Source organism: Bos grunniens, chromosome 20 (genome assembly GCF_055505025.1).
Source record: "Bos grunniens cultivar Pamir isolate PY7600 chromosome 20, Bosgru_T2T1.0, whole genome shotgun sequence".
Lineage (NCBI taxonomy): Eukaryota > Metazoa > Chordata > Mammalia > Artiodactyla > Bovidae > Bos > Bos grunniens.
Window position 1 is genome coordinate 72,787,142 of NC_141184.1, and position 143,685 is coordinate 72,930,826.

The 143,685-nt window shown below is 44.1% G+C and overlaps 1 protein-coding gene and 4 pseudogenes across 3 annotated transcripts; 3 read left to right on the forward strand and 2 right to left on the reverse strand.

The window, feature by feature from the left end:
• Window positions 1-6,870: 6,870 nt before the first annotated feature.
• Window positions 6,871-6,990, reverse strand: LOC147350749 (5S ribosomal RNA; annotated as a pseudogene).
• Window positions 6,991-10,777: 3,787 nt separating this feature from the next.
• Window positions 10,778-11,688, forward strand: LOC147350750 (olfactory receptor 4P4-like; annotated as a pseudogene). The gene has a single exon (XR_015149026.1). The product of XR_015149026.1 is annotated as an olfactory receptor 4P4-like (transcript).
• A 10,323-nt stretch (window positions 11,689-22,011) lies between these two features.
• Window positions 22,012-22,130, forward strand: LOC147350751 (5S ribosomal RNA; annotated as a pseudogene).
• A 3,580-nt stretch (window positions 22,131-25,710) lies between these two features.
• LOC147350752 (uncharacterized) lies at window positions 25,711-26,481 on the forward strand (annotated as a pseudogene). Its single transcript, XR_015149022.1, has one exon. The product of XR_015149022.1 is annotated as an uncharacterized LOC147350752 (transcript).
• A 10,611-nt stretch (window positions 26,482-37,092) lies between these two features.
• Window positions 37,093-93,220, reverse strand: LOC147350753 (liprin-alpha-1-like). The gene is made up of 12 exons (XM_086362326.1): window positions 92,695-93,220; window positions 64,124-64,219; window positions 63,489-63,653; window positions 62,072-62,388; window positions 61,843-62,041; window positions 59,946-60,005; window positions 58,442-58,446; window positions 56,978-57,179; window positions 54,531-54,610; window positions 43,396-43,531; window positions 40,493-40,716; window positions 37,093-38,697 (listed from the first exon to the last, which is right to left on the reverse strand). Exons 1-12 carry the CDS (start codon window positions 92,746-92,748, stop codon window positions 38,334-38,336), a joined length of 1,902 nt encoding a protein of 633 aa, XP_086218452.1. The 5' UTR covers window positions 92,749-93,220; the 3' UTR covers window positions 37,093-38,333.
• Window positions 93,221-143,685: the final 50,465 nt, after the last annotated feature.

Below are 143,685 nucleotides of genomic sequence, written 5' to 3' on the forward strand. Positions count from 1 at the left end.
AAATCTTGATTCAACACATATGACTTTTGTGCACTTTCTTTCAAATCTCCATGACGAAGCCCTAAGGTGTCCAGGAAGAAAGGAGTAGAGGGGCAGACAAAAAGAGCAACCTTTCCCCTTGGTGCCATCTCAACCAGCTGCTTAGTTCCTTCATCTCAAGGACTATCATCTGGGCTTCTCTGGTTTGTCTGATTCTTGTTTCGGGGACCGTTTCTAGTCACAAGGCTGTCAACAGTGGGGGTGGTGTGTGTGTGGGGGGGGAAGCCCTTCTTTCCATTCCACATGAGACCCAGTGGACAATCCAGGCCCTGCCCACTGCATTGAGTGTGCAGCAACAATATCAACGGTAATGCGGGTGAACAACACGTATTCCTGGAACCCACTCCGTTGGCTACTGACTGTGTGTGGTGGTGGTCTGGAACCTAGACCTGGAAGCTTTCTGGATGATTGCAAATGACACCAAAGTCTGAGGACGATGGAAGATCTTCACATTTCTGCAAGAGCCACACACCTCCAGAAGGAACCACAAGACTTGCCTGAAATGGTCAAGGTATAAGTCTTGGACTCAACGTTGGAAGGTCTCCACCTTTGCTATGGAAGTCAAACGATCTTTCTTTGAAATGAAAATGGAGCATACTGAACGTTCACATGCTTCTAGAGCATTTGAAAAGCCCTAACTTGTAGAAATCTGCTGTACGAGTTCCTTGAAAGCAAGAACCTCTATGTATGGATATGTCTTCATGCCTTAGATTGTGCCTCGAATATAGTGTACACATCAACCCAGGAAAGGAAAGAATTGACTCGCCAAATATACAAAGAGATCAAAAGTGCCGAGCCAAGTGACCCCTTGAGGCTTCCAAGAGCTTTTCTGTCTTTCACACACTAAGTAAATACTGAGCACCTACGATGAGCTAGGAGGCATGTAATAAGTTTCAGGGAATAGAAGGCGGAGAGAAGAAGACACAGAGTTCCTGCTTTCACTGAGACGACTCTAATGATACATCACATGCAGATCCTTTGAGAACCTATAGAGGGGCCTCTTCCCTCACCACAAAACCTGGGTGTCAGGGAAGGCTTTCCAGAGGCACCATTTCGTTGAGGTCCATAGGTTGAACCTAGGTAAACCAGGGTTGAGTTGCAGGAAGAATTTCAGGCCGGGAAAATAGCATCTTGGAAGGCTATGTGACCAGGGAAACTTAGGACATTCAAGAAACGAAAAATGCCCTATGGGATGGAAGCCAAAGAGTGCAGAGGGCATTCCAGGCAAAAGACATCAGAGAAGAACGTGAGGAGCAAGCCTGAAGGGAAGTGGTCGTATCTTCAATATGCTGGGAAAATACGAGAGCCGTTGGAGCAGGGAGGTGACAGCATTGCATCTGCATTTCCAAAAGGTCATCTTGCTCCACATCACTAATGATTGGAGAGGCTCAACTCCAAACTCCAAGGAGGGACCACTTCACATGAGTCCGATTGGGCCTCACTGCAATGTCTGTCAATAACCAGTGCTGGAGAAGATGTGGAGCAAAGGGAACTCTCCTCCACGGGGAGTAGGAATGGGCGTGGGTAGAGCCGGTATGGAAAAGAATATGGAGGTTCCCGAAGGAACTAAAAGTGGAAGTAGCGTATGGTTCAGCAGTCCGACTCCCAGGCATGGACACACCCACGGTATAAGTGAACAAGATAGATGCCCCGTTTGGGCACATCTATCTGTGCGTGCGTGCGCACATGCGCATGCGCGATGGCCTGCGAGGCAGGGGGTGGGGCGGGGGCTGGGGCTCTGGCGGGAGTCCGTGCAAGCCCCGGGATTGCCTGAGGCAAGCCAAAGGAGCCCCAGATGGAGACGGGACTGCCGGTCGTCGGGTGTCCTGGAAGCCGAATGCGAATGCGGAGGGGCTCGCGGGCCGCGCGGAGGCAACCCAGGTCTGCAGCGGGAGTCGGGGCCCCGGCCAGCCGCTCCCCGCGGCCCGGGAGGGGCTGGGGCTGCGGGGGGGGATCCAAGAATCGGGACGCGCGGCGGGGGCTAAAGGACCTCTTCTGGTAGGCAAAAAGCCTCGAGCACCCGGGATTCCCAGGTGGTCTCCATCCAAGATCCTAACCAGGCCCGACCCTGCTTAGCTTCCGAGATCAGACGAGATCGGGCGCCTTCAGGCTGATAGGGCCGGAGCCGGAGGCCGTTGGCGCCGTGCGCTCTAAGAGCCTTGCGCTTCGCCTCCCTTTCGCTCTGCCCTGCAGGTCGGGCCAACGGGCCGCACCTCTCGTCGGGGGGCGTGCTGTACTTGAGCCGCAAGACCCGCGACCGGACTCCAGCCTGCTGACGCCAGCCCGCCCCCCGAACACCGCCAACACCAGAGCAGCAAGCGCCTGGCCGGGCCCGGGGGCCCGAGGGGCTTCCAGGACCCCCCATTGACCGGGAGGGCGTGGGTGCGTGCGTGCGCGCGGGGCCTGGGGGCTGGGCTGAGGGGTGCGGAGGTCTTGGCGCCCTCCCACCCCCGGCCACTCCAGACCCGGCCGCGCTGGCTGAGCGGGGCCTCCCCCGGATCCCATTCGCTGCTCAGGCCCGCGCGGCCCCGGAGGTGTCGGTCTTCGGCGCCCGCCGCCTCCCAACCCCCGCGGCCCAGGGGCCTCTGAACCTCCTGCGGGCCTAGGCGCAGCGAAACTTGAGCGCCCAACTGCCCGGCACCTGTCTGGTGCCCAAACCCAGCAGGAGCCAGGGAGGCGCGGTCGACCGGACCGCCTCAGCCCCTCCCCTTCGCACTACCGAGGCCCCCCCTTTGCCCCCACGCCAAGCCCTCGACCTTCCTGAGAGAGCAGACGAGCCACAGGCAGGCACACAGACAGACACACAGACACTCGCACGCACCCACGCCAAGGGAGACAGCTGGCCTGCGCAAGCTCCTCAGCCAGAGCCAGAGCGCCTGGGGGAGGTGGGGGGCAAGAAGAACGGGCCGGCGGCTGGCTGTCAGGAGATACAGAGGCAGAAATACATGAAGATTCCGAGACAGACTCCAAGACGGCAAGAGGAGATACAGACACACACACACACACACACACACACACACACACACTTGAGTGTGGTCTTTGGAAATACTTGTGTTCGTAGTTGCTGGGTTGAGCCCAACTTTAATACAACCCATGGACTGCGGCCCATCAGCCTCCTCTGTCCGTGGCATTTCCCAGGCGAGGATACTGGGAGTGGGTTGCCATTTCCTTCTCCGGCGGGATCTTCCCGACCCAGGGATCAAACCCCAGTCTCCTGCGCGCGGATGCCTTGCCATCTGAACCAGGACATTGCTAATTCCCTAGGCAAAATACAAAGAATAGAGCTCGTGTTCTACTAAATGGAAAGATGATTTCAAAAACAGAAGCTGTCCTTTGTTGGTATCTGTGAATCTTTATGTAGTTTTCGTTGATTTTTACTGTTAAGGCTAACTGAACAAGGCAAGAGAGAAACCCCAGAATTGAAAAGCAATTGACGGTTTTGAAAGAAACATGTGCAGGTGAAGCTCTCTTCCTTTTTGAGAGATGGTTAAATGCAAAATCTTGATTCAACACATATGGCTTTTGTGCACTTTCTTTCAAATCTCCATGACAAAACCCTAAGGTGTCCAGGAAGAAAGGAGTAGAGGGGCAGACAAAAAGAGCAACCTTTCCCCTTGGTGCCATCGCAACCAGCTGCTTAGTTCCTTCATCTCAAGGACTATCATCTGGGCTTCTCTGGTTTGTCTGATTCTTGTTTCGGGGACCGTTTCTCGTCACAAGGCTGTCAACAGTGGGGGTGGGGGTGTGTGTGTGTGGGGGGGGGGAGCCCTTCTTTCCATTCCACATGAGACCCAGTGGACAATCCAGGCCCTGCCCACTGCATTGAGTGTGCAGCAACAATATCAACGGTAATGCCGGTGAACAATGCGTATTCCTGGACTCCACTCCGTTGGCTACTGACTGTGTGTGGTGGTGGTCTGGAACCTAGACCTGGAAGCTTTCTGGATGATTGCAAATGACACCAAAGTCTGAGGACGATGGAAGATTGCCGGGGTCCTGCCCCGGCTGATCCAGGGTATTCGAAGCGGGGACGGCGTCTGCGACCTATTTATTTATTTAAATATTTTATCAAAGATATAAAGAGTAATAGGATGAGGATAGCTCAGTAGGAAAATTCAGTGGAGAAAAGAGGCTGAGTGGCTTGGTTTATGCGGGAGACCAATAAAACTTCAAGACAAGAAGTTTGCACCACTTACGTAGGCCGCAGGCATCCTTCCGTTCTCCGGAAGGAGAGGAGACACTGAGGCCTCCCCGGTCGGATCTTAGAAGCCCAGGCATAATTAGTAAGCATGGTGGGTTCCGCGCTCCAGATGGAGACTCAACCAGAGTGAGAGAGAGAGCGACATGGGGAGACCAGTATTTTGAGAAACTGATCCCAATTCTTTATTTTCCATGGTCTACTTTTATACACTGAGATGTTATGCAAAGTCACATGGAGACAGCAGTCCTGACTTTTATTAAAGTCAGGTGCTTCACACAAATGTATACAGAGGTCTTAGGGGTGTTACATCATCTTCTGGCCAGGGGGCCCTGCTGACAATTTACGACCCTCTCCTTGTGACAGCGGTCAGTCAGTCAGGACACTTATTTCTCCAGGGCTGATTATTCTCAAAACAGACGCCACCCAAATAAAGTTACATTCCTACAGGGTGAGGGTGTAGTGGGTTTTAGTTAAGGAAAGAATTTACTTAGCCTAAGGTCTAAAGTGATTAATATCAAAGGTTAATTCTGTATATTCATTAATGTGTGTAAGGGCAGGGGATATGGAGACTTAGCAACAAACATTGGCTCAACAAATGAAAAACCCTTCACCAACACAATTTCTAATTAGCCCATTATACTTATACTAATAGTTTTCTAACTTTTCTAAGGAACCTGTTTTTAGAAGGTTTAAAGCATCTTGTGCCTCTCACGGTTGGGAGGCTGTGAGCGATCACATGTGGCCGGACAAGCCTGTCAGGCAGGCCAGAGAACCTTCAGAGGAGTTTGTAGGTTAAAACACTCTTATCACGCCCAGGAATTATTATAAACTGGAGCTCTAAGTTAACTCCTTCTCCAAAAGAGGTGGTGGGGAACAGCCCCCTGTAAAGTCAGAGGTGTAGGTGAGCACAAAGTAGTAAAGTAGGCAGGCTCTGGTTATGGGGGTAGATGCTCAAGGATTTCCAGGGGGACTCCTGAGGCTCGATCCCGCCTTTGCGTATGTCGAGCCTCCTTCCTCATGACCTTTGCCATGGGCGGAGTACCTCACTCTGGCCCCCAACAGAAGATCTTCACATTTCTGCAAGAGCCACACACCTCCAGAAGGAACCACAAGACTTGCCTGAAATGGTCAAGGTATAAGTCTTGGACTCAACGTTGGAAGGTCTCCACCTTTGCTATGGAAGTCAAACGATCTTTCTTTGAAATGAAAATGGAGCATACTGAACGTTCACATACTGCTAGAGCATTTGAAAAGCCCTAACTTGTAGAAATCTGCTGTACGAGTTCCTTGAAAGCAAGAACCTCTATGTATGGATATGTCTTCATGCCTTAGACTGTGCCTCGAATATAGTGTACACATCAACCCAGGAAAGGAAAGAATTGAATCGCCAAATATACAAAGAGATCAAAAGTGCCGAGCCAAGTGACCCCTTGAGGCTTCCAAGAGCTTTTCTGTCTTTCACACACTAAGTAAATACTGAGCACCTACGATGAGCTAGGAGGCATGTAATAAGTTTCAGGGAATAGAAGGCGGAGAGAAGAAGACACAGAGTTCCTGCTTTCACTGAGACGACTCTAATGATACATCACAGGCAGATCCTTTGAGAACCTATAGAGGGGCCTCTTCCCTCACCACAAAACCTGGGTGTCAGGGAAGGCTTTCCAGAGGCACCATTTCGTTGAGGTCCATAGGTTGAACCTAGGTAAACCAGGGTTGAGATGCAGGAAGAATTTCAGGCCGGGAAAATAGCATCTTGGAAGGCTATGTGACCAGGGAAACTTAGGACATTCAAGAAACGAAAAATGCCCTATGGGATGGAAGCCAAAGAGTGCAGAGGGCATTCCAGGCAAAAGACATCAGAGAAGAACGTGAGGAGCAAGCCTGAAGGGAAGTGGTCGTATCTTCAATATGCTGGGAAAATACGAGAGCCGTTGGAGCAGGGAGGTGACAGCATTGCATCTGCATTTCCAAAAGGTCATCTTGCTCCACATCACTAATGATTGGAGAGGCTCAACTCCAAACTCCAAGGAGGGACCACTTCACATGAGTCCGATTGGGCCTCACTGCAATGTCTGTCAATAACCAGTGCTGGAGAAGATGTGGAGCAAAGGGAACTCTCCTCCACGGGGAGTAGGAATGGGCGTGGGTAGAGCCGGTATGGAAAAGAATATGGAGGTTCCCGAAGGAACTAAAAGTGGAAGTAGCGTATGGTTCAGCAGTCCGACTCCCAGGCATGGACACACCCACGGTATAAGTGAACAAGATAGATGCCCCGTTTGGGCACATCTATCTGTGCGTGCGTGCGCACATGCGCATGCGCGATGGCCTGCGAGGCAGGGGGTGGGGCGGGGGCTGGGGCTCTGGCGGGAGTCCGTGCAAGCCCCGGGATTGCCTGAGGCAAGCCAAAGGAGCCCCAGATGGAGACGGGACTGCCGGTCGTCGGGTGTCCTGGAAGCCGAATGCGAATGCGGAGGGGCTCGCGGGCCGCGCGGAGGCAACCCAGGTCTGCAGCGGGAGTCGGGGCCCCGGCCAGCCGCTCCCCGCGGCCCGGGAGGGGCTGGGGCTGCGGGGGGGGATCCAAGAATCGGGACGCGCGGCGGGGGCTAAAGGACCTCTTCTGGTAGGCAAAAAGCCTCGAGCACCCGGGATTCCCAGGTGGTCTCCCATCCAAGATCCTAACCAGGCCCGACCCTGCTTAGCTTCCGAGATCAGACGAGATCGGGCGCCTTCAGGCTGATAGGGCCGGAGCCGGAGGCTGTTGGCGCGGAGCGCCCTAAGAGCCTTGCGCTTCGCCTCCCTTTCGCTCTGCCCTGCAGGTCGGGCCCACGGGCCGCACCTCTCGTCGGGGGGCGTGCTGTACTTGAGCCGCAAGACCCGCGACCGGACTCCAGCCTGCTGACGCCAGCCCGCCCCCCGAACACCGCCAACACCAGAGCAGCAAGCGCCTGGCCGGGCCCGGGGGCCCGAGGGGCTTCCAGGACCCCCCATTGACCGGGAGGGCGTGCGTGCGTGCGTGCGTGCGCGCGGGGCCTGGGGGCTGGGCTGAGGGGTGCGGAGGTCTCGGCGCCCTCCCATTCCCGCCCACTCCAGACCCGCCGCGCTCGCTGAGTGGGGCCTCCCACCCACCCCGCTCCCATTCGCTGCTCAGGCCCACGCGGCCCCGGAGGTGTCGGTCTTCGGGGCCGCCGCCTCCCAACCCCCGCGGCCCAGCGGCCTCTGAACCTCCTGCCGGCCTAGGAGCAGTGAAATTTAGCACCCAACTTGCCTGGCACCTGTCTGGTGCCCAAACCTACCGGAAGCCAGGGAGGCGTGGTCGACCGGAGCGCCTCAGCCCCGCCCCCTTCGCACTACCGAGGCCCCCCTTTGCCCCCACGCCCAGGCCTCGACCTTCCTGAGAGAGCAGACCAGCCACAGGCAGGCACACAGACAGACACACAGACACTGGCACGAACCCACGCAAAGGGAGACAAGCTGGCCTCTGCAAGCTCCTCAGCTAGAGCCAGAGCACCTGGGAGAGGCTGGGGCCAGATGAACGGGCCGGCGTCCGGCTGTCAGGAGATACAGAGGCAGAAATACATGAAGATTCCGAGACAGACTCCAAGACGGCAAGAGGAGATACACACACACACACACACACGCACACACACACTTGAGTGTGGTCTTTGGAAATACTTCTGTTCGTAGTTGCTTGGTTGAGCCCAACTTTGATACGACCCATGGACTGCGGCCCATCAGGCTCCTCTGTCCGTGGCATTTCCCAGGCGAGGATACTGGAGTGGGTTGCCATTTCCTTCTCCCGCGGGATCTTCCCGACCCAGGGATCAAACCCCAGTCTCCTGCGGGCGGTTACCTTGCCATCTGAACCAGGACATTGCTAATTCCCTAGGCAAAATACAAAGAATAGAGCTCGTGTTCTACTAAATGGAAAGATGATTTCAGAAACAGAAGCTGTCCTTTGTTGGTATCTGTGAATCTTTATGTAGTTTTCGTTGATTTTTACTATTAAGGCTACTTGAACAAGGCAAGAGAGAAACCCCGGAATTGAAAAGCAGTTGACGTTTTTGAAAGAAACATGTGCAGGTGAAGCTCTCTTCCTTTTTGAGAGATGGTTAAATGCAAAATCTTGATTCAACACATATGACTTTTGTGCAGTTTATTTCACATCTCCATGACGAACCCCTAAGGCGTCCAGGAAAAAAGGAGTAGAGTGGCAGACAAAAAGAGCAACCTTTCCCCTTGGTACCATCTCAACCAGCTGCTTAGTTCCTTCATCTCAAGGCCTACCATCTGGGCTTCTCTGGTTTGTCTGATTCTTGTTTTGGGGACCGTTTCTATTCACAAGGCTGTGAACAGCGGGTGGTGTTGGGGGGCTGTATGGGGGTGGGGGAATCCCTTCTTTCCTTTCCATATGAGACCCAGTGGACAATCCAGGCCCTGCCCACTGCATTGAGTGTACAGCAACAGTATCAACGGTGATGCTGGTTAACAACTCATATTCCTGGAATCCACTCCGTTCGCTACTGACTGTGTGTGCTGGGAGACCTGGAAGATTTCTTGATGATTTAAAATGACAGCAAAGCTGAGCACATTGGAAAATCTTCACATTTCTGCAAGTGCCACACACCTCCAGAAGGAACCACAAGTCTTGCCTGAAATGGTCAAGGTATAAGTAATGGACTCAACGTTGGAAGGTCTCCACCTTTGCTATGGAAGTCAAACGATTTTTCTTTGTAGTGAAAATGAATCATACTGAACGTTCACATACTTCTAGAGCATTTGAAAAGCCCTAACTTGTAGAAATCTGCTGTACGAGTTCCTTGAAAGCAAGAACCTATATTTATGGATACGTATTAATGCCTTATATTTTGCCTTGATTATAGTGTACACATCAACCCAGGAAAGAAAGAATTCAATCGCCAAATATACAAAGAGATCAAAAGTGCCGAGCCAAGTGACACCTTCAGGCCTCCAAGAGCTTTTCTGTCTTTCACACACTAAGTAAATACTGAGCACCTACGATGAGCTAAGAGGCGTGTAATAAATTTCTGGAAATAGAATGCGGAGAGAAGAAGACACAGAGTTCCTGCTTTCACTGAGAGGAATTTAATGATACATCACAGCCAGATCCTTTGAAAACTTATTGTGGGACCTGTTCCCTCACCAAAACCTGGGTGTCAGCAAAGGCTTTTCAGAGTAACAATTCATTTGTGATCCATAGGTTGAACCTACGTAAACCAGGGTTAAGATGCAGGAAGAATTTCACGCAGGGAAAATAGCATCTTGGAAGGCTATGTGACCAGGGAAACTTAGGGCATTCTAGAAATGAAAAATGCCCTATGGGATGGAAGCCAAAGCGTGCAGAGGGCATTCCAGTGAAAATACATCAGAGACAAACCTCGGGAAGAAGCAATGAAGGGATGTGATCATATATTCAATATGATGGGAAAATCCAAAAGCAGTTGTGGCAGGGAGGTAATAGAATTACATCTGCATTTCCAAAAGTTCATCTTGCTCCATAACACTAATGATTGGAGCGACTCAACTGCAAATTACAAGGAGGGACCACTTCCTCGAATCCGAATGGTCCTCATTGCAAAGTCTATCAATAACAAATGCTAGAGAAGATGTGGACCAAAGGGAACTCTACTCCACATGCAGACTGTGTGGGTGAATTCTCTAAGAAATTACGGGAAGAAGTGCTCCATCTTGTTTATTGCATTGTGTTTAGGGGAACTAATTTGGAATTAGTGGAGCCCATTTCTCAGTATATTATTTCCAAACTAGGCAACTATAATTACAGTCTGATAAGATGGAACTCAAATAACTTCTGAATGTTAATTTATTTTGAAAGAGGAAATAATCTTGCAAGAGAAATATAGACAAACAGGAAAAGCATAGTTGTCAATATATTAACCTAGAGATGCTTCAAATATTGTTTAAGAAATATGAAAGTTTCATGGAGTATTTCACATGAAGGAATTATTTCCTCTTAAAAGTCAAAAGGGCTTCCCTGGTGGTCAGAGGCTAAAGCATCTGCCTGCAATGCAGAAGACCTGGGTTTGATCCCTGAGTCAGAAAGATCCCCTGGAGAAGGAAATGGCAACCCACTCCAGTATTCTTGCCCGGAGAATCCCATGGATGGAGGAGCCTGGTGGTCTACAGTCCACGGGGTCGCAAAGAATCAGATACTACTGAGCAACTTAACTAACTTAAAAGTCAAAAAGGATTATGAGTCCACTCATAAAAATGATTTGTTCTTCAGTTTTATCATGAATTACCTGACTAAAGGATGATTATTTATTGTATTATTCCTTCAAAATTATAGCACATTGTTCACTTTCCAGATTTTTATTTAATTGATATTTATTTAACATTGACTCTGTGCCAGCACTGCAAAACCCACCCACACACCCTACACCAATTTTGTGATTTCATTAGAAACCACTTAATCAAGCAAATTCTATAGTTACCTCTATTTTACATCCTAAATTGGCACATTATATGTCACCCTACTTAACACCATTAAGATTATCTCTTTTTTTAAAATTCTTGATAAATATAATTCCTTGCTTCCTCACAAAATAATTTAAATTATATAAAAACTGGAACTTTGTCTAATTTATCACTGTATTCTTAGCTCATAGAAGAATATTAGTACTAGATAGTCAAAGACTCGTATTAAATGAAAATGATTTCAGTGGGTCTCAAAATAACTTGTCTTTAAAAGGCATTGGTGCCATTTAAAGTAGATATTAGGTTTCCATTTTCTCATCAATGATTCGTTTCATTGGTTTTGTCATTTCAGATCACTTTCTTGAACATCAGATCATGGAAGATAGAAATAATGTTACTGAATTTATCCTCTTAGAACTTTCTATGGACAAGAAAGTCCAGATCCTCTGCTTTTTATTTTTCTTATTCTGTTACCTGGCTATTTGGTTGGGGAATTTGATCATTGTGATTTCTATTACATGCAGTCAGCTAATCACCCAGCCCATGTACTTCTTCCTTAACTGCCTTGCACTCTCAGACCTCTTCTACACCTCCACTGTGACACCCAAACTCCTGACTGACTTACTGATGGAGAAAAAGGCCATTTCCTATAAAAACTGCATGACACAGCTTTTCACCACCCACTTCTTTGAGGGGGGATTGAGGTCTTCACCCTCACAGGGATGGCCTGTGACTGCTATGTGGCCGTCAGCAAACCTCTCCATGACGCCATCACCATGAACAGGCAAAAACGTCACTCAATTCTCATAGCGTCGTGTGCAGGGGGACTTCTTCATTCTCTTGGTCTCTTTCTTCTTGCGATTGTTTGACCTTTCTGTGGCCCCAGTGAAATAGATCACTATTTCCGTGATGCATATCTTTTTTTGAAACTAGCCTGCACTGATACACACAAAATTGGCTTTTTTGTCATTGCCAGTTCTGGCTTGATGGGACTGGTGCTCTTTGTGGTTTTGATGGCCTCCTACACTTTGATTCTGTGTAATGTGTGCACATATTCTGCAGAAAGCCACCATAAAGCACTTTCCACCTGTAGTTCCCACATCACAGTCCCTGATCCTCTTTTTCACACCTGTCATCTTTGTTTACATTAGACCTGCCACAACATTACCAGAAGATAAAGTGTTTACACTCTTCTACACAATTATTGTCCCCATGCTCAACCCGCTTATCTACACACTTAGAAACATGGAGATGAAAAATTCCATAAGAAGAGTTTGGTGCAATAAAAGGATCTGGGAAGGGAGCTTAATGATCTGAAGGTCATTCGTCTGACTCCAGTGACTGTCTTCTCATCACTCCCTCTGTTGCTGATTCTCTCCTGCTAATGGGAAAATCAGTCAGAATGTGTAAAAGCCAAGCCTCCAACAACAGCTTGCCTTCAGTGGTTCCTTCTTTATTTTCCTCTCAATGTGTTTTCCTTGATTTCACTTTTCACTAATAATCCCCTTTGTTTAAAAAAAAAAAGAAAAGAAAAGAAAAGAAAACTTTTTACAGAGTAAAAACACAGTGAAAAGTCTGGAGGGAGAGTGATCCTGCCTGTATTGAAGGCTAAACCTGGGGGAGACTTCGCTCTCAAAATACTTGGCCTCAAGGTATAAAAGGTAATAATATGTTAAAAGGTAAAAGACAGTTGAAGAATCCACCTGCTAATGCAGGAGACACAGGTTCAATCCTTGGGCCAGGAAGATCCTCTGGAGAAGGAAATGGCTACCCACTCCAGTGTTTTTGCCTGGGAAATCCCATGGAGAGAGGAATCTGGTGGGCTACAGCCCATGGGGATGCAAAACAGCTGGACATGATTCAGCGACTAAACAAAAACAAAAAGGCAGTTATAGGAAAATAAGAACAATCACATACTGCAAACTCCTTTCTGAGCTATATACCTAGCCTCGTATCCTACAACTCTAGATTTCTTTTAATCAAGTACCTAGAGATCTTTTTGTGTGTATTTGTGAACTGCGATTATTTTACTTAAGTGAAATGAATATGTAGATCTAAATACAACATAGTGTAAAGTCCAGCCTTATAGTCTACATGGCAAGTCTTACAGTCTGAAAAGCAAGTCACTGTGTGATCTGTTTGTGAAGTAACATTGTAAGTATTGGGGAAAATATATACAAACTCTTGCTATTTTAACTGGGTTTGACATTAAGTATACATGATCAAGGAATAAATAAACTACAACTGACTTTGCTACAAAAAAGAAGAAAATATAAATCCTTTAGTTCCTCAAAATAGATGATTTATCTCAAAGTAAAAGACTTTCACTTCGTATCTAATTTCAAGTGTAGAATAATCCTAAAATAATATTTGACAAAATATAGATCAGACTCAGTGATGGGAATATATATATTCTGCTGCTGTGCTCAGGTGTTTCTGACTCTGTGGCCACATGGACTGTAGCCCACCAGGCTTCTCTGTCCATGGGGATTCTCCAGGCACAAATATCAGAGTGGGTTGCCATGTTCTCCTCCAGGGGATCTTCCCAAGCCAGGGACTGAACCCAGGTCTCCCATACTGCAGGCAGACTCTTTACCAACTGAGCCATCAGGGAAGCCCAAGTATACTGGAGTGGGTAGCCTATCTCTTCTCCAGGGGATTTTCCTGACCCAGGAATCAACCAGAGGTCTCCTGCATTGCAGATGGATTCTTTACCAGGTGAGCTACCAGGGAAGTCTAATGTGTATACATCCATACCTATAGGATTTTCATGATTTTCTAGTGCAAAGTATACATTTTGTTTGAAATACATTTTTAAGATTGCTGCATTTTCTTATGAAAATGTGCATAGTTTTGGATATAAAATGTAACTATTGATAGTATAGATTTGTATTCTATATAATGAGTTAAACTATATTTAATACTATAGATTTATTTTAGGTAATAGGATATTTTCTAATGTTTCTCTCTCAAATAATGTAATATTTTTTAGAATTAATAGGAAAGATTATGAATTTTAAAGAATCATATTATTAATATGTCATAAAAATGTTGTTAACTGTTCTCCACACAAAGATAGGCCATATTAATATTTGGCTATATTATGTGTGTGTCTCCTTCAGAATTTTCCACAGTTTATTGTGATCCACACAGTCAAAGGCTATGGCATAGTCAAGAAAGCAGAAATAGAAGTTTTTCTGGAACTCTCTTGCTTTTTCGATGATCCAGCAGATGTTGGCAATTTGATTTCTGGTTCCTCTGCCTTTTCTAAAACCAGCTTGAACATCTGGAAGTTCATGGTGCACGTATTGCTGAAGCCTGGCTTGGAGAATTTTGAGCATTACTTTACTAGCAACAAAGATCTGTCTAGTCAAAGCTATAGTTTTTCCAGCAGTCATGTATGGATGTGAGAGTTGGACTCTAAAGAAAGCTGAGGGCCGAAGAATTGATGCATTTGAACTGTGGTGTTGGAGAAGACTCTTGAATGTCCCTTGGACTACAAGGAGATCCAACCAGTCCATCCCAAAGGAGATCAGTCCTGGGTGTTCATTGGAAGGACTGATGTTGAAGCTAAAACTCCAACACTTTGGCCACCTGATGAGAAGAGCTGACGCATTTGAAAAGACCCTGATGCTTGGAAAGGTTGAGGGGAGGAGGAGAAGGGGACAACAGAGGATGAGATGGCTGGATGGCATCACTGACTCAATGGACATGGGTTTGGGTGGACTCCGGGAGTTGGTGATGGACAGGGAGGCCTGGTTTGCTGCAGTACATGGGGTCTCAAAGAGTCAGACACGACTGAGGGACTGAACTGAACTGAATATGTATGTGTCTTATTTTTGTACTTGCAAGATACTTTGCAAATATTATTTTCATATTTTGCTTCATATTTACATGTCAAAAAAGAATGGTGTTTCAGAATTGTAAATAATAATCTTAAGGAGGCAAAAGTTATCAAAGTAACTGAATGAATATGTAGTAAATAATGTAAATTAACCAAATCTTACTTATTTTCCCAATTGAATTATCTCCTCAAGTGGATCAGTTGTTTGGAGTTACATTTTCATAAAGATCATCCATTTATCTCCCCAGATAGTTGCGAATATCTGGTAATAACTGATATTTTTCAATATCCCCATCTCTGTGTTTGCTTATAGTGTTTAATAGCCTTCCATAGAGACCTCAGTTCTGCCTTCATGTGTAAATTAAGCATAAACCATAATCCATGACCTTCAGCCACAAACTACAGAGTTTAATACCAGATATTTTGGGTGAGGAATTTTTAAAAAAGATGCTTACAATATATGCCATTCTTATCTCTCTTGTTAATAAGTACAAGTACTAGGAAACAAAGAGGCCAGAATATATTGCTTCATTTCACAGAGACATCATTCATACAAATCTCTCTCTCTCGGAATGAGGCTTAAAATAAGACATTATTCTGCCTGCCTCATTCAGTCTGGATTCATGAACAGTTCAGGTTGTGGGGTGGTGGTTGCTTTTCGCTAGTAAATCATACTGTATGAGAAAACTCATATACTGATTTTAATTCCTATTGCGTGGGGATTTCTTATGTTATGTCGGTTCAGTTCAGTTCAGTCGCTCAGTCCTGTCCGACTCTTCGTGACCCCATGAATCGCAGCACGCCAGGCCTCCCTGTCCATCACCAACTCCTGGACTTCACTTAGACTCATGTCCATCGAGTCAGTCATGCCATCCAGCCATCTCATCCTCTGTCGTCCCCTTCTCCTCTTGCCCCCAGTCCCTCCCAGCATTGGAGTCTTTTCCAAAGAGTCAACTCTTTGCATGAGGTGGCCAAAGTACTGGAGTTTCAGCTTTAGCATCATTCCTTCCAAAGAAATCCCAGGGCTGATCTCCTTCAGAATGGACTGGTTGGATCTCCTTGCAGTCCAAGGGACTCTCAGGAGTCTTCTCCAACACCACAGTTCAAAAGCATCAATTCTTCAGTGCTCAGCCTTCTTCATGGTCCAACTCTCACATCCAAACATGACTACAGGAAAAGCCATAGCCTTGACTAGATGGACCTTTGTTGGCAAAGTAATGTCTCTGCTTTTGAATATGCTATCTAGGTTGTTCATAATTTTTCTTCCAAGGAGTAAGCGTCTTTTAATTTCATGGCTGCAGTCACCATCTGCAGTGATTTTGGAGCCCCCAAAAATAAAGTCTGATACTGTTTCCACTATTTCCCCATCTATTTCCCATGAAGTGATGGGAGCAGATGCCGTGATCTTCGTTTTCTGCGTGTCGAGCTTTAAGCCAACTTTTTCACTCTCCACTTTCACTTTCATCAAGAGGCTTTTGAGTTCCTCTTCACTTTCTGCCATAAGGGTGGTGTCATCTGCATATCTGAGGTTACTGATATTATCCCGCAATCTTGATTCCAGCTTGTGTTTCTTCCAGTCCAGCATTTCTCATGATGTACTCTGCATAGAAATTAAATAAGCAGGGTGACAATATACAGCCTTGATGTACTCCTTTTCCTATTTGGAACCAGTCTGTTTTTCCATGTCCAGTTCTTACTGTTGCTTCCTGACCTGCATACAGATTTCTCAAGAGGCAGGTCAGGGGTTCTGGTGTTCCCATCTCTTTCAGAATTTTATACAGTTTATTGTGATCCATGCAGTCAAAGGCTTTGGCATAGTCAATAAAGCAGAAATAGATGTTTTTCTGGAACTCTCTTGCTTTTTCCATGATCCAGCAGATGTTGGCAATTTGATCTCTGGTTCCTCTGCCTTTTCTAAAACCAGCTTGAACATCTGGAAGTTCACGGTTCGTGTATTGCTGAAGCCTGGCTTGGAGAATTTTGAGCATTACTTTACTAGCATGTGAGATGAGTGCAATTGTGCGGTAGTTTGAGCATTCTTTAGCATTGCTTTCTTTGGGATTGGAATGAAAACTGACCTTTTCCAGTCCTGTGGCCACTGATGAGTTTTCCAAATTTGCTGGCATATTCAGTGCAGCACTTTCACAGCATCATCTTTCAGGATTTGAAATAGGTCCTCTGGAATTCCATCACCTCCACTAGCTTTGTTCATTGTGATGCTTTCTAAGGCCCACTTGACTTCACATTCCAGGATGTCTGGCTCGAGGTCAGTGATCACACCGTCGTGATTATCTGGGTCGTGAAGATCTTTTCTGTACAGTTCTTCTATGTATTCTTGCCACCTCTTCTTAATATCTGCTGCTTCTGTTAGGTCCATACCATTTCTGTCCTTTATCGAGCCCATCTTTGCATGAAATGTCCCCTTGGTATCTCTAATTTTCTTGAAGAGATCTCTAGTCTTTCCCATTCTGTTGTTTTCCTCTATTTCTTTGCATTGATCGCTGAGGAAGGCTTGCTTATCTCTCCTTGCTGTTCTTTGGAACTCTGCATTCAGATGCTTATATCTTTCCTTATCTCCTTTGCTTTTCACTTCTCTTCTTTTTACAGCTAAGTCATACAGTGACTCACTTAGTGGCTCAGTCACACACTTGAGAATGTAAAGAACAACACTTCTTGAAACAGGCAATATCGAAAACAATAGCAGTAATAGTAGAATCATAAGAAGTTAAGTCAAGAACTTCTATTAGGTGTAGCCCAGTGACATCTCCATGTCATCTGACTTAGTTTGCTAAATGACTATAGCTTGCTGTTGATATCCTGCTTGTAGATCCTGAGCATCTGATCTTTATTCAAAGACTGGTTATTGAGATAAGCTTTAGAAACAAACTCAGAATGTCCTTTTTAACAACTTAATTCAACCTCTTAGCAATGTAACATAACCACAAGGAACTATCTAAGGAGTGAGTCTTAGTAAATACAGACCTTAATTAAAAAAACTGGAACTTAATATTCAGTGAAACATAATAGATGCCATAGGCCTGACATCAGTTAGGTGGATTTTTCTTTTAGAGCTCCCCGGTATACGTTGAGATTTCTGTATATGTCGGGAGACAGTCTTTTTATTTACCTGATAAGGCTGTTCAGAACCCAAGTGTCTCCAGTTTCTGGAGGGATGAGGCAGAGAGAAAAAAGGTATAATTTTACCCATAGGAGTAAATCACTAGATTGTTTTAAACGATCAGTAACTCGAGGAGAAGTGCTTCTTTATATCTGAAAACACAGAGTAAAAGTCAACAATATGTCAGACAAAAAGTCGTGAAAATTGTGGTCATATTTAGCAGTCTACTCCATCCCATGCAATTGATCCCTTTGTTCTGCTGTCCTTGCCCAATGACCAAGGACATCAGTGAAAGCAATAGTCTCGAAGAGACTCATGAAGTTTTTGTGAACGTCTGTATGACCTGTCCAGCAAAGTGGGTGCCCTGATCACTGGAGATTGTGGAAAGCACCTTTTAACCATTTTTTTCTATTCTGAGATATTAATCCTGAAGCCAGGAAAGGCATTATCAAATAAAAATGAGGTTTGTCAGGGAGCCAGGAAAAGCCAAGTGGACATCTTGGACCTCTCATAGCCCCAACTCTTTGGTTTATGGCCATTTTTAATCCATTTTAAATTCCCTGAAGACATGTTAACTTTTGTAGAAGCAGAATGAGCTTTGTTCATATGTGCTGTAGTCTGTTCTCAAAAGCCACATTCCAAGAAAACTTTGTTCTTTTAATCAGTGAGAGAAAACCAAATTCCAGTTTGGTAACAGCTTATATTCACTGTGAAACAATAGTTATTCACTTAGTCATAGTAACAATAAGACTTCAAAGGCAGTTTAATGTCTTAACAAACTTGTAGCATGCACAAAACTCTTCTTTCACTTGCAACACACCTGGTTACACTTTCTGTATTCATCACTTCATTTGCCCATTTAGAGGACAGCCACCTGCACGTTTAGACTTACTTTGCTTTCCCTTAATAGAATGGAATTCCATTCCTTATTACTTTTTATTGAAAACACACATCTTACTTTTCTTCAGAAACCATGACTTGTACTTTACATCATCATTCTGTAGATTGGTAAGGATAAATCACCCAAAGTTATATCATTTATAAAAGTATCTTCACAATGCCTCTGTTAATTAGATCAATAAACAAACATCAATATCATGTATCAGTTCAGTAATGATTATTTCCCAGATCACACAAGCCTCAAATTCATTTACTTTAATTTTCTTGAATTTAGAATTGTTTGATTTGTAAGCACTGACTTCTCTTTAGGCCAATTAATTAGAGCTCATTGAACCACTTAGCCTTTAGCAATTTTTTCCAAGGATGGAGACATACACCAAGACACACACAAATCTGGACAGACAGAAACCTCACAGTTTTCCACCTGAAATTTAAAATGTCTCTTTGTCCCTTTTAATTTCTTGGCTTGAGTTCCAGCTCATGGCTGGAGTCCCAGATAGAGTGGGCTGTGTATCTCAAGGACATGATAAGAGTTAACTCAGGTTTTTCCCCAGGCATGTTTCTGTTTCTCAGGCAGGATCAGAGCTCCCCAAAAGAGTATTTTCACAAGTCAAACTTTTAGTAATTACATGTGCAAAAAGAACCAGTTTTGCAATTTCAAAAAGATTCCATTTTACCTAGTTTTCTCTGGAGTCTATAGAATACACATGGCCATTCAGGGTTCAAAATGTCATTTCTCCTTCATGTAGTCATAGCTTCATACCTAAGCTTTAAACCAGAGAGTGCTCAGATGGGCTCTGATGACAGGGGTAGACTGATCGATAAGATGTCCCAGCAGGGATTCTCTCTCTGGGCAGGTGAGGTCTTCTCTTAAAGCAAAGAAACCCCATATATAAGGGATTTTTAGGCCTTGAGGATCAAAATTATCCCAGTTTTTCAAGATATTATTCAAGGGGGGTGATTCTGGACTGTTAGGCCCCATCTGTAAGAGAGAAAAAAGCAGTGCCCAGTGCCATGGCTTTTTTCTACCAGAGGTGTCTGCCCCTGCTCTAGACGGGGTTGGAGACTGATTTTCCACCTAAGCTTCCTTCCCTGGCCAGAGCTAACCTGTCTCTTACAGGTGAAGGTGTCCTACTCCCAACCCCCCTCGTTCTACCACCCAGGCATGGTGGAGATGCACCAGGGTTAGACCTGATGGCATCCCAGATTGATGTCCAGGTCCTCACCATTAAAACCTTGGTTTGATTTCCCTTTTATTCCGGCACCACCTGGGGTGGAACAGAGTAGTTTTCCAGATGCTTGCCGAGCCAAGACCACTAGGGGAAGCACCCAACTTCTGTGTACCTGCGCACATTCCTCATAACAGTATAAGTGGCAAGTCATAAAGGGATGAACAGAAAACCCAAGACATCCTCCTGAGAGTGGCCACACGAGTCTATTTAAAAACAAAGGAGGCGATAGAGGGCCCGCCTGCGAGGAAAAACTAATCCTTCATATTCATGGAGTGCCAACATCGTCCTTTTTATTCCTGTCCATCAGACTGTACAAAAAGAATACCTAAGGAGTTGAGACAAGAGCCACTGGAGGGCTTCGTCTGCTCTGCTAAGAGCTAGCGTTACTAAGGGAAGAAGCCCAATGCACTTTCAATCTGCCCAAATCTGGGGTGTGCCAATCTGTGTCCTCAGGAATCTCATGCTCACCAGCAATGCCTCAATCCATATAGTCCAGAGGCATAGCCATGACAAGAACTTGCCTGTGTGTCTGTGGGATCAGGATGGTGATTTCTAGTCTGAGAGATGTCCCTGGAGCTAGAGCTCCAGCTAGCTCCCTAAAGTGCTCCTGTCTGCAGTGTCCTGTAAAACTTGGAGTGGGGGCCTTGCTAGAAAAGCACAATAACAGCATGGATTGCAAGTCCCTTGAAAGTCTACAATCTGGCACACAAGGTTAATAACTTTAATTCCCCAAGCAGATATGAAATGGTCAGAGGGACCAGGAAAAGCTGACTGGGGAAAAGAAATTCAGTCCACATGCTTCTGATTTAGTAAAGTAGCTGCTGCTGCTGCTGCTGCTGCTGCTGCTAAGTTGCTTCAGTCGTGTCTGACTCTGTGAGACCCCAGAGTTGGCAGCCCACCAGGCTCCAACGCCCCTGGGGTTCTCCAAGCAAGAGTACTGTAGTGGATTGCCCTTTCCTTCTCCAATGCAGGAAAGTGAAAAGGGAAAGTGAAGTCACTCAGTCGTGTCCAACTCTTAGCGACCCCATGCACTGCAGCCTACCAGGCTCCTCCGCCCATGGGATTTTCCAGGCAAGAGTACTGGAGTGGGGTGCTATTGCCTTCTCCGTAGTAAAGTAGAGACCACAGTAAAAGAGCAAAAAAATCTCAACTCTGAGTGTTCTTACCTTGTCTTGAAGATCTTGGTCAAGCCCCCAAGATGATAACCTAGCAGTCAACGGTGACCGATGCCACTGGATTCATGGTGTCTAAGAAGAAGATATTACTCTGGGGCCAAAGACAGTCTCAGTCACTCAGAGCTTTGTGTATATTTTATTTAAAGTGAAGGTGACAGAAAAAGCTTCTGACACAGACATCAGAAGGGGCTCACTAATTTAAGTGGGGCCATATATACTTCTCAACTAGCCTCTGAGAATAGACAAAAAACATCTCAAGGATGTGAGCGTTTTGCCCACACCCTTTCCTATAACATACATCCAAAGCTCAAAAAGAGGAATGTCCTTGAACCTGAGATACTGCTCCCTACAATGCCTACTTGTCTTAGGCAAAAGAATGTGAAAAAGAAAGCAAGCTTGCCTCCTCCTTAAAGGGGCTTTAGGCTTGGACTCTTTATCAACCTGCTGGGACAGGTAAGTATACAGTTAAACTCAGAAAACTCTAATGTTGTAATGGTGGTGAGTAAAGCATTTGTATAACATACCACTGATAACTCATGTAAGTATATCACTTATAAATTCAGTATGAAGGTCAAAAGATAAAATATCAAAATAATGATAACTACAAAATGAAATAATGGAACCATGTTTGAAGAATTAGATGACAGTATGATACGAAGTCAACAAACAGAGAGACGCAATGAAGAGCTACAAATTATTTTTTTTTTTTTAAGGAAACTAACAAATTCTGGATTTGAAAACTAAAATAATTGAAATGAAAAATTGATAGGTTCAACAGCACATTTGAGATGCTAGCAGAAATAATCCATAAACTTGAAGATGAATTCATAGAAATCAATGTAAAAATAAAGAGAAAAAATGTTGAGGGAAAATGATGTAAGGCATCCATTCATTACACCATCAAGTATGGAAGGAGAGAGACTCTCAGAAAGCAGGGAGAGAAAGGGGAAGGAGTAAAATTACTTGTAGACGGAATGGCTGACCGGCAGTTCAGAGCGAAACGGAGGTGCAGCGCAGGGCTCTTAGGGCGCCGGGCGGCAGCAGCCTCGGTCTAAGGCCATAGCACCCTGAACGCGCCCTATCTCATCTGATCTCGGAAGCTAAGCAGGGTCGGGCCTGGTTAGTACTTGGGTGGGAGACCGCCTGGGCATACCGGGTGCTGTAGGCTCTTTGCCTTCCCTCTCCTTTAGCCCCCGCCCCACGTCCCAACTCTTGGGCTCCCGCAGCCCCAGCCCCTCCTGGGGCTGGGTGGCCAGGGCACTGACTCCCGCTGCAGACCTGGGTTGCCTCCACGCGGCCCGCGAGCCCCTCCGCATTTGGCTTCCAGGAAACCAGACGACCGTCCCGCGGGTCTCCGTCTGGGGCTCCCATGGCGTGCCTCAGGCAATCCCGGGGGGCTGCACCAGCCCCAGCCGCAGCCCCAGCCCCACCCCCACCCCACCCCACCGTCCCGCGGGTCTCTGTCTGGGGCTCCCTTGGCGTGCCTCAGGCAATCCCAGGGGGCTGCACCAGCTCCAGCCCCAGCCCCAGCCCCACCCCCACCCCACCCCACCCCCATCCTCGCAGGCGAACGCCCGAGCTTGCACACACCCGCGCGCACACACAGATATATGTGCACAGACGGTGCATGTATCTTGTTCAGTTATAATTTTGGTGGATATATGCCTGGGAGTGGGACTGCTGAATCATATGGTACTTCTAGTTTTAGTTCCTTTAGGAACCTCCATACTCTTTTCCATAGTGGCTCTACCAACTCACATTCCTACTAACGGTGGAGGCGAGCTCCCTTTTCTCCACATCCTCTCCAGCATTTGTTATCTACAGACTTTTCCATGAGGACCATTCTGACTAATGTGAAGTGGAACCTCGTTGTATTTGGAGTTGAGTCTGTCCAATCATGAGTGATGTGGAGCAAGATGACCCTTTTAAAATGCAGATGCAATTCTATCACCTCCCTGCTCCAACTGCTCTTGTATTTTCCCATCATAGTGAAGATATGACCAAATCCCTTCATTGCTTGGTCCCCCCTTTCTTCTCTGATTTCTTTTCACTGGAATGCCCTCTGCACTCTTTTGGTTCCATCCCATAGGGCATTTTTCATTTCTTGAATGTACTAAGGTTCCCTTGTCACGTAGCCTTCCAAGATGCTATTTTACCTGCCTGAAATTCTTCCTGCATCTCAACCCTGGTTGACATTGGTTCAACCTATGGATCTCAACTCAATTATTAGTCTGAAAAGCCTTCTCTGACACCCAGTTTTTGGTGAGGGAAGAGGCCCCTATAGAAGTTCTCAAAGTATCTGCCTGTTATTTATCATTAGTCAGTGAAAGAAGGAACTGTGTTTCTTCTTCTCTCAGCATTCTATTTCCAGAAACATATTGCATGCCTACTAGCTCATAGTAGGTGCTCAATATTTATTCAGTGTGTGAAAGACAGAAAAGTTCTTCGAAGCCTCAGCTTTTCACTTGGCTCAGCACTTTGGATCTCTTTGTATCTTTGTCAATTCAGTTCTTTTCTTTCTTCTGTTGATGTGCACACTATATTCAAGGGACGATCTAAGGCATGAAGACATATCAATAAATATAGGTTCTTGCTTTCCAGGAACTCATACATCAGATTTCTATAATTCAGGGTTTTTTTAAATTAATGCTCTAGAACAATGTGAACTTTTAGTATTATCCATTTTCATTTCAAAGAAAGATCATTTTACTTACATAGCAAAGGTGGAGACCTTCCAACTTTCAGTCCAATACTTATAACTTTACCATTTCAGGCAAGTCTTGTGGTTCCTTCTGGAGGTGTGCAGCTCTTCCAGAAATGTGAAGATCTTCCATAGTCCTCAGACTTTGGTGTGATTTGGAATCATCAAGAAAGTTTCCAGGTATAGGTTCCAGACCACCACCTCAAAGAGTCAGTAGCGAATGGAGTGGATTCCAGCAATATGCATTGTTAACCAGCATCACTGGTGATTCTGTTGCTACAGACTCAATGCAGTGGGCAGGGCCTGGACTGCCCACTGGGTCTGATGTGGAATGGAAAGAAGGGCTTACCCCCTTCACTGTTTCTAGCCCTGTGACTAGAAACGGTCCCCAAACAAAAATCAGACAAACAAGATTATCCCAGATCGTAGTCCATGAGATGAAGGAACTAAGCAGCTGGTTGAGATGGAGCCAAGGGGAAAGGTTGCTCTTTTTTTCTCCACCTCTACTCCTTTCTTCCTTGATGCCTTAGTGATTCATCGTGGAGATCTGAAATAAAGTTAACAAGAGTCATATTTATTGAATAAAGATTTTGCATTGAACCAACTCTAAAAAATGAAGAAAGTTTCACCTGCCACATGTTTCTTTTAAAAAGTCAATTGCTTTTCAACTCTGGGGTTTCTCCATTGCCTTGTTCAAGTAGCCTTAATCGTAAAAATAAAATAAAACTACATAAAGATTCAAATATACCAACAAAGGAAAGCTTCCGTTTCTTAAATCATCTTTCCACTTAGTAGAACACTAGCTCTTTTCTTTGTATTTTGACTAGGCAATTCGTTGTATTGTGGCTCAGATGGGAAGGCATCCACTTGCAGGAGACTCAGGTTTGATCCCTGGGTCGGGAAGATCCCCTGGAGAAAGAAATGGCAAACCACTCCAGTATTCTTGACTGGGAAATGCCACGGACAGAGGAGCCTGACTGGCCACAGTCCATGGGTAGCATAAAAGTTGGGCACAACTGAGCAACTAAGAACAGAAGTATTTCCAAGGACCACATCAAGAGATTTGGAACTCTTGCTTGACTTCCTCATGTTGACCATGTTGACTAGGCAGCAGATAGCAGCTGATTCATCTGTACAATTAACAAAGAATGTGTCATTCTGTTCTATACTTTTCTGTACTGTAGGAAGAGACTGTACAGAGCAGATGTCTGCACTTGTACAGGACTTTTGGTCCTTTAGAGGATTACAGTTGCACCATCAATGCTTGCCAGGGGTGGCAGGAAGGCGGCCCTGAAAGTTTGAGTCCAGACATGTCCAGTGTTTTAGGATATATCAGATGAGTAAGAATGCATTTACCCTTCACTATGTCTCCATAGAAAGTTGCTTTGGGTATGGAGGTACACACACACACACACACACACACACACACCCTGCCGCCGAGACAGGTCAAGAGCTAGAAACCACAGGTAAGGGAGACGGAGAAAGAGGGAGAGAGAGACAGCAAGAGGACACGCAAGCTTCCCAACCCCCAGCCTCCACACCCTCCCCCCTCCACTCTGGGTATTCACTCGGCCCCAAGTCGACCCGACCTCACCCTCACCCACCGACACACTCACACACACTCTCACACACTCACCCTCTGGCCTGGGGGTGGGGGCTGGGTCTCGCCTTAGGTAGCCAGGCCAAAGGGGACCTTTGAGACCTCGGCTTCAAGGAAGTCTTGGGGTCCCCACGGGTGACCGCCAGCCCCAGGGCACCGCGTCCAGCCGGGCCCAGCCCAAAGCCGACGCCCCCTCCCTTGGGGAAGCTGCTTCTTCCGCGTGACCTTCCTCTGAGGTGCGTCACGGGCTGTGCCAGTGTGTCTGTCTCAGATCCGATGCCATCCTCTCTCCCCTGTCTCCTGTTTGCTGTCTCTCTGTCACTTGCTCTGTGTCTCCCTCTGTCTCTGGCTCCGTGTGTGTGTGTGTGTGTGTGTGTGTGTGTGTGCGCGCGCGCACGCGCACGCGTCTGTCTGTCTGTCTATCTGTATCTCCCTCTCACAGTCCTGGAGTCTATCTCTGAACTTTCATCTCTTTCTGCCTCTGTCTCTCCTGACACCCGGTGGCCCGTCCGTTCCTCTGGCCCCGGCCTCTCACAGGTGCTATGGCTCTGGCTGATGAGGTTGCGACGGCGGGCTGTCAACTGTCTGTGTGTCTGTCCGTGTGCCTGCCTGTCGCTCGTCTGCTCTCGCAGGAAGGTTGTGTGCTTGTCCGGCGGCGTGGGGGAAAGGTGGGGGCCTCAGTAGGGCGAAGGGGCGGGGCTGAGGCACTCGGGTGGACCGCGCCTCCGTGGCTCCCGGTGGGTTTGGGCATCGGGCAGGTGTCGGGCAGGATGGGCGCTCAGGGCCCTGGCTGGGCGGCGCCTAGGCCCACAGGAGGCTCAGAGGCCCGAGGGCCGCGGGGGTCGGGCGGCGGCGGGGCCGAAAGCCAGACACCTCCGGGCCGCGTGGCCCTGGGCAGCGAACGGGATCGAGGGAGGCCCGGCTCGCCGAGCACGGCCGGGCCTGGAGAGGCCCGGGGTGGAGGGCGCCAAGACCTCCGCGCCCCTCAGCCCACCCCCCAGGCCCCGCGCGCACGCACGCCTGGCATGCCGCTGGGGGTCCCGGAAGCCCTCCGGGCTGCCGAACCTGGCCAGGCGTTTGCTGGCCGCGGGGTGGCAGTGTTCGGGGGCATGGCGGCATTGGCTGGCGGAGTCTGGTCGCGGGTCGTTCGGCTCAAGTACAGCGCACACCCCCATGGTGAGGTGCGGCCTGCTGGCCCGACCGGCAGGTCAGAGCGAAAGGGAGGCACAGCGCAGGGCTTTTAGGGCGCCCGGCGGCAGCCGCCTCCTTCTACGGCCATATCACCCTGAACGCGCCTGATCTCCTCTGATCTCGAGGGCTCACATTTGATGGTGGTCTTGTCATCTCCTACCTCTTTCTCGTAAAGCTGGCAGCTGAGGGAATGAGGTAAGTGTAAAATTGAATAACAATAGACTGTGTGGAATCTGTGAATGTGGAGCTCTGTGAATCCGTAGGTCTAAGGAGAGACTGGCAGCTGCCGACGTGGAGTATCTGTCCCCATGACCACGTTTACGTCATCAAATGTGCCATTGACCGCCCTCCCCCCACCCCGGGTGGCAGGGACCCCCACGTGGCAGCCCCCAGGCTCGCTCTCTCTGGCTCATCCACCCTCTAGAAGTTTCCCCAGACCCTCAGTAGGAGTGGGCACTGCTGCGGGTGTGCGTTGTGTGTCCTCGTGCCCCATGTGACGTTGCACAACTAACCGCACTCTGTGTTTGCACCCTTCCTCCCGTGCTCATGGGACCAGGCAGCGTGGCGGGAATGCAGGGGCTGGATTCTGCTACAGTCAGGACTTGCTCCTGATGTGCTTCCGGGTGAGTACAGGCCGGCCTGGTCCTGCGGGGGCATGGAGCCCACGCCCCAGGGAGTGGAGGGTCAGTGGGTCTCTGGAGGTTAGCCTGGGAGAACCCTCACACCAGAGAACGTGACCTTGGCGCCCCACTGCCGCTGGAGTGGTCAGAGCATGGCCAAGGCCCCTCGCATAGGGACGCATGGGTATCCCTCCCACAGCGCCAGTGCTGCCGGCCATGCCCTGCGTGCACGTTCTCGGAGGGAACAGGGCCCAGAGCGTCAGGGTTCACGAGGCTGCCCTGCCCTGGGCCTCTCCGTACGGAGGCCAGTGTTTCACATGGAGGTGCACCGGCATCTGGGGCTCGGCTGCTGCTAAGGGGCCACCCTCCCTTGCAGGCGCTGCTCTGGGTAGGCCTCTGGTGGGTCTGGCCCTGGGGCCCAGCCCTGCTCGAGCAACTCTGAGGGCAGGAGGCTGTCTGCTCTGTCCTGTTCACATGTCAGCTAGAAAGCTGGATTGGGCTTTTGAGGTTTTTTTACCAGCAGCTTTTAGCTATATGTCAGAATAAAGTCAGCCACAGAGTTCTCTCCTTGATCTGCTTGGCCCTCCATGTTTCTCTGAATTCTCAAAGCAGCTGAAGCCCCAAATGGGGTGGGGGTGGGGGTGTCAGGAGGGGCAGGGGCTGGGGCACCAGCTGCCAACCCAGGACTGACTTTTCTGTGTGTGTGTGTCCAGTTTACCTGCACGAATTCTCCAGATGTTTATACAGCATCCAGTATACAACAAAGACTACATTTTGAACTCGATGGAATCTTTACTCTGTTAATACTTGTTACATGGACCCGAAGATATTACAGGGTTTTTAATTAGTGAAAAATTCATGAATACCATAGAGAAAATATTTTAGAATTTAATGTTTCTGATATTTATGTAAACTTATGACTTCATTTATATAATTCCTTCCTTTTTCTTGTATATTCAGGCTATGAATATCCTTTCAGATCAATTTCATGTTCTGATACCTGATTTCAGTCTTTCAAATGAATGTACTGTAGTGCTTGTCTGTATAAATCCTATGAACAAACACAGGGCTTTTGTAAATGATGCATTTATTGTAATTATTCTTGTTTAATTTTTCAATGTTAAACCATGAGAGAAGGGGTTTTCCTGCGATTGTAAAATCATCATGACACGGTGTGCTTTATTATCCTTCCAGAATGTAACCAAGCTCTCCAACAATCACTCTGAAATAAGAAAACTTAATTTCAACCAATTGTTGTTGGATGTTAACGACTGGCCTAAACTGTACTTTTTCTAGCAAGAAATGCTTTTTGTCCACAGCGTGAAGTGATTTAAAAGTACTGGGTGTTAAATGTGAGCTTCTAATGAAATTTGGGCTGAAAGGATGCCTAGAAGAAGACTGAAAATCTCTCCTGTAACCCTGTCTCTGTGGACCTGGATCCCTCCTCTCCGGTGAGACTCTTTGGGGACCAATCTCGATGCCCTGCACCCACTGCAGAGCCATCGAGCTGGACAGTGAAGGTGCCACTTCCCAGACAGACAGGGTAGTGTAGCTCTGACAAAGGCCTTATTTTTATGGAAATCATCTTTTTACATGATTGTAAACATGTTTAAAGAATGGACCTAGGCGTACATTTTTAGATTGTGATGACATAGCCATTCTGGATTGTATAAGTAGCAAATGTAATTTTTACTTTTTCAGCGGCACATTAAAAAAGCCAGCAAGAGATGCGTTCAGGTCACAGTGTGATATTTATTATGCAGCTGGTATCTTGGTAGACAGAGACAGCATGTTTCTTTACATGTGGGTTCTGCCTTTAATTTACTTGTACAATTCATTGTTATCATTCTATTTTCCTATTAATCTTTTGTGAACTTCCTGAATATGTGACAAAGTATGTACAGTCTACTTTTGAACTATTTTTATCATAGTATTATTTATTGCTTTCTTTCAATAAAGTACTGAAGCAAAATTTCCCAGGGCCAATAAAGAGTGCCGAGGGTAAGCTGTACTCTCACTGAGAACAGACCAGAGCTGGTAATGGGAGCCCGTGTCATCACACGGACATTCTGTTAAGAGAAATGGACAGATGCAATGGAAAGGCCAGAAGGCGGAAGCATAGGTGTCCCTAGAGGACGACCGACAGTGTGTTCATGCCCTTGGCTCTGGAGACAAGAGGCTCCATCACTTCAGCATCTGCGGGGACAAGGCCCCTCTGCTGCTGAGGTGTGGGCAGCGGGCCGAGGGTGGGAACAAAGTGCAGGTGTCGAGGCTCGCCATCGGTCACAGCGTGGGGTGTCCGAGGGCAACCTTGACGGGGATCCAAATGATGCACCCTAGTCCAGCATCAGGTCCTCCCCCAGCATCAGACCCTAGTCCAGCGTCACGGCCCTAGGCCAGCATCAGGCCCTCCCCGACCCTCAAACCCTCCCCCCACCTCCAACCCTTCCCCAGTATCAGGCCCCCCACCTCCAGTATGAGGTGTGGCAGCCCTACTTGTCTGATACTCCTGAGCACACTCAGGCAGCCCCAGAGCAGCAGGACAATAGCTCTGGCAGGAGGTGCATCTTTAGGAATCACCTGCGGAGCAGCAGCAGCTGGGCTTTGTTTCAGGTCAAGGAGAGACAAAGAAAAGGCACTTGTGCAGGAGGCAGTGGAGGCTGTGGGCACGTTCCCCCAGCTCTGCTTCCTCCCCGTAGGGGCTTTGCTCTCCTGCTCTCTCACAGGCCCCAGGGTGGTGTCCTTCCAGATTCACGGTCTCCTTGATATCTCAAGCCCAAGTCCTGAGTTGTGTCCCAGTCCGGTGTGGCAGAGGGCTGGGAACACCCAAGCTCAAGGGCTGAAAGGATTCCAGGGGGACAGCCGGGCCACAGCAAGTGGCAGGTTAGGGGATGAGGGTGGCCACCTACAGAGGGCCCCGGAGCAGCACTGGAAGGAGAGCAGTGATGCCTTAGCTCACTCGGGGATGCTGCCCAGCCTGGCACTCAGAGATGTTACTGCCAGCAGCTCTGGGGATACAGGAAGCCTGGTGAGTGACACCACGCCACCCAGGCCATGTGGTGGGCACTGCTGACCATGTCCTCGGTTTTCATTCTGGTTCCAACTGTCCCTCCAAGGGCTGGAGGGCTCCTCTTCCGAATGGCACAGACACTTTCTTTCTGTGGGTGAACGCATCCCTTGTTTCTGTTGGCGTTGTTGTCGCTCATCGTGTGTTTTCCTCTTTACAACCTGTGCTTGCTGCTCTTCCAGTTTAACTTAGGAGCAGCCCTCATTTTCTGCATTTCTAGTTGTCAGCATTCACTGGGGCTTTCCAGGTGGCGCTAGGGGTAAAGATCCTGCCTGCCAATGCAAGAGATAATGAGAGATGTGGGTTCAATCCCTGGGTTGAGAAGATGCCCTGGAAGAGAGCATGGCAACCCACTCCAGTCTTCTTGCCTGGAGAATCCCATGGACAGAGGAGCTAGTGGGCTACAGTTCCTGGGGTCGCAGAGTCAGACACGACTGAAACAGGTTAGCACACACTCAGTTTTTAGTTCAGTCACTCAGTTGTGTCCGAGTCTTGTCACTCCTTGGATTGCAGCACTCCAGGCTTTCCTGTCCTTCACTATCTCCTGGAGTTTGCTCCAACTCATGTCCATTGAATCATCAGGCCATAGAGCCATCTCATTCCTGTTTCATCCACGAGAGAGGTGGCTGGGGCTCGGCAAAGTCTCTGGTCCCACTGGGTGGGTGTGAACCTGCCCTAACCGCTCCCTAACCAGGTGACTGTCACTGTGTCCTCCTCTGTAAATCGGGAGGGGGCAGCACCTGCTTGGTAAGGGGCACACACAGCATCTGGTACATAATCAATGCACCATCCATCTCAGCATTGTATTTACTACTAATAGGGATAGCATTTAATAATCTGCTCCTTTTTCTCTCTTGTCACACTTAACTGTGCTCCAGACCACATCTGCTTTACTTACCCCTGTAAATCCCACACCCAGCACAAACGAGACTCAACACATTTGTGGCTGAAGAGGCAGGAACATATGCTGTCCTCAAGGAGAGGAAGCTGAGTGATATGGGGGCCTGATGATAACCCTGTGTGATGAGGGGACCCCAGGAGGACCTGTGTGGCTGTGGGGTGGGGTGGGGGGCATGAGCAGCACCCCTGATGAGCCCCTGGGGATGGGGAAGGTGGCAGGAAGGAGGGCGGGCTGTTCCTTGTGGGGTGTCCACAGATTGTACTTCACCCCTCACTGAGGAGCACTTAGGCCGTTTCCAAACACATGTCACTGTTAGGATGAAACAATCATCGCCCAGCTCCTACTCAATTTCGTAGAATATGTTTCTAGCACTGGAGTACAATCATCTGCTTTATTCATTCCATGCTCCGTTCATCCACCCATCCAGCGAGCCATCTGTTCATCCATCCACCACTCACTAATCAATCCATCCACCCACTCTTAATTCATCCATCCATCCAACCATCCACTCATTAACTCAGCCGATCATCTCAGACCCATTGAGAAGACAGACGCCTCCTCCACTCCTGCTCCCAGGAGGACCCCCAGCGTGATTGACAGGAGCCTCATGGGGACAACAGGGGAGACACAGAAGGGAGATGCCTGCAGGCCCTCCTCCCTCTGAACGGAGAAGCACCCACCTGGTCCTAACGCCTCCTTGCTGGGGTGTTCAGGCCGGCCCCTTTCCTTCTTGCGAAACAAGCGGCTGATGGAGGACTTGATGCCCTTCTTCTTTGGGGCTTTGTGCAGCGAGCCCTGGCTGCTGGTGCTGCTGCTGGGGTTATTCCTGGGGCTGTCCTGAGAGCTTGTGGAGCTTCGGGGAGAGAAAACGACCTTTAACTGGCACCCTTGTGCAAACACACACCCCTCCACAAGAGCTACTGATAGAAACAGGCACCCAGCAACACCCGCGCCTCAACCTCGCAGCTGACAGTTGGAGTCTCCTTCACCAACCAGACTCCACACGAGCAATGCAGGCCCCCGGTGTCAGACAACCGCACCGGGAAGCTGAGATTCTCTGCCTCGAGCTCTCCCGAGAGGAGGGCTTGACTCCAGGCCAGCTGGTGCAGAGGGCGCTCTGACCCTCCCTTAGGGTCGCTGCTCGGCAGGTGACGACGCTCCAGGAGAAGACGAGCTCCCCTGCTCTGGGTAGTTCCCCCCACCTCCCACAGGGTAACTGTCCCCGGCCGTGGCAGGAGAGCGATGGTCACCGTGCAGGGCTGCTGGTCAGGTGACCACACATGCCCCCCATCGAGTGCTGCCTTGCTCACGACGGGAGCTCAGCAAGTGGTGGTCTGAATGAGGACAGTGTCAGTCACAGGAGGGGACAGGGTCTCCTGAGAGGAGACCCCTGCAGAAAAGGGAGGGACCCTCAAGAGTGAACCCGAGAGGCACGGGGCCGTCACCGTCAGGAACGTGCCCTCTACCCAGAGCAGGAAGAAAGCTCCCACAGGAGACAATCTGTAGAGATGGACGTTTTCTAAAATCACTGAGGTCACTGAGCTCTTCTTCCCCAGCACCTGAAGTTCACCACTAAACACAGGCACCGAACTCAGTGGTATTCCTTTAAAATCATCCTTACAACTCTTTCAAGACAAGAGGTGCAGGGCTCCTGAATCTGACGATGCACACACAGGTCACTTACTTGTGGGCGTCCCCGAGGTCCTCATGGGTGGCTGTGCGCAGCGCCCCTGTGAGCAGGCGGCCCAGCCGAAGCGACCGTGGCCAGGCGAGGGTCGAGGTTTCACATTTGATGGCAGTCTTGTCATCTCCTACCTCTTCCCGTATAGCTGGCAGCTGAGGGAGTGAGGTAAGTGTCAAATTGGCTAACAATAGACTGTTCTGAAAAAGGCAATCACACAGGCTTTAGATTATAACCAGAAACTTATTTGAAGATCTATTAGCTATGCTTTCCCCCAAGTACAAAAAAACCCTTGTTATAGCTTAATGCCATCTTAAAGGACTGTCTTGTTCAAAAAAAGCGGGGCTATGGGGCAGCGAGAGCATCTGACTGAGTGCAGAGACCCCGGACGGGAGCCTCCCTGCAGCCGGCCTCGGCCCTCCCTGGAATCCAGCGACCAGATGGCCCTGCAGGGCAGGACAGCAGAGCGATGCTGGCACCGTGAATCCTGCAAGGCATGAACTGCCCTGATGAAAGGACTGTGCTCATCGCCAGATGCTGCTCGGAAGCACCACAGCTAGAGTACAAAACCTCTCAGCAAAGCCGTCCAGACCTTTCTGTTTGAAGGAGAAAAAGACACAGCTTGTGCCACCATCCAAGATCATTTGTAGTGATGATGCAGGTTACTGGAACCCATGACAACAAGAGAAACACAGAAAAGGTACCTAACCCCTCCACGCGAACAGCATGTGCCTGGATCGTATGTCTCGGTAACATACAGACTGGGGACTACCCACTGAAGTACTTACATGCAGTTCGAGTGTCATTCGCTCACAGTGGTTTCCATAAGGCACCCCCAGGTCTTCACTAAGAGATGATCTTGTATCACCCTAGAGTGGTGGGAGGTTCAAAAGGGAGGAGATATATGGGTACCTATGGCTGATTCATGCTGAGGTTTGACAGAAAAGAAAATTCTGTAAAGCAATTATCTTTCAGTTAAAAAATAAACTAATTAAAAAAAAAAAAAAAAGAAGAAGAAGAAGAAGATGATGATCTCTCTTGCACTCCCAGCGTTTCCGCTGGTCCTGGGTGTGAGGAAAGGAAAGACAGTGTGGGAACAGATTAACCCTGCAGGGTCCAAACAGGTCTCACTGATACATTTCGGTGTGTGGTTAAACCAGGGGAGGTTTTAGGAAACATGCATGGCATGTATTGTTACAAACAATGAATGCGTTGTTTTGACCAACTAACCTGTGCCTTTTTGGTGGGATTCTGTAAAGAATACTGATCCCGTGCAGCCCCACAGGAGCTTGGTGACAACAAAGTAACTTAGTGCAAAATACAGCTGAACTCATTTAAGAGCAGCTGGATAAACTGGGCTCCCTCCCCTGAGCTCTAACAAGAACCCTCAGACAACAGAAGGCTACAAAGGCTAGAAATTATCCACATGGAACTGAACAGGGATCAATCTCAAATTCAAGTTAAAATAAGCATTTATAAAAATCAGAAAACAGCAACGAACAGAGCAGGGAAGTGACACACCTGGGTTGACTATGGACTCAGTGGAGACAAACACCTGCCTCAGAGTCAGGGCCCAGGCCAGCACCTTTCCCCAGGCCTCCTCCTGAGGAAGGCCTCTGGGTCTGCGCCTGGTGCCCTCCCCCAGGATGGGAGCTGCCCCACTGGTGCCACATGTGGCTAGGAAGGGCAGTGCCGTGTCCTCGCTGAACAGGAGGGCAAAGCAGGCCACAGAGCAGGCGAGCAGCACACCCAGGTCACCAACCCCAGGGGGACGGCGCTGCTCTGCTGTGCTCAGCAGAAGGGCTCCCGTGCACTGAGCTGCCTGAACTGGAGCACGGCCACCCCAGTCCTGCGGGAAGGCCCAGGAGTGCTCGGTCAGCGGGCTGGGAGCAGGAGAGGGACAAGGAAGGCCATCCCTTGGGGCACTGGACTCCAACAACAGGGGCTCATCCAAGTGACCCGAGGGGAGAGGCAGAGAGCTCCCTCCTGATGCTCCCTCCATCAGGGATGCCGTGATGCACACGAGAGCCTCTGGAGGAAAGGTGGCTGGACGGCACCACGTTTAAGTGTCCAGGCTCTGATCAGACCAGTCTGCACCATGCTGCTGGGTGTGAGAGCCTGGGCAGGGTGCCCGGCCTCGCTAAGCCTCAGTGTCTATGTCTGCTGAATGGGGATAGCAGCAATCTGGATCTCACCTGGGGCTGAGGTGACAGACTCGGAAAGCACGTGCCCGGCACACAGAGTCTCCTGCACACTGCTACCCACCATCATTAAATTGGCTTCCCGCAAATCTAACATCTATGGCTCTGATTCAGACATTTCTTATAAGAAAACACCAAGCGGAAATTCCATGGTGGTCCAGAGGTTAAGACTTGGCACTTTCACTGCCGGGACACTGGTCTGATCCCTGCTTGGGGAACTAAGATCCCATAAGCTGTGCAGCATGGCCAAAAACATAAGTACAGAAATTTTTAAAAGTAATAAATAATACTATGTCTATTATAAACAAGCATGAGATGATCAGAAGGCAAACAAGTGGGAGAAAGGCACACTGTTACAACTGTCCCAACGAATGACCTATTTCCAACAGAACCATCAGCACATTTTAAGTGGTGGGTGAGTTTCATCACTTCCATTAAAACATCAATTATTCACCAGGACATAACCACACAGTGATCATTCACGTTACACGATAAGGACTCTTCAATACTTCACAGAGAAACAAAGGCCTGCTAAATTAGTAAACAGTTTACCTTTCGACGCTGCTTCCTTAAATCACTAGGCTGATAGATGCATGCAAAGAAATGAAGAGAAACCAGATTCATTGCGACTTTGAAGCTAAAATTTCAAGAATCCGTAGAGGCAAATACAGTAAAGCAAAAATGATGGCAAACATGTAAGTGACATGAAGATTTACAGAACATGTGACTGGAAGCAGAACATTTTTTTTGACCACAGAAGTTAAATAAGCTATTCAAGATTTACTAGAGAGACACTATAAATTATTACTCAAGAAGATACCATTCTATTACAACATCATGATTTATTAAAGCACAGCATTCTGTACAACAAAGGGCCTTAACAGGTGTCTATTCTCAGCCAAATTTCTCTATAAGTTAGTTTCTCTTAATCAAAAACATGTTATATTTTAAATTAGTAATTTAACTGATGAGGAAGTTACCATAATATCTATTTTAACACTGAACAAATCTAACCACCTATTGGACATTAATGTAAAATCCTGACACAGAATTTGATTTAAAACTTCTCACAATAAATTCATTAAACCAAGTTCCCTGTGAAAATATGTAAGAATGAAAGCTAGCATAATAGCAGGTGCAGTCTTTACATTTTATTAACCATAGAAGATACTTTTTTAACGAGTCTAATAGAGACATTAACTGTGCAAAAGCTGATGAGATTTACAGTCTTAAATACAAGCACCAACACAGAAAGGATATTGTGTCAGTTCAGTTCAGTTGCTCAGTCGTGTCTGACTCTTTGTGACCCCATGAATCGCAGCATGCCAGGACCCCCTGTCCATCACCAACTCTTGGAGTTCACCCAAACTCATGTCCATTGAGTTGGTGATGCCATCCAGCCATCTCATCCTCTGTCCTCCCCTTCTCCTCCTTCCCCCAATTCCTCCCAGAATGAGAGTCTTTTCCAATGCGTCAACTCTTCACTTGAGGTGGCCAAAGTGCTGGAGTTTCAGCTTTAGCATCAGTCCTTCCAATGAACACCCAGGACCGATCTCCTTTAGAATGGACTGGTTGGACCTCCTTGCAGTCCAAGGGACTCACTCTCAAGAGTCTTCTCCAACACCACAGCTCAAAAGCATCAATTCTTTGATGCTCAGCTGTCTTCACAGTCCAACTTTCATATCCATACATGACAACTGGAAAAACCACAGCCTTGACTAGATGGACGTTTGTTGGCAAAGTAATGTCTCTGCTTTTGAATACGCTATCTATGTTGGTCATAACTTTGCTTCCAAGGAGTAAGCGCCTTTTAATTTCATGGCTGCAGTCACCATCTGCAGTGATTTTGGAGCCCCCAAAAAATAAAGTCTGACACTGTTTCCCCATCTATTTCCTATGAAGTGATGGGACCAGATACCATGATCTTAGTTTTCTGAATGGTGAGCTTTAAGCCAACTTTTTCACTCTCCTCTTTCACTTTCATCAAGAGGCTTTCTAGTTCCTCTCACTTTCTGCCTTAAGGGTGATGTCATCTGCATATCTAAAAGTCCATTAATTCTACACTTAAGAGGATCATTTCTTCATGTAAGCACAATCTCATTTATGAATTACACATGATATGTAGTTTAGGATCCATCTACATATATTATGCTTATAACTGCGTGCTGCTGCTGCTAAGTCCCTTCAGTCGTGTCTGACTCTGTGCGACCCCATGGACTGCAGCCTACCAGGTTCCTCTGTCCATGGGATTTTCCAGGCAAGAGTACTGGAGTGGGTTGCCACTGCCTTCTCCTGTAACTGCACAGTGATACACCAATTCAACTTACTGCTATGGGGGAAAAACACCATTTAATGACACATGAAGACAAAGCACAAACCCGACTAAGGGGACACACGCTGTGGACCACAGAACGGCTATGACCAGAGCAAGTGAGGGGACGGGGGACGGGAGATGGATGGGTAAACTACAGCCTCGGGGGCTGAGGGGGATCTGGATTCATGATGACTAAGCAGACAACAGGATGAGAGAGGGAATCAAAACCAATGATGAAAGCAGACACACTGTCAGAGAACTCCAACAGCAAGGAAAACATACAGAACTGTTTTTTTCCAAATATTTGGAAAGAAATCAAGCATGAAACCACAGAGAAATCATCAAAGAATTTTAAATATCAACTAATTAGCCAATGATGCCAATTATAAAAACAGTGTCAAAAGACCACAAAATGGACTGGTTACCACTTCACAGGCCGCTAAAATGATTCACGGTTAATTTAATTATAAGCTGACTAACAATGCAGCTAACATGAAATGGGTGGTAACAGAAAAAAGAGACAATACAAGTCCAGTTACAAAGCAGAATGTTGTACATGTGATTTCATGGGGTAAACAGCAATACACTCACAACACCTAAGCTAAACACACAAGAAAGCTGGAACATGTGCTTTAGAGCCGCACACTCTGTCACCAAAAGCCCTAGGTCGTCATCCCAGTTTTAGACTCAGAAAACTGAGGCAGCCCAACGTCTTCCCTGGGGCCCTGGGGCCCTGGGCTTTTAACCTGGTTTCACACGCAGAGCTGGACTGAGCGCGTGGCCAGGTCCATCAGCAAGCAGACCAGTGTAGATTCTTGGTTTTGTTCCCACCGCATGCCCTGCACCCTGCAGCCAGGCATCCCCAATGGAGAATGTGCTGTACAGCTTTCCCATGCCATGAGAGCTGCCTATGGCTACTTTCAGGAAGCTGTCTGCTCCCTGAGAACAGAAACTTCCCTGCAGCTGCTGTGCCCAGCACAGGCCAGGCCCAACGTTACAGAGGCAGGCTCTGGCTGAGTTCATGATGACGTGCTAAGTTGGTGGTCCAAATATCAAGACTAATTTGTCACTGTGCCATTGTGCAATGATTAAAGACTAGGCGGTTTTAAAACTTTTAGACCTCTGAGCATAGCAAATGTACCTGATTTTCTTCTGGGTATAAAGAGAAAAAACAAAAAACAAACAAAAAACAGCATGCTGGGGGAGGGATGCAGCAGGGAGGAGGCAGACACATACCAGAGTCATGATGCCCAGCTGGTCTCCCTCCTGCGCCAGGCTGTGCCGCCTCGTTCTGGGCTTGGGCAGGGGTGGGCAGGAGCCAGCATGCGAGGACGTGGGAAGCAGGTTGAGGGAGCTCACTGATTTAAAACGACGGAGGCGGCCTAAGCTCCCCCTGCCCTCCCTGCTCTCAGTCTCCTCGGCCCGCTGCTCCGTGTTCTCCTTCTCTTCTTCGATCAACCTAAAATAGAATAAAATACGTCACCTGCCTTTGTCAGCAGAGGAACCTATCTGGACAATAAATTTGGGCTGGCATTCTGTGTCATGATTAGCAAATTCCAGAAACAGTTGCTCAATGAACATCTCAGCCAAAAGGTTCTACGTTTCCTCTTTTGAATATTCTCAAACTTAGAATAACTTAGCGTTGAGTCTTACAAACTGGCCCTGATCATTCACGCTTGATTTCACTTATTTACTCTAACATTCTGAAGGGGCCCTGGTGGCCACTCTCTTTCCTGTGAAGAGATTCCTCAAGTTGACAACCCTTACCTCCCCTGCTCTCAGGGCAGAGATGCACGTCAGTGCCTCAAGTCTTTTCCACTGGGAATCAGGAACTCTGTATAATCAAAACAGCAATTCACAAACAAGCTGCAGTTTCTAAACACAAGTCTCCAGACCAGATGAAGTGCTGAGTTGATCTTTTTTTTTTTTTTTTTTAAAGGTTGTATATATACAAACGCGTCACTTGATGAGGTTCTCCACCAGCTTTGTGTGAGTTCCTGGATTCATGTCAATGTGCTGCATTAACCTAGAATTCACAGTTTCTGCTCTTGTCCCCTAATGTGTGGTGGATGTTTTTATATAGCAGTTTAAATACATGATTATGCAAATAAAATGACTTTCAAATTAAAATACAAGATTCTTACAGGAAGTAAACTCTCCAGCTTCACTTCTACTCATACATCTGGAAAGTTTTTCACTGTTGATAACAAGTTGATGGACAGAATTGACCATTTACATCAAGTCAACTTGTCGCATAAGAAAAAATCACTTTTACCTGACAACTTGCTGTAAAAATAAAAATATTAATATATAACCGTTCCATACTTCCTGCAGGGATGTGGAAAGACCATCTTTCTGAGCTCGTCTGTGCTCAAACACGGCCCACAAAGCTGTCTGTCTTGGCGTCAAATGGGCAGGCGACACCACCTGCATTTGCTGGTTGTTCCATTCACCCCCTGCCTTTCCCCTGGAGCATCCCGCTCGGCCGACAGGAACGGGCACCTCGGCCTGGGCTGACGTGATGAGAACAGTCTGAGCAGCAGCTCTGCCTGGTCCTGTGCAGGGTCACCGGCCTGCGGCCACTCTGAACATGGACTCGGGACACGGGCATAGCTGTGCGGGTGTGGCACCAGGCAGGCCTCGGGGCCCCCAGCCACCTGGCTGCACCCAGACCCAAGGCCCCCTGCTCACCACGAGGCAGGCCTTTGGATTCTATCCTGTTTTGAAAATTGTTATAACTGCCAAGACGGTGTCTAAAGAAAACATCTTAAATATACTGATGAGATGAGAAAAACTCAAACACACGTCCTTGGACCACTGTCTTACAACAAGCCAATCTTCACACTGCATTAAGTTAAAAAGGAAAATGCAGATCTGAGTGGGAATTTGCCAAGCGCAAAACCCCAGCTTTCACCAGGTGGCTTTTCACCAGAACATGGGGGCCTCTGAGGGACACAGGAGGGTCCACGGGCCACAGGGGACACCGCCTCGGTACCTCACTCACCTTGTGGCTCAGAGCTGAGGGGGGACACCCCACAACGCCCCCCCCCCGCCCCCACAGAGTGCTGACACCACACCACGGACAGAATGCCCTGGCTGACCGAGCTCTGTAATCAAGGGCCATCTCAAAACTGAAAATTCTTGAAGCAGACCTGAGGTCAGGTTTCTTACTATGGAACACTCAGACGTCCCTAGGAGAAGACAGCTCCTCAGAGAAACCGAGTTTCTGGGGAGCTGAGTTCAGGATCACTCACCGGATCTCTTCGTTGATGGCGTCCAGCTGCTCCTGCATCATCACGGTCAGAGTCTTGGCATCAGCCTGCCTGCCGGGCGACAGCTGAGTGGCCGAGCTGAAGAGGGTGACCCTGTCGCCCTCGTCGTCAGACACGCCCTCGTCACTCTCAAATGCCTGGGCCACGTCGGCCAGCATGCTGGCTTTCTGCGTGCGCTCCCAGTCCTGCTCCTTCGGGGTCTGCACCTGGGCATGAGAGGACCACGTCTCATCAGCGACATTCAGGGCAGCTCAAGTCTATCAGGAACTGAACCCAATTTTACATGGAAGCCCTGACTCTGGATAAATGGACCATGCTCATGAGACACTGCCATCTCTTAAGCGAACAGGACTCAAGAAACAGGCACGGGGAGAATCCAGTTCCTAGATGGCCTGGTGACACTCAGGTCTCAGCGTGGACGGCAGGCAATCCTATGAGGTTATTCACAAGGGTGGGCTGATGGAGTCAGAGACAGAAACTGAAAATTACAAAAATACATCCATGCCTCCATCAGCCAGGCTGGAGGAAAATAAGAAAAAAGAACCCTTCAGCTCGGCAGCCGCTGGGTCCCTATCAGCGGTCATCACTGGTACCAGTTCACCAGAGTGTGCCGTCCTCGCAGGCTCCCAGTCCTCCGTTTCCCAGGCTGGTCTGAACACCCACAGAGAGGCGCAAGCAGGGGCAGCCAGGAGACGGGAGGGCCAGCCCCTCCGTGGCTCTCCTCTCGGGACACAGGCCCTCGGGCTGTTCTGGGGGATGGCTCCTCGCACTGCAAGGGTGGCTCTGTCATCAGAGACACATGGGATAGTGCCAGCGGGGCCCCGTGCCGCCCTCCCGCTCTCACACCTCACACCCTTCTCTCGGAAAACGTCCCCCCTGCCACACTGTCACCCAGGTCCTGCCTTCTTTCCCAGACAGGACCTCAAAGGAACTGAGGGGCAGCCTCGAGGTGCTGGCTTGCTGGCTCCCTGCCCCTGTGTCCAGTGCCCTAGCCTCCTGTCTTCATCACGACCCCGCCCCAGGGCTGGGCTACCCCATTCGCTGGCTCCGGGACCGCCTGCCATCATTCCTCCTCTGCTCCAGCGAACCAGCTGCCTATGGGTTCACCCCATCAGCCCGGTCGGCATGTCCTCTCCCTTCTCTTGCCTTCCAATTGCACAAGGGGAACCAGCAGATTCCTCCTCCAGGGCTCCCTGCAGCGCCCACTGCGGGTCTCTGAAAGCTCCTTGGGAGTGGCCTCTATGGTCCCCCTCCCTGCCAGGTCTCCACTTCTCTGCCAGCAGGCGGTGAGCCCCGCCCTGCAGGGCAATTCCCCGGGGGCTCGAGGAACCGGAGTTACCAAGCCCCTTCCTTTCCTTGCCCTCCCCCATGCCACCCCCAGCCCCCAGCATGTCTCTCCCTGGGCTCCAGGCCCTGCCCTCCCTGCAGTTATTCCTCAGTCCCTTGCACCCCTTCTCAACCTTGGAATGCAGGATGCCCCACAGCCCTACCCTTGCACCCCATCTCTCTCCACCGGCACCCGCCTGGTGACTTTACTGTGCTCGTGCCTTTAATGCCATCTGTATGCCCACGACCCGAAGTCCACCCTGACCTGAATGAGGTCTCTCCCGGATGCAGGCCAGAACACTCAGCTGTTCTCCTGACACGTCCCCGGGACACCCAATGGGCTCGTCCACCTCAACAGGGCTGAGGCCTGGCTCTTAGCTCCCCGCCCCGGCAGCCCTCCTCACCTCAGGAAACAGGCTCTGGCCTCAAGCTGCTCAGGCCTGAGCCCAGGCTCCTCCCTGATGTGGCCTACTCTCTCCCTTGTCCCCGCTGGTTGACATGACCCTTTTTCTATCTCCTAGTGGCTACTTCTCTTCCTGCCTCTGGGTCTCTGGTTCAAGGTCACCCTCCTGGTGTCACCTCACTGGCCACCCTGTTTACACACGATCATCCCCTCCTCCTTGGACAACTCAGGCACTCTGGTCTCCTTTCCCTGCTCATTACTGTTCAACAGGCTGCGCAGGTTTAAAAAGGGGTCCACAAATTCTTCCATCCTCCTCCCTTCAAGAAGCAGAAGGGGCAACTCCTGCTCAGCCCCTGAGCGAGGCAGGACTTCGCAGCTCACTCTCGCAAACAGAAGTGAAGGTGTGCGGCCTTGAGACCAGGGCGTGAAAGGCCCCGGGCTAAACCCCGCACTCTCGCTCTCAGAGGGTGTTCTGAGGAGCGCCAGGCCATGGGAAAGCCACACGGCAGGGACCTCGGCCTGTCCCCAGCAGCCAGGTGAGTCTGAAAGCCTGCCATCCAGCCCTGGGGGGCCTTCCCTTGCCCTCAGGAGGCCCTGAACCAGGCCCGCCTGCTAGAATGCACAGGCACTGGGGACTGTGAGCTGCTCCCTGGGAAGTCACTAAGCTTTGCAATGATTCGTTACATAGCAGTGGATAAAGGACACACACGGTTTTTAATTCACTGCTGGAGTCCTACTTCTGACCATGTCTGGCCCAAACTAACTGCTCACTGAATGTGGAAGCTCAAAACACAGACATGTATGAACAAATACATGGCATGAATGAGGCGAAAAGATAAAGGCACTTAAACTCCCAATGAGAATTCTTCTCACTATAAGCTGATGGATATGTGTATCCATTTACTCGTAGGACGATTTCAAAACTGTGCTAATTAGTACCATGCTGGGCCTCACAGTAGGCCACAAATAATCAAAATTGGTTAAGGAAAAAAAGCATGCCTTCAAAGTAAACTCTTAGCCAGAAAAAGGAAAATGGGGAGACGTAAAGCAATCTATCAGCGCTTTGTTCCAAACCCACCTCAGGACCACAGTGTGAGGGGGCAGGTTCCTCACAAGGTGCCCACCAGGGATGGGAAGGGGGCGGTGGGGTCCTTGCCTCGGATGGCTCATCGTGCAGCGCTGCCAGCCGGCCTTTCTGGGGGCACCGCAGCACCGCCCCGTTGCCCAAGGAATCTGCCGGCCGGTCCGCCACAGGGAACCTGAGGTCCGGGGCGCTGCCCAAGTGGGGTCGGCTGAAACACACGGGGAAGAAGAGTGCTGTTAGAAGAAAAGAGAGCTCACTCTGTCAGACGAGCCAGAGCCTGTCCATTTGGAAGATCGGCAATTTCACAGCAAAAGGGCCCCCGGGAGGGCACTGCCCTCCTGGCTCCAATAGCAACAGGCCGCCCGCTGCTCTGCAGACACTCAGGGCTCATCCCCAGCAGCTGGAAAACTCCTGTATGTGGGGAAGGCAGTGCTGCCGCGAGGGTGTGGAGCTGACTAGGACAGGATCGGCTGTCTGGGGTTGGGGCGTCCAGGGTCCCCCTGGAGCCCGCTCTCAGGTCCCAGGGCAGGGTGTGCACCTGCTCTGCTTTCCCCTTGGCACCCCACCTCCCCTTTGGCCCACGCCTGCTCTGACCTCCCTCTCTCACGGGAAGTTTGTGGATCACAATCGCTGGTCTGCCTGGAACACTGTCTGCACCGCTCTCAGTGTTTTTAAAGGCGCCTCAGACAACCCGCAGCAGAAAAGCCTTGGACCCACAGCTCGGAGCTGAGCACCACTGGTGTCTCCCATTAAAGCAGAGGTGAGCGTGTCACCAGAGTCTGGGCTGAACAAGGCCCAGCACAGATGCTCAGGCCCTGAGCACTAAGGCCTGGGCCTGCAGGTGCCAGGAGCTCACTCAGCAGGGGCCTGCTGGGAGGCAGGGCAGCCCCGCCTTGACTGTGAGCAGCCTGCACTGCAGGACCGCCCGGGTTCTGCTCAGTCTTGTCTCTGGGACGAAGGTGGTGCCTCCATGTGCAGGATTCCCTAAACCCAGGAGACAGGGCCTTCCTCCGAGGACAGGACACCCCATACGTCTGCAGAGTGGCCAGGGCCAACCACCAGCTCAGCCTGCTCGGGGTCACAGGCTGCTCTGCTCGACGGTTTTGTGAACACTGTGCTGCACAGGAGATGGAAGTCTGGAATCTCCAGGAGCCACACCTGTCTTCCCTCCCATCTCCCCTCCCTCCTGACAGAAGTGTTCCCTTCTCTGCTCCACTTCCACCCAAGGGCCTCGGGCTAGAGCACACTTGGGAACTGAGTGGGGGGTACGACACAGTCCTGCTGTGGACTGGGGACCCTCGAGGGTCCTCTGAGGGCCACAGAGGCCTCCGGGTTGGGTCGACCCCCAACCATCACCTCCCAGTCCCCTTGCGGGGTGCAGCCTCCATCTCTCTCCCCCTCCTCACCCGAAGCTCTTTCCTCCGGGAGAAGGTCTCAGAGACAGGTTGACCTGCGGGGAGCGAGCCCCACCCCTGGCAAAGGTCATGAGGTAGGAGGCTTGGCATATGCAAAGGCGGGATCCAGCCTCAGGAGTCTCCCTGGAAATTCTCGAGCAATCTACCCCCAAAACCAGAGTCTGCCTACTTTCTGCTTTGTGCTTTCACCTACACCTCTGACTTTACGGGGGGCTGTCCCCCACTACCTCTCTGAAAAAAGAGTTAGCTTACAGCTCCAGTTAATAATTCCTGGGTGTGACAGTGTTTCAACCTACAAACTCCTTTGGAAATCCTCTAGCCTGCCTGAATAGGTTTTTCCGGCCACATGTGATTGTTCAGAGCCTCCCAACTGTGAGAGGCAGGAGATGTTCTAAACTGTCTAAACACAGATTCTTTTGAGTAGTTAAAAGATTGATTAGAAATTGTATTGGTGAAGGGATTTTCACTTGTTGGGCCAATGTTTGCTGCTAAGTTTCCATATCCCTTACCTGCTGTGTCCCTGGCAGTGTATTGATTAATATAATTGGTGTAAGTAGTAGCTTTAATGTTTGTAACCTGGGACCCTTGAGTTAATTCTTTTTCTTGTTATAGCCCACCACACCTTTGCTCTGTAGGAATGCAACTTTATCTAATGCTTTTGGAGGGTGGCTCCTGACCAATCACCTTTAGAGAAAAATAAGTTTTCTGAAGAGAAGGTCTTAAAGTGTTAACAGGCCTCTGGGCCAGAAGATGATGCAAATCACCTAAGCTTTTGCATATGATAAGTTTGCAGGAAGAAAGCCTGGCTTGCTGCAAGACTCTACCCCTTCCCTCATTATCCTCTATGCATAACTTAAGGTATAAAAACTACTTTGAAAAATAAAGTGCGGGCCTTGTTCACCGAAACTTGGTCTCACCATGTCGTTCTTTCTCTTACCTTCTGGCTGAATTATTCAGCCTCTTTTCTCCACTGAATTTCCTCACTGAGCTATCCTTATTTCAGCCTCTTTTCTCCACTGAATTTCTTCACTGAGCTATCCTCATTCTATTACTCTTTATATCCTTAATTAACGTTTAATTAAGCAGTTGTTTCCTGATCCTCTCCCCGCTTCGAATACCCTGGATCAGCTGGGGCTGGTCCCCGGCAAGTGGTGCCCGAACAGGCTGATTCGAAGGTAGCTACCTCAGAAAAAGTGTTGAGAAAGTGTTGAATTGAAAAAGTGTTGAGAAAGTGTTCAATTTACGGGACGGATAGGCCCCCACCCAGGGTGCCGCGGACCCCCCTGTAGGACAGACAGGGCGAGTACTGGTGGGAAGTGTTAAAGGGTTTGAGAGAAAACCCGGTTTTTATTGAAAGTGTCAAAGGGGTTTGAGAGAAAACCCGGTTTCTAGAGTTAAAAGGCCAAAGAAAAGCCTGATCTTCTAAAAGCTAAAAGCTTTATCTTCTATTATACTTAATTTTCTGACATGGGTAACACTGAAACTAAGAATGGCAACTCTTTATACAAGTAATCTTGAAACTGTTAAAGAGGTTACTGTTCATTTAGATACTTGGGTGAAGGTAAAAAACAACTAAAAATTTATCCTATAAATATGATTAAAAATGTTCTGGACCCTCATCATGAGGCTGTGGGATAGCCTATGGGAGAGGCTATAGCGGTGGATGGTAGTGGGTCTCCACCTTCTGCGCAGATCATATTTTCTGCCATTGACGAAGAAAAGGAGGGAGACTGTGCTCTACCTCCGGAGGAAGGAGAGGGCTTACAGGACGCTGCGGCCGGGCGCCCTGGAGAGCCCCCTCCCCCTCTACACAAACCTTTAAAAATTTATCCAACAATTTCTGATTTAAGGCGACTACTCCACCTCCGCTTGCACCTCCCAGGGCCTAAAAATTCCCCAGTTTACATCCAAAGTCTCCCAGAGCATTGCATAAGGCTGAAAAAGATAAAAAAGATTTCTTTTAAACAAAGGAGCTTTAAAAAAAAAATACACAATATACAGAGCCTGCTCCTTGCAGAAAACCCCCTCAGGGGGGCCTCACCCAAGCAAAAAAAAAAAAAAGAAAAAGAAAAAGAAAAAAGAAAAAAAAAAGTAAAAAAAAAAAGAAAATAGAGAAAGATCTAAAGATAGAGAAAAAGCTAAAGAGTGAAAAGGAGAGAGGAACAGAGAAGGAAGGAATCAGGGAATGCAGCAAGATTGAGAAAGGAAGAAAGGAAGTTAGAAAAAGAGATACAGAGAGAAAGAGAGGGAGGAGGGAAGAAAAAGAGAGAAAGAGGGTAAAGGGAAAGAAACGAAGGAAAGAGAAGGGTAGTGAAAAATGAAGGGGGAGAAAAAAGTGAGAAAAGCAGGAAGAGAGGAAGAGAGAGACTGTAAGAGACGCTGTGACCAGGTGCCCTGGCGAGCTCCCTCCCCCTCTGCGCAAACCTTTAAAAAACAAACAAACAAAAAAAACTTATCCACCACTTTCTGATTTAAGGCCATTGCTGCCGCCTCTGTTTGCGCCTTCCAGGGCCCAAGAGTTCCCCACTTTGCCCCCAAAGCCTCTCAAAGTGTTGCCTAAGACTGAGGAAGATAAAAAGTTTTTTGAACAGTGGAGATTTTAAAACAGACTGCGTGCACAATATGCAGTGCTCCTTGGAGAACAATATTAACCCCTGATATGCCGGTTGCTCTGATTCCAATGGGAGTGGCTGGCCCCCTGCCTGAGGGCATTGTAGGACTTGTGCTAGGGTGTAGCTCGCTTTCTTTTCAAGGAATTTGGGTGGTGTATGGTGTAGTAGATTCTGATTATATTGAGAAATTACAGTTTTGATCTCACTGCCTACCAAAACTGTGCAAATTAATAAATGTCTAAGAGTAAACACAGCTTTTGCTTTTACCTTACTATCAGACAAGAAAAACCTTGACTTCTCAAGCTAAGAGCCACAGAGCATTTAGATTTAGTTATCTAGCTTTTGGGGTGCAGGAAATTACAGCTCCAAGGCCTTTAAAAGATCTTTTAATTCAAGAAAATAAAATGTCAGGGCTATTAGACACAGGAACAGACGTCTCTTAACATTGCTGGGAAAGACTGACCCAACTCCTGGCCAACACATACTACTGAAAATGAGATTAGAAAAAGTGGTATGCGGGGTGGGAATGCTGTAGAGAAAAGGGTGAGGGAGAGTTTAAAACCTTGAAGAGTAGTGAGTTCCCCGTTGCTGGAAGTATTCAAGCAAAGATTAGATGGTTGCTTGTCATCTAAAAGGCTATAAACCAGATTTAGATTACAAAACGATAACTGGAGAAGCTTATAAACATGTTGTGCAACACCTCTTTACTTGCTTCTCATATTTAGGTCTGCCAAAAGTTTTAAAAACTGATAATGCCCCTTTGAAGCTGCGGAGAGATTGTTTACTAACTTTAAATGATTTCCAAAAATTATTAGGGGACATTAATTGGATACGCCCTCATTTAAAACTGACCACTGCAGATTTAAAGCCTTTGTTTAATTGCTTAAAAAGCGACCCTAATTCCAGTTCTAAGTTGACTAATGAGACAGAGTTGGCTCTTGTTAAAGTAGATGAGACTTTAAATGATCAGTTAATTAGGATTAATATTACCAAAAGATGAAATTAAATTATTCTTGCCATAAAACACACCTACAGGGTGATTGTGACAAAAAGGCCTATTGGTTCCACCTACCGGTGACCCCAAGAAATACAGTTTTATCTTATCCCCGCTTGGTGGCACAATTAATTATAAAAGGAGGAAAAAAAGAGTGTGGAACTTTTTAGAAAAGAAGTAGCAAATATAGTAATTTCACTCAATAAGGATCAACTGCAAGTCTTTTACAAAGTAGTGATGATTGGCAAGTTGCCCTGATAGATTTCAGGGGTCAAATTTTGTTTCATTTGCCCTCAAGCCCCCACAGTAGTTAAAAGTTCAAAAATGTTAGATTGGCAGTTTGAGGATACCTGTGGAACTTTCCAACCATATGTAGTTCCTAAGCTCCCCTTTACCCTATGGGGGAGGGACGTGCTGTCTCAAATAGGAGATACTCAGAGAAGGGTTTTCTCAATTTCTTAGTTATCAACAGGTGGTACAATTAACAATACTTTATATATTGTTATAAATACGTAATATAAATATATTTGCCTAACTACAGTTTGCCTAATTAGGTATGGGTATAAATAAAACATAATAAAGGTATGCCTAATTCTATTTAATAGATCTATACTTACTTAATTTGTATACAAATCAATATATGTATTATATATATACTGTGTAATTAAATGTATATTGCAGTAATATAATGTGTGTGGCTGATATTAATTGGTATGGATTGATGTGCTGTGATGATATATGTTCTGTATACTGTATAATTATATATGTGTGACATGTATTATTACAGTACATTGGTTTGTGTTGGTTGCTATTAGCTGTGTATGTGTTGTATTGCTGTAATATATATTAATTAACATTAATTATAAATATTAATTCAAGTATATTATGTCAATAAGTCTATACTTGTTGCCATATATAAATACACTTTGCATTTAGGTATATCTGTATATCAAAATGAGATAAGGAGGTTATACATGTATTATTTAAATTTATAGAGACCTAAACTAAACATTAGACCTAAATTAACATATCTCTAAATTTCTATTGTTAAAATGTACATTTTAAAAATTAAATTGACAACTGCTTGATAATTCCTTTGCCATAAAACCCCCATAGGTGTAATTGGGGTGGCCAGACAAAAAATTGGTTTTATAGCAAAACGGCCCCCTAGAGTGGGTCCATCTTTCCGCTCAAACTAAAAAAGTAGTGGCTTCTTATCCAGGATTGATAGCTACTTTGATATTAAAGGAAAAAAGTGGAGCATTGAATTATTTGGTAAAGAGCCATCAGAAATTGTAATTCCATATAATAAGGAACAACTTGATGCTCTTCTAATGTTTGAAAATTGGCAGATTGCTATAGGAAACTATTTTGGTCAAAATTTTTGCATCATTTACCTTCACATGTTTTGCTAAATTTTATATCCAGACATCCAGTTATTTTTCCTGTCAGATGTAAACAATCTCCTATTCCAAATGCTCAGATAGTTTTTACTGATGGGTCAGCAAACGGTAAAGCCTCCATAGTTACTAAAAATCACCAAAAGGTTTTAGAAACACAGGAAACTTCAGCTCAAAGCGCTGAAATAACAACAGTCATAGAGGCTTTTCCTATGTTTGCAGATGAGGAATTTAACCTTTATTCTGATTCTCAGTATATTGTCAGGTTGTTTCCACATATTAAAACTGAGGTTTTGTCTGAAAATAAAACTACCATATTTCATTTGTTAACTAAATTACAAAAACAAATTAAAAAAAAAATAAAATATTTTTCATTGGACACATTTGGGCTCATTCCAGATTGCCCGGCCCTTAAAATGCCTTTAATGATTTGGCTAACTTGTTAACCAGAAATACAGTGGCTACTGTGATTGAGGAGGCCAGAGCCTCTCACTCACTTCATCATCAATATGCTACTGCTTTAAGATATCAATTCCAAATTCCCAGAGAGACTGCTCGAGAGATTGTGCATTCTTGCCTACACTGCCCCACTGTTTATAATAGTCTACCTATGGGAGTTAATCCTCGCAGTCTCAAACCTAATGTACTCTGGCAAATGGATGTAACTCATGTCTCTTCATTTGGAAAACTGTCCTTTGTTCATGTAACTGTAGATACCTTTTCTCATTTTATTATTGCAACTGCTCGTACCGGAGAGGCAGTTAAAGATGTAATACAACATCTCTTTACTTGTTTTTCATATTTGGGCCTACCAAAAGCCTTGAAAACTGACAATGCTCCTGCTTATACTTCTAAGTCTTTTCAGGAATTTTGTATAAAGTTTCAAATTAAACATAATACAGGCATCCCTTATAATCCCCAGGGACAAGCCATTGTGGAAAGAGCACATCAAACATTAAAAATCCAAATTCAAAAACTAAAAGAAGGGGAGTTTAAGTATAGCTGTCCCCATCAAATCTTGCAACATGCTCTTTTCGTAATAAATATTTGCTCTTTTTGTAATAAATATTCTAAATACTGATCTGGCTGGAACTACTGCAATGCTTCGTCATTGATGCCTGGAGCAATTAAATGGAAAACCATTAGTCAAATGGAAGGACCTCCTCTCAGGACAATGGAAGGGTCCTGACCCATTATTAACTAGCGGTCGAGGATGTGCTTGTATTTTTCCACAGGATGCAGATTCTCCAATTTAGATCCAGGACAGGTTGATTCGCCATGTTGCAGACCCCCAGACATCCAGTTCCCCCATAGCTTCGATCACAAAAGAGGAGCCCGCCGGAAGGGGAGGCAAGATAAACATCGAGATCCCGGCGGGACCAACGGGGCTGCTGCAGTGCGAACTCCAACCAGAAAATAATTCTACTTATTCTGTTTTGGCTTGTCTACCCTCTCCTTATGTTTTTCTCTTTACCAACGATTCTGGAAAACTTAATGTACATGTGACTTTCACTGGTGGACCCAATGTAGTGACTTGTGAACAATGCGTGCTCTCATCTTGTTTAAACCCTCAGTATAATGTTTGCTCCTTTGTAGTGTTACAACGTCCACCTTATCTTATGATGTAACCACTTATTCATATAACTATAGTCTTGCTGTGTTAAAACAACTACAAGATTTAATGTGATCATGACGATTTGTGGGTACTTATTTTAGGAATAGCAGCTTTAATAGCAGCAATTACTTCTGTTACTGTGGCAGCAATATCATTGACTCAACAAGTGCATACTGCCCAATATGTTGATGCTATGTCTAAAAATGTCTCTTTAAGTCTAGCAACACAGGAAGTTATAGACAGAAAATTGGAGATGAGAGTAGATGCCTTAGAAGAGGCAATAATGCATACTGGGACTGAGTTACAGGCTTTAAAAGTGAAAATGGCTCTGTCTTGCCACGCTGATTACTGGTGGATATGCGTGACATCTTTAAAGGTAAACGAGACAGATTATGAATGGGAAAAAATCAAAAAACATATCTCAGGTGTTTGCAACAGCTCTGACACTGGCCTGGACTTAGGGAAATTTCATAATCAAATACAGACCCTGGAACACTGTCGACTGGATTTTACCACCACTGGAGCAGCTAATGACTTATTTCACACCTTCTCTAACTTTACTGGAAAAAACATTCTGTCTAATATCTTTAGTTCTAATTTTGCTTCTCATAATCATTCTTCCTTGTATTGTCAGGATTCTTCGGCAGAACATTCAAAAGCTTGCGACTGAGCTGCCTCTGGCTGTTTTAAGAAATAAAAAAGGGGGAGATGCGGGGAGCGACCTCCGCCCCTGGCAAAGGTCATGAGGAAGGAGGCTTGGCATACGCAAAGGCGGGGATCAAGCCTCAGGAGTCTCCCTGGAAATTCTCGAGCAATCTACCCCCAAAACCAGAGTCTGCCTACTTTCTGCTTTGTGCTTTCACCTACACCTCTGACTTTACGGGGGGCTGTCCCCCACTACCTCTCTGAAAAAAGAGTTAGCTTACAGCTCCAGTTAATAATTCCTGGGTGTGACAGTGTTTCAACCTACAAACTCCTTTGGAAATCCTCTAGCCTGCCTGAATAGGTTTTTCCGGCCACATGTGATTGTTCAGAGCCTCCCAACTGTGAGAGGCAGGAGATGTTCTAAACTGTCTAAACACAGATTCTTTTGAGTAGTTAAAAGATTGATTAGAAATTGTATTGGTGAAGGGATTTTCACTTGTTGGGCCAATGTTTGCTGCTAAGTTTCCATATCCCTTACCTGCTGTGTCCCTGGCAGTGTATTGATTAATATAATTGGTGTAAGTAGTAGCTTTAATGTTTGTAACCTGGGACCCTTGAGTTAATTCTTTTTCTTGTTATAGCCCACCACACCTTTGCTCTGTAGGAATGCAACTTTATCTAATGCTTTTGGAGGGTGGCTCCTGACCAATCACCTTTAGAGAAAAATAAGTTTTCTGAAGAGAAGGTCTTAAAGTGTTAACAGGCCTCTGGGCCAGAAGATGATGCAAATCACCTAAGCTTTTGCATATGATAAGTTTGCAGGAAGAAAGCCTGGCTTGCTGCAAGACTCTACCCCTTCCCTCATTATCCTCTATGCATAACTTAAGGTATAAAAACTACTTTGAAAAATAAAGTGCGGGCCTTGTTCACCGAAACTTGGTCTCACCATGTCGTTCTTTCTCTTACCTTCTGGCTGAATTATTCAGCCTCTTTTCTCCACTGAATTTCCTCACTGAGCTATCCCTATTTCAGCCTTTTTTCTCCACTGAATTTCTTCACTGAGCTATCCTCATTCTATTACTCTTTATATCCTTAATTAACATTTAATTAAGCAGTTGTTTCCTGATCCTCGCCGACGCCGTCCCCGCTTCGAATACCCTGGATCAGCTGGGGCTGGTCCCCGGCAGTGACCAATTCCTCTGGGAGGTCCCACCAAATACGCCGTGCCTGCCCTGCCTGTGAGCCAGTTTTCAGTCCCCACTCCCTCCCTCCTGAGGCAGCACAGTGCCCCCCACCCAGCCCACACTGCCCACAAGCCCCACTCTGAGGCCCCACCTGTGCTGCTAAGTCACTGCTGTGACCCCCTCCAGAGCTGCCTCCTGGAGACACCCCTCCCTCGCACTGGCCGCTGTGGCCCACTGTCTTCAGAGCACAGCGGCTCCTCCTGCCCCGCGGCTGCTTCCTCTTCTCGTCTCTCACTCTCAATGACACACGGGACTGGTGACCAGGCCCCAGGCTTCTCCATCTGAAGCCCCCAATTGTGTCAGGCCTCGGTTCCTGGCACCAGGTCCCTCCTCGTTACCCAAAAACCCCCAAGAGGAGGAGGCCATGTCCACCTCCTCTTCCTCCACTGTCTACGCAGTCCTCCTCACACTCACCTCGTCCACCCTGGGAGCAGGGGTTCCCCACCTCTGACAGCCCCAGCCCCTCACCCTGGAGGAGCTCTGCCACCAAGTCCGGCCACGTCCCCTCCTGTTCTGTAGGGCACGTGCTCTCCTTGAACTCCACCCACCATGGTTTCAGACACAGGACCAGTTTCTGGCTCTGCCTTTGTCTCAAATGACATCTCCTTTTCTCTAGAAGAAGGCTGGGTGGGGGCTCTGGACTGCGAGGATCCCCTAAGCACACAAACACAGAAATATGCGTATGGGCTCCAAACTGTCTCCTAAGTCAGGATTCAAGCAGTAGTCCATTTCCTACAGGTGAATGAATGTCACCAGTAAGCACTTAATAACCTTTGCTAAAGTTTCTCTCTCACTTGTGACCATTTTCCGTGAAGAAGCCAAAGAAACATTTAAATACTTAATAAGAATTACCGCCCCTATAACAACGAGGAAGAAAAAATCAGGATGCTCAGTAATCTGCTCGCCTCATTCACAAGCCAGGTGATTCCTCCCACCGCAGTCAAAAGACTACAGGTCATTAACCTTCTGTGACTCTTCAGAAACGTCAGTGTCACAGTCTGTCAGGCCCCTCAGATGAATACGCCCAAATACCAACTGGTCGGCCCCCTACTTCCAAACCTCTGCCTGTGGTTTTGAGTGTTGTCAATCCTGTGACGACCACTCCGTGGTACCAAGTTTGACCCTAAGGAACGATGCTTGTCTCTTCCCTCTCGCTGGCCACGAAGCTACAGGCTCCTTGAGGTGCGACCATGAGCAACACCCAGTCATACTGTCCACACACCAGACAGGCCCTTGTCACACTCGACAGCACTGAGGGGAGCTGCCCGGGGGAGCAGCCTACCTGTGGTGGAAGGGAGCCCCTCGCAGTCTCGTCTGGTCCACTTCGGCTCTCAGGGTTTCCAGGTTTAGAATCAGCTGGTCCTACGAAACAGCAAATGACACAGCCTGCACCGCTTGCTTTTTGGATGTAAAGTGACTTGCACCAAAATGTGCAGAACAGGTTACATCAGTAGGTATCAACTCCCAACATTGTAATTCTGAGAAAATGTTCTCTAAGAGTCCCTAGCAAATAGAAACACTCAGAACAATATTAACCCTTATAAACCATAATGAAAAGGAAGTTCCATCTCAGGTGTAGAAAAGGTTTCTCTGGAGGAAACATGGCAAGCCATTAACAACGATGAAGTCTGTAGAGAGAAGCTAGACTTCAGGCGGGGGTTTCGGGTCAGGGGGACATGACTCACTCTATTGCCCTCCCTCCTCTCACTGCTTTAAACTGTCTCCATGGAGCTCACCTGCATTCCTCACATTCATTCCTCTACAGCCCACTTCACTTGCTCATGGGGTAAAACAAGTCAAACGGGCCAAGTTTGTGAGTCACTCAACTCAACCTGGAAGCTCTGTGCTGTCGGCCACGGCAGTCACTCGCCTCGTGCAGCCCATGAGCACGTGAGACAGGCTGGTGCAAAGCCCGATGTGGAAATCACACTGAGGATTTCAAGACTCGTGGTGAAAGAAGGACGTCGAGTAGCCCGTTGGTTTTTAGGAAATTTTAGATTGTGTAGGTGGCTCGTATTATCTTTCTGACGCACAGCACAGTCCACGTGAATGGCTCACGCTTTGTCTGAGCTTTTGGGTGATCCCTGAAAGGACTACTCAGAATTCTGAACCACACACAACAGCCACACACTCTAAATCCATCTATAATGCAAACACATTCAGTGTTCAAAACCAGAAGTGCTATAGGTGATATAGCAGTGGATTAGCCATAAGGAAAATGGAACTCGACTTCTGCTAAGCATCTGCTCAAACTCATGTCCACTGAGTTGGTGATGCCATCCAACCATCTCATCCTCTGTCATCCACTCTCTTCCTGACTTCAATCTTTCCCAGCATCAGGGTCTTTTCCAATATGAAAATTCATATTAAAAAACTGGAAATAATTACCTCAAGCAATTTTTAAATGCAATAACAAAGTTGCCAAGTCTGTGTTTTATAAGATGAGCATCAATTTCAAGGTTTAAAAAGCTGTTTTAGGACCTACTGTATTAAAAAAAATGGAGAGAAGACAAAAGAATGATCTATTTGAGATTGGCTCTGTATGAGAAATTGCTGAGAATAATTGACGGGACGGGTCATGGGTATTTATTATACTACTCCATCCACTTTTGTGCATGTTTGCAATTCTCTATCGTAATACATTTAAAAAGTTTATTTTCTGTTAAAGCAGAGTCTTCTCCAGCAACACAATTCGAAAGCATCAATTCTTCAGTGCTCAGCCTTCTTTATGGTCCAACTCTCACACCCATATGTTATTACCGGAAAAACCATAGTTTTTGAGTATATGGTTTGTCATATATGGTTTGAGTATATGGTTTGTCGGCAAAGTGATGTCTCTTACTTTTCAATATGCTGTCTATGTTTGTCGTAGCTTTCCAAGGAGCAAGCATTTTTTAATCTCATGGCTGCAGTCACCGTCTGCAGTGATTTTTGAGCCCAAGGAAACAAAACCTGTCACAGCTTCCACAATAAGGCGTCGGCATTCAAAGATTTTTAAAGCAAAACAAAAGTTGACTTTGAATTGGCTTAGTCTAGTCATAAACAGCATCCCGATCTCAACAGCCTCTGAGCAGCAGTTATGAAAGTAAGAAGTGCACACCTGATCGGCAGATATTGAGCTCTCTGCCTAAGCGGGGAGGGCGCCTCACCGCGGGTCTCATGATGGGAGTCAGAAGCACAGCTCCCTGGAAGTTCGCCTGTGAGGCTCTGCAGTCCAGGCCCAAGAACACAGGTATGGTGGGGACAGTACTGACACGTGAGGCTGGACCCGGGATCCCCACTCCATTTCCTGGATGGTCTGTATTGCCGTGTGGCCAGCCTTTCCAGGAAACCTCTCTCAGGACTCGGTGATGTGAGCCTCCACCATCACCCTTTCCTGACGCGCCTTCTGTTGCAGGGCAACTGCGGTTCTCCTGTCTAGAGGCAGCCATCCTACACACACACCGTTTCTGGACCAGCGGTTTGGCATGTGGGACTCCAGCGCCACGTCCGAGGCAAGCAGGCTCCACACCTGGGTGCCATGCCTTCAGTTTCATGGGCCCCAGGCTGGCACCCCTAGGTTTGTCTGAGGGGCAGTTGGGAGGTCCACCTGTATCCCAAGCAGCTCCCCGGACTGGCTGGTCAGAGCAACAAGCAGCCTCTTTGAATGTGGGGAAGACCTGGCTCCTACTCACTGCCTATGGGCGACCACCTCTGGCCCTGCTCCCAAGGAGGTGGGTGCCCGGATCAGCAGATGGGGCCACACAGGCACACACTTGATGCCAGAGACGGGACTGGTGGAGAAAGGCAGTGCTGGCCCCCGCCCAAGCCACGTCTACTGCCCAGACACCGCCTCCCTGTCAGCACAAGCACCCGCTGCAGCTCCTTGTTCTTTGCCTCCAGTTGGGCCTCCATCTGGCGCAGCCTATCCTCGATGCTGCTGTGTCTCTCTCTCCTGCCTGTCGGCCAAGAACAGCGTCAGCTCCGCTCACAACAACCCTGTCCTGACAGCACGCGGGCTGTGATCGCAGGGGCGGCAAGCGGGCCATGCTCTGTGCGAACCACGGGCCCTGGGTTCGCCAGGAGCACTCCCGCATGCCTGCTCACACAGCCTGCGCGGCTTCGTGTGTGACACATGGCTCACGGAGGATGCTGGTGACCAGCTCGTGAGAGGAGACGTGCTCCCCGTGCCCCAGGCCCCACACCCACGGCCGCTGCGCTCCCTCCTCGGACTGCCTGTGGCGAGCCCGCGTGAGCAGCAGACAGCGGCAAACGCGAGGCACCCGTTCTACCTTCCTAAGCTGGGAAGGAAGTTCGAACCGTTTAGCCTCCTGAGCGGTGGAGCTTCCGGAAGACAAAAGGTCGGACTACAAGGCCGACTGGGGATGGACAGCAGAGATGCCAGGGGAGAGGAGAAACCAAGCCTGGAGAGGAAGATCACAGGTAGAAGGGTGCCCCCTGGCGGCTGTTAGTGACCCTGCTCTGGGAGGGTCTGTGAGCACCGGACACCGGCGGCCTCCCGCGACGTGATGGCCCCTCGGGCACTCACTGAGCTCCTGGCAAGGCTTCCGACAGCCGCGTCAGCACAGACCCGGCCCGACTCTCTATGTTCAGCCAGTGCACACCGGCAGCGCAGGGCAACACCTTTCCCATCAGAAGGACAGGGTGGGCTGGCTGGCTGGCAATGGGGTCGGTGCCCCCAGCAGCGCCACATCCCAAGGACATGGCCTCTCACCCGCGGGCTCCTGGGGATGGCGAGTGGGGAGTGGGGCCTCGGGTCTGCACGTGCCCTGCTGGGACTTCTTTAACAAGTGTATGGATAAAACTTAAAACTGTGTTCATTACAGAGCTATTTTGGCCATCTCTTAAACGAGAATGGGATTTTTCTAGGTCTCTATCCTGCTAGGCTTTGAGTGGCTGACTGAACTCTGAGCAGCAGTGACTCGGAGCTGAAGCGTCCTAGGGACACACAGAACTCGGGACAAAACTGGAGGGAAATTAACGTAGGGATGACGCAGAAGTGGGGCGTGCCTGACACTCAGGGAGCGCTCCCATCTCAGACTGGCAGCACGACCCCCATGTCTGCGCTCCTGTGTGGACTGAGCAGCACCGGCAGGGGCGCGGTGGGAGAGCAGGGGAACAGGCCCTCCCTGTGCCCGCCCCCCAGGGACCCAGAGCAGCACCTTGGAGAGCGAGGCCACCCTCTGCGCCTGCTCCGCCTCCACCTCGGGCAGCGTCTCTGCCCTCCGCAGTCTCTGCTGCAGCTTCTCTACCAGCTCCAGGCGCTCCTGCAACTGGCGGTTCTTATCCTCTGTCTACAAAGGGAGAGCAGAGGATCAACACAGGCCGAGAGGTGTAGCCACTGTCGCTTTAAGTAAGCTGAGACAAAACCTAAATGCACATGTCTAGTGGATTCATTCTGTTTCGGAAGCTCCCTCAGGGTATATATTCTCTCAGTGTTCCTGGGCTTGATCTCAGTGAGCAGAACACCTCCTGCCAGAGTATTTGCTTTTCCTAAACATTCCCCAAGGACATCTTAAAAAAAAAAAAAAAAGTTCTTCTATATTAAAGAAGATCTGTAGAATCTTATTCATTCTTATTGACAAGTTAAGGGAAGAAGGGTTCACTACAGACCCTTCTTAAAACGTCACCAGAATCATCATTTAGAGGGAACCCTACCGACCGCAGATGGCTACGGGCGTGTAAGCCAAAATATGGCTTTCATCTCCTCTGAAATACACACCTGATAAGAGCATGCCTGGTGAAATGCCAGTCAACTAGTATTTGTAAATGCACGATTATTCTTTTAACAGATCTTCTTACTCTGAAAAACTTTCAATGTAGAACATTTAGACAGATTCTTTTTTAAAAAAGAAAAAAATTAAACTATCTATAAGCTCAGGTTCCTGAGAGGTTAGCGTTTGCTTCTAAGCAGCTTTCTTACTTTTTCTGTGTGCGTATTCCTCTATGTACGTACACAAACAATATGCTATGCTTTAAAACCCGCAGAAAACAATAGCATATGGTACATAGTATTTTCTGATCTGCCTTTTACAGCCATTATTTTGTATATCGTGATGCTTTTAATTAGCATTCCCCATCATACTTTTCAATGGCTTTCTAGTATTTTATTTTTGGGGTGGGGACAATGATACACTTTGGCACGCACCAGACTGACTCACTTTGTTTTGGAGAAGCCAGATTTGGTTTTCCTGGTTAAGTCCTGATTATCTGAGACCACTCGGGAACAGGAGCGAGTAAGGCTCACCACACCACAGGAAGTACAAACCCTAATCAGACCGGAGCTCTAACCCTGCCTTTTGTCACAGTGACCCCAGTTCCCAACAGGCAGCCAGCTGCTGTGAAGTTCCCTGCTGCTCTCTACTGTTTCGGTAACAACTCTAACAAGCCAACAGATTCACCTTCAAGTAAAACAAAAGAGTCAGGAATGGAATTCCACAAAATGGTTAAACCAAGTCCCAAATAATTCAAACCTGTAAGTTGCAGTCACCCGCAATTTTTTAAAAATGTATTTCCTTCCAGTACAGCTGATTTACCATGATGTACATCCACACTTTTGAACACAGTATTTTAGGGTCATAAGAACTTTACACTGGGACTTGATTTCCAATGTGGGAGTCACATGAAAAGATCTTTACCTTCCTTCCTCAGTAATTCACTACTATAAAAGTCAGACACGGTTCATAAAAGCCATTACCTGTCGATGCCTAGAATCCTTATTTGCAATTTCATTTTCAAGTTTATTACTGATGTCGTCCTAAGTTTCAAATCAAACATAAAGTTAACGTCCTCAGAATAAAAGTCCTAGACACGGCAGTTTTCTCGGATGTGAGCAAAAATGCGCCTATCCCAAAGGTCACGATTGGCACCCATCTGTCTTAACGTTCTGTCCAGCCACTTGGTTTACCAAGCTTCTTTTCTACATCATAAACCCAAACAGCAAACGAAAAGTATACTAAACTACCCTGTTATTCCAAGAATTCCAGGAGGGAAGGTATCTGGCATGAAGTCAGGACCTCTGTCGGCTACACCATACAGGTGGGCTTGACCCAGAACAAGGAGGGACCTTCAACAGATCCAACGGGGAGCTCTGAGGCTCGTTTCCTCGAGTGAAAGTTGGAAAAGTCTCATGCAATTTCCTCAGAATTAAAGTAGAATATTAACGAGTGGAAACAGAAGTCAAATTGTACACAACTGGGAGCAGCCTTCTCAAGCCTAGTTCTTCAAAAGCAGAGTTACACCACATGGATGAAATGCTCAAACCAGGACCAGAACTTGCTGCTGGTGCAACTCCTGTCCGCCACTTCAAAATCCACTTCAGGTCCCTCCCTGGTCACTAAGTAACCAATGTGGGCAAAGTCCTAACTTTAAAAGTGAAAGGTCTTGAAAATGCGTTTTCTAGAATTCTATACATATTAAACTCTGCCACCTAATCTCCTGTTGCCAAAGAGTAGTGTGAATAGCTTATGCAAACCTGTGCAAATATTTCTGTTTTGAGTTCTCACACAGAATTACTCACACCAAGCTACTAAACAAGTACACCTGCTGTACCACATGTTGGAGGGGTTCTCTCTGAGACGGTCTCACGGGGGAGGGGTGGGCCGGGTGGGTGCTGTCTGTCTGTGCACAGAGGAGAGGCGAGGCTCACAGGAAGAGGCCTGAGTCCCCAGCACTCTCTGTTTTCACAGTGACCGCTAGGGAGTTTCTCATAAATCAGGACACCCGCAGACATGACCGCCAGAGACATCACGATTCCACATGGTTACACAGCTCGGGCCTGAGGATCTGAGGGTGAGCAAACACCACTCGACTTGTCTGACCGCCGGTATCACTGTCACACATCCCTTCAAGGAGCGGAACCTCAGAAAACTCGAGAAGATGGCCAGGCAAGCTGCCTCAGCAGAGCCCACACAGCATGCTCCCATCTCTCCGAGAGAACAGGCTCCACAGGTGTCACCAGACTCGCCTGAGTGAATCAGAAGCAAATTTCAGCATCATCAGGAACACATTCGACAGGCAGTTGCGGGGGGTGGGGGGCGGGGATGAACTGGGAGACTCGGGTTGACATATATACAGCACTGATACTACACATAAAGTCAACGAGTGAGGACCTAGTGTACAGCACAGGGAAGTCTGCTCAGTGCTCTGTGGTGAAGCAAATGGGCAGGAAATCTAAAAGAGAGACAGACACGTAAATAGATAGATAGATAGATAGATGACTGATTCACTTTGCTGTACAGCAGAAATTGACACAGCAGTGTAAAGCAACTATACGCCAATAAATGAATGAATGGATGAATGAATTTTTAAAAAAGGAACACAGTGGGCCCCCTAGAACTTGTGGAAATGAGGAGTCCACACCCAGGGTGCAGCACAGCGTCAGGGCTGCCCTCATGTTGGTCCACTGCCAACGGACCGCCTGGACCAGGCCTCTTCTACCCCAGAGACCTCGACGCGGAGGCAGGGAGGCAGCCAGTTGTGGTCTCTCCAGTGCTCTGCTCTTACTCACGCAGCCATCCCAAGGCTGAGATCCCCGGGAGAACAAGAAACCCACATTCCACCTCAGGACAACAGACACAGCTGCAGTCACTCACTTCGCGGATGTCCTGCTCAAGTTTTCTGTTCATGTTCTTGGACTTGAGGAGGTCCTTCCTGGCCGTGTCCAGGTCCTCCTCCAGATGTTTCACGTGGGCAGAGAGGGCTGCCAGGCGCTCCTCCATCTGGCTCTGCTCCCGCAACTGCCTCTCTATGATTTCCTGGAGCTCCATCTTCTTAACCATGTCTTCCTTGTGGCTTAGAGAGCCGTCGGAGGGTCTCTAAGGGGGAAAGGAAGCCTTACACAGCCTGGTTTTGGGAGGGAGGGAACACAGTACTTCCGGGCAATCTGTGAGGTCAAAACTGCCTTCTGCGCTCTGGGAGCTCACAGGACCCTCGTGGCCACTCAGACCTACATGGTGCATCGGTGAGAGGTCCCAACAGCCCCGCACAGACTGGATGGTAAGACGAGAACCAGACAGAGAGCGAGACCAAGGACTTGCCTTTCCATTGGCGCTTGGCATGTTTTCTTGCTCATGATGTACATGAAGCACCCTGTCCGTTAGTATCTTTTCCTGGTTATTCTCCTCTGAAAGAATCATCTGCTAAAACCAAAAAAATTGAATCAGAGTTAAGAAATAAGTAAAGACAGCAAAACTCCACCTGGAAAACTCAACTCTAAACTGAAAACACAACATAAAAAGAAAATACATGGTGATGCTATCCATCCCGAATACCACCAGGTGATTAGAGTCAGAATTTGTCTTCTACTGGACAAAGGGGTACTTAAGAGATCCTGCAACTCTGAGCCACAAGTCTAGTTTACTAGTCATTAAAATAACCCTGGTGGGCGGGTCCTCAATCAGAAAGATAAATAACATCTGATGCCCACCACTACAGCCTTCATTCTTTTTTAAAATGAAAGGATTCAAATGACAAACCCTTCACGGAAATTACACAAAGACTGATCAAACTTACCTCTTTATGTGTGGCACCTAATTCTTCTTCTAACAAACTACACCTTTCGAGTGCTACTCGTAATCACGCTCTCAACTCAAATAAAAGGGGCCGAGTCACTGTGTGTTGATGTGTGTATATACGTTAGTACACTTCTTAGTGTATACTCACCCTAATACATGGATACTGTCACAGAATACCTTGAATGTCTCTCATTGATCTTAACGTCAAGAGAATCTGCTTGTTAACAGCTTTAAATTCTAAGTTTGAGAGAACAAAATGTTCTCCTAAATTAATTATTACCCAGTTTTTAACTGCAAATTGATATACAGAATATAATAAATCTTGAGACATTCATGCCAACTAATACTTTTTAACTGGGGGCTTCCCAGGTGGCTCAGTGGTAAAGAATCCGCCTGCCAATGCACGAGGGCAGGTTCGATCCCTGGGTCAGGAAGATTCCCTGGAGTAGAAGATGGCCACCCACTCCAGTATTCATGACTGGGAAGCCCCATGAAGAGAGGAGCATGGTGGGCTACAGTCCACAGGGTTGCAAAGATTCGGACACGACTGAGCATGTATGCAGGCAACGCTTTTTAACCATATAAAACTCTGAATTCTTACAGAAAAAAAAAAGTATATACAAGAATTCAAGACGCTCAAAAGTCAACTAGTTACATAAATATGTGCATCATCCGCCTAACAAGGCAGCAAGTGTACAAATCCAGGACGGCCGGATGGCTGGTACCTTCTCGTCCAGGGCCTTGTGGTGTTCAAAGAGCCATTTCAGCGCCCTGAGCACCTCCACCTCACTCCTCATGCCGGCTGGGGACTGCGCCTGCCGCTTGCCTGCTGTCATCCCGACGGGTGGAATATGTCGCGAAACCAGGCACTCCAGGTGCTCCAGCAGCAGCTGCAGGGCAGGGCCAAAGGAACACCTTCAACCTCATGCTCGAACTCCGGGCCGATAACTCCTCTCAGCCTCACGCTATAGCCGGAAACATGCTAAGGCACGTCGGAATCCTGCCAGTTCAGTCGAAAGTTAGAGTGGACTTCCCCAGGGGTCCAGTAGTTAAGACTCCACACTTCTTCAAGGATCATGGGTTTTAACCCCTGGTCAGAGAACTAAGATCCCACACAAAGTGTAGCGTGGACAAAAATGTAAGTTAAGAGAACTCCCCCCTCATATGTACTAAAATTACATTAGCTCTCATCAGAAATTTGAAGCAAGGTATGAGAACCCAGAACTGATCCACCCTGGTCTGTTCAGTGGGAAGATGTGGAAAATGACTTGAAAATCAGACAATGTTTAAAGACAGCACACGGAGGCCAGCAGTGACCCCCGCAGGGCAAATGTCAACACGTGAGAATCCCCCTACTGACCCTCGTGTTGTTTCTTTCAGCTTTCAGCTGAGCGATTTCCTCTTTGGCTTTACAAAGCTGCTCCCTGTAGGTGTATCCTTCGGGAGTTGGAAATTCCTAGAAAACAGTTAAATGAGAAACTAAATGCAAACATAAATTGAAAAGAGAGCGAGACTGTGAAGACTGACCCTGTCAAGTCTCTCCAGGCTCCACACAAAGGATCTCCATGCCCCTCCAGAGAAGAGGGGTCCACTGACCCCAAGACCACACAGACCACCACAACTCAGAGTGGCCTTCAGCCTCCACCTCGACCTGGCAGGCACGTGGCAGGAGAGAACCTGGAATCCAAGCCTGCCTTCTCAAGACCCAGGGACATTTGAGAAACTTTCCAAAACGTAAACCTAACAACAAAGTGGATAAAGAGATTCTTAAACGACACACAGACCTGGAGCCACTGGGGAAAGTGAAGAAAAAAAAGAAGGTCTACAAGGCCACGAGGCTTTGGAGTGTTCCTCTGGGAAAAAGGCGGATGGCACCTCAAAGCCATCTGTTAGCCTGACTCCACAGAAGCCACCCAGTCATTCAATCAACCGGTTAAAATGTTAAATTTATGTTATATGTACTTTACCACAATTTGCGTGCATGCGGGGCCATCCACGTGGTGAACTTGCTCAAACTGAACCACACGGGGTCTTTCGTTCTTCTATTTTTCCTTGCAGAAATTAAAAAAATCCTGGGCTACGTATCCCCTACTACATACTGAGTGTTCAGCACCCAGAACAGTGCCCAGCACTTGTAAGAGGCATGCAGTAGACATGTGTAGCTATGAGGGTGTATGTCATACACGTAAGCAGTAGGTACCTGTCATTAAAATACTGGACACACTGGTGTGTGTTTTGTAACATGGGAGACATTAACGGGCTTAGCCGTTCTGCTTCAAGGACTGACTCTCTAGCTCGATCCTCATGCCCCAGAGATTCCTCCAGCCCGTATATCCTTTCTTTGCAAGAAGGGAGACATTAAGGGCCTTACCCTTTCTGCTTCAAGGACTGACTCTATAGCTCAGTCCATGTGCCCCAGTGACTTCTCCAGCCAGTGTTTCCCTTCTTGTGGGGCCCCCGCCCATCTTCCATGCAGCAACTGCACAACCTCTTACAAGGTAAACCTGCTGGGGTCGATCCTGCCCACTAAGGCCAGAATGCCCTGGCCGGCAGGGCCCACAACCATGCTAACAAAATGAAACACAACCCCAATGCTTCGCCGGGTGAGGGCCAATCTGACGGGCCCAGCCCCCGGCTGCTCTCACCTCAGGCCGCTCTGCTTCCAGGACGTGGGCCGAGGCCAAGTCCTTCCTAGTCTTCGCCTTTGCCTTTGGGTTGCAGCGCTGGAATAACGCCCAAAGGCGGGCCCTTCTGCAACCCATCCTCGCGGATAGGGGCAGCCCCCGACTCGGGGGCAACCGCTGTTTCACGGTAGGATACCTCGGCTACCGAGCTATCACCACCAATCTCACACTACGACCACCACTCTCACACACACTGCTCTCACACACCACTCTCACACACACCGTTCTCACACTATGACCACTGCTCTCACACTATGACCACCAAATGGCATGAAGGCTCCGCCTCCAGCACATCTCCCAGGAGCCCAGAACTGGAACCCACTCGGTCACAAGGGGCTCCGTGGCAACCGGGGGGCTGGGCTCAGGTCCACTGTCAAGGGTGCAGAGAGGGGGGAGGGGCTGCCAAAAAGTCAACAATTGAGTGCGCAGTGCAGGAGAAGGCAGGCTGTGCCCACAGCTCAGGCCCCCTGTCAAACACGACCCTGCAAGGTACTGGGTCACAGTCGAACCAACCAGTATAAACTCCTTCAGAAACCACCACCCCTGGGAATGAGCACGTCTTCTAAGTGGGCTTCTGCCCCCTCTACCCCCCAAACAAGCCTCCAGTGAGGCTACTGAAAGGGCAGCCCTGAACTCAAGGGCGTCCCCAGAACCCACTCAGCTGAGGAGGACTCACCACGCTAGCTGCCCCTCACTCTCACCCTGAGCTCAGTCCTCCCTGTCGGACTCCCTCACTCGAGCTCAGCAAGGGCTTGACCAACCTCACTCCAGGCACTTAAAATGAACCCACAGTGGGTACAGGGGTTCATTCAACCTGCTGTGAACTCGCCCTCTTTACTTCGACCCTCGGCTGCCAGACGACTCTGCCCCGTGGGGACTGCATGGTGGAGGTTCAGGGGTGTCCCTGCCTCGAGCCGCGACAGCCAGCACCTCCCAGACCCCGCCTGAGTCTCCCACCCCTCTCCTGGCTCCACTCCCACCCTCGCGGTTCTCCACTCGCCAGGGCACAGGCCACTTGCTCCTGGCTCAGCCCGGCCCTCTGCTGTCATTTGAGGACCTCGGTCCCCAGGGTGCTTTGGGTCCTATATCCACCCATCTCAGCAATTACACACTCTGGGAGAGACAGGGTACAGTTTGGGGTCCTGCCCGCAGTTCACCCTGAACACGTTCTCTTTTTTTAGCTTTATCTACTGGAGTTCTCTGAGATGTGTTCTTAAAACATCAACTGTTGCTTTCAAAAAGACTGTAAGGTCACTGTGCTCAACTTTACGAATAAAATCTTCATTTTCCACCTTAAAGTGAAACTGGAGGGAAGACTAAAAGCAGTCATTTTTTCAAACTGAAAAAGAAAACCCACATGTGACCATGTCACAGAATACAGGTCACATAACCCCTCCCTCCTCAGCCTTGGCCTCCACCACCAGCAGCCCGGCAATGCAAGGCCTGCCCTGGGCCGCCAGGGGCAAGGGCAGAGGGGAGACCGGCTCCTCTGTCTCCAGGCCGCGTGGGCCGCCTGCTCCACCTCCTTCCCAAGTTCACGTGGCACTGAAACAGCCCAGGCAAGCTGGGGACTCTGACCAGAAACTCAACCATGGGTACCAAGCAAGGACCCCTGGTTCTTGTTTTCCCTGGTATCAAATAAACTTGATCAAGACAATTATTGTGACTGTTACATGTGGCTTCAGATGACAGAAGACCCCCCCCCCCAGGGTGTCTCCACTTCCAGTGACAGACGCAAGCATCTTGTAGGTCAGCCTACCAAGAGCTAGAAAAGCTAAATAAGGTTTAAAAGAGGTCCTTAGGCAGCCACAATCCAAGATTTCAAACAAAAGCGAAGCTCAGTGAGGGAGCTGGAGACTGAGAGGGCCGCTCGTTCCCTCGGGGCATCTGAGCAAAGCTGACTCTGTGAAGAAAAGGAAGGGAAAAAGTCAAGCAGAGGGGGCTGGCTAACACAGCTCTGGAGGGTTCCTTGGGCTGTGGAGACAAAAAGTCAAGCGCAGGCCTGACGAGTCAGTCTGGATGTCAGAAAACGTACCCAACACTCTGCCCAAACCGGCTGAGCGCTGACTATCAGTCACCTCCTGGTGCTCAGGAGAGACGGTGGGCTTCAGGACCTGCCGAGAACGCGGGGCCCTGGGAGGCACCCCAGGCTTCCAGACACTGGAGACGCTGGAAAGCTCCTCCCTGGGGTCGGGGGGGAAGGTGGGTGAAGGCTGCTGAGACTGAGCTTAAAAGGACCCCCAAGCCTCAAGTCCCTCAGGCCCTGAGTGAACAGACAGCTCTGTCCCCACTGGAGGTCTGCGTCAGAGGAAACTCTGGAGAAAGCAGCATCACTCAGAACCTCTAGGGTTTTCCAAACATAATGTCCAACATGCAACCAAACAAGCAAAAGAGGGTGTAACAACAAACAGGACCAAGAGAAAAAGAACTGAACCAGATCCAGAGGTATGAGATATATATCAGCGTATCAGAGGTATGCTAGAGGTATCAGATGCAAATGTCACCTGTTCAAAAATATACTTGACAAAAGGAAAAATTTCTGAGAATCAAAACCAATCTAGAACTTTACAATAACAGTGACTGAATTTAAGAACTCAGTCTCTGGGCTTAACATCAGATTGGACGTAGCTGAAGAGACGATCAGTGAACTGAAGGATGGATCGGTTACAATATATATATAAGAGGGAAAAGGGATAGAATGTACTGAAGGAATCTGTTGTTAAACTATGTTGTTAAAAACTATAAATGGGGACCCTCGTGGTGGAGAAAAGACAGAAAGGGGAATAAGAAATGCCTCCAGGGGTTGAAACTAAAGAGCCTCTTAGTGAAAGTGAAAGTGAAAGTGAAAGGGGAGAGTGAAAAAGCTGGCATAAAACTCAACATTCAAAAAATGAAGATCATAGCATCCAGCCCCATCACTTCATGGCAAATAAATGGGGAAACAGTGGAAACAGTGACACACTTTATTTTCTTGGGCTCCGAAATTACTGCAGATAGTGAAATTAAAAGATGCTTGCTCCTCGGAAGGAAACCTATGACAAATCTAGACAGCATATTAAAAAGCAGAGACATTACTCTGCCAAACAAAGGTTCATCTAGTCAAAGCTATGGTTTTTCCAGTAGTCATGTATGGATGTGAGAGTTGGCCCATGAAGAAGGCTGAATGCCAAAGAATCAATGCTTCTGAACTGGGGAGTCAGAGAAGACTCTTGAAAGCCCCATGGACTACTAGGAGATCCAATCAGTCAGTCAATCCTAATGCAAATCAGTCCTGAATATTCACTGGAAAGACTGATGCTGAAGCTCCAATACTTTGGCCACCTGATGCAAAGAGCTGACTCATTGGAAAAGAACCTGATGATGGGAAAGACTGAAGGCAGGAGGAGAAGGGGACGACAGAGGATGAGCTGGTTGGATGGCATCACCGACTCGATGGACATGAGCTTGAGCAAGCTCCAGGAGTTGGTGATGGACAGGGAAGCCTGGCGTGCTGCAGCCCATGGGGTTGCAACGGGTCAGACACGGAGCGACTGAACTGACTGACAGGGACAGTGGTAAGAGTTGGTTCAAGAATCAGACCATTGAGTCAAAAATGAAAACCACACATTGGTTTCAGCAGCTCTGTGGGTGCCTAAGGCAAGAAGCAAATGTTCAAGCACTCAGAGGAAAAAGGGTGTGGCTTTAAACGGCACAACAACACTGAGAGCTGACCTTCCAAGAACAAGGAAGTCAGAAGATAATGGACTGGCATCTGTAAAATGCTGAAAAACAAATAACCACCAACCTGGAATTCTACATCCAACAAAAACTCTCTTCGAAAGTGAAAGCAAAATAGAGACTTTGAGGGCAAATGGAAATGAGACAACTCATCACCCACACACATGAACTAAAAAAAAATATTAAGGCAGTGCTTTGGGAAAAAGAAAAGTAGTCTCTGATGGAAATATAAAAAACAAGTAAAGACCAACAATGAGGTAACTGTGAGGGTAAATACTAACTCTACAAAACAATGATGTTAATGCCAAAAATATATCTAACCGTTTAAAGTGTGACAGTGACAAGGAGGAAACAGTCGTGTCAGGGAGGCAGTAAGAGTACTAAGTTAGACTTGAATGTAAAACACACGCTGTGTCTGCAAATGTACACCCAACAACCTGACAGAGGAGCACAGAACTAGAGAAACACTTCATACTTCTAAAAGAAGGCAAGAGCAAAGAACACAGACTAGGTGGGACAAACAGAAATCACACAGCAACATGGTGTCTACACACTGAAATATCAACATTATAAACAGAGCCAATACTCAAACTGATTCCAGTGAAAACTATACACTATTCAGAGGTACATGTTAAGATGGAAGGTCTTTTAGACAGGTGAAGGTAAAAGATACCCAAGCTAACACGGACAGAAAACTGACGTGGCAACATCACTGTCAAATAGTGTCTAAAGAAAGAAGCATTACTAGCAATAAAAAAGAACATCTCATACTGATACAAGTTCAGTCTAGCAAGAAGATGAGGATTCTAAACTTGAATGTACCTAATAACATAACCTCAAAATATCAATACATAAAAACTGACAGAAATAGAAAAGGAGTAACAGCCGAGTTCATAATCCCAGTGGGAGACGTTAAAGACACATCTCTCCTGGAACTGGGCTCCCTGGTACGTAGTCACCTGCAACCATGAAGTACCTGAAATGTGGCTGGCTCTACAATGAGATGCGCTGCAAGCCTGAAACACATGCTGGATTTTAAAGACTTAGCATGAAAAAAAGAACGTGAACTATTGCATTAGGTTTTATCATGTTGATTACACACTGAAATGACAATATTTGGGGTGTGTTAAAATAAAATATATTACAGGTAATTTCACCTACTTCTGCTTTTACTCAACGTGGCTACTGGAATCTGAATTACATGAGTGACAAACCTGATGTAACTGATACACACGGAACACTGCATTCCCACTGATACATATTATTTTCAAGAGCCCAATGAACATATAACAAAAAGAACATGTACTGGGCTATTAGGAAAGCTCGAATTATTTCAAAAGACTGAAATAATGCAGAGTATACTTAGGGACTGCAATGGGCTGACAGTTTATGGGCCCTCAAACTTCACCCCGCACGTGGTGATGATCCTAGGAGGCAGGCACTCTGGGAGGGGTCAGGCCAGGAAGGAATGGGCTCCCGTGCTGCGAGGACAGGGAGAAGCAGCAGGCAGTCTAGGAACCAGGAAACATGACTCACCAGACGTGGCACCTGCTGATGATCTTGGGACTCCCCAGCCTCCAGGACTACAAGGAACAACTTTCTGTTGTTTATCAGCTAGTCTACGGGATTTACAACAGTAGCCCAAAAAGACAGGGCTCTTTGATAGTGAAAAAGACAGGGATCTTTGATAGTGAAGGACAGGGAAGCCTGGCGTGCTGCAGTTCATGGGTCACAAAGAGTCGGACACGACTTAACGAATGACCACCACCACCACCAGTTGATCTGAGTTAAGACTAAAACGGAACTCATGGCTTAGGCTATTTAGTCTGTTTCACACAGGCCAAAATGACTCGTATATTTTAAAGTATTTATCCAAAAGTGCCCCTTGATAGCATTTTACAGCCTGTACATAATAGGATGAATACTTTTAAAATAAATTTAATAGTCTATACTTCTAAAATATAATATTTCAAAATATTTTCCTATAAGAGACTTTGAATATTTTTTCAGTAACTCTCCCTCTTTCCCTCTATGACAGGCACTGAACAATGTTGAGGAAAAATCAGTTTGGTGCTAGGAAGTCACAGGCAGGATACTTACCAACTTTAAAGATTAGTAGCAGAAAAAAAAAAAAAAGATTAGTAGTATATACTATATATTCATAGAGAATTACTTGCTGTCATTAATGTTGGAAGAGCAACACATTCCCATTTCCTTATGGTCCTTTCATAAACAATGCTTCTCTAGTTTGTCTTTTAAACACATAAACAGTGTTTCTCTAGTTCTGTGCTCCTCTGTCAGGTCCTTCTGTTATTGTCTGGTGAAGGGGAAACACTGTTATCAGAAAATGAAACTAAAATTATAAGTTAGATATGATGTTATTGTTCTATTTTTGTATGTTTCTGAATCAAGATTAGATAAACAACAGATGGGCTGCCTTCTGTGGCTGAAAATAGAAATAATGGGTTGTTTGTTTTCTACACAAATAATTTTTGTTTTAATTCTACAAATGGCTCTAAGGTGAACTTGACGGTCTTGGCTAAGCTGCTTCTATTACGGTAACACATTTCTCTTATTGAAACACAGGTTCTAGTATCAATATTCCTTGGGACATAGATAATTGGATTAGATGGATGAAAGAGAAAAAAATGAAGGGGGAAACTTTAGGAAAGGAAACATGTTCTTTTGAAAATCAATGTTTAAACGACAAAATGATGATTCTAATACAGAATATAAGAACAATTCTTTTTTAAACCTCAGGAATTATGTACTTGCCACAACAGAATAATGAAATTTTTCTTTGTGTATGGCATTCTAGTACGAGGCTTAACTTTATTTTCTCATTGAATCTTCACAGCCACCTATGAGGTAGATATTACTGTATTTAACATATTATTCCCTATATTTCCATGAGGAAACTGAGACTCAAAGTGTTACAGATGGGACTGTAAACCCCATGTTCTTAATAAATATGTTACATGTGAATGGCTTTCTAGAAATATCAACAAACTTTGAAATGTGTAACTCTTTCATAAAATGCTTTGAGCGTCTTAGAAGCCCCTAAATAAATAGGAAGATGTGGGAAAACAGAAATGAATATTCTCTGTAAAAACAAAAAATAATGCCCGAAGAGACATATAAAATACAAAATAATTATGTGTAATAATAAAATGATAAAGCAGGAGTCAGAGGAACACTAATGGGAGAGTGATCCAAGTTATTATTTGTATTAGAATACTGTAAGTCAAGAGTACAAATCATAATTTCTGGGGTAAGCAATAAAAGAATGCACAACTAACTAGGTAATCAGAGAGAGAAATACAATAATACAAAAGAAGTCAAGACAGGAGACAGAACAAGAAAAACAGTTTGGAAAAACTGAAATCGAATAATAAGATGGCAGATATTAACCCAAGTACATCACCAATTGCATTATATATAAATGAACTATCGACTACATAAGAGAGTAAGATTGCTGGACTAGGTACAAAAAAAATTTGCTGATAGGAATGTAAAATGAGGCAACCACTATGGAGAACAGTCTGGTGACTATTCAAGCAGTTAAACATAAAACTGCCACGTGATCCAGAATTCCACTCCTAGGAATATACCCCAAATAATTTTAAATCATGTCTAAGCAAAAATAATCCTGCTTATTTAACTTCTATGCAGAGTACATCATGTGAAATGCCAGACTGGACAAACACAAGCCGGAATCAAGATTGCTGGGAGAAATATCAATAACCTCAGATGTGCAGGTGACACGACCCTTACGGCAGAAAGCAAAGAAGGACCAAAGAGCCTCTGCATGAAAAGTGAAAGAGGAGAGTGAAAAAGTGGGCTTACAACTCAACATTCAGAAAACTAAGATCACAGCATCCAGTCCCATCACTTCATGGCAAATAGACAGGAAAACAATGGAAACAGTGACAGACTATTTTGGGGGCCTCCAAAATCACTGCAGATGCTGACTGCATCCATGATATTAAAAGACACTTGCTCCTTGGAAGAAAAGTTATGGTCATCTTAGACGGCATATTAAAAAGCAGAGACATTACTTACCAACAAAGGTCCGTCTCATCAAAGCTGTAGTTTTTCCAGTAGTCATGTATGGATGTGAGAATTGAACTATAAAGAAAGCTGAGTGCCAAAGAATTGAGGCTTTTGAACTGTGGTGTTGAAGAAGACTCTTGAGAGTCCCTTCGACGGCAAGGAGATCAAACCACTCTATCATAAAGGAAATCAGTCCTGAATATTCATTGGAAGGACTGATGCTGAAGCTGAAACTCCAATACTGTGGCCAACTGATGGGAAAAACTGATTCACTGGGAAAGACCTTGATGCTGGGAAAGACTGAAGATGGGACGAGAAGGGGATGACAGAGGATGAGATGGTTGGATGGCATCACCGACTAAATGGACAGAAGTTTGAGCAAGCTCTGGCAGTTGGTGATGGACAGGGAGGCCTGGCATGCTACAGTCCATGGGGTCGTAGAGAGTTGGACACGGCTGAGCAACTGACCTGAACTGAAGCAAAAATGTGCATATGAATGTTCATAACAGAGCAGTGTTATTCATAATAACCATAAAGAGCAAAATAAAGCAAAAGCAAGCAAAGGAAAGGAAATAACAAAGAAGAGAAGTCAATGACACTGAAATCAGAAAACCAGTTTTTTTTTAAAAAATCACACAACCCAAGAGCTGGTTCTTTGAAAACTTTAGTACAATTGATAAGGTTCTAGTACAAATGATTTAAGACAGAGAAACACAACTTTACCAATATCAAGAATGAAAAAGAGGGTATCACTAGAGACCGTACTGACATTAAAAATATAATAAGGAAGGACTTCCCTAGTGGCCCAGTGGTTAAGAATCTGTCTGCCAATGCAGGGGACATGGGTTCAATCCCTGGTCCAGGAAATTCCCTCATACTTCAGAGTGACATGCCCATGTGCCACAACTACTGAAGCCCACACACTCTGCAGCCCAGGCTCTGCAACAAGAGAAGCCACCACAATGAAAAGCCTAAAACAAAGAGTAGCCCCCACACTCTGCAACTAGGGAAAGACTGCATACAGCAATGAAAACCCAGCACAACCAAAACTAACTTTCACTTTCCAATAAAAATGTTAAAAATACCTAAGTAATATTACAAACAACTCTATGCATATAAACCAGACAATTTAGATGAAGTAGACCAATTCCTCAGACTGCCAAAACTCACCCAAGATGAAACTGATAATATGAACAGTCCTGTAATGATTCAACAAATTGAATTTGTAGTTTAAAATCTCCTGAACAAAGATGTTCAGGCCTGATGCTTTCATTGGTAAAATCTAACAATTTTAAAGGGATACCAATTCTACACAATCTCTTCCAGAAAACAGCAGAGAACTAATCCAAACCAATTCTATGAAGTCCGGATTACTTAATATTCAGTTCAGTTTAGTTGCTCAGTCGTGTCCAACTCTTTGAGACCCCGTGGATTGCAGCAAGCCCGGTATCCCTGTCCATCAGCAACTCCCAGAGTTTACTCAAACTCATGTCTATTGAGTTGCTGATGCCATCCAACTGTCTCATCCTCTGTGGTCCCCATCTCCTCCTGCCCCCCAATCCCTCCCAGCATCAGAGTCTTTTCAAATGAGTCAACTCTTCGCATGAGGTGGCCAAAGTATTGGAGTTACAGCTTTAGCATCATTCCTTCCAAAGAACACCCAGGACTGATCTCCTTTAGAATGGACTGGTTGCATCTCCTTGCAGTCCAAGGGACTCTCAAGAGTCTTCTCCAACAGCACAGTTCAAAAGCATCAATTCTTTGGCGCTCCAAAAATCAAGACACTGTGGTATTGGTGGTGAAATAGGCACAAAGATCAACAAGACAGAATAGACAACCCAAATATAAATCTATACAAGGACAGATAACTGATTTTTAAGGAAGAAGCAAAAGCAGTTCAATGGTGGAAGGATAGATAGCCTTCCCAACAAATGGTGCTTAAGCTATTGGATATTCACAGGCAAAAAAGTGAAACTCACTTGATACAAATTAACTCAAAATTGATCATAGATTTAAATGTGAGACACATAAAGCTATAAAACTTCAGAGAATTTGCAGACCCACTGAAGAATTCTTAGAAACGACACCAAAAATGCAGTCCCTAAAAGGAAAAAAACTTGGTAAACTGGACTTTGTTAAAATTTAAGACTTCTAGTCTCCTAGACTTTGTTAAAAGGCTGAAAAAGTAAGCTACAGACTAGAATAAACTATTTACAAACTATATTTCCAACAAAGGATTTGTATCTAGAATCTATAAAGAACTCTCAAAGCTCAAAAGTAAAAAGCAATTCAACTGAAAATGAACAATAGACATGAACAGACATTTTATCAAAGAAGATACATGAATGGCACATGAAGATGTTCAATATTATTAGTCATAAGGGAAATGCAAATTGAAATCATGTAAGATATCACATCATCTGAGAAAAGCTGAATAAAAAACAGTGAAAATACCAAACGGTGGTAAGAATGCTGAGAACATACGTCTCTCATACACTGCTGGTAGAATGTAAAATGGTAGAACTTCTATGGAAAATAGCTGAGTAGTTTCTTAAAAATTCAAATACATGCTTATCCTGCAACCCAGCAATCACACTCCTGGGCATTTATTTACATGAAAGGAAAATTTACGTCTGCACAGAAACCTGTACATGAATGTTCAGAGCGGCTTTACTTGCAATAGCAAAAAGCTGGAAACAACTCAGTATCCTTCAGTGGACGATTAAACAAACTGCAGAACATCTCTGTAACGGAATACTTCTCAGCAATTAAAAACAGTCACTACTGGTACATGAAGCAACTTGGATGGGTCTCAAGGTATTATGCTAAACGAAAAAAGTCAATCTCAAAAGATTATACACTGTATGAATCTATTTATATAACATTCTTGACAAAATTGTAGGGACAGAGAACAAATTAGTGGTTGCCTGGGAACAGGAAAGAGTGGTAGGGAGAAAGGAAGCACAAGAAAGATGTGGTGATAAAAACAGTTCTGTATCATTTGGGGGTTTTGTTTTCTTTTTGCCACACTGGGGGTCTTGTGGGATCTCGGTTCCCCAACCAGGGATCTGAACTCGTGCCCCCTGCAGTGGAAGCACAGAATCCTAACCACTGGATTGCCAGGGAATTTCCACAGTATCTTAACCAGAGTGATGGCTCCATGAACTTATACATGTGATACAAATGCAAAGACAATAAAAATACATGGACATGTGCATATACAGACACAAAAATGAGTACATGTAAAAACGGGTGAAATATGATAACGGGCTAAAGAGTATACCTATGATAACTTTCCTTTTTTTTTTTTTTAGATCACCTGTGCCTTTAAAACTTTTTATTTATTTATTTGGCTGTGCTGGGTCTTCACTGCTGAGTGCAGGCTTTCTCTAGCTGCAGTGAGTGGGGGCTACTCTCTAGTTGCAGTGTGCGGGCTTCTCATTGCAGCAGCTTCTCTTGTTGCAGAACACAGACTCTAGGGAATAGAGGCTTCAGTAGTTGTGGTACCTGGGCTCAGCTGTCCCGAAGCATGTGGGATCTTCCTGGATCAGGGATCAAACTGGTGCCCCCAGTATCAAACTGGCAGGAGGATTCTTAACCACTTGACCACTAGGGAAGTCCAAGGTCCCAGTTTCGATACTAATGGCTACATAAGATAGCAAAGGCACAGTTCCCCAGCCCCCCGCCCCCAGTGAAACTAGCTACAGTATATAGAATTTCTACACTCCTTTAATTTCCTGAGCTGCTGCTGTTGCTAAGTTGCTTCAGTCGTGTCCAACCCTGTGCGACCCCATAGATGGCAGCTCACCAGACTCCCCTGTCCCTGGGATTCTCCAGGCAAGAACACTGGAGTGGGTTGCCATTTCCTTCTCCAATGCATGAAAGTGAAAAGTGAAAGTGAAGTCGCTCAGTCGTGTCTGACTCTTGGCCAGCCCATGGCCTGCAGCCTACCAGGCTCCTCCATCCATGGGATTTTCCAGGCAAGAGTACTGGAGTGGGTTGCCATTGCCTTCTCCCTGTGAGTCTATAACTATTTCCAAGTTCAGGGATTCCCTGGTGGTCCAGTGGTTAAGAATCCACCTTGTAATGCAAGGGACACCAGTTCAATCCCTGGTCTGGGAAGATCCCACATGCCACAGGGCAACTGAGCCAGTGGGCCACAACTTGTGAGCCCGAGCTCTGGAGCCTGCAAGTTGCAACTATTAAGCCCACGCTCCATGACTACTGAAGCCTATGCACTTTCGAGCCTGTGCCCTGAAACGAGAGAAGCCCCTGCAACGGAGAAGCTCTTAAACCACAACTAGAGAAAGACTGTGCACAGCAACAAAGACCCAGTGCCACCAAAAAAAAAAAAAAAAATTTCAAAGCTTAAAAATGCATTATATTCACATGCTGATGTATGTATAGACATCATACATACAAGCATATGTATGCCTTAAGTAAGTCTCAAACTTGCTTAGTCCTCAACTATACAATACCAACTAATCTGATATTGATATGTTACCATGTTAGTAAAACCTGCATTTGTGAGCCCCATCATGAATTATAAAACTGACTTGAATCACCATTTTGTGCTGTTTGCACTGAGTATAAGGCTTTAAGTGTATGCTTCTGTCACTCACTAGCTCTAAGTATCTTGTGCTGTGGCTCAGCTAGCATTGATGGACACTCACTACAGGCTGGGCAGTGCTGTAAGTGCTTCACACACCTAACTTAATCTTCTCAACAATCCCATAAGGCAGGTACTATCATTAGTCATACCATTTGATAATAAATGTGAAGAAAAGAAGACACAGAAAGCTAAGTAGCTCGCCAAAGATCACAGAGCTACAAAGACAGTCCCAAGAGTTCAACCTTGGCATTCTTGTCCAGAGCCCTTGAGCTTATTAACCAGTTTGTTCTCTGTAACCTCTCTAAATTTCAGCTTTTCCTCTATAAAATGGTGTTAATATATACAGAAGTATTAAGGAGATCAAACCAGTCCAGTCAATCCTAAAGGGAATCAACCCTGAATATTCACTGCAAGGACTGATGCTGAAGCTCCAATACTTTGGCCACCTGATGTGAAGAGCCGACTCACTAGAAAAGACCCTGATGCTGGGAAAGACTGAGGGCAGGAGGACAAGGAGATGACAGAGGATGAGATGACTGGATGGCATCACAGACTCAATGGAGATGAGTTTGAGCAAATTCCGGGAGATGGTGAAGGACAGGGAAGCCTGGCATGCTGCAGTCCATGGGGTTGCAAAGAGTAGGACACAACTTAGCGACCGAACAACAACAACATATACAAATACGAATATATAAAATAGGATACAGCTCCTAGTAAATGACAGCTTAAAAACAGATTAGGAAAGAGTTACAAATTAATAAAGCTGCAGAAGGCCTATTTGATGGGCACCAGGAACCCTGCTCAATTCCCTGTGCGCAATCAACTACCAAGTGAAAAAGTCAATTGTCAACTGGAATGGTGTTTTTAAGAAGCAAAATAAAACATGCATTAAAATCTAAATCCCAATTCTGGGTGAAAGAAACCAGACATAAAAAAGTACATTCATATAAAACTCTAGAAAATGAACACACTAATCCACAGTGACAGAAAGCAGATCAGTGGCTGTTTCTGCAGGGAGTCAACTCAGAGGGGTGGACTACAACGGGCACAGGGAAGCTTTTGCAGCGTAGTAGTGTCAGTTGCCTGGAGAATCCCAGGGACGGGGAAGCCTGGTGGGCTGCCGTCGATGGGGTTGCACAGAGTCGGACATGACTCAAGCGACCTAGCAGCAGCAGCAGCAGTGTTAGTCGCTCAGTAGTGTTGGACTCTGTGCGACCCCACGGACTGTGGCCCACCAGGCTCCTCTGTCCATGGGATTCTCCACGCAACAATACTGGAGTGGATTGCCATTCCCTTCTCCAGAGGATCTTCCCAATCCAGGAATCGAACCTGGGTCTCCTGCATTGCAGGCAGATTCTTTAGTGTCTGAGCCACAGGGAAGATCCCTAGGAAGCTTTTGAGGTGATGGAAATGTATGCTATCTTGATAGTGATGATGGTTTCACAGATATATACTTCTGTCAAAACTCAAGCTGAACACTGTTCAATGGGTACAGTTAACTGTATACAAATCATACCTCAATACAATTATGTCAAAACAAAAAACATTAATATTTTTCAAATAAGCAAACTGCCCTGATTAGAACTCTTCACAATTTTTAACTTCATCAAAGTAAAAATTAAATGTTAGCCAGCATACTGCCAAGTTGAGAATATATATAAGGAACACAGACTATCAAAGCTCTATAAAGGAGGAGAAAAGACTCTTCAGCTGATAAAGTTTTTAGAAGATTCTTACTGAGTACTCCCCTAAGCAGCAGCACTTCTATTCACTAAATTAAGACCAGGGTATATGAAGTTTACAAACTCAAAAATAACTTTCTAATATTAAATTTCTGGTTCCTTCAACAAAGGTGCAAGACAGGGAACCTTCTAATTTTTGTTCAAATTCAAATCAACCAAGCCTTTGTGCTCCTATTCTCTTTCTTCTTTGAAATTTCCATTCCTGTTACCATAGGAACCTGCTAGCTGACAAGCCTTCAAGCATAGCAACAGCCCAAGCTTAGCAAGGAGTGTGAAAGGGGAACAGAGTCAAAGACCAAAATTTGACTCGTGAGATTCAGAATTCCAATCTCTGTCACTCTACAAAGGGTCTGAGAACCACAGAAACTGTATCCTACTGGGTTTGGGAATATTATGACTAAATTTACTAAATGTGAAATCAAATGTGGAATGGCCTTGAAAATTCAAAAATGGTATTCATTCTATTTTAGATCCAAATTAGAGTAAGAAATTCTTTTAAACAATTTTTTAGAATAATTTTAAGTGACGTAAAATAAGACCTTTGAAAACGTTTTTGTAAGAATAAAATTCTAAAGAGAAAAGGTCTAAAACTTTAAGAATTACTTTATATAGAATATATAAAAAATTCTGTTTGTAAAATACCTTTAGTCCCATAGATTTGCTTTTCTTTTACAAATTTATTTTGTTAATGTCTTATGACAGCATATTAAATACCTTCCAATATTAGTTCAGTGAGCTAGTTTGCAGAAATATGACTTTATCACAGGAGTATATTTATCTTAAGTCAAAGGGGAGCTCCTGGAGCAGCCCATAAAATCTGACTTTTCTTCAGGAAGTACTTTTAACATTTCAAGTATCATGAATGGTTGTGAATTATAGTCTGACTCAAAAGATAAAACTTTACAAACCAAATTCATCACAATTAATACTTTACAATAAGCATTTTAAGGCATTCTTTTAAAGTGATCTAAAATGCAAGATAATCAATTAAAATTTTAAAAGCTTATTTTTTCTTCAAGTCAGAAATCACTAAATGCAATTAATTCTCCACTACTTGTGTATTTTCCACACTTTTCGATTCAGAAATTTCCTAATTCCTGGCTGCTTTCCCTATCACACAATAGGCTCTTCAATCCACTTCACCAGGCTGTTGTTTGCTTAGGGAAAGCCACCGTAATAATACTAACCCAAACAGAAGACAATAAGTCAGTCTGCTGGATAATGCACGTATCCTAAAAATATAAGCCATGAGTTTAAAGAATAAATACAATCAAAGAAATTTCATTTCCTCAAATGCCTATCCACAAAATGTTAATCACGGGTACAAAGAGGTATTAAATTATAGTATCCTCTTAAAAACAAAACAACAGAAAACTCTGTCTTTCAAGGTCAATTCAAACATCATCTGCAACTGATCCTTTCCACACATGATCCTTTTCTTTCTCTTTGAATCCTCTCAGCACTATATGCCTATTTATGGCATTTACCAAGTTCTTCCTTAAGTTTCAGTCATTCAGATAAAAACATATTTAATAAAAGTTACTAAGTCTTAGACACTGCAACTGGGAGCTAGACAAAAAAGGACAGCTGGGATTTTTAAAAATAAAGTTTCTGCACTAATTTTACTATTTTAAAAATACAATGTGTTTCTTACAAAAAAAAAAAAACCAGAAAACACAAACATTAAATGAAAAACACAGAAAACACAATAAACTGTGCTAATTCAAGAACAATCAGTGTTGGTCTTGACAAAAATCTTTCCAGATCACTTACACTACATGAACATGAATACACTTCCTTTCTTCAACAAAAACAGGATGATACCATATATAGTATTTTACTATCTCTTCCTATTTTTTTCCTATTAATTAATGTATCAGATTTGGCTTCCCTGGTGGCTGAGTAGTAAAGAATCCACCTGCCAAGCAGGAGACTCTGGTTCAATCCCTGGCTCAGGGAGATTCCCTGGAGGAGGAAATGGCAAAGCCACTCCAGCATTCTTGCCTGGGAAATCCCACTGACAGAGAAGCCTGGAGGGATCCATCAAGTATAACCATTAGAATTTGACAGGCAAAGATGGAGATGAGATGATTATTTAGGCAGAAAGAGAATGAGAGGTCTAGAGATAAGAAAGCGGGTTTGTTTTAGTCCTTTACTTTACTATACTACTTACAAGTGTAAACACATACTGTTGAAAGCTTCAAGTCACTTTGACCTTTCCCTGCTCCAAAAAAAAAAAAAGGGCCAAGTAAAACACTGGTGTTCACAGAAAAGTGGTATCTCTGGTACTCCTGTCAGGACTACCATTACTAACCCCAACAAACTCACAGCTACTTACAATTCCAGGAGATCATGTGCTTGGGTACAGCTCTACAACCTCTACACGACTACCACCACCTCTTCTGGAATTCACAGTTTATGAAGTTCATTAACTCACTCAAACATTTATTTAGCAGTTACCTATGACTGGTTCCAAATAGGAAAAGGAGTTCGTCAAGGCTGTTTATTGTCACCCGGTTTATTTAACTTCTATGCAGAGTACATCATGAGAAACGCTGGCCTGGAAGACACACAAGCTGGACTCAAGATTGCCGGGAGAAATATCAATAACCTCAGATATGCAGATGACACCACCCTTATGGCAGAAAGTGAAGAGGAACTAAAAAGCCTCTTGATGAGAGTGAAAGAGGAGAGTGAAAAAGTTGGCTTAAAGCTCAACATTCAGAAAACGAAGATCATGGCATCCGGTCCCAACACTTCATGGCAGAGAGATGGGGAAACAGTGTCAGACTTTATTTTTCTGGGCTCCAAAATCACTGCAGATGATGACTGCAGCCATGAAATTAAAAGACACTTACTCCTTGGAAGGAAAGTTATGACCAACCTAGATAGCATATTCAAAAGCAGAGACATTACTTTACCAACAAAGGTTCGTCCAGTCAAGGCTATGGTTTTTCCTGTGGTCATGTATGGATGTGAGAGTTGGACTGTGAAGAAAGCTGAGCGCTGAAGAATTGATGCTTTTGAACTGTGGTGTTGGAGAAGATTCTTCAGAGTCCCTTGGACTACAAGGAGATCCAACCAGTCCATTCTAAAGGAGATCAGCCCTGGGATTTCATTTTTTTTTTTTTTTTTTAGCACAGAAAGAGTTTTTTTTTTTTTAATTCCCAAAATCATTTACTTTGTTGCAAGTATAGGAGTCGATGCACATTTTGCCATTTAAGAGGAAAGAATGTGTGGATATCTGAGGGAACATATTTGTGGCTTGTTTCCATGATATCTCAGAACTCCCTACCCTGCCTGCCTAAAGATCAGCCCTGGGATTTCTTTGGAAGGAATGATGCTAAAGCTGAAACTCCAGTACTTTGGCCACCTCATGCGAAGAGTTGACTCATTGGAAAAGACTGATGCTGGGAGGGATTGGGGGCAGGAGGAGAAGGGGATGACAGAGGATGAGATGGCTGGATGGCATCACCGATTCGATGGACATGAGTCTGAGTGAACTCTGGGAGTTGGTGATGGACAGGGAGGCCTGGTGTGCTGTGATTCATGGGGTCGCAAAGAGTCGCACGCGACTGAGTGACTGATCTGACCTCATCTGATCTGATGTGTTAGGTACTATGTTACCTGCTGGCCCTACAAAGATGAATAAGGACCTCAATAGCAAGTTCTGCTTTCAAAAGCAAGTGTCCTGCAGTAGGACCTGAACTAAAAAATGAGGACAAGTTCGTACCCAATACAATGGCTATTATTCCAAAACAAAAACCCAGAAAATAACTAGTGTTGGTGAGGATACAGAGATACTGGAACCCCTGTGCATCGCTAGCAAAAATGTAGAATGGAGCAGCTGCTATACAAAACAGTTCGGAGGGTCCTCAAAAAATTAAACAGAATTATCATGCTATCCTAAAATTTCACTTCTGAGAATAACCAAAAAAAATTTAAAGCAATGTCTGGAACAAATATTTATACATCTGTACTCACAGCAGCTATATTCATAATAGCCAAAAAGTGGAAGGAACTCAAGTGTCTGATGCATGAATGATTAAACTAAACGTTGGGCATAAATATGCAACAAAATATTATTCAGTCTTAAAAAGGAAGGAAATTCTGACACTTGTTATGACATGCATGAATCTTGAAGACATTGTACAAAGTGAAATAAGCCAATCACAAAAGGACAAATATTTTATGATTTCACTTAAATGAGGTACTGGAGTAGTCAAATTCAGAGAGAAAGAAAAAAAGTAGAATGGTGGTTGCCAAAGGTTGAGGGGAGGGGAGAACAGGGAATTAGTGTTTAATAGGTAGTGTTTCAGTTTCAGAAGCTGAAAAAGTAAAGGACAGTGGTAATGACATACCAAGGTGACTGTACTTAATGCCACTGAACTGCACACTTAAAAATGACTGGAATGGGGGAATTCCTTGGTGGTTTCATGGTTAGGACTCTGAACTGTCACTGCTGGGGACTGGGTTGAATCCCTGGTTGAGGAATTAAGATCCCACAAACTGCATGGCATGCCAAAAAACAAACAAGAAAAGATTCAAATGGTAAGTTTTATGTTATATATATTTTGTGTACATGCATGCTAAGTCACTTCAGTCATGTCCAACTCTTTGCAACACTATGGATTGTAGCCTGTCACACTCCACTGTCCATTGGATTCTCCAGGCAAGAATACTGGATTGGGAAGCCATGCCCTCCCTCGAGGGGATCTCCCCAACCCTAGGCTCGAACCCACATCTCCTGCATTGGCAGGCAGTTTCTTTACCACTAGTGCAACATGTATATTTTGCCACAATTTAAAAAAAATTCTGAGGAATACTATCTATAAGTGCTACTATGAAATAGCCAGGATATATTGTTAAGTAAAAAAAAAAAAAAAAAAAACAAGGTAGAGAAAACAAACAGTATGACACTATACCAAAAGAGCGTGGAAGAATATATAGCTATACACAGATATTATATAGACATTTTCTACAATTACTATAACTTTTAATGGAAGGATAAACAAAAAGCTTTAAAAAAAAAAACAACTACCCCCAAGGGAAGGAAAGAATAAGGTTAGGATTCAGCTGGTAAAGAATCCAGCTGCAGACTCCGATTCAATTCCTGGGTCGGGAAGATCCCTTGGAGAAAGGATAGGCTATCCACTCCAGTATTCATGGCCTTCCCTGGTGGCTCAGATGGTAAATAATTTGCCTGAAATTCGGGAGACCTGAGTTCAATCCCTGGGTTGGGAAGATCCCCTGAAGGAGGGCATGACTACCCACTCCAGTATTCTTGCCTGCAGAATCCCCATGGACACAGGAGCCTAACAGGCTACAGTCCATTGGGTCTCAAAGAGTCAGACACAAATGAGGGACTAAGCACAAACACAGTCCAGAAACTAGACTCCTCTCAATGTACCTTGTCATACATATCAAGTTGTTAAACATGATTATAAAATAAATTTAAACAAAAAAATATTTTTAAGTCGTTCCTCAAAATCAAAATGAAAAACAAACCTACACTGTGTATTGAGTTAAACCAAACAGAGGAGTGCTTAACTCTAAAACACAGCAATCTGACTGCACATCCTTGGTGAAATGCATCCTAAGGACATAAGAAATACAAAGAAACCTTACAGTGCTTTCAGTAATGATACTGATATTATTCTGAAATTATGTAATGTCTGTATACCATAAGGTTTCGGTATGAGAAGAAACAAAAATTCTAAAATTTTAAATAAAAACTCTCCAATAATATTTCATTACAAGTTATCAGTATAAACTCATGCGGAACTTTCTTTTTTTAAAAAAGTATTTCCTAGCTCCATCTTTGAAGAGACCTATCAATTACTAACCTAGTATCAATAAGCATAGCACCCAGAGAGCAGTCTGTAAAAATCCGTGAAAATTCCTTCCAACTAAAAGGACCAGCGCTCACAAAAGAAACTGATAATTCAACTTCTGAGGCAGAATTTTACGAAATGAGGTTGGATCATACCAGAAAGCAAGGAAGCAGTCAGACACCACTAGGATAGTATCAAAAACACTTAGGAGCTATCTTGAAGAGGTGCTCACTGCCAAAAGCAGAACAGACTGAGCCACAACAAAATAATAACTGCAAATGGACTGAAACACATAAAATATGATAAAAATCCATGACTTCATAATGATACTTGAAAGGAGAATGATGATATTTGAAAGGAGAAAGATCTCGTTAGTCACTTTTGAAAGATTCTTATGAATCAATTTATTATCCTAAAAACTAACAAAGGAGAACAGTTGCATATTTACTGTCTTTTTTATATAAACTGAACACAAGAGTAACTCAACAGTCCAATAATCAAAATGAGGAAGTTTCTGTTGATAAAGTATTCTAGCTGAGAAACGAAGAATGACAGAATATCACCATTTTACAAACCCCTAATGAAATTCTTGACCTAGGGAAACATCGACGGCTGCTAAAATTATACAGAGTAACAAGTAGATATTACAGGGCCTTGGAACTATTCTTTCAAAACAAAAACAGACAGAGGAACATGGTCAAAAGCATCACAGGGATGCAAACAGCAAAATAAAGTCTGAGACAATCTGCAGGGCAAGTGTGTTACGAGAAAAAAGGAAGATGGGAAAGGGAAGGAGAAACTATAAATTAGGAAGCATATCAGTTCAGTTCAGTAGCTCAGTCATGTCCAACTCTTTGTGATCCCATGAACTGCAGCACACCAGGCCTCGCTGCCCATCACCAACTCCCAGAGTCTACCCAAATCCATATCGATCGAGTCAATAATGTCATCCAACCACCTCATCCTTTGCCGTCCCCTTCTCCTCCTGCCCTCAATCTGTCCCAGCACCAGGGTCTTTTCCAATGAGTCAGCTCTTCGCATCAGGTGGCCAAAGTATTGGAGTTTCAACTTCAACATCAGTCCGTCCAATGAACACCTAGGACTGATCTCCTTTAGAATGGACTGGTTGCATCTCCTTGCAGTCCAAGGGACTCTCAAGAACCTTCTCCAACACCACAGTTCAAAAGCATCAATTCTTCAGTGCCCAGCTTTCTTTATAGGCCAACTCTCACATCTATACATGACCACTGGAAAAACCATAGCCTTCACTAGACAGACCTTTGTTAGCAAAGTAATGTCTCTGCTTTTTAATACGCTGTGTAAGTTGGTCATAACTTTCCTTCCAAGGAGTAAGCATATTTTAATTTCATGGCAGCAATCACTATCTGTAGTGATTCTGGAGCCCCCAAAAATAAAGTCAGCCACTGTTTCCACTGCGTCCCCATCTCTCTGCCATGAAGTGATGGGACCGGATGCCATGATCTTCGTTTTCTACATGGTGACCTTTAAGCCAACTTTTTCACTCTCCTCTTTCACGTTCATCAAGAGGCTCTTTAATTCTTCTTCACGTTATGCCATAAGGGTGGTGTCATCTGCATATCTGAGGTTATTGATATTTCTCCCGGCAATCTTGATTGCAGCTTGTGCTTCTTCCAGCCCAGCGTTTCTCATGATGTACTCTGCATAGAAGTTAAACAAGCAGGGTGACAACGTACAGCCTTGACGTACTCCTTTTCCTATTTGGAACCAGTCTGTTGTTCCATGTCCAGTTCTTCCTGACCTGCATACAGGTTTCTCAAGCGGCAGGTGAGGTGGTTGGGTATTCCCATACCTTTCAGAATTTTCCACAGTTTATTGTGATCCACACAGTCACAGGCTTTAGCGCAGTCAATAAAGCAGAAATAGATGTTTTGCTGGAACTCTCTTCCATTTTCCATGATCCAGCGGATGTTGGCAATTTGATCTCTCGTTCTTCTGCCTTGTCTAAAACCAGCTTGAACATCTGGAAGTTCTCTTTCCACGTATTGCTGAAGCCTGGCTTGGAGAATTTTAAGCATTACTTAATTGCCAACATCCACTGGATCATGGAAAAAGCAAGAGAGTTCCAGAAAAACATCTATTTCTGCTTTATTGACGATGCCAAAGCCTTTGACTGTGTCGACCACAATAAACTGTGGAAAATTCTGAAAGAGATGGGAATACCAGACCACCTGACCTGCCTCTTGAGAAGTCTGTATGCAGGTCAGGAAGCAACAGTTAGAACTGGACATGGAACAACAGACTGGTTCCAAATAGGAAAAGGAGTACGTCAAGGCTGTATGTTGTCACCCTGCTTATTTAACTTCTATGCAGAGTAGATCATGAGAATCGTTGGGCTGGAAGAAGTACAAGCTGCAATCAAGACTGCCGGGAGAAATATCAATAACCTCAGATACGCAGATGACACCACCCTTATGGCAGGAAAGTGAAGAAGAACTAAAAAGCCTCTTGATGAAAGTAAAAGAGGAGAGTGAAAAAGTTGGCTTAAAGCTCAACATTCAGAAAACGAAGATCATGGCATCCGGTCCCATCACTTCATGGCAGAGAGATGGGGACGCAGTGGAAACAGTGGCTGACTTTATTTCTGGGGGCTCCAAAATCACTGCAGATGGTGATTGCAGCCATGAAAATTAAAAAACGCTTACTCCTTGGAAGGAAAGTTATGACTAACCTAGATAGCATATTGAAAAGCAGAGATACTACTTTGCCAACAAAGGTCCGTCTAGTCAAGTCTATGGTTTTCCCAGTGGTCATGTATGGATGTGAGAGTTGGACTGTGAAGAAAGCTGAGTGCTGAAGAATTGATGCTTTTGAACTGTGGTGTTGGAGAAGACTCTTGAGAGTCCCTTGGACTGCAAGGAGATGCAACCAGCCCATCCTAAAGGAGATCAGTCCCAGGTGTTCAATGGAGGGACTGATGCTGAAGCTGAAACTCCAATATTTTGGCCACCTCATGCGAAGAGTTGACTCATTGGAAAAGACTCTGATGCTGGGAGGGATTGGGGGCTGGAGGGGAAGGGGACGACAGAGGATGAGATGGCTGGATGGCATCACCGACTCGATGAACATGAGTCTGAGTGAACTCCGGGAGTTGGTGATGGACAGGGAGGCCTGGCGTGCTGCGATTCATGGGGTTGCAAAGAGTCGGATGCGACTGAGCGACTGAACTGAACTGAACTGGAGCGTGAGATGAGTGGAATTGTGCGGTAGTTTGAGCATCCTTTGCCTTTGTCTTTCTTTGGGATTGGAATGAAAACTGACCTTTTCTGGTCCTGTGGCCACTGCTGAGTGTTCCATATTTGCTGGCATATCGAGTGCCGCACTTTCACAGCGTCATCTTTTAGGATTTGAAATAGCTCAACTGGAATTCCATCCCCTCCACTAGCTTTGTTCGTAGTGATGCTTCCTAAGGCCCACTTGACTTGACATTCCAGGATGCCTGGCTCTAGGTGAGTGATCACACGATCGTGAGTACCTGGGTCATGAAGATCTTTTTTGGACAGTTCTGTGTATTCTTGCCACCTCTTAGTATCCTCTGCTTCTGTTAGGTCCCTACTATTTCTGTCCTTTATTGAGCCCATCTTTGCATGAAATGTTCCCTTGGTATCTCTAATTTTCTTGAAGAGATCTCTAGTCTTTCCCATTCTATTGTTTTCCTCTATCTCTTTGCACTGATCGCTGAGGAAGGCTTTCTTATCTCTCTTTGCTATTGTTTGGAACTCTGCATTCAAATGGGGATATCTTTCCTTTACTCCTTTGCTTTTCCTTCCCGTCTTTTCACAGCTATTTGTAAGGCCTCCTCAGACAGCCATTTTGCTTTTTTGCATTTCTTTTTCTTGGGGATGGTCTTGATTCCTGTCTCCTGTACAATGTCAATTGTACATTGGAGACAACTGTACTGTACCGTGTACTTGGCCACTGAGACAGTTCAAAACAGTGTGCCAAACTCAGGAATGAGCAATCTTGTTTCTATCAAAAGCCACAATACTCAGGGAAAAGACAGACATCAAGTTAAGAACTTAAGAAAAATTTAACGTGTGTGTTTGTGTATAAATGCACGTTTTGTAAAGAGAAATAAGCATACTAACATACTAACAAGGATCTTTTCTCCAATTTAATAAATGGACATTCACCCCATTTATTTGAACATGTTCCAATTTCAATCGAAGTATTGAGGAGGAATTCTCTCTACCCAGTGAAAGAACACCCAACTTGTTGATTGTGAACAATAAGAAGCCAATTTGAAATAACCCAAATTCTGCAATTTCTCTCCTGGCATCCTTAGCTCAATACCATATATTATTTCATTCGAAGCACTCATTTTGATTTCACCAAACATCAGTACAGGAATGAACCCAAGGCAGGCTTGAAGCCTGGGTCTGCTGAAAGATGCTTTACCTAGGAAATGTCTTTCAACTCACCCAGTCCCACAAAGAACACTCAAGAATGTGCTGGGGTTACCTGCTCCAATTATTTGCTCCCACTAAAAGCTGGCAAGCTGATCCAAAGTTCCTGGATCAGAGACAGGAGGGTGTCATCAGCAGACAAGTCCTTGTAAGGATCTAAGAATCCTTACTTCTATTTGCAAGTGTGCTGTGTTGATTGCTGAATTTCCATATCCTTTGCTATTACAGAAACTTTACACTCTCCGACTGTCAGGAGACTCTGTCAGTGGCATCACTGGCCTGATATGACAACCAAGCCAACTATCCCCGACATCACTTCATATCACCAGAGCTTTCTCTTACACATCTAGGTGCTCTCCCTAGAAGGAGTGAAATTCAAAAAGATGCAGTCTCACTGCCAGCAAAATGTCTAGCCTATATGGGCATGTTTGAAGAGAGGACAGAGACAGCTCACCATGCCACCATTATGAAAGCCCCAGGAGCCCACAATGAGAGATGCAAATTCATATGAAACAAATACATCGTCTTTCTAGTACTTTCTCTCTAGGGTCACTTAGAAATGAAATTTGGAATAGAAGTAACACTTCTGGACCATCTATTCTGCATCATGCATTGTGCTAGCTACTTAAATCTCTCATTTAATCCTAATAGCCATTCAAAATATTTTTGTTATTAGTGCCTTTTCACAAATGATTTTCACAAAGATGTTGAAGTGAAGTGACTCAGTCGTGTCTGACTCTTTGCGACCCCATGGACTGTAGCCTACCAGGCTCCTCTGTCCATGGGCTTTTCCAGGCAAGAGGACTGGAGTGGGTTTCCTTCTCCAGATCACAGAGATGTTAGGTGACTTAATTTCAAAGTCTGAAAGCTACTACGTGAAAGAGGCAAAAGTTAAACCCAAATCAGTATATAAATCTTTATGACTTATTTCTGACAACTCTATTTGCTTTCCAAAGGAATTATACTGACTTAAAATGATACCAGAACCAAAGATAGTCCTCCTTCATTTTTTTGGTGAGAGAACTGGGTAGTTTTAACACCCAACAGGGACTACCATGCAAGGAACCAAATTCCTATATTAAACCAATACCCATTTTCATATACCCACTCTAACAGTCTATACCAAATCTCTCCTTACCAGTTAGACTGTGTGTAGTCAGTGGAAGAGCAGAAATATTTTATTCAACCTCTACAATATTTTCAAGTATTTGGACTATACAACTTGCCCTCTACGTTTCAAAATCTATGAATAATCATCTTTCTACAAAATTTCCCAGATTTAGGCTAGTTTACTTGGAAGTATTAAATCTTTGAATTTTACAATAAAATGAAGATTCTAAAACAAGTAGTATTCGATTTGCTGAAAGCACTGTAACAAAGACTTAAAGACTAAAATTAAAACAACAACAACAACAACTTTAAATTCTATGTACTATGTAGCTACATTAATCTTAGAATATGAGAAAACGGTAAAAGCTATCACTTTAACAGAACTTACTCCAAAAGTACTGTGCCAAATACTTTATAAATGCTTCATTTTGTATCAACACTTCATTTTGTATCTTCCAAAGTGTTAACTCTATTTTACAAGCAAAGTGACAATGGTAAGAAAATCCAAGTAACTTGACCAAAGTAATACAGGTAGAAAGTGGTAGCTGCTGCTGCTGCAGTTTATACAATTCCAAAGCTTTTACCTCTTGTTGTCACAGTTTACTGCCCCCTAATTCCTATCTGGTAAACATATCTTTGTCCACAATTCTAAAACCACTGTCGAAACACATACAAAATTATTTAAACCTATTATTAACTGTATCCATTAATTTGTCATAGCTTCTAAAGTAAAATAATTAAAAAGTGCCTAAAGATGGTAACAACAACCCTGTATGCGAGACAGCAAAAGAGACACAGATGTATAGAACAGTTTTTTGGACTCTGTGGGAGAGGGAGGGGGGATGATTTGGGAAAATGGCATTAAAACATGTATAATATCATATAAGAAACGAATCGCCAGTCCGGGTTCGATGCGGGATACAGGAAGCTTGGGGCTGGTGCACTGGGATGACCCAGAGGGATGGTATGGGGAGGGAGGTGGGAGGGGGATTCAGGATGGGGAACACGTGTATACCCGTGATGGATGCATGTTGATGTATGGCAAAACCAATACAGTATTGTAAAGTAAAAAATAATAATAATAAAAATAAATAAATAAATAAAAAGTGCCTAAAGAATTATCATTAGAAAAATTCAAGTTAAGGCAACAGATTTTCATGACGTATTGAGAGGTCAAGAACAGATAATTCACACAACAAAACCTCTATCACTGCTTGGGAGTTACTGTTCTTAAATTGATGTAAAGATAGTAAGACCAGGATACCATCTTAAGTATTTAAGACAATGTAAAATACTATAAACCCACCAGCCTCAAGGTTGAACCAAAGCACCCATTTTCAAAATCATGTTACCTTCAATATTTACTAAGTGAATTATGAATATTATTATTATAGTCTGCTCTTTAAAGTCTTATTATCAAATAACAGAAAAGATGTAACCATAACTTGGACAATTTAAACTTCTGAAAAGCTATTACTTCCCCAGTTCCAATGTTTCAAAGTTCTTCATAAAAGAATAATATCTGAAAACTAAGATAAGTAACATCCCCCAAACATGAAATCTTCAATTTATCAGAGTCTGAGCCTAAATACATAACTTTTTAATGTACAAGATGCAGTTAAAAATAACATGTTAGTTGTTCCTGGTGTTTATCAAACACATTCATTAGACTGATTAAAAGGGCAATACAAGAATAATTTTCTATGATATGCCAAATAATAGATGAAGTCTTACCTCCATTGCTAAAACTACCATCTGTTGGTCATAGTGATTCAGAAGATTGGGCATGAAGGCAGTGTTATAAGGCAAATCCTGGCACACCCTCAAGGTAATAGGCTCAAAGAAAATAAACTGTGCCCACCGGTTTGGCCCACAAACATAGTCAAGGGCCACAGTTAAAAGATGATCCAACTCATAGCCACGCTTTCTCGATTGAATGGGATTCAGATGATCAGGCCTACTCAATATGTATTTTAGATCTTTGTACACCTACAGGTCTCAGCTTGAAAGTACTTCTTCTATCTTACTGTTAAGTTCTTCAAACAGAATTACTCTGCACCGTCAGAGGTTTGTTAGCTTGGTCTCACAAAAGGCATTTCTTTTTGGTTTCACAATATGGGAAAATGACATCATCTTGCCTCTTCTTTTCATTTTCTTACATCGGGTACCATGTGGCCAACGTGTCAAGTTGATCAACCACATTCCCAAACAACAGGTTCCATCTTAGGAGAAGAGCTATTTCTTCCTTTGACTGAAGTATCTGAAAAATAATTGAAAAAAAATTGGGTGAAATTAGCAATTTCCTCTTAAAATATTGCAAGCTTGATATTAAAACTTTGATTAGCTCAGTAAAGTTGCAGGATACAAAATCAGTATACAAAAATCAGTTGTGCTTCTACAAACTAACAATCAGGTACTAGAAAGAGAAATTTTAACATACTGCCTTTGGGACTTTCTGGTGGTCCAGTGATTAAAACTGCACACATCCACTGATGAGCTCCAGTGCACTCCCTGGTGGAGAACTAAAATTCCAAGTGCCAGGTGTGTGGCTAACAACAACAAAAATCACAAACTTTGACTGCCTTACAGAGAAAATACATGGATATTTCAGAAAAAATACGACAGTTTCTCTACCTTCTCATTCTTGCTATAGATATACAAGAGAATCCATAAACAGCATTTAAAGGAAAGCACTATTTCTTCCCTCAGTTGTTTATATAACATATAGTTTAATTTCCCATCTACAGTGGTAGTTTTTCATTTGTCACAAGACATAATTGATCCATTTTGAAAAACTTGCATGCTGTTGTCCTAAATTTTATTTAAATATCTGCCACACTTAATAACAAGTTATTTAAATGTTATTATATATGTTTTAATCATTACATGATTCAGCAGATGGTATCTGTGAAAGGTGTAAACTATAAAGAAATCAAAAGATATGGATTGAAGCCTCTTTCCAACTATGTGAATCACTTAACTTCTCTGAGCTCAGAATTTTCCTTTCTAAAAATTGCACCTCCCTATCAAAGATGTATGAGTGAATTATAAAATAATGCACTCTATAAAAGGTAAAGCAACATCAAACTTTAGGTAGTTTTATTACTGAATGACAGCAGATACAAAGACTTACTTCTATCAACCAATACTGAACTGGCAAACAGAAGATTCTAAAAGTAGTATCAGGACATTTTCCCAACAATGCTTCATCCTTTTAGATAGTGCAAAAATTCAGTACAGAAAACGTTTGACCAACAAATGCTTCATTATACAGAGTCAGGCTGCAGAGAAGAGTCAACTCTAGAAAGTTACAGCATGGAATATGAATGATTTCCAGTGAAGAGTTTCTACCAAGTTTCACAGTTGGATTTGACACTGCCTTTCCTGGGGGCTTCCCTGGGGGCTCAGACGGTAAAGAATCCGCCTGCAATGCTAGAGACCTGGGTTCGATCCCTGGGTTGGGAAGATTCCCTGGAGGAGGAAATGGCAACCCACTCCAGTATTCTTGCCTGGAGAATGCCATGGACAGAGGAGCCTGGCAGGCTACGGTCCGTGGGGTCGCAGAGAGTTGGATGCAACTTTCACATTCACTTTTTTTTCTAGGGACAAAAATATGCATCTCTTTTGGGGCTGGAAGGGTAGGTAAGAGTGGAAGGCAGGATTGGTAGGAAAAAAGCGTATTCTAAAACTATCATACTTCCATTTGGTTTTGTAATGATGTTAAGTCTGCTTTTACTTTATTTTTGCTTCACAGATGTCAAATATTTCTGTTTGAAGTACACAACCTCAGCTGGGAAAACATGAGAAAGTCAGGTTCAGAAATTCTCAGAGACCCAGGTTAACAGGACAACTCAAATAGATATTAGGGCCTGTGACAGAGAACTTGAACCGTCTTGGCTAAAGCAGAGAAAGAAACTGTCCTTTGCGCACTACCAATGACAGGGCCCTCTGCATCCCAGGCTTTCATTACTGGGCAGAAAAAACTATTTGGAGAAAGTCAAGCCATGGCTGAATCTTCCCAATTTCTCCCCCAAGCATATGGTCTTGAGTAGAAGAAGAGAAAAGTAAAGTCTACAACCTTAGGAATTAGAGACACCAAAGTTACAAGCAACCTCTGCCCCAAACGTTTCATCTCTCTAATACGGAAATCTCTAAACCAGAAATATTTGTTAAAGCTTCTTGGCCTGCCATATTTTTTCCTCCTTCAAGCTGGGCCCAGAAATGTGATGTCTGGCTATGGAAAAGAGATATTAAACATAGTCATGTATATTTAAGCTTAATTATCATGCAGCACGGTAACAATTATGCACATCATTAAATGTGTCAAATAAGCCCTGAACGCTTTATTTGGCTACAGTATCAAACATCCATAGAAGTTCCATGTTTGTAGTTTGCTCCTTATGCAGCATGTTCATCTGCTTGCAACTTAGAAAAAAATTAAAGGGAACATTGCTTCCTACTGAATATGTGTATAACAATGAGAATTTCAAATTTTTCATTTAGACTATTATTCAAGCTGTATGGGTTCTAAATTGACGGTTCAAAGAAGATGACCACGCAAAACTTGAGGAAGAAACAAAGTAATATTGAGTTTTTTAAACTAGGTGAGAAACCCCCTTATACTTTTGTCTACTCTATTTTACTTGGTTTTCCCTCAGTTATTCCTTTTGCCTCATTTACAAACAATACTTCTCACAGACTTACAAAAGTGCTTTCCTTTATGTACTTTAACATTCAAATTTCCATATATCCAAACATTTTTGTAAAATTATTGTTAGGCTGGGATAGGATAAAACCTTAATACATTAAGACTGTAGTTTATGATTATTAAGATAAATAAGAAAAAACAGTAGAATGCCATGAGACAAGAAGAAAAATAGGAACACTAAAAATATTAAGGAATTCATATTTCTTCCAAATTAGAGGTTCCCTAATTTTAATGTGCAGTAGATTCGTAGAAACCCCACGGGTCTAAGAAATCCGAACCTCTGGAAAATGAATGATATACATGCATTCTAACAATTATCTCTGTACTGTTACAAGTGATCTATAAGTCATATTTTGAGAAATGCTATCCTAAAATAGAATAACTTAAAACAGTACAGGATATTTGCACATAATTATGTGCTTAGCAAAAGTAGTATATACAATGAATTTTTTAAAAAGCAGATAAAGAATACTACCTTAATAGAAAAATCGAAAAAGGACATAAATTTACAAATGGCCAACAAACATATGAAAAGATACTCAACTTTACTAATAAAAACATACAAACATGATATTTAACATTTTTGCCAATCAGATGAGCAAAGTAAGAATAACAGAACACAGTACAGGAGAGGGTGCAGAAAAAGGAATATATTCAACATTCCAACACTTGGAAGTACTTTCTTTTGGTTTTTTTTTTTTTTTGGCTGTCCCACACGGCTTGCAGAATCTTAGTTCCCCAAACAAGGACTGAACCCGGGCCAGAGTAGTGGAGTGTCTAACCACTAGACCGCCAGGAAATTCTCCATTTTCAAATACTACTGGAGGAAAAGCAAACTAGTTGGTATTTCAAAAAAAAAAATAGCTATGGACATCAAAAGCCCTTAAAATGTATATAATTTGATTCAGCAGACCTATTCTACAATTTATGCTAAGAAAGTAAACACAAGTACACATGATGTATAACTGAAATGTTAGTACAAAAACCCAGAGACAATCTGAAAGTCTGCCAATAAGGAATTGGTTAAACTAAGGTACAACCACATATAACACACTAACTAAAAATGATGAGCAGGATCTGTATATACTGACTTCAAAAGACAGTAACAATACAAAAACTGAAAAATAAAATTTTAAATGGTTTACAAAACAGCATATAGTCTCCCACTTCTGTCAAAAATATACATACACGGAACAGAATAAAATTACCTGAACTGTTTAAAAATACAATATTATAGGGACTTCCCTGGCAATCCAGTGATTAGGACTCCACACTTCTATGTCAGGGAGCTCGCATTTCATCACTGGTCAGGGAATTAAGGTCCCACAAGCTGCAAAGTGTGGTCAAAAAACAAAAACAAAACAAAAAAGTAGTAAAGTATTATAAATGCTGCAATGTTATTTTAAAGTCTGTCGCATGTTATTTATGTATGGGAACATTAAGTGCTAAATCTATGAATGTGTGCTGACAATACTACTACTTGAATCAATGATTTACTGGCTGTTGATTAAATAACAAGCCAAGGGACACAAAAATACCCTACTACAGGCAGCAAGAAAAGCAAAAAAAAAAATGATGATAAATTTAGAATGGGTCAAAAATTGGTTTTGAATACTGAAAAAAATCAGATCACCTCTCAGCTGAACCAAATATTATGCACATTAAAAAAAAAAAAAACTTTTGATATATATTCTAAGTTGCTTTTCAATAACATAATGAAATGAATGCTTCTAATCAGGATCATGTGAGTATGCATAGCAACAGTCCTTTTTCCTAAGAGAACCATCCTCGAAGAAGCTGTAAGTTTCAGAGAGGACACAGAAGATTGAGGAAACCAGGAAATACTGACCAAATACAGCAACTGATCACATAAAGGTTAAAAGATTTTTTCCATTCTTTTTGATATTATATCTTTTACCACAGCAATCTGCAGAATCTCAGTTGAATAAAGCGAATTGGTGGATTAACTGGAGGGAACAGTCTCAGGCATCAAGGACCAGTAAAAAGTGAGGGGTCTGGCAACAGTTTTTCATGCCCTAACCCTGAGCGAAGACATTCACTTCTTTACAGAGCAATATATGTGGAAAACTAATTTCCAATTAAGTGACCTGATGACTATTTCATCAGAAAACAAAAAGGACTAGATACATTTAACCCTACATTTTAATTTTTATCAATGTGTAACATCAGAAATCTGATATTCCCCAATTTACCAGTTCTCTTTTGATGATAAAAAGTTCAGTTCAGTCGCTCAGTCATGTCCGACTCTTTGCGACCCCGTAAATCACAGCAAGCCAGGACTCCCTGTCCATCACCAACTCCAAGAGTTTACCCAAACTCATATCCATTGAGTTGGTGATGCCATCCAGCCACCTCATCCTCTGTCATCCCCTTCTCCTCCTGACCCCAATCCCTCCCAGAATCAGGGTCTTTTCCAGAGTCAATTCTTCGCATGAGGTAGCCAAAGTATTGGAGTTTCAGCTTCAACATCAGTCTTTCCAATGAACACCCAGGACTGACCTCCTTTAGGATGGACTGGTTGGATCTCCTTGCAGTCCAATGGACTCTGAAGACTCTTCTCCAACACCACAGTTCAAAAGCATCAATTCTTCAGTGCTCAGCTTTCTTCACAGCCCAACTCTCACATCCATACATGACCACAGGAAAAACCATAGCCTTGAATAGACGGACCTTCGTTGGCAAAGTAATATCTCTGGTTTTTAATATAGTATCTAGGTTGGTCATAAATTTTCTTCCAAGGAGTAAGCGTCTTTTCATTTCATGGCTAAAATCACCATCTGCAATGATTCTGGAGCCCCCCAAAATAAAGTCTGATACTGTTTCCCCATCTATTTCCCATGAAGTGATGGGACCAGATGCCATGATCTTCGTTTTCTGCATGTTGAGCTTTAAGCCAACTTTTTCACTCTCCTCTTGCACGTTCATCAAGAGGCTCTTTAATTCTTCTTCACTTTCTGCCATAAAGGTGGTGTCATCTGCATATCTGAGGTTATTGATATTTCTCCTGGCAATCTTAATTTCAGCTTGTGCTTCCTCCAGCCCAGCGTTTCTCATGATGTACTCTGCATATAAATTAAATAAGCAGGGTGACAATATACAGCTTTGACGTATTCCTTTTCCTATTTGGAACCAGTCTGTTGTTCCATGTCCAGTTCTGTTTAATTTTTATCAATGTGTAACATCAGGAATCTGATATTCCCCAATTTACCAGTTCCCTTTTGATGTTAAAAAGTAAAAGCCCCGAAAATAAGTTGAGTATTTGTCCTGAAGAGCAGCAATAAAGGGCATGCAATCTTGGAAGACTGTCTTCAGAGGCTGGCTACAAAGCCAGACCCAAAGAACTCAGGTGGGAAAAGCAAGAGATGGCAACTGTGAAGAGGAAAGAAAGCCGGCAGAATCCCAGAAGAGACAATGACAAAAGTGGGCCCTGGGGGCTTGTCAGCAAGGCCCTGCAACAAAAGATACTAGCAATTCTATTCCAATTCACACTTTCTGTACAGAAAGTGATTCCTTTCATCTTTCTCAGCTTAGATTTACTTATCTGGACACACTATACATATACATAGCATTTTGCGTTTCCAATTCACAAATTAAAGGTTGCCTCAAACACACTGGCTACAATGGGAACCGGAGGATATTCTTTTGTCTTCTTTCAGAGTTTTCCAAGACTGCATTATAAGGATTAGCACTCACTACCTCTGAAGCTTCTTCTCTCAAGGAAATCATCATCTTGTAAGAGAGCAAAGTACACACTGAGAGCATATCACTGCTCAAAGTGCTAGATTCCTTTTCCTAAAACTCATGTGGGTTTTGGCCTTTTGTTTTCCATATCGTGTTTAAAAAATAAATTCATTCTCAGGATACTGTTTTCTGGTTGCTAAAGCATCAGTTCAGTTCAGTTGCTAAGTCGTGTCCGACTCTTTGCGACCCCATGAATCGCAGCACACCAGGCCTCCCTGTCCATCACCAACTCCCGGAGTTCACCCAGACTCATGTCCATCAAGTCAGTGATGCCATCCAGCCATCTCATCCTCTGTCATCCCCTTCTCCTCCTGCCCCCAATCTCTCACAGCATCAGAGTCTTTTCCAATGATTTAATTCTTCACATGAGGTGGCCAAAGTACTGGAATTTCAGCTTTAGCATCATTCCTTCCAAAGAAATCCCAGGGCTGATCTCTGCTCCATATTTAATTCATCGGAGAAGGCAATGGCAACCCACTCCAGTACTCTTGCCTGGAAAATCCCATGGGCGGAGGAGCCTGGTAGGCTGCCTTCTATGGGGTCGCACAGAGTTGGAAATGACTGAAGCGATTTAGCAGCAGCATATTTAATTCATAGGGCCTAGATTCTTACAAATCTCTAGGTATCACTTTGCTACATTATCTCATTTTTAAAGTCCGTCTAGTCATCTACTGATTACAAAAGACAATCTAATCTTCCAGTGTGCTGAGTGATGGGGCTTAAAAAAATACAGGAAAAACAAATAAAGTTCAAAACTAAAATGAATAGTAGGCATCAAAATCCAGTCCATCTTACAACTTATACATACTTTTAATTCTAGAGACAGCAGAAGCAGAAGATCTTTTAAAACTAAAACCGGAAAGTTAAAAGATGGCCAGAAGTGAAGTGGAGTCTCTCAGTCGTTTCCGACTCTTTGTGACCCCATGGACTGTAGCCTACCAGGCCTCTCTGTCCATGGGATTTTCCAGGCAATAGTACTGGAGTGGGTTGCCATTTCTTTCTCCAGGGGATCTTCCCAACCCAGGGATTGAACCCAGGTCTCCCACATTGTAGGCAGACACTTAACCATCTGAGCCACCAGGGAAGTCCTAAAAGATGGCCAGAGTCTGGACTTTAAAAAAAAAAAAAAACAGGTTGAAATTCCAGCCTCGTTTCCCTGTTCCATTAAAATGTGTTCAGGAAATGCTCTAATATCAAGCTCCTGATTTTTTTTCCCCTTTAGCATGGTTGCATGTTTTAACTATAAAATTAGTTTAATGAGATAAACTTTGAGGACCAGGATTTTTTTTTTTTAGGCCTACTAGCCTAGTTGTTTGGAGAAGGCAATGGCACCCCACTCCAGTACCCTTGCCTGGAAGATCCCGTGGATGGAGGAACCTAGTAGGCTGCAGTCCATGGGGTTGCACAGAGTCAGACATGACTGAAGTGACTTAGCAGGAGCAGCAGCAGCCTAGTTGTTTTTTCTTAAACTTCATTCACAGCGAATTCCTTGGATCCCCCAAAACTGTTGCTAGTTCTCAGCGTAACAAATTGTAACTCAAAGACAGATTCATCATTTCTGATGCAACAGTCAGTTAAAACTAATTTCTACTCAAAGAGGAGCTGGTACTCTTCAAACATTCATTCCTAACCTTCTGGAAATGCCACTATTAAAAACCTTCACTTCTTTCCTTAAGACGCTGCAACCCTTCTTCTCCCAAATCTATACTGAACAATTCCTCTCATACATATTTCAAAGTTTTGCTTTTCATTTGCACTACTGCTCTTTTTGTGGGCAGCTGCAGCTTTAAATGTCTCTAATTCTAGAGATTTAGAGGTTAAAAAATGCTTGAGGCCAACACTGCTCTTCCCTGTGAAAGAAGGTAAAGATGCAGTAAGAACTGTTTCCTAGCACATGTCTCCTGAAGAAAATAAAAGTCAACAGCAGTCTAACATCAACAAACTAACATGCTCAGAATAAGTTTTCAGTATGAAATCTCACAGTTTTACTAACACTTATGAAATTTAAGTCTGGGAGAGAGATGTTTTGCCTGTCAAGTGGGCAACAGAGGACTTACAGTGAGTTTAAAACCCCCTCTCTTTGCCCAGTGATGACACGCTCACAACACTGTACTATACAAACAAAGAACGTGCACTTTACTATTTAGCTTCCCCGGAGAAGGCAATGGCACCCCACTCCAGTACTCTTGCCTGGAGAATCCCATGGACTGAGGAGCCTGGTGCACTGCAGTCCATGGGATCGCCAAGAGTCGGACACGACTGAACGACTTCACTTTCACTTTTCACTTTTACGCATTGGAGAAGGAAATGGCAACCCACTCCAGTGTTCTTTCCTGGAGAATCCCAGGAATGCGGTAGCCTTGTGGGCTGCTGTCTATGGGGTCGCATAGAGTCGGACACAACTGAAGCGACTTGGTGGCAGCAGCAACAAGTCTCCCTACTTCAAATATCTCAATCGTGGCTGGGATCTCTCTAGAAAAATCCACCTGAATGTTCAAAGCACAAAATAAAGGTCAGAGGAATACAGTACCTAAGATGAAAAAAGGGATCAAAGAACCTAAAGTCCTTTCTTCCTCTATTAGTAGGGCACTGGTAGATTTAGGAGAGATGTAGAGGCAGGGAATATTAGTGGAAGAGAAAAAGAAAAAAGAAAAAATGGAGGAGGAGGAAAGAGAAGGTAAGACGATAGGCTTTACTAATTGTTGAGGTCCTTTAACGGACCAGACCCTGGTGGTCCAGAGTCGACGATAAGAAAGTAAAGGAGAGAAAGAGGCTGATATTCCTTGGTTTACGCAGAAAGCCAAGAAAGCCCCTGGCACGGGGCTCGCTCAGTTCATGGAGGCCTCAGGCTCCCTCTCGATGCGGTGAAGGCACACAGCGCCTTCTCAAGAGGGTCTTAGAAGCCTGGGCAGAAAAGTGAATTCAGAGGGCTTCTGTGCTCCAAAGAAATAGCCTGATAGAGAAAAAGAAAGACATGGGGATCAGAGCTCTGATGGAGCAAAGGTGTTTTAATTAACATGGTGTGGGCATATAGACTGTCTTACAAGGTAGTTATTCTCAGCAAAGATAAAGATTAAAATTCCAGACTTATAAAACATAGGCGATCCATATTAAAGAGAGAGAGAGAGTTGTAAACAATCACTTTTACTGTATGGTTCACAAGAAGGAGAGGGTACTTATCTCCGTATAGAAAATCTAATGAAGGAAATGCCTGGATTCCTCAGCCCCCGGGAGACGCTTGAGTATTTAGGAATTAATAAGGAACACAGAATTTCTGACAGATCCAAAACAGCACACAGGAAGCCTCCTGTTAAATGCTTCCTGAAAACTAATTACCTTATTTTCCTGACAGTTTCAAAGCATTTGTGGGGAGGGGAGTAGAGGAGGAACCTCTTATTTCACTAAATAAAAGGCAACACTGTAAGAAGAACTGCATCTCAATTATCTTTTATTTTCAGCTACATCCTTGCAAGCCTGCCCACTTAAACTTTTACATCACTTTCCTATCTTATTACCTCTATGTTGTGGTTTGGTACTTCAAACAAACACTTTTTTTTTCCTTCTTCTTATGGAGGAAAAAGATGGTATTGATTTGCTTAAAAGTACGGATGGGTTAAAAAAAAAAAAAAAAGGACAGCGGGAAATCATTATCTTGAGGAGTAAATGGTTCTTAATAACAGAACTACGGATTTATCCGTCCCTTTGACTGTTAGCATGCCACTAAAGGCTTCAGAAGGCTCAAGAGGGAGGTTAACATCCCCCTTGTCAAGTGTTTGTTTCCTTGCTCCTGCGGTATTGGCTTTGCCAAGTAACCCAATTCCCGTATATAAACATTACAGGTCTCTCCAAACTACTTCTATAAAATAAGATATGGTTTGACCAATCTTATAGAGCAGTCATTTATTTCTATAGCTGCTGGTCTGCTCTGTCTGCCTACATTCAGAAGGGAACAAAAATTCAAAATTTCATTTATTCTGGGCCCAAAACCAGACCTTTTGTCCTTCCTAGATATTTTGCAACTTCGAGTTGACTCCTCTGCCTAAATTAGTGGCATACGTTTTTGTTAAGAAAAAAGAAGAAAGAAAGAAAGAAAAAAACCACCCCTTATTCTCTTATTGAGGAAGGCAACTAATTCTGAAAAAGGCCTCTAGGAAGATGTTAAAATGTCTTGAAATGTTTAACAGAACCTTATTTCAGAGGCTATGGATGAACCTCCCCAAGGTACCCCAGGGCAAACACACGGAGCGTCCAAGGGGGCAGAGGGGAAAGCCTCGAGGAGGAATATGCAGACTTTGCAAAACTGACGGGAGGGAGGAGAGGGGACAACTTTCAGGACTAGAAACAGGAAGCAGTCCAGATGCTGCGATGCTGCCTGCACCCCCGCACCCAGCCCTCCGTGCATCGTCCTCCCCGCCAGCAGCTGCATGCTCCACCCACAGCCCCCAGTGGCCCGGGAGTGCCACACGCCCCTGCGGCGCCAACCAAGCCCCAGGGCTGGGCTGAGGGCGGCGTGCAGGGAGCGTGGGCCCCACTCGACCAGGTTGCTGGGCGCAGATTCGGGACCGAGAGGGTTAATCCAGTCCGCGCACACAGTCCGCCCAGCCCCAAACCCGGGCTCCCCTGCCGGCCCGCCACCCACCCCGAGAAAGCCCGGAGACACCCCTCCACAGCACAGCGCCCAAGGCTTTTGTTTTGTCAGAGACGAGAATAACGATCCTTGAGGAGGAGGTGCCGCAGCTGCTCGTGGCTCTTTGGCACAGGCTTACACCGAGGAGCGGGCAGCCGAGGCGGCACCTCCTAAGTCCCCACTCTCAAGTCCTTTTCCCGCTGAGCAGGACGGGAAGGGGCCTGCACGACCCGGGGCTCACCTCACACCTCCGGGCTGGGCTCCTGGGGGGGCTGCGGTACCGGCCGGGGGCAGCCAAAGGTCCCTCAGGTAAACGGAGCCAGCGAGGACCACCAGCGTGGACCACCAGCGTGCGCCTCCGAGCGACCGAGAGCTTTCGCGATGGCCGCGACACATGCGCACGCATGTACGGCGCAGGCGCACTGCGCACGCTCGCCCGAGCGCTCCTATTTTGAGCCCAGCTTCTGGATACCCGTCTGCAGGTTTCGTTGCGCTTTACCTCGCGCCGAGGCTGATGCCTGGCCCTGTCCTGCTCCAACGGAGTCGTTCTGCGCTCTGGAAGCTTTTCTTAAATGCCCTCAGTCCCCTTTGCAAAGCTCTCCCTCCCTTGCCTGCTGAGACAATGCAGCGACTCTCATCACTCAAGCCTGGAACGCTATTATTGAGAGACCACCAAAACCTGTTTGAGAACCAGCGTGCCCCCTGGGAACCCGGGGATTGGAATTGATTAAGAGGTGGGTGCTGAGAGTGGTACTGGGTGCAGATAGAAGTAGTCAGCTTTCATATTGCAGAGCTCCAGGCTGAAGCAGCAGAGCAGATACCCTCTTTACCGACACCCACTTTAGTCAGCAGGTGGGGCTTGAGGTTATTGGTGGCATTCCTCATCTTCTGTTCTTTGGGAAATGTTTCTTCTCTCTTTTTCTTCATAAGTGATTTTATTTTTTTCTCCATAAGCTATTCTAGAACTTAAAGATTCCTTAGAAATCATCTAAACCTAACCTCTCATTATTCAGACGCGGAAAAGAACGGTCCAGAAAGGTTAAAAAGACTTAGCCAAAGCCAGGCAGGGTTTTAAGGGCTGAGTCTGGATTCACTCATTCCAAGCCAAAGCTGTTACCATTGCCTCTATCATTTTACCTACCTTCCTTTCTCTTCCTTTCCCTCCCTTTTCAACCTAGACTTCACAGCCATCATTTTGTTCTATGGTAGCACACAGGACTTAAAGAAATACTTTGATCTTGTAGCATAGTATGACTGTACTTAACGTTCTTCAACTGTACACTTGGTTAAAATGGTGTATTTTAGTATAATCTTCTCTCTGAATCTTTGCCACCCCATGTTAGGAGACTGACCAAAAACAGCTATATAATCTGTGGTTTGTCCAAACCCTTGGGACACATCTCTGTGGCATCTTTAATTATAGGCAACTACTTTATACAAAGAAAAGTGGAAGTGTTAGTCCCTCAGTCGTGTCCGACTCTTTGTGATCCAATGGACTGTAGCCCACCAGGTTCCTCTGTCCATGGACTTCTCCAGGCAAGAATACTGGAGTGGGTTGCCATTCCCTTCTCCAGGGGATCTTCCCGACCCAGGGATGGAACCCAGGTCTCCTGCATTGCAGCCAGATTCTTTACTGTTTGAGCCACCAGTGAAACAATCTGTTTTAAAGATGCTCCCTAAATGATAATAAATACTGAGCTTAGACAGTCATAAATATCGTTTGATGTCAGAAGATGAGCTATGCGAATTGCACCATAAAAGGGATCTGAAATGACATTTTCAATGTCGTTAATAAATACTAATGCAGTAATACTTTTTCTTTTTTTAAATAACATTGATCCATAGGCTGATTCTTATCAAGTCATTGTGTCTTGTGGAGCCAACACTGCCTCTACTGAAGGTGAGTGAGTGAAGCAGCTAAGAGCATTTATGAAAAGCAGTATAGACCTGCTTCGGGTACTTCTAGATCCCTTGTACCTTCAGATCCTCTAGAGATGTGCTGCTCTCACAGTTTTATGCAATTTACACATGGTCTTGTGAAAACTGTCAGGCATAGAACATATCTTGGCTCCTAGTGGGAGGTGGGAATGATGTAGAAATTATCGTTGAATGTATCAACATGATCACATCTCAGAAATAGACCACTGAGTGAACGAAGCGAACTACAAAGTATGTAAATTATGATAGCTCTTTAAAACAGTCACACTGTTTACAAGGCCAAACATGTATATATAATAAGCATAAAAAGTGGACAAGTAGGCAGCACACTAAATTTTATGACAGTGGATGCCTCTAGGCAGGCAGGGTGGGAAATGAGATCTGGGCAGCATGTAAAAGAGGCTTCAACTCTTAATCACACACATGAAGCAAAATGTTAACATTTTAAAAAATCTCTGCAGGGAGAAAAGGGTGTTTCTTAGGCAAGTCTGTAAACTTTTCTTTATGGTTGAAATGTTCCCTTTAAAAATAATGTTGAGGGGCTTCCCTGGTGGTCCAGTAACTAAGATTCCACCCTCCCAATGCAGAGGACCTAGGTTAAATCCCTGGTCTGGGAACTAGTGCAAGACAGGGAAGCCTGGAGTGCAGCAGTTGATGGGGTTTCAGAGTCACACATGACTTAGCGACTGAAGACCAACTGGGAACTAGATCCCACAAACTGCAACTAAAGATCCAAGATCTTGTGTGCTGCAACTAAGATCCAGTGCAGCCAAATAAATATTTTTAAAAGGAATTTAAAAAAATTTTAAATGAAAGTAATGTTAAATTTTCGAGGACATTGAGCCAATGTGCTCACCGTGAACACAATGTGAAGGGCTGAACAAGGAGAGGTCCAGAGGATGCTAGTTGAGAGGATCAATGAAAGGGACCTTATTTTCAGGGATAAAAATATTCAGATCTAACAGGGATAAAGTGTCGGGCTCTCTTTAATCCCATCTTTCTTTCATTCAATGTTATAACCACCAATAGAAAGTCCTTAGGGCTTCCCTGGTAGCTCAGGAACTTCACCGAGACCCAACACTCTCCCAGGGAGTTGTTAAAACTGGTCTCTTTCTGGATGAACCCATTTTGAAACCATCCATGTTAACCGGTAATACATGGTAATTTAGTATTGCATCTACTTACCTCCCCCAGGCCTCCACCCCTGCAAAAGTCTTTGTTTATTCATTTTTACGTACAACCTGATCATAAAACATACAACCATACTTAAAACCACTGGGATGGAATTCAGACAACATAAGTTTCGATTTGGCCACTTACTGATCCTTTGTCAACTCTAAAGAAAGCAGCAACTATGAGCTTTACTTTTCATTTTCTTTTTAAACGGGAGATATATGAATGCTGCCTATTTCAAAACAATGAAACAATATAAACATAGGGTTTACATTTATTTACCTTGGAAGAGAGTACATTTTTTATGTATTTTAGAGAACGTGCGATAATGAGAAAAGTCTTCTTTTTTGAATTTGGTTAGCTGCTGCCCATAAGAACTGTTTTACACTTCCCAGATGTCCCTTCTGAAATGTTGTTTTTCTCTAGCATTAGTTTATAGTTCTATACCAGTAGTTATTTCTACATTGTACTTTCAAATCCTCATTAGATTTCTTTTTTTTTTTTTTATTCTTGCATTCTCACTCTGCCTCTCATTACATGGTAGATGCTTCATAAATTTCATTAATGAAATTAGACCAGATCAGAAAATTTCCCAAATTTGGAGTTATCCTTATTCAGGCATGCCATCTGCTGGTTCCCTGGTGTATCTGTTAGTCGGCCTGAATTCCTTAATCCAATAAATTACAATTCATGTTGAAGCATTGCTGAGTTTGTGTGTTGGGCAATTTTCCCACGTTCTTTCCCTTCCTGTGTGCAGGTGCTATTCTTTCATTGAACCTCTCCAGAATTGTTTTTCCTGCAACCTTCTTTTACCTGTTGGCCACTCTAAAAACCCGGAGAAATGGAGTTTACGTTTCAGAACCCCGGAGTGACCAGAACGATATAACTGGGCGTGCTCAGTAGGTTGGCCTGATTTGGACAATACTTACAGCTTGAATGGGGGCATTTAATGCTGTTTGTTTCAGGATTGGTTGTATATTCGTCCTAGCACTCTATTGAGAGATGGCAGCCTTTCCCACCCTCTGGGCCCTCCCACTTTTCCATTCTGTCCCTGTGCCCAAATTTGGAGCCAGCCCGCCAGGATCTCCCAGCCAATCAAGAGACCACACATTGTTGCCTAAGAGACCCCGGATGCCAGGGAAAAGATTTATAGGTAGTGATTGGCCTACTGGAAGGGGTGGGAGCTAGACGGAGTCACAGAAACAGGAGCTATGGCAACACCAGCGCTAGAGGCTTGAGGAGAAAGACTTGAAGAGAAAGACTTAAAGAGGTGAGAGCAGTGATCACTGCATGAAAAAGATGGAGACTCCTTTGAGAGCTCTTCTCTCAGGTCCTCCTGGGCTTCTCATGAGCCTTGGTAGTGACCCCAGGAATTACATTTTGCTCTGTATTAGCAGTTAAATGACCAGGTGCATCATATATATGAAATTAACAACCAACAAATAATTACCTCTATGCTTATCAAAGCACTAGGTCTTTGCATTGTCTTATAGTTTCTCTTTGTTTCCACCTAGTTGAATATAAGATGAATTCATATTTAAATCTAGATCAGATCACATCAGATCAGTCACTCAGTTGTGTGCGATTCTTTGCGACCCCATGAATCTCAGCACGCCAGGCCTTCCTGTCCATCACCAACTCCCGGAGTTCACTGAGACTCACATCCATCGAGTCAGTGATGCCATTCAGCCATCTCATCCTCTGTCGTCCCCTTCTCCTCTTGCCCCCAATCCCTCCCAGCATCAGAGTCCTTTCCAATGAGTCAACTCTTCACATGAGGTGGCCAAGGTACTGGACTTTCAGCTTTAGCATCATTCCTTCCAAAGAAATCCTAGGGCTGATCTCCTTCAGAATGGACTGGTTGGATCTCCTTGCAGTCCAAGGGACTCTCAAGAGTCTTCTCCAACACCACAGTTCAAAAGCATCAATTCTTCGGTGCTCAGCCTTCTTCACAGTCCAACTCTCACATCCGTACCCTATTTCCTGATCATTTCCTGGTAATCTCTATTTCCTTCTCTGATGATACTGCAGCGTACAATGGGTGAGCTGTGTGTTAGTGGAGAAACTCAACCGTGTTCTGCTCTGTAAACACCAAATAAAAACCCGATTATCCTGAGTCTAACCCCAGTGCTCGGTTCCTAATGTTGAGTTGTACCTTCTTTGCCACTAGCTTTAATCCTTAAACCACTCACCTCCACTGTTGTGTTCATTCATTCCACTGATTGAGACAAGGTTTTATTGAGCACCTACTGTGCACTACTGAGTTTAGGATTCAGGTGAGCACATTCAAAAAACCACATTAGCAGAGAAGCACCAGTTTTGTACCACATTCTCTGATCTGAAGTTCAGTGTGTCTGTACAGATAGTGCATGAAGGGAGAGGAAGGAGGATGAACCAAAAAGGTAAATTCATGGTGTACCTAGACTAGCATGCTAAGGATTCTGTAGCCATTATCGAGTCTCTGAAGGTTTTTGAGCTGAAAAATGACTAACAGACCTTTTAAAAAATACTTCCCTGAATAGAGTAGTGGTTAGCCAAAGTTGGGGAGGAGGGAAGTGTGGAGATATTGATCAAAGGGTACAAACCTTCAGTTATAAAAGGAATAAGTTCTAGAGACCTTAAGTACAGCATGGTGACTATGTGGTGATGGTGGTGGTAGTTTAGTCGCTAAGTTGTGTCCCACTTTTGCAACCCCATGGACTGTAGCCCACCAGGTTCCTCTGTCCATGGGATTCTCCAGGCAAGAATACTGGAGTGGGTTGCCATTTACTTCTTCAGGGGATCTTCCTGCCCAGGGATCATGGTGACTATTGTTAATAATAATATATTATATACTTGAAATTTGCTAGAAGAGTAGATCTCAAGGGTAATCACACACACAGAAGCACACACATGCACACACACGCACACATGCACACACACACGGTGACTACGGGAGGTGATGGATATGTTACATAGTTTGATTGTGGTAAGCATCCCACAATGTGTACATATACTAAAACATCACCTTAAATATATACATTTTTTTGTTAAAAAAACCCTCTTGTAGTAGACTGTAATCTCCATTATAGTCAAGACTTGTCTTTATACCTGTAATACAGACCTAATAAGTCTTTAGTGAAGTTGTGCAATGGTGACAGTGTGAAGAATGGCTTTGAAGATGGGATTGGAGGTGTGTTACCACTGGAACTTTACCAGAGGACCTATCCTTGCCTTTAAGCATGACACTAGAAGCACACACTGGGGGTAAGGGCCAGAAGCCCTTTTTCTTCCCCTTTATCCAAAGAAAAATTAAAGGGGAACATGCAAGGACAGCCATTAAGGGGGAAAGAGGTCATGAAAAAACAACAGCAAGGTTTGTATGTAGAAGGAGGGAAGGCAACTTGCTTTGTCTTGTAATTTTTTTGTATGTTGTATGAAAGCGTCTGAGTGGTCTATACTGTGATCCAGTGTGGACATGCAGATATGCACACTGCCCATCTTCTAGAGTGGACAGAGGAAAAAACTGTAAAAGGATAATGACAAAAACCAGGGCAGGATACCTCCATTTGCCTGCTTCAGGAAGACTATTACCAAGAGGGCTCTTTTGCTCAGCCAGGCCCATCTCCTGAAAACCAAACTTTATTCAAATTGATTTGAAAAAAAGAGCCTAATTCAAATGATTTGTAGCTCTGAAGAACCAGGAAGGAAAAAACAAAAACAAACAAACAAAAAAACATGCAAAACCTTAGGGAGGACCTGGAAAAGCTGCTTTGTCTTAATCAGAAATTGGGCTTAGAATCAGTCAGATTGTTTTCTACTTAAACTGGGAAAAGAGAGTTTCTGAGCTTACAACAGAAGTTTTTAACCTGGTATAAGCAAAATATAATGTTAATATGCGGAGAAGGCAATGGCACCCCACTCCAGTACTTTGCCTGGAAAATCCCATGGATGGAGGAGCTTGGTAGGCTTCAGTCCATGGGGTCACTAAGAGTCGGACACGACTGAGCGACTTCCCTTTCACTTTTCATTTTCATGCATTGGAGAAGGAAATGGCAACCCATTCCAGTGTTCTTGCCTGGAGAATCCCAGGGACGGGGGAGCCTGGTGGCTGCCGTCTGTGGGATCACACAGAGTCGGACACGACTGAAGTGACTTAGCAGCAGCAGCAGCAATGTTAATATGAATTTTTCTAGGGAGAAGATTCATAGTTTTAATCATACCCTCAAAGAGTTTTATAGCCCTGAAAAAAATAAAATAAAAGATTGAAAACAATTGGTTTAAGGAATTCCCTGGCAGTCCAGAGGTTAGGATTCTGTATGTTCATTGCCGAGGGCCAGGGTCAATCCCTGGTTGGGGACTAAGATTCTGCAAGCCGAGTGGCTTAGCCTAAACAGATAAATAAAAATTAAAACACACACACACACACACACACACACAACTTCAATCAATTTAAATAGAAGAAATGTCAAACATGAATAAATAGCAATAAAAAAGGAAATATGTGATTTTTAACTGAGCAGATCTAGACTCAGTGACCATGCTTTATATATTTGCCTGCTCATGTGTATTTTTATAGCAGCCAATTAATAATACTGTAATGAAATCATTTCTTACATCTTTGCAACTTAGCTGTTAGGAGCTAAGAATGTGAGGGCTCATCTGAACCTCCTTTATTTCCCCTTATTCCAGTGGAGTGGTATCAGCAGGCAACTGCAGGAAGACATTATCTATGGTTTAAAACCCTGAGGTTTTAAAACTATTGGCTTTCTCTGCAGCTCTAATTTAAACCTGAGAGGGAATATTACATGTCAAGTGAGAGTCACAAAATTTCAGATCTAGCATTTGGGGGAATCCTCTGTAAGTCCAAAACTAACGGTTAATTAAAAAAAAAATTGTTTTTATTTATTTGGCTGTGCCAGGTCTTAGTTGTGGCATGTGGATCAAAATATTGTCTGGGTGAATTCCCTGGTGGTCCAGGGGACCTGGGTTCTATCCCTGGTCGGGGAACTACATCCCACATGCCCTAACAAAGACCTGGCTCAGCCAGATAAATAAATAAAAATAAATATTTTTTAAAAATTGTCTTATATTTGTTGCTATAATTTTTGGAGCCCTGGGTCAGGCAGGCAAATCCTGTGCAGGCTCCAACTCAGCACTGCTGCTTTGGATCTGAAACATACCTTCAGAGAGGAAGAAGGCACAAACAAACAGAAACACTGAAGCTATATACTGAAAATGCCATCCATCTGCTTTAAATATTTTTTACCTTAAAATATTTTGTTGTGCCCCCTTCAAGGACAGGCTTTGAAGAACTCTGGAAATAACAGGAAGTTCTAAGAAAGTCTGTGGTGATGCTATTTTTTTTTAACACTTTATTTTGTGTTGGAGTATAACCAATTAACAGTGTTGTGGTAGTTTCACATGAACAATGAAGGGTCTCACCCATACATATACATGTATCCATTCTCCCCCAGCCAGGCTGCCATTGAGCACAGTTCCTTGTGCTATATCATGGGTCCCTGTTGGTTATCCATTTTAAGTATAGCAGTGTGTACCTGTCCAAGTCAATCCTAAAGGAGATCAGTTCTGAATATTCATTGGAAGGACTGATGCTGAAGCTGAAGCTCCAGTTCTTTGGCCACTCGATGCGAAGAGCCCACACATTAGAAAAGACCCTGATGCTGGGAAAGATTGAAGGCAGGAGGAGAAGGGGATGCCAGAGGACGAGGTGGTTAGATGGCATAACTGACTCAATGGACATGAGTTTGAGTAACCTCCGGGAGATGGGAAAGGACAGGGAAGCCTGGCATGCTGCAGTCCATAGGGTTAGTCGGACATGACTGAGTGACTACTTGCAAAAAGTTTCAAAGCTAGTAAGTTTTAGAGCCAGGATCCAAACTGTGTCATGTAAAAAGTTTTGGTTGCAAACAACAGAAATAGATTCTAGCTAATGTGTGTGTGCTGTGTGCTTAGTCGCTCAGTTGTTTCCATGGCTCCTCCGTCCATGGGGATTCTCCAGCCAAGAATGCTGGAGTGGGTTACCATGCCCTCCTCCAAGGACTCTTCCCAACCCAGGGATCGAATCCAGGTCTCCCGCACTGCAGGCAGATTCCTTACCATCTGAGCCACCAGGGATTCCCCTACAAGAAGGGTCTTCTAGCTAATGTAGGTGAAATTTATTGAAGGCTATCAGGTGGCTCACAAAATGGATAAGAAAGGACATGCATGCATGCTAAGTTGCTTCAGTTGTGTCTGATTCTTTGTGACCCTGGGGACCATAGCCCACCAGGGTCCTCTGTCCAAGGGATTCTCCAGGCAAGAATACTGGAGTGGGCTGCCATGGCCTCCTCCAGCGGATATTCCTGGCCCAGGGATCAAACCTGCATCTCCTATGTCTCCAGAATTGGCAGGCAGATTCTTTACCACTAGCACCACCAAGGAAGCCCCTCCAAGAAGAGTCTAAGAACAGCTTAACAGTCTACTCAGAGCATCTATGGTACTTTGAATGATCACCTTGGCTGTAAAGCAAGGATAAGCCAGCATCAGTTACCTGGCCTAGCTTAGTCTTATGACTGGGCAAGGGGAGGCCACCTTGATTAACCAACCCAGCAGACCCTAAACACTGAGGGAAAAGTAATCCCTCATGGAAATTAGAGTGCTTTAATCCAATGAAGACATACACAGGGACTTCCCTGGCTGTCCAATGGTTAGAATTGGATCATAAAGAAGGTTGAGCGTTGAAGAATCGATGCTTTTTAATTGTGGTACTGGAGAAGACCTTTGAGACTCCCTTGGACAGCAAGGAGATCAAATGAGTCAATCCTAAAGGAAATCAACCCTGAATATTCATTGGGAGGACTGATGCTGCAGCTGAAGCTCCAAAACTTTGGCCACCTGATGCAAAGAGCCGACTCCTTGGAAAAGACCCTGATGCTGGGAAAGATTGAAGGCAGGAGGAGAAGGGAGGCAAGAGAGGATGAGATGGTTGGATGGCATCACCAACTCAATGGACATGAGTCTGAGCAAACTTGGAGATAGTGAAGGACAGGGAAGCCTGGTGTACTTCAGTCCATGGGGTTGCAAAGAGTTGGACACAACTTAGTGACTGAACAACAGCAGTCATGGTTAAGACTCAACATTTCCAATACAAGGGATGTGAGTTCATCTCCGGTGGGAGAACTGAGATCCCACATGCCGTGAGGCCACAAAAATGAAGGCAGACATATACAGTACTGGGTGTACTGTATATTTTCCCCAGTGTATTTTTCTCAATAAACCCAAATCTGTCCATATATAAATTCTTGGCCTTGTCCATTGTACTATTCTACTTCTTAAATATGGTAGCAAGCTAGAGCCCTTGTTAGCTAGATGTCAGAAAGTTAGCAGAGGAAGAAGGAGGTCACAAGGGACAAAATGGAGTAGATCAGATTGCACAGTGATTTTATAAATACTTCTTTCTGACCAATATGGTATGTTCTTAGCTAAGAGTGATTCTGATTTTTTCCGCTTGGTCCAATGAAAATCAAACAGAGTTAAACAGACCTGGGTCTGATTCTCTGTTTCACCACCTACTGTCTGTATAACTCGGGGCAAAGCAAAGTGAGCCTCATTTTCTTCATCTGTAAAATAAGCTAAAACCCACCACCTTACCATATTGTTATGGGTTTAATTGAGCAAACCTGTTAAGTGCCTGACATATAAAATACTCCCAGTAAATGTCACTCTCCCCCTAGTCCCTGTCCCAGTGTACTGAAAAAGATTATATGGTGTTACCATTTTTAGTGAGTTTAGTTTAGTTTAGTTAGTTTAAACAAACTATAGTTTAGTTTAGTTTAGAATAACTGGATATTCTTCTGTAAGAAAAACTATATCTTCAGAAGAAATGAATCATAGTTTTTCTTACAGAAGAATATCCAGTTATTTCATGATGGCATTTGCACCTCCAAAAAACACAAATGGTCCCAAAATGCAGACAAAGATGAGTACCTGGACACCCCTAAACCATCAGCTTTTGAATGACCGGGTGAGTAATAGGAACTATTGTCTTAGTTGAAATCATACTTTGAAGGAAAAAAAAAGCATTAAAATTTTGGTAATCAAAACATGAAAAGGAATTGCTTAGGATTGTATAGGGGATACAAAAAAAAAATGAAGGATTTCTTCAAAAATTTTAATTGAAAAAAACTGAAATACATTTAGAACAAAAATAAAGAAAACTTTAATTGAGCCCCAGTTACATGGCCAGAGTTGGCAAGAGAGACAAAGTTCCTGCTTAGAAAGAAAGATCTTAGGGACTTCCCTGGTGGTCCAGTGGCTAAGACTCTTTGCTCCCAGGGCTGGGGCCCAGGTTCTATCACTGGCCAGGAAATTCAGTCCCACATACTGCAACTAAAGACCTTGTGTGCTGCAACTAAGACCCAGCACAGCCAAATAAATTAATAAACATTTTTTAAAGATTTAGGAGATGAGAAGGAGGAGTGTCTACCAGCTCCCTTTCACCTCCATATCCAACTGGTTTTCAGGTTCTGTGAGTCTTCCTCCGAGGTCTCTTCATCCAGACCCCTTTTCTCCTTTGACTTGTGCACATCCAGCTCCACATTCTCAGTTCACACACTCACCCCCCTTTGCCTGGCACATTGCAGTAACCCCTCAGCTGGTTTCACTGTCTCTAATCCATCCTCTATTCTGGTCCCAGAATGATCTTTCTAAAATACCAAACTAATCCTATGAAGCAAAAGCGATAACAGACTGCTCCAAAGAATAAATTCCACCCTACCCACCGTGCATAGCACTGAGGACCCCTTCATGTGTGTTAGTCACTGAGTCATGTCCAACTCTTGGAGACCCCATGGACTATAGCTGGCCAGGCTCCTCTGTCTGTGGGATTCTCCAGGCAAGAGTACTGGAGTAGGTTGCCATGACCTCCTCCAAGGGATCTTCATGACCCACGGATCGAACCCAGTGTCCTTTATATCACCTGCATTAGCAAGTGAGTTTTCTTTTTTTAATTTATTTGGTTGCAATTTTGTTGAAGCATGTGAACCCTTAGTTGAAGCATGTGGGATCTAGTTCCCTGACCAGAAATCAAACCCAGGCCCCCTGCATTGGGAGCATGGAGTCTTAGCCCCTGGACCACCAGGAAGTCCCAGCAGGTGAGTTCTTTAACACTGGCTCCACCTGGGAAGCCTGAATAGCTTTTGTCAAATTTTATGAGAATTTCTAGGGAATTCCCTGGTGGCCCAGTGGCTCAGAGTCTGTGCTCCCAATGCAGGGGGCTGGGTTCCATCTGTGTTCAGGAAACTAGATCCCACATGCCGCAAGAGTTTGCATGCTGCAGCTAAAGAACCCACATGGCACCACTAAGACCCAGTGCAGTCAAATAAATAAAAATGTTTAAAAATTTCATGATTATTTCTAGATGAGCAATGATAAGAGAAATAACAATTTCTATTAGAAATGATATTTATTTTGTTGTTCAGAACATTTTATCATTTTATCCCATTTTATCACCCCCCTGCCATTTTTAGTTTGGTTTAGTTAGGTTCTAGTTTGGAGTAAAACTATTTTCAAAAATCTTAGCCTGCCATAGGTAAAATAGATAGGCAATGGGAATTTGCTGCATGGCTCAGGAAACTCACACAGGGGCACTGTATCAACCTAGAGGGGTGGGGTGGGGAGAGAGAGGGGCTGCCAAGTCACTTCAGTCGTGTCCGACTCTGTGCAACCCCGTAGACGGCAGCCCAACAGGCTCCCCTGTCCCTGGGATTCTCCAGGCAAGAACACTGGAGTGGGTTGCCATTTCCTTCTCCAATGCGTGAAAGTGAAGTTGCTCAGTCGTGTTCGACTCTTCGAGACCCCATGGACTGCAGCCTACCAGGCTCCTCCGTCCATGGGATTCTCCAGGCAAGAGTACTGGAGTGGGGTGCCATCGCCTTCTCCGAGACAGAGGGAGGGAGGTTCAAAAGGGACGGGATATAAGCATACCTATGGCTGATTCATGTTGAGGTTTGGTAGAAAACAACAAAATTCTGTCAAGCAAAATCCTTCAATAAAAAAAACAATTAAAATAAAAAAAAAACTGTCAAATCACTATGTTGTACACCTGAAACTAACATCATATTGTATGTCAATTATAATTCAATAAAAATTAAATATAATACAAATTTAAAAAATCTTGGCCCGTGTATATACCCATATGTATGTGAATGAATGTATCAGTACTTAGACACGCACATGGAATTTGCATATGTATACAGCAAACTGATAATAGTGTGTGCACATGTGCTCAGTCTTGTCTGACTCTTTGCAACTCCACAGACTCTAGGCCTCCAGGCTCCTCTGTCCGTGGAGTTTTCCAGGCAAGAATATTAGAGTGGGTTGCCATGCCCTCCTCCAGGGAATCTTCCCATCCCAGGGATTAAACCCACGTCTCTTTATGTCTCCTGCATTGGCAGGTGGGTTCTTTACTGGTTGAGCCACCAGAGAAGCCCAACTATCAATAGTGGTTTCCCCTAAAATGTTGGACAACATGGAAGAGTGGGAGGGAAGTCTGTTGGAAGAGAGAGTTTTTGTTTTTTACTGTATACAGTGCAATGATATTTAATAATTTTAAAAACAGATATAAGTAAAAGCGAGCAAAGAACAGTAATGCTGAGACTTGAAAAACACAGGTTCCAGATCAGCTATACTAAATAATCTCCTGCTTGACTTCAGTGAATCTCTTATGCCTCTGATCTTTACTACCTGCCTTTGGAAATTGAGTGGCTTGGATCAGATGACCTCAAAGGCCCCTTCCAGGTCTAACATTCTGACACTGTGAAAGGGGTTAAAAATAGATACCTAAATTTACAGCTGGGCACACCGTGTCCATACGATACCTTCAAGGGCTTTTCTACACTTCTACAACAGGGCATTTGCCAGTGATCAGCGTAATTTTGAGGTCCTCTTTTTGTGTTTTGGCCACACTGCACAGCATATGGGATTTTAGTTTGCTGGCCAGGGATAGAACCCAGGCACCCTGCATTGCAAGCGTGGAGTCTTAAACACTGTACCACTAGGGAAGTCCCTGGTTTTTGTTTTAATTTTGCCTTTTTTCTATTCTGTAGTAAAATGAAAAATATGAAACTGTTTCAGTCTAAAATAAACCTCATAGGAGTTTAACTTCACAAGAGGCTTTAAGCAGAGAGATTTAATTCAAATGTAGATGCCAAAATTATAGCATCCTCAGATTACAAGATAATTCAGGACTTGTGAAAACGTTGAGAGGAGGAATGTTTTATAAGTATGTATTTCTTTGCTGTCTAGTGTAGGTTTTTTTTTTTCCATCTAGTGTTTTAATTGAAAGTGATGAACATTTCTTTTTTTTTTAATATGGTTCACACATGTAGTACAGTACACATGTAGTTAAAAGGGTGTTCTGAGAAAAAGCACCTAACCACCATCCATAGGTCATAATTTAGGAGCCCCAAAATGTCTGATGCCTCCATGGTAATGATGTCACATGGTGAAATATGCAACCACAGTGTCAACAGACTAAAATAACAACCATGGGATTTTGACTTAACAGCAGGCTCTGAATAAACTGTGATGTGAGTAAACTGTGATGTAAACCAACTGCAACATTCTGCAAGGAAAGATGATTCTCTCTAATGTTTTCCACTTGAAGTGATACTATTTCCGGGCTCTTTTTTAATTTTATTTGAAGTATGGCTGATTTACAATGTTGTGTTAGTTTCAAGTGTACAGCAAAGGGATTCAATTATACATATCTATTCTTTTCCAGATTCTTTCCCTTATGGGTGATTACACAATATTGAGTAGTGTATGTACTATAAGTAGGTCCTTGTTGGTTATTTATTTTATATATAACAGTTTGTATATGTTAATCCCAAACTCCCAATTTATCCTTCCAACCCTCTTCCAGCTTTTTAAGATCAAAAATCTGATTGCAAAGCCTTGGAATGAAGACTTGCTCCCAACCAGAGACTGTAAGATTCTGAGTCTGCCTGAGGGCCTGACAGTTAAATAATTTGTTCCAAATTATACTCCTTGTCAAGGGTAGAGTCAGAACCAGATCTGAGTTTGTCTAGTGTTTCTCTTTCTGCCCCTCATGCCTATCAGTTCCCACCTGACTCTAATCGCCTTTTGGTGAAGAGCTGGATTTGCTTGGACTCTGCTTAGACTTGGTCATTGGCCCTCTAAAGACCCTATCTCCTACCCTCTTTATTTGATTTTATTATCAATGACTGACTTTATTTATTATTTATTTATTTAAATATTTATTTTATTTATTTGTTTGACTGCACTGGGTCTTCATGATGGCATGCAGGATCTCTAGATGCGGCGTGTGGAATCTTTTTAGTTGCAGCAAGTGGAATCTAGTTCCCTGACCAGAGATGGAACTCGGGCCCCTACATAGGGAGTTTGGAGTCTTAGCCACTAGACCACCAGGGAAGTCCCCCTGCCACTTTCTTGCTGACTCTCCACACCCCATCAAGTTGGTGCCCCTTTCTTTCTGATGCCTTCTGTTGTCATTGGACACCACGATGGTCCTCCCAACCTCCTTTTGAAAGGAGGTTGTCATCCTGGGACCTAATTGTTATTTTTTCCCACTGTCAGGTCAAACCATGGGCAGCAATTCATTGAGAATGTAGGGCTTGAGGTCTGAATAAGGAAGATCAAGGTTGGGGGTCAGAATAGAAAGACCATGGTTCTAGCAGGGTTTCCTAGGTGTTAGTGATAAAGAATCTGCCTGTCAATGCAGGACATGCAAGAGATGTGGGTTTGATCCCTGGGTCAGGGAGATTCCCCGAGAGTGGGAAATGGCAACCCAGTCCAATATTCTTGCCTGGGAAATCCCATGGACAGAGGAGCCTGGCAGGCTACAGTCCATGGGGTCTCCAAGACTTGGACATGACTAAGCACAAGAGATGGAAATACCAGACCACCTGATCTGCCTCTTGAGAAATTTGTATGAAGGCCAGGAAGCAACAGCTAGAATTGGACATGGAACAACAGACTGGTTCCAAATAGGAAAAGGAGTTCATCAAGGCTGTATATTGTCACCCTGTTTATTTAACTTATGTGCAGAATACATCATGAGAAATGCTGGACTGGAAGAAACACAAGCTGGAATCAAGATTGCCAGGAGAAATATCAATAACCTCAGATATGCAGATGACACCACCCTTATGGCAGAAAGTGAAGAGGAACTAAAAAGCCTCTTGACGAAAGTGAAAGAGGAGAGTGAAAAAGTTGGCTTAAAGCTCAGCATTCAGAAAACGAAGATCATGGCATCCGGTCCCATCACTTCATGGGAAATAGATGGGGAAACAGTGGAAACAGTGTCAGACTTTATTTATCTGGGCTCCAAAATCACTGCAGATGATGACTGCAGCCATGAATTTAAAAGACGCTTACTCCTTGGAAGGAAAGTTATGACCAACCTAGATAGCATATTCAAAAGCAGAGACATTACTTTGCCAACAAAGGTTCATCTAGTCAAGGCTATGGTTTTTCCTGTGCTAATGTATGGATGTGAGAGTTGGACTGTGAAAAAGGCTGAGCGCCAAAGAATTCATGCTTTTGAACTGTGGTGTTGGAGAAGGCTCTTGAGAGTCTCTTGGACTGCAAGGAGATCCAACCAGTCCATTCTGAAGGAGATCAGCCCTGGGATTTCTTTGGAAGGAATGATGCTAAAGTTGAAACTCCAATACTTTGGCCACCTCATGCGAAGAATTGACTCATTGGAAAGGACTCTGATGCTGGGAGGGATTGGGGGCAAGAGGAGAAGGGGACGACAGAGGATGAGATGGCTGAATGGCATCACTGACTCGATGGATGTGAGTCTCAGTGAACTCCGGGAGTTGGTGATGGACAGGGAGGCCTGGCGTGCTGCAATTCATGGGGTCACAAAGAGTCAGACATGACTGAGTGACTGATCTGATCTGATCTGAAGCACGCTTGCACCACATGGCTTTTTAGTGAGGAACCAAGCATATTATTCAGCTGAACATACAGTCTGGAACCAATGATTTTTCTTTATAATCTATAAAGATAACCCTTTGAGCCTCTGCTTATCGTCTCTAAAACCAAAAGATCCTAAGATTCCTTTTAGCCCTAAAATTCTATAACATCTGAATCTCTTGTTGTTGTTCAGTCAGCAGGTGTTTTGTTGAGAGCTTCCCCTGGAACCTGTGGATCACATAAGGGAAAGTAAGTGTAATCTACCTGGAAAGGGAAAATGAACAGAATCATCTGGCGGGCAATAGCGAATCCTAGAAAGTCCAGGTGGAGCATGGGCTGCAAGTGGAGGAGGAGTTGAGAAGAGTGAGACCAGTGTGTGCCAGAAAATTGCTGGTGCCCGAGACTGAGGAGGGGAATTAGATGCTTGATAGGACTTTGTTAGACACAAGCGAAAGGTTCAGGAAATGTGTGAATCCTGATTTTTCTCTTTTTTTTGTTATTCTTTATTTTTTCTTGGCTGCACTGAGTCTTCATTGGTGCACGAGGGCTTTCTCTAGTTGCAGCGAGTGGAGGCTACTCTCTAGCTGCAGTACGTGGACTCTAGGCCGTGCAGGATCAATAGTTGTGGATCACTGGCTTAGCTGCCCCGAGGCATGTGGAATCTCCCCGACCAGAAATGGAACCTGTATGTCCTGCATTGGCAGGCAGATTCTTAACCCCTGGACCGCCATGAAAGCCCTGAATCCTGATTTTTCAGTCTTCTGAAAAATTCTATAGGTTTTTAAATTTTATTTTATAGGCTCTCTTCTATTTTCCTTTTCTTTGTTTGCTTGTTTTGACCACTTCATTGGCCTGTGGGACCTTAATTGCCCAACCAGGGATTGAACCCTTGCTTTCTGCAGCAGAAACACAGAGTCTTAACCACTGGACCACCCAGGAAATCCTCTCTACTATTTCTATTATCTAGAAATTCTGAGATCATCTGTCACTGTTATTTGAGGGTCCTGGTAGCCCAAGGGGCAGTTAATTAGGAGGGAGGAGAAAATGGTAATCTTTTTCTTCTTCTCTAAAGTATAAAAAGTGTCTACCTGTGATATATGATATTCCCTGGTTAGTAGCAAAGATGGCATTTTACGGCCTTGAGGTTGTTGTTGAATCAATTATTTCAGTCTCCATTTTGCCTGCCCTTTGAAAGCAGAATTTGAGAGTCTAAAAAAAGAAAGGAAAACAGATCTGTTGGAAGCATGAAACCAGCTCCTCATCCTCCTCCACAAAAGGGAAGAAATAGCCCTGAGCTAGTTTCTAAATAGGAATAGTGCAAGAGAATTTAGAAAGTGCCAGGAGGAAGGGAACACATGGAGCCCGATTTTGAAAGCCCACAGAGCGCAGGGTGGGCGCCAGAGAGACAGTCACGCCTGTTACCTGCTGTCTCTTGCTTCCTGGCTCCAGCTTGCCCTCCTCTGCCAAACCTCCTCACTCGAGTTGTCCCTTCCTCACCCATTCAGATAGATACACAAGTGACTGAAGCTCAGGAAAACACCTCTCCACTAATATGTAAATACACTCACATGGTAGCCATACATCCAAAGGATATTCATTGTCACAAGCATATTCATTCCTTCCAGCAAGCTTGAGCACTTGTAATATGCCACATACAGCACTCTGCAGTGGAGAAGTCAAGGTGAATAAGACATAGTTTCTGTCCTCGATGGTATATAACAACAAACCTATACAGATAAACACTGAGCTATAAGCCCAGAGGCACACATATGCAAACATATATGTAATGTACACCCACTGGTATGTGAACTCATGAAATAAAAAAAAAACAGAGCTACTCACTCATAAATTTCACAAGTTCTAATACTAGTCATGCTGAAATATTTGGAGGGAGGTTGTCCGTTTTCCTATTTTTCCTTTGTCAGTTTTGTCATCGCCTTTCATATTCCAAAAATGATTTCACTTTATAGTTCCATTCTTTTCTTATTTCTTGCCTTTAAAAAATTATTTATTCTCTAAGATGAATTGTCTCACATGGAGAAACTGAGAAAAAGGCAAGTTTGCCCAAGTTATAAATAAAGTTACCCTTTCAGGTACAAAATCTGTCTCTTTATACTCAGTTGATAAAATGGAAAAGACTGGCAATATTTAGTGATTGATCCTTTAATAATGTCTTTTTAAAATTCATTTATTTTATTTTTGACTGTGCTGGGTTTTCATTGCTGTGCATGGGCTTTCTTTAGTTTTGGCAAGCAGGGGCCACTCTCTGGCTGCAGTGAGCAGGCTTCTCATTATGGTGGCTTCTCTTGTTGGGGAGCAGGGCTCTAGGGCATGCAGGCTTCAGTTCTTATAGCGCTTGTGCTCAGTTGCACCTAGGCATGTGGAATCTCTTGGCACAAAGGATTGAGCCAATGTCCCCTGCATTGGCAGGCAGATATTTAACCACTGGACCATGAGGGAAGTCCTAATGATGTCTTTTTAATGGGTATTTTGAACCACAAAATATGAAATCATTCCATCTTTTTTTTTTTAATTGTAAGTATTTGAAGCAAGAAGAGCTCTGCTTGGAAAATGGGTAACTATTAAAGTATACTTGATTCTAAGTCAGAAAGAGAAAGACAAACACCATATGAATATCACTTATATGTGGAATCTAAACTGTGGCACCAATGAACCTGCCCTCAAAACAGAAACAGACTCACAGACGTAGAGATCAGACCTGTGGTTGCCAAGTGGGAGGAGAGGAGGGAGCAGGACAGACCGGGAGTTTGGGGTTGGTAGATGCAAGCTATTACATTTAGAATGGCTAAGCAACAAGGTCCTACTGTATAGCACAGGGAACTATATCTAGTATCCTGGAATAAACCATAATGAAAAAGAACATTAACAAAGGAATGTATATAAATCTATATATCCATATCTAAGTTACTTTCACACTTCCTCAAAGGAAACACGGTCTCAATGACCATTGTCCATGATCAAAGTACAGTAAGTCTACTCTGTATGAATGAGTTCTGTTCCAAAAGCGAATTCATAGGTCCAATTTGATCGTAAATCCAACACAGTCAGCCTCGGTACCCAACTAACACAACTGGCTACACTCCGCTGTTTGTAAGCTTGCTTCCAGACATCCTGGGCTTGAAATTTAAAAACTGCTCTACTGTACTGTAAAGTACACAAAAGCACAGCCACCTGTAGTGGATGGACACACATGACCGTGCACGCCAGATGCATGAACTAATGTGACTGGACATGCAAACACACATTCGCATCTTTGAAAGTTCGAAACTCAAATGTTTGTATGAGGGGACTTTATCCATCTCTGGCTAATGTGTATTACTCATCAAATTCCTCTATAGTTCTCACTGAGAGTCTCTTCCACCCAAGAGAACTGGAAACATGGTCATACAAAAATGTGTACACTAATGTTCACAGTGGCATTATTCATAATTGTCAAAAATGTAAACACCCAAACATCCATTTGGTGAGAAATGGATAAACAAAATGGGGTCTAGCCAAACAATGGAACAGTGTTCAGCCTGAAAATGAAAGGCAGTTCTGTTTCAAGCTACTCATGAGTGAACTTTGAAGATATTGTGCTACGTGAAATAAACCAGACACAAAAGGACCAATATTGTTTGACTCCACTTTTATGAAGTTCTTAGAATAGGCAAATTCACAGAGAAAGAAAGTAAAATACAGGTTACGAAGAAATAGGGATGTTACTTAACCGGTAGAGTTTCAGCTTGAGTTTTAAAAACAGTTCTGCAGACGGATGTGGGGATGTTGCACAACAGTGTGAGTGTGCATCATGTCACTGAACTGTACACTTAAAAATGGTTAAATTTTAAAAGGCACAGGCAAGAAAAAAGAATGAAGTACTGATATATGCTACAACATAAACTTTGAACATAGTATGCTGAGTGAAAGAAACCAGACACCGAAGCCATCTAGCATATGATTCCATTTATATGAAATATTCAAAATAGACAAATCCATACAGACAGAAAATAGATGAGTGGTTTCTAGGGGCCAGGGAGCAGGGGAGGAGTGACTGACTGTAATGGGTATGGACTTCATTTTGGGGGGTAATGAAAAGGTTCTGAAATTAGACAGTAGTGCTGGCTTTACAGCCTTGTGAATATATGAAAATGCTGGGTGGTGTGGTGTATAAATTGCACCTTAATTTTAAAAAACAAATCAGGATCCCTTTTAAAAAATTATGCTATGATTTCTTTAACTCTAGATGTATATAATGAACTTGAAATAGTCCATCTTTAAAGCATACAGTCAAAGCCTTCTTTCCTTTTAACGGAGCATCTTTGCCCCAGAATATAGCAGTAGACAGAACATCCTACCCTGTGAGTTACTGAGATTCATTTTCCCATATGTCTTAGTCCATTCCAGGTGCTATAACAGAACACTGGTGGGAGCGGGGGCTTATAAACAGCAGAAAACTTATTTCTCATAGTTCTAGAGGCCGGAAAGTCCAACATCAAGGTGCTAGCAGACTCGGTGTCTGCTGGGAACCTGCTTTCTGGCTCAGAGACTCTCCATGTGTCTTCATATGACAAAAGGGCTAAAGGTCACTCTGTAGTCTCTTTAATAAAGGACACTAAACCCATTCATGAGGGCTTCCCTGGTGGCTCAGTGGTAAAGAATCCGCCTGCCAATCAGGAAACTCTGGTTTGCTGTCTGGGTCAGGAAGATCCCCTGGAATAGGAAGTGGCAACCCACTCCAGTATTCTTGCCTGGGAAATCCCATCAACAGAGAAGCCTGGTGGGCTACAATCCATGGGGTGGCAAAGAGTCAGACACAACTGAGCGATTGAGCATGGATGCTCGCAATCCCATATGCGAATGCTCTCCCTCATGACCTAATCCTCTCAAAGGCCCCACCTACCTCCCTGGGTCATTACCACAGGGTTAGGGTTTCAATTTCGGAATTAGGGGTGACATAAACATTCAATCCATCATAAAGCTCTGTATCTTACTGTTCTTGTTTGTCTGATTTAGTCACCACTTCTTTTCTGTGCTGGTCTACAAGCTCCAGTCTAAAGATATTTACTAACCTAAAGAAGGAAAAAAAAGTCATGTACACAATGTTTCTGGAAGACTTTACATATCCTCTGGAGAAAGAAATGGCAACCCATTCCAGTATTCTTGCCTGGAAAACCCCATGGACAGAGGAGCCTGGCAGGTTACAATTGTGGGGTCGCAAAGAGTTGGACATGACTGATCGACTTCACTTTACTTTTACTTTTACAAGAAAAGGGGCAATATTGATTTCCTTCAGACAGGAAAACTGTCTAAAGGGTGGAAGAGACTCTTACCTGGAGAGCCTTTTGTGTCTTTTGAATTTTTAATCATGTGAATGTTTTTAATCATGTGAAGGTAATATCTATTCAAAATAATAATAAAATTTTATAAAATAAATTCACTAAAAATGGCAAAATGAGAAATACCCGAAATTTAAAATCTAGCTAAGTTTTTCTCATATTGCATTTGTGTTTTTAAACTAACTTTGTTACCAATAACTTAAAAAAGAGACTTATAAAAAAAGCAAATAGATAAAAAGGGACATATTTAAAATGACTATCTTTGCATTTTCATTCTACTTACTATGAATGTAAATCCCTAAATTAATATAACCAGGGCTAATATTCAGCCAGAATTCATTGGTATGGCTGAGCAGCCTCTGCTGATTTTGATTGGTTGATAGCATTGCCAGTTGTTAAACATTTTTAATATCACCCTGGATAAAATTCAAGGTCTTCAAACTTTTAAAAAGATCTTGTTAATTCTTTTCTTTTACCATAACTAATAGAAGCCTATATTTCAAAGGTCACTGATATTTGCAAAGATCACTAATTATCTCTCTACTCCAATCAGCCAAACTATAGGGTCAGGCATGGTTTTACCATGCTCCTTGTTGTACATTGCTTGATGCTATCAGGCATTTAATAAATATTTTCTAAATGAATAAATGGTACTCACTGGTTTTTCTCTTTTGCCCAACAACAAACTTATTCCATAAATCCACTAGATTATATGGTAACCTTTACAGCTCCATGAAAGCCACAGGAATTAAGTTTGAAGGGGATATTTCCAGTTTATTTTTATTCAGTTTTCTCTCTCCAGTTTAGGTTTAGGCTTTATTTGTCTGTGTGTTTTATGAACAACATAACAGATTGATAGCATAAGGAATGCATTTTCAATAAAAAAAAGAAAGGAGAGAAGTAAGTAAGCATACAGGTTTTTTGTTGTTGTTGTTTTTAATTTTCCTTTATTTATGGCTGTGCTGAGTCTTCCTCGCTGCACAGGCTTTTCTATAATTGTGGTGTGCAAGCTTCTCATTGCCAGGGCGTCTCTTGTTGCAGAGACTGGGCTCTAGAGCCTTCTCGTTTAAGTTGTGGTGCATGGGATCAACACAGGCTCAGTAGTTGTGACACACGGGCTTAGTTGCTCCGCTGCATGTAGGATCTTCCCAGATCAGGGATCAAACCCATGTTACCTGCGTTGGCAGGTAGATTCTTTACCACTGAGCCACCAGGGAAGCCCAAGGATACTGATTTTTAAACTTAGCATTACTTGGGATTTTCATTGTATGAGTCAAGTATTGGCTTTAAAGCTCAATCTCATATTAGAAGTAAAGTCACTTTTAAAAACAATCTGGATAGTAAAGGGCAAGATGTAATGTGAAACCTATTCAATGATAGACAATCCAAAAAGTATTTTATATTTAGCCATGTGTGCATGCTCAGTCGTGACTGACTCTTTTGCAACCCCATGAACTATAGCCTGCCAAGTTTCTCTGTCCATGGGATTTTCCAAGCAAGAATATTGGAGTGGGTTGCCATTTCCTTCTCCAGGGGATCTTCCCAACCCAGGGATCAAACCCAGGTCTCCTGCATTGCAGACAGATTCTTTACCAGCTGAGCCACCAGTGAAGCCCAGGATAATATAACCAAAAAGCAAAAAAAAAAAAAAAAAAAAACAGCCTCTTCCTTCATCTTGACCTCACTGCCTGAGAACTTTCCTTTCCTTGCCATTTGGTGTGCGATGAGTGGCGCTGATGCCCTAGCAATGGTCCTCACATCTTGAAAGTGCAGCAAGAATCCTTGTAACAACTACTCTGAAAATGGGATTTTCACAATCTTATTGTCAAGAAATCTCGAAAGGTATTAAAAGTAACTATAAAATATAATTATGACATGATATAAGATAGTATTGTTGCTGTTTAGTAACTAAGTCATGTCTGAATCTTTTGCGACCCCGTGGACTGTAAACCCACCAGGCTCCTCTGTCCATGTGATTTCCCAAGCAAGAATACTGGAGCCAGTTGCCATTTCCTTCTTCAAGGGATCTTCCTGACCCAGGGATTGACCCCCTGTCTCCTGCTTGGCAGATGTATTCTTTTCCACTGAGTCACCAGTGATGGGCATATAAGATAGTATAGCATAAAATAATGTAGCACAATGTCGTATAGTAATTATATGATATTAATATTAAAAAGGAACTAACTGTAAAATGAGGTATCACACATGGTACTAGGATAAGAAAACGGTCTTAGCTGCTCCCCTACCTCACACATTAGATCCCTGGCTGTGATGGTATGGCTCTTTTTTCTTGAAGAGCTGAAGCAAGTGATGTGGGACAGATATATATACTAATATATATATATATATATGTATATATATATATATAATAGATTTGAAAAAAAAAAAACAACAACCCAGGAACCTACTGTATAGCACAAGGAACTATATCCAATATCTTATTATAACCTACAGTGGAAAAGAATCTAAAACAGAATGTGTGTGTGTGTGTGTGTGTGTGTATACATATATAAATCAATATGCTAGATACCTAAAAGATTGTAAAATAACAATGCTTCAATTTAGAAATTTTTTTAAAAAAGAGAAGGATACTGGGCGATTACCAAATTCATGTAGAGTTAATTCTTCCATGGATTATCTACTTTTTGGATTATTCCCAGCACCTTTTAAATTCCAAGGGGATTTCCCCCAGCTGTTAAGCATTCTTCTCAGTCATCTACCCACCTTCAACTGGTAGAAATTCAAGGAATGCAAATTCGTTTTCTATTAGACTAAATAAACACAATTAGAAAGGGGAAACCCCCAAGGCAAGAACACCTATCAAAGCCAAATATAAATTATCTTTGACTGTTATAATCAGGGAAATAGATGAGAAACCAATGTAATTATCTTTTTAATCTCTAGAGGAAAAGGTTTGAATGTTTTCTTTTATAGATTTCTTCAGCGCTTTATAATCCTAATGTTCTTTTATATTCATTCTAAATCACTGTTCTTCAATCTGAGCCTGTTCTCTTCTTTTGGGCATCCATGACAATAATTGAGCTGACCTCAATCCTTGCAAATGTGCTTCCTGTCCTTGTTAATGTACAAACATGGTAACTTTATGCTTTGTAATTTAATTATTGTATATCTAATGATTTACCCCTCATGCTTATTATTTTTAACATCACTATGATATTTTCTAACAGGGGTCCCCAACCTCTGGGCCACAGACCCATTGGTACCTCTCATCAGATCAGCAGTGGCATCACATTAGAAATAAAGTGCACAATAAATGTAATGCTGTAGTTTTTCCAGGAGTCATGTATGGATGCGAGAGTTGAACCATAAAGAAGGCTGAGTGATGAAGAATGGATGCTTTTGAACTGTGGTGTCGGAGAAGACTCTTGAGAGTCCCTTGAACTGCAAGGAGATCAAACCAGTCAATCCTAAAGGAAGTCAGTCCTGATTATTCATTGGAAGGACTGATGCTGAAGCTGAAACTCCATACTTGGGCCACCAGATGTGAAGAGCCGACTCATTAGAAAAGACTGATGCTGGGAAAGATTAAAGGCAGGAGGAGAGGGGGACGACAGAGGACCAGAGGGTAGGAAAACATCACTGACCCAATGGAGATGAGTGTGAGCCAGCTCCAGCAGATGGCGAAGGACAGGGAAGTCTGGCATGCTGCAGCCCATGGAGTTGCAGAGTCAGAATGACTGAGTGACTGAACTACAATAAAATGCAATGCGCTTGAATCACCCCGAAGCCATCCCTACCTGCCTGTTCCCCCCGTCCATGGAAAACTTCTCTTCTATGAAACTGATCCTTGGTGCCAAAAAGTTTGGGGACCACCGTTTATAAAATTAGCTACCATGAGTACAATGAGTCATACACTCTTTTAGGAATTTTATACATATTTTCATGTCTTTAATCTTCCCAGTAACTCTAAATTTCGATATAATTATTCAATCAATGTGACTCTGAATGGCCTCACTCCCAAAGCCCCCATGCATCCTTAATGCCATATTTTCTCTTATCATGTTGCTGAGCTGATTCACTATTGTGAGGCATTTGGGGTTATTTCTGATTTACTGTAGTGATAATTATATCCCATAAACATTTCTTCCCTCATCATCCTGGGTCCCCACATAGCTCAGTTTCTACAGAGTAGCACGTAGCACTGCCCAAAGTAATTTTAAAGATGAATACCAATTTTCATGTTGTCTCTCAAAGAAAAATCACAAGGGATCCAATTCAGAAATCATAACACTACCTACCAGATCCCCTTTCTTCATTCCCCAGTTCTCTCACACTGTATAACTGCTGGAAAGGCAGTTACAGTCTGAACCTCCACAGACTGCCTACACGCCAAAACCCTGCAGCTCTCCTGTCTCCATATGCCCCCCACTGGCTCCTTGCTTTAGAGATCACCGCAGCATCGTGGGCTGGTCCTTCCCCTGGCCCTCACCACTCTGGTCTGGCTTCTCTATCATTCTAATAACCCATCCCCAAAGGAAAGAAGTCTCATATTATGTTAGTTAGAAATATGGACTGTGCAGAAACAGGCGGAGAGGAAATCTGGGAACATTCATACATGAATACACTTTATTCACTTATTTGTAAATTAAGATTTCTGATGTTTTTTTTTTCTTTTTTTTTCATTTGAGAGTCCCCCCTCCCCCTTGAATGATAGTGTCCAAAGTGAGATTGATGAGCGCTGAAAAGATCTGGTAACAGTGAATAGTTTTTGTTTTATTTAAAAATCTTTGGTTTGGCTGCACTGGGTCTTTGTTGCAACACAGGCTTTCTCCAGTTGTGGCATGTGGGCTCTTAGTTCCCCGAGCAGGTTATCAACCCTAGTCCCTTGCATTGGAAGGCAGATTCTTTTTATTTATTTGTTTATGGTTGAGCTGCGTCTTCGTTGCTGTGTGCAGGCTTTCCCTAGTTGTCATGAGCATGGGACCACTCCTCCCTACTTGCAGGACGCAGTCTTCCTACTGCAGTGGCTTCTCTGGTTGCAGAGCACAGGCTCTAGGGTGCTTGTGCTTCAGGGGCTGTGGCATGTGGGCTCAGGAGTTGTGGCTCTCAGGCTTACTTGCCTTGCAGCAGGTGGAATCATCCCAGACCAGGGATGGAACCCATGTCCACTGCACTGGCAGATTCTTAACCACTGGACTTCCAAGGAAGGTTTTAATCAAGAAGTACTCCAACTAATTAAAAAAAATAGATCCTATGATTACAAAGAAGTTGACTTGTCATAAGGCTTAAAATACATTTTTCCTTTTATGCCTTTTTTTTTTTAAAGGGCTTCCCTGGTGGCTCAGATGGTAAAAGCGTCTGCCTGTAATGTGGGAAACCCAGGTTCGATTCCTGGGTCGGGAAGATCCCCTGGAGAAGGAAATGGCAATCCACTCCAGCACTCTTGCCTGGAAAATCCCATGGACAGAGACGCCTGATAGGCTACAGTCCATGGGGTCGCAAAGAGTTGGAAATGCCTTCACTTCCACTTTCATGCCTTTTTAGGTGGTCAATGTATTTTATGATTAAAACTAAAGTATTATAAAATTCTGATTACTTTATACTAACTAGAAAATATCTATTGATGAAATGCAATAGTGTATAAAATACAAGTAGCCCCAAACTTTCCTGTTTTCTCTTCTCTAATGGACTAAAGAAGAAAAACAGAGGTTTAGACTCTGATAACAGCTCCTTCTGCTGCTAGCTGTTCCCATAAGAACCTTTCTTTTGATTTTGGCCAGCTCTCACGCTCTCATCTTTGATGAGTCACTAATCTTGGGACTGGTTTGGGGTCATCACTGGGGAAAATTGTGAAGTAACCCAAGCGTTTGTTTGGTATGCCCCAGATTGCTTTGGCATGTACTTCCTGTCTCTGGCACTCTTTTTTTTTTCCAGGCCCTCCTATCAACTTTTCCTTTCCAATCATATCAATCATTTACATATTAGTAGGACTTTAACTCGGAGAAGGCAATGGCACCCCACTCCAGTACTCTTGCCTGGAAAATCCCATGGGCTGAGGAGCCTGGTAAGCTGCAGTCCATGGGGTCACTAAGAGTCAGACACAACTGAGTGACTTCACTTTCTTTTTTCACCTTCATGCATTGGAGAAGGAAATGGCAACCCACTCCAGTGTTCTTGCCTGGAGAATCCAAGGGGAGCCTGGTGGGCAGCCATCTATGGGGTCGCACAGAGTCAGACACGACTGAAGCGACTTAGCAGCAGCAGCAGCAGGACTTTAACTGGACCTTCCCAGGTGGTGCTAGTGGTAAAGAATCCACCTGCCAATGCAGGAGACCCAAAAGGCACAAGTTCGATCCCTGGGTCGGGAAGATCCCTTGGAATAGGAAATGGCACCTCATCCCAGTATTCTTGCCTGGAAAATTCCATGGACAGAGGAGCCTAGCCGGCTCAGCAAAGAGTCAGACAAGAGTGAGTGACTGAGAACACACACACACACACACACACAGGACTTTAACCCCATATAGTCCCCCTTCTCAGAGATATTTGCTTGTATTGCCTTATCTCTAATTGTGAATGCAAAGGTTTGTTTCTGGTCCTGGAGTTTTAATCACTAATGAGCTGATGTAAACTATGGGCGAAGACTGACTGCCCAGGTGTCTTCTCTTATGGTTGTACAGACAGTCCGTGGCTTAAGATGCTTTGGCTTAGCAACTTTTTGGCTTTACAGTGATGCAAAAGTGATAGACGTTCAGTGGATACCATATTTAAAATTTTGTATTTGGGTTTTTTTGGGGGAGGGGTGGCTAGCCATGTGCAGTAGGATACTTATTTATGGTTCTGGGCAGCCACTGAGCCACAGCTCCCAGTCAGCCACTCGGTCACAAGAGTACAGGCCAAATACACTTAAAACCATCAGTACCCAGACAGCCATTCTGGTTTCACATTCAGTGTGCTTGTATACATGCTAAGTTGTGTCAGTCATGTCCAACTCTGTGCAACCCCATGGCCTGTAGCCCACCAGGCTCCTCTGTCTATGGAACTCTCCAGGCAAGAATACTGCAGTGGGTTGCCATTCCCTTCTCCAGGTGTAGTAGTCAATAAATTACATGAACTAGTCAACGCTTTCTTCTAAAATAGGCTTTGTGGTAGATGATTTTGCCCAACTGTAGGTTCATGTGAGGGCTTCCCTGGTGGCTCAGTGATAAAGAATACCTCTGTCAATGCAGAGACTCAGGTTTGATTCCTGGGTCAGGAAGATCCCATGGAGGAGGGCACGGCAACCCACTCCAGTATTCTTGCCTGGAGAATCCCATGGACACAGGAGCCTGCTGAGCTACAGTCTATGGGGTCGCAAAACAGCTGGACATGACTGAGCGACTAAACAACAGCAAGGATCATCAGGGTTCATGTAAGCGTTCTGAGCACGTTAAGGTAGACTGGGCTAAGCTAGAATGTTTGGTAGGTTAAGTGTATTATGTGCATTTTTAATTTATGATACTTTCAACTTATGATGGATTAATTGGGATATAGCCCCATCAGAAGTTAAAGATCTACATTTTACAAGTCTGTATATATTCTCAGTTTACGACTATGACCAGCTCCCAAATTTTTCTGTAACTCCAAGTTTTGAGGTCAAGTGCATGTCTATGTCCACACCGGCCTTGCTTGGGCTCACACACACACATGTGAGAAAGAACAGGTAGGTGGCAAAACATGGGGTGTACTTGTTAGGGAAAGAAATGCATGCAATTTGTTAAGAATAAGTTACTAAACTCACTTTCTATGCAGTTCTTTATCTCTTTCATAATGCGTCTCTGGTGTCAGACTAAACCTGGAGCTTTTTTTTTTTTTGCTTTGCTTTGCTTTTTTTTTTTTTCCAGTTTGACAAATGGATGGACACTCAGAGGAGAAGAATCCTGACAGTCCTGTTAGAACGCTGCTCCCTGTCACAGCAAAAGTTCTGCTGTTGAAAGCTTCAGGAGAAAATTCCAGCAGAAGCTCTGGATTTTATGACCAAGCTCCCAAAGGTGTTATCTTTATACATCTTTTCTTTCCTGGACCCCCAAAGCCTTTGTCACTGTGCACAGGCACAGATAAAGAAGCAGGGTTTGGTGTTTTGTAAAGACAGCCTAGAAAACACTGAACCTTGAGGGAAAAAAGAAAGCATGCATACAAAACCGAGCACCGACAAGATGCTCACCGCATTTTGTTTGCACAGTTTGGATTGGCCCCATCTCTTTGTGTCTGGCTGTGCACTTAGTGCTCACAGGAGAGAAAAAGTAAGCCATTGCTAAGTGTCCGTAAAATAGTATTAGCCAGTTGGGGAAATATATACACATGTATATAATGGTTCATCATCAGAATAGCCTTATATTGCACAGCAGAGGACCATAGTAAAACTTAAGAGTGTAGAGTGCAGGCCATTCATAAATAGAAAAGCATGAAATAAGGTGCTAATGTGATAAATACAGAAGCATGTGAGACTAAAGGAGTTCAGAGTGGGCAAATGTGCTCACAGGTTGGAAAAGCATCTGACCATTATTTTCTTACAAATAATTTCACGGTGTATTCAAGTATATTTTTTAAGATATAAAATTGATAGTCATTTTGTTGATTTCTTTTCATAGTCTAGAAAGACCAGAAATTCCCTGTTACTGTGCATTCACAGGGTAACTTTAGTTTTTAAAATTAAGAAAATGAAAGCAGTAAGATAGATGATGTATTTAATAATTGGTGCTGGGACAATTGGGCAGTATCTGGAAAAAAATTCTAGAAGGATAAAAGATTGATATGAAATTATGGAAAACCATTCCCTACTCAAAGGAGGGAATTCCTTGGTCCAGTGGTTAAGTCTCTGCTTTTTCACTGCTGAGGGCAGAAGTTCAATCCCTGTTTGGGGAACTAAGATCCTGTAAGCCACCAGGCATGACTAAAGGGGAAAAGAATGTAATTAAAGGAAATCTAGGGAAGGAAGACTTTGTGAGTAATCTATAATATTCAGAGCCTCAAAAGAAAATGTATAACTTAAAATCTTTATTTATTTTATATATTTTGTATATATATTATATATGCTTTATAAATAAAGAAAGCAAGATTTTAAGTTGTGATTATAAAAGTTAAAATTTTCTCCATCGAGAAGAAAACTGTAAATAAATACAGACAGTAAACAGGAGGGAGCTCCCTGGGAGTGGTTAGGACTCAGTGCTTTCACTGATTAGGGCTCAGGTTCAGCCCCTGGCCGGGAGACTATGAATCCACAAGCTGCTGCAATGTGGCCCCCCAAAATTAAAATAATCTGGGGAAAAACATGTTGCCAGCAAAGGGGTAATTTTCTTATTTTTTAAAGAATGACTATAAATCTACATTAAGAAGAAAAAAAAAGCAAAGCCTAGCAGAAAAATGAGCAAAGGAAGTGAGCAAGTAGTTCACAGAAAGAAAAGCAGATGTTTTGAAAATAGATAAAATGCTTAGCCTCATTTTCATGCCATCGTTTGTGACTCAGATGGATTTAGTTTCTTTTTTAATGATAACATTTTATATTGTTAGGGGTGTGGGGAAACAAGCACCTTCATGTGTTGCACCTTCATAGATAAATTGATGCAAACACCCAGGAGAGCAATTTGGTAGTACCCAATTTTTAAATAAAGATTCCTGGACATTCCCTGGCGATCCAGTGGCTTTCACTACCAAGGATGTGAGTTTGATCTCTGGTCGGGGAACTGAGAGATCCTGCAAGCCATGAGACATGGCTAAAAACTTAAAGAAAGCAGGAATAGAAGGAACATACCTCAACATAATAAAAGCTATATATGACAAACCCACAGCAAACATTATCCTCAATGGTGAAAAATTGAAAGCATTTCCTCTAAAGTCAGGAACAAGACAAGGGTTCCCACTTTCACCATTACTATTCAACATAGTTTTGGAAGTTTTGGCCACAGCAATCAGAGCAGAAAAAGAAATAAAAGGAATCCAAATTGGAAAAGAAGAAGTAAAACTCTCACTATTTGCAGATGACATGATCCTCTACATAGAAAACCCTAAAGACTCCACCAGAAAATTACTAGAAATAATCAATGACTATAGTAAAGTTGCAGGATATAAAATCAACACACAGAAATCCCTTGCATTCCTATACACTAATAATGAGAAAACAGAAAGAGAAATTAAGGAAACAACTCCATTCACCATTGCAATGGAAAGAATAAAATACTTAGGAATGTATCTACCTAAAGAAACTAAAGACCTATATATAGAAAACTATAAAACACTGGTGAAAGAAATCAAAGAGGACACTAATAGATGGAGAAATATACCATGTTCATGGATTGGAAGAATCAATATAGTGAAAATGAGTATACTACCCAAAGCAATTTATAGATTCAATGCAATCCCTATCAAGCTACCAACAGTATTCTTCACAGAGCTAGAACAAATAATTTCACAATTTGTATGGAAATACAAAAAACCTCAAATAGCCAAAGCGATCTTGAGAAAGAAGAATGGAACTGGAGGTATCAACCTACCTGACTTCAGGCTCTACTACAAAGCCACAGTTATCAAGACAGTATGGTACTGGCACAAAGACAGAAATATTGACCAATGGAATAAAATAGAAAGCCCAGAGATAAATCCACGCACATATGGACACCTTATCTTTGACAAAGGAGACAAGAATATACAATGGATTAAAGACAATCTCTTTAACAAGTGGTGCTGGGAAATCTGGTCAACCACTTGTAAAAGAATGAAACTAGACCACTTTCTAACACCATACACAAAAACAAACTCAAAATGGATTAAAGATCTAAACGTAAGACCAGAAACTATAAAACTCCTAGAGGAGAACATAGGCAAAACACTCTCCGACATACATCACAGCAGGATCCTCTATGACCCACCTCCCAGAATATTGGAAATAAAAGCAAAAATAAACAAATGGGACCTAATTAACCTTAAAAGCTTCTGCACATCAAAGGAAACTATTAGCAAGGTGAAAAGACAGCCTTCAGAATGGGAGAAAATAATAGCAAATGAAGCAACTGACAAACAACTAATCTCAAAAATATACAAGCAACTCCTACAGCTCAACTCCAGAAAAATAAACGACCCAATCAAAAAATGGGCCAAAGAACTAAATAGACATTTCTCCAAAGAAGACATACAGATGGCTAACAAACACATGAAAAGACGCTCAACATCACTCATTATCAGAGAAATGCAAATCAAAACCACTATGAGGTACCATTTCACACCAGTCAGAATGGCTGCGATCCAAAAGTCTAAAAATAATAAATGCTGGAGAGGGTGTGGAGAAAAGGGAACCCTCTTACACTGTTGGTGGGAACGCAAACTAGTACAGCCACTATGGAGAACAGTGTGGAGATTCCTTAAAAAACTGGAAATAGAACTGCCTTATGATCCAGCAATCCCACTGCTGGGCATACACACTGAGGAAACCAGAAGGGAAAGAGACACGTGTACCCCAATGTTCATCGCAGCACTGTTTATAATAGCCAAGACATGGAAGCAACCTAGATGTCCATCAGCAGATGAATGGATAAGAAAGCTGTGGTACATATACACAATGGAGTATTACTCAGCCATTAAAAAGAATACATTTGAATCAGTTCTAATGAGGTGGATGAAACCGGAGCCTATTATACAGAGTGAAGTAAGCCAGAAGGAAAAACATAAATACAGTATACTAACGCATATATATGGAATTTAGAAAGATGGTAACAATAACCCGGTGTACGGGACAGCAAAAGAGACACTGATGTATAGAACAGTCTTATGGACTCTGTGGGAGAGGGAGAGGGTGAGAAGATTTGGGAGAATGGCATTGAAACATGTAAAATATCATGTAGGAAACGAGTTGCCAGTCCAGGTTCGATGCACGATGCTGGATGCTTGGGGCTGGTGCACTGGGACGGCCCAGAGGGATGGTATGGGGAGGGAGGAGGGAGGAGGGTTCGGGATGGGGAACACATGTATACCTGTGGCGGATTCATTTTGATATTTGGCAAAACTAATACAATTATGTAAAGTTTAAAAATAAAATAAAATTAGAAAAAAAAAAAAAACCCAAGATTACCTTTGGCCAGTAGTTTCACTTCTTGGAATTTGTCTGATGGGTATACTTCAACACATGCAAAATGTATGTCTATATAAGAATATTGCATCATTGTTTGTAGTAGCAAAAGGTTGGAAACAATGGAAATGTCTGCTAATAGCAGACTGGTTGCAACTATCTCCTCAATATATCATCAATAAAACAACAAAGGTGCAGAATTATCCTACCACTTTGGAAGAATAAAAGAATGTATCCATATTTGTTGCTCTTCTGGAATGGCACACAAGAAGCCAGTAACAATGGTTACATTCACAGAGGGAAATGAGTGGCTATATGACAAGGATGAGAGAGGCTTTTTTTTTTTTTTTTTTTTTTACTTTTTTTACAGTGTGCCCCTTGGTATCTTTGAATTTAGTATTGATGTACACATATTATTCTAAAATTGAAACAATTTGTTTTTTAAAAAAACATAGTGTTTTAAATGCCCAGTAATAGAGTATCATTCTGCCATATAAAGAATTATTAGGCAGTCATTAGAAAACATGTTTGGGAAGAACAGAGATGCTTATTATGTATAAAATGAAGAAAGCATGATTTTAAATTGCATGCAGTTTCCCAATTTTGCTTTCATATATACCTGAAAAACAGAAAGGAAAATAACTCTACCAGCTTGTTGATAATGTTTGGTCATCTCTGATTGACAGGGTTCTGGGTATTGTTTTTCTTCAGGTTTCTCAGAATTTTCCATGTTTTTCACAATGAGAATGTTATCATTCCAGGGAGATGTGATACGAAATAGATAATCTTATCATCTATGTGTACCATATGTCAATCTTGGTAGATTTCAACATTTTATTTTATTTCCCAGAACTGACTGTGAGGCAATTGTTCTTTAGCTAGATTTAAAGTAAACAATAAAGTCATTGCACCAAGATGAGCTTTGAGCTGTTTGAAAATGTGGTGGTGGTTGTCTTACAGTTTTGAAAGAGCTTCCCCACCCTCAACTTTCCTCATTCCTGTTTAGTTTTAAACAAACAAAAAGCAGCAAAAATCAAAAACAAAGCAAAATTTTATCTATCCCCAGTGCAGGGGGGGAACCCCAACTTAACTACCCAGGTCTAAACCCGATCTAAGTCAAAAGAGGAAAAGAATGAGAGTTGAGAAAAACTTTCTCCCCATCCCCTCCCTCCCAAACCCCACATCTTGATTGAATTAACTAACCATATGAGGATTAAGGGCAGTGCAGTTTCATTCTGGGTTGCACAAAGTGGTTGTGATCTCTGTTTCTGCCTGCAGTGTTGTGTAAGATCCTCTAAGCCTTTTCCTCCATCTAGATCCTGAACCTACTGTTTCTCCTATTTGTGCCCCACCTCTGCTTCCCTCTCCCCTACATGTCTTATCTTCAGCTCATAAAATAATCCTGGACATAACACACTGGCCACCTGATGCGAAGAGCTGACTCATTTGAAAAGACCCTGATGTTGGGAAAGATTGAAGGCAGGAGGAGAAGGGGACAACAGAGGATGAGATGGTTGGATGGCATCACCAACTCAATGGACGTGAGTTTGGGTAACTTTGAAACTCCGTACACAATGGATGGAAGGAGGGAGGAAGACGGACAGATAGATAAACAGATGGATGGGTAGTGAGTTCCATTACAGAGTGTTCTGCTCCTTTTGGGGGCACTCAAACATTATTTATTATTGAGTTAACCTTGAAAAAGAGGCCAGTTTTCCAAAGATGAAATGAATGTGAAGACTAGTTACCATCTCTGCAATTCATGTTAAGAGATATGGAATGCCTAGTCTGAACTTTATATATGGACTTGACTCTAGTTTCTACTAAGACTTATTTAAAACCTGGAATAAATTATTTTAAAAACTACTACACATAATAGGGTCACCTCCACCATTTTCTGGATATGTAGGATTGACCATAATGCTATGAAAGTGGAATGTACAGAATACTTTTTAAAAAATGTATTAATTTGGCTGCACCAAGTGTCAGTTGCAGCACATAGAATCCAGTTCCCTAACTAGGGATCAAACCCTGGCCCCCTGCACTGAAAGCATAGAATCTTAGCCACTAGACCATCAGGGAAGTCCCCACGACAAATACTTAATGCTTCATTGAATCTTAAAGGCTATTTAGGACACATCAGTATAGTATTAGTCATTGTGTTCCCTTTATATATTTAGGTAAATCATAAGCATGTAGGGAAAACAGAAGCATATCATGAAAAAAATGAGCAATGTGCCAACTGGAGTTTCTGTAGCCTTCACACAACGTTCATATGCAGACTCCCAGAGATCCTTCAGTTCAATTCAGTTCAGTCACTCAGTCGTGTCTGACTCTTTGTGACCCCATGAATCGCAGCACACCAGGCCTCCCTGTCCATCACCAACTCCTGGAGTTTACCCAAACTCGCGTCCATTGAGTTGGTGATGCCATCCAACCATCTCATCCTCTGTTGTCCCCTTCTCCTCCTGCCTTCATTCTTTCCCAACATCAGGGTCTTTTCAAATGAGTCAGCTCTTCGCATCAGGTGGCCAAAGTAATGGAGTTTCAGCTTCAACATCTGTCCCTCCAATAAACACCCAGGACTGATCTCCTTTAGGATGGACTGGTTGGATCTCCTTGCTGTCCAAGGCACTTTTAAGAGTCTTCTCGAACACCACAGTTCAAAAGCATCAATTCTTTGGCGCTCAGCTTTCTTTATAGTCCAACTCTCACATCCATACATGACTACTGGAGAAACCATAGCCTTGGCTAGACAGACCTTTGTTGGCAAAGTAACGTCTCTTCTTTTTAATATGCTGTCTAAGTTGGTCATAACTTTCCTTCGAAGGAGTAAGCATCTTTTAATTTCATGGCTTCAATCATCATCTGCAGTGATTTTGGAGCCCAGAAAAATAGTCAGCCACTGTTTCTCCATCTATTTTGCCATGAAGTGATGGGACCGGATGCCATGATCTTAGTTTTCTGAATGTTGAGCTTTAAGCCAACTTTTTCACTCTCCTCTTTCATCAAGAGGCTCTTTAGTTCTTCTTGACTTTCTGCCATAAGTGTGGTGTCACCTGCATATCTGAGGTCATTTATATTTCTCCCAGCAATCTTGATTCCAGCTTGTGCTTTCTCCAGCCCAGCATTTCTCATGATGTACTCTGCATATAAGTTAATAAGCTGGGTGACAATATACAGCCTTGATGTACTCCTTTTCCTATTTGGAACCAGTCTGTTTTTCCATGTCCAGTTCTAACTGTTGCTTCCTGACCTGCATACAGGTTTCTCAAGAGGCAGGTCAGGTGGTCTGGTATTCCCATCTCTTTCAGAATTTTCCACAGTTCGTTGTGATCCACACAGTCAAAGGCTTTGGCATAGCCAGAGATCTTTAGGAAGTTCCGAAGTCTTATCTGAAGCTTAGTTTCCCCATTTGCAAGGGGAGAATATTAATTATACTACCCTTCAGGTTGTGACGAGGATGGTTAATAGGTGCTCAATAAATATTAGTTGACTTGGATTCTGTCTGAATTAACATTTAAAAAAAGAAAAGAAAAGAAAAAGGGGTACCTAAAGCCAGTGCTCTGTGAGAACCTGGAGGGATGGGATGGGGAGGGAGGTGGAAGTGGTGTTCAGGTTGGAGGGGACACATGTATACCTATGGCCAATGTATGGCAAAATAATCATAATGTTGTAATTATCCTCCAATTAAAAAAAAAATCTTCCTGCCTTGTTAGGAAGCACTTCAGGTAAGAGGTAACTTGGTTGTGATTTGGAAAAAAAGGACCAAAAAAAACTACTTGTGAATTCCAGGCCTGGTTTATCAAGTTAAAATTATGTTTGCTCTGATTCATTCATGAATGAATCCATGAATCCACTTCCCCAGTGGCTCAGTGGTAAAGAACCTGCCTGCAATGCAGAGAAGTGGATTCGATCCCTGGGTCAGGAAGATCCCTTGGAGGAGGGCATGGCAACCCACTCCAGAAAAAAAAATAAAGAAGTTCTCTCAGTACCAGGGTGACGGCTCAAAACCTAGAGAAAGTGGACATGTAACCTGAATAGTTTTTTACATTGTTTCTCCAGGTGAGCTGGCATTGGAAGAATTTAACTGAACTGGATCACCTCTGGATGCTAAAATGTTTATGGTTTAACTGGTATATCAATGTCTCCCCAGCTCCCTATGAGCAGGGTGTATGGAAGAAGCATTATATTCAAATGGTGAAAGAACTCCATGTTACCAAGCCCAAGGTAAATTTGGGAAAAGAAGAATTCCTAACATCAGCTACTTAGGAATTCTAGAACTAAGTTGGAGAAGGCCATTGTTTCAAAAGAAATATACCATGACCTCAAAATTCCCTTGTTCTAAGAACTTAACAGCTCTTTTCAAGATATCCATGTTAGTTGAAAGTAATCTGACACTCACAAACCACAGTTCCACCAGGTTATGACTTGGAGCTCCTCATTCTCTCCAGATTCCTGGATTTCTGTGTCTCTGATGCCTACAGTACACAATTCTGACACTGGGATTCTGTGGGTAATGTGCAGTATTTATTACCTATGGGTCATCAAATTTTACTTAACTAATTCAAATTTTCTGTGATTCTACCAGGCAAACTGAATGTTTATGTTTCTATCATTAATAAAGAAAAGTTTGCAAAAATTAGTAATTAGGAAATGGCATAATGGGCATATTAAAGTTCTTTTCACTTTAGAAACTAGCAATGTAAAGTCCTTACATAGAATTGTAAACAGTAAACAGTATGAGCATAAATTTTTCTAGTGGTTTTCTATGCATTGCAACCAATGTTTATGTTCATTCTTATAGTCACAGTTAATTAGATAACTTATGGGAAATTTGTATGAGCTTTTTCTTTATGGCATGATCCATATACATGCACAGTTGTGCATTGTGTTGTATAATAGAAGAGTTCCTGAAAATTATGTGTAAATTACAATTTTAAAATTATTTTTAAAACCACGGGGATTTTTTTTATTTATAGAAAAGCTGCAGTGGATCCTTTTTGAGTTGGAGAATCCTTTTGAAATATGAATAGTTGGCTCTTAACATGCTGATGTACGTTTCATTTTATTGTGTTTACTTGAAGTAGAAACCCTCTACATTTAATATAGTAATAAACTGCATAATTAATATTGTTATAATTACAATGATAAAAGCAGTCTTTCTGATTTCAGT

Bases quoted from the DNA above. Each gene is read 5' to 3' on its own strand.
- LOC147350753 (XM_086362326.1), bottom strand. From the start codon at position 92,748: ATGCCCAATCTTCTGAATCACTATGACCAACAGATGGTAGTTTTAGCA. The intron at 60,006-61,842 runs GTGAGTGACTGC...TTTGAAACTTAG, and splicing joins TTGAGCAGGACATCCGCGAA to GACGACATCAGTAATAAACT. The intron at 54,611-56,977 runs TGATCCGGGCAC...GCTGTTTCGTAG, and splicing joins GCCTGTGTGGCCCCATCTGC to GACCAGCTGATTCTAAACCT.